Source organism: Sorghum bicolor, chromosome 8 (assembly GCF_000003195.3).
Source record: "Sorghum bicolor cultivar BTx623 chromosome 8, Sorghum_bicolor_NCBIv3, whole genome shotgun sequence".
Classification (NCBI taxonomy): domain Eukaryota; kingdom Viridiplantae; phylum Streptophyta; class Magnoliopsida; order Poales; family Poaceae; genus Sorghum; species Sorghum bicolor.
In genome coordinates, this window is record NC_012877.2 from 2264571 (window position 1) to 2407725 (window position 143155).

Here is a 143155-nt window from a genome sequence, read left to right on the forward strand (position 1 = left end):
GTGAGCAAGCTGCTTGTGCGTCGTGCTGCTGGGAGTGCAGGTGCGCATTTCCCAACAAGCTCATTGCTTGGTCGTACCGATGACCACGTTTCTGGCCGGGACCTTTAATTTTGGCCGTGGCATGCATGGGCAACACAGCGAAAAGGAAGGGAGCTAGAACACATCTGTCATCTGTGTACAATCTCAATTTCGTTCCAATCAGAAGGGTTTAACGCTTTCCAATCAGAAAAAAAAGTGCACCAAAGTATTCTCGAAAGTGCACCATTTTTCACGTGCATCCAGTCAGCAGAGACAATCAATATATTGATTGAAAAGGACAGTAATACAACCATTGCTGTGGTAGTGGTATGCATGCTTGATATAGAAGAAGCTGTTGGCCTGCCCAAAGCTAAGGCAGCAGGCTAGTACGTGTTGCGTTTTGACATGCGTTATTCGTGCGCTGATGTTGTTGACTTGTGGCCATCCAACTAAGACATCTATCCTATTTTGCCGGCCTATACACTATAAGTATGTCATTGTCAGTATATACACTATATATTCTCATCAAGTAATCATGCACGTACGCAAGGTAGGAAGCTAATTAAGGACGACGATGGGACGGACACGGAGGGGAGAACGAACGAACATTAGGCGGAAAAAGCGCACAAAATTTCCTGGAAAAGTTCTCCCATTTCGGCTAGAAAAAGTGCAAAAGTTCATCTCGCCTGAAAATGATGGCTCAGCATATTTCTTCCTCGCATTTCTTTGCTATAAATAGTGGATTCAGCTAACCTAATCGTTCACGCACACACATTCCATTCGGCACAACTAGTCGTTGTCATCTCGCACGGCAGCTTGGTTATTAATTTAGTAGCTGCACGACTAAACTAGCTACCATCCATGACAGGTACCTGTCCTAATAATTAACATCGTTTGCTCTCTTTTTTTTCCAGCGCTACGGGAGGCAGTTGCTTTCCTAGTGCTAAATGCACTCCGAAGCCTAGTTGCACTTGAGGAACTCCGAGTACATCATTTGGGGAAAAGTTTCTAGAGGGGTATCCTCTCACAGGAAAGGCGTCTTTCCTAAGAACCGAAAATCGTGCACTCGGAGAAAGCTTTCCCGAGAGCTATGCTGGCACTCGGGGAAGAATTGACGCCGTTCAGGGGTGGAGCTACAGTGTACTCAGTGGGTGCGGCCGCACCCACAAATTTTTTAAAAAACAGTGATAAGATCTAAATTTTAACCATATATGCAGACGCGCCCTGTCAGATTTACTCTAGCTCCGCCACTGACGCCGTTGGTGGCCGGCCAACGCCGTTTCCTTCTTATTTTATTTAAAATTTTCTTCCCCAAGTGCAACACTCGGGGAGCGCCGCAGCCCAGTCACTCGAGGAAGAAACCCTCTTCTCCGAGCGCTGCAACTCAGACACTCGGGGAAGAAACCCTCTTCTCCGAGCGCCGCAGCCCAAGCACTCAGGAAAGAAACTCTCTTCCCCGAACGCCGCAGCCCATGCACTTGGGGAAGCCCTTGAAAATCCTTTTTTTGTTTTTTCTTTTCCGTGTAAACAACAAAGCATATATATATATATATATATCACAAACCACAAATCAACAATAATATATTACAAACCACATTTATATATCACAAACAACCAAATTTGTAATATATTACAAACCACATGTTCAAAAGTACACATTATTCCAAGTTTACAAGTTCAATACATAAAAACGACTCTGAGGAGACTCACGCTGACGGTCTAGTGTGCGATGCCGGTGAGGGTTGGGACGCCCTAGCTTGCGATCTCGGCGTGGCGAAGCAGTGCAGGCACGACCGCAACACCGACAAAGACGATCAAGGTCATCGAGGTGCTCCGAGTGCCGGTGGGTTGGACCGTCAAGTAACACTTTTCTTCCCCGAGTGCGGCTCGTCCCCGAGTGTTGCACTCGAGGAAGAAGACCTTTGCCGAGTGTTGCTCTTCCCCGAGAGCCAAGTACTCTACGGCACTTGGGAAAGCCTCTCTTCTTCGAGTGCAATTCTTCCTCGAGTGTAACACTCAAGAAAAATTGGCTTTCCCGAATACCCGATTTTTGGCACTCGGGAAAACCTATGATATTTGTGAAATTTCGCCTCTCCCGTATTGATTATTCCTACTTGTTACTGGGTGCTATTAGTTACATGGTGAACACCTAAAGGACGCGTACAATTTTTTCCATTCCAATATGCTGCTATCCTCGCGTCTCGTCCTTAAGAAAGGTCATCAAATTTCGCCTATATACTTAGACTAGGTTAATGCCCGTACGTTGTTACGGGTTTTAAAATCCATATATTCTATGTTTCTTCATTGTTATTTCATTTTTTCTGTCTATATTCTTTCTTTTTTATTTCTTTTCGGTTTTCGTTTTTCGACTTTATTTTTATTTTGTGTCCTTTCCTTATTCTTTTCTTGTTTTAATTTTACCTTTTATTTTCTTTTTCTTTTGGTTTTATTTTTATTGTTCTTCCTTGCTTCTATTTGTTTTTTTCTTTTCAGGTTTTCTATGTTTCTTCATTTTTATTTTATATTTTATTTCCTTTTAATCTTCTTTTTATCCTTATTTAAATTATTTATTTATTTTATTTGCTCTATGCACTTTTTTCATTTGTTAATCATTTTTGTTTTTATATTTTCTTCTTAGTAATTTATTTTTTATTTTTATTTTCTATATATATGTGATATTTATGTAGTATATATTTAGTATTTTATGTTGTGTTATGTCATATTTACGTAGTATAAATATGATGTTTCTTATGGTGTTCATTAGTATACATGTAATTTATAATAGATGTGATGTTCTATAATATATTTAATGATGTTTTATGATGTATTTAGTGATGTTAATGTTCTATAAATATATTTACGATATTTGAAAAGTAACCATTTGACATTATTTGAAAATTTTCTCCATTTTGTGTTTTTATTTTTTTCTTATGCTTTTTACTCTATATTTTATTATTATTTTTATCTATGTCATGTATTTATGTATTTTTTTTATGTATATTGTAATATCAGTTTCATAAACCTAAAACCAAAATACTATTCTTCTAAATCGATAACATTTTTTTACAAAGACAGAACATTGTCTGTTGAACCTAGAATATTGTCTCTACTTAATAAAAGAAAATATTTTATCTTTATAAGATAAATATTCATTAATAAAATTTTATCTAAATATATCCATGTGGGATCTTGTTTTGAAGAATTTGTTATAAGAAATTAAATGGTGCAATCGGAATTTAATTTATATCTCTGGTTTAGGAGTTATGATTTTTTTTAATTCGCTAAAAGAATTTAATTTGTTATAAGAAATTAAATGGTGCAATCGCGAGACGACGACAAGGGCTCGTGCTCCTAGGTGGAACGGACGAGGGCAGCAGCGTTGTACAGGTTCGTTTCCACGAGTCGACCCTGCGCTCAGATCCCGTGTAGGCACTCGCGTGTTCTAGTTTTGGTGCTCGCAGGATTACTTTGGGCGATGGTGACTGAGCTGTCGTCACAAGATCCAGCACTGTCGTCCCGCCGCCGACGCTGCCGGAGATGCCAAGCCCGACGATCTAGAGCGCCACCGACGGTGCCCAAGCCGTCACCGCGAGATCCACAGCACCGTAGTCGCACCACTGCCGCGCCGCCACCGCTGCCAGATATGCGAAGCCCGATGATCCCAAGGCTGGACACAACCACGCCAATGCCGGTGGACACTGACATCATGGTGAGCTTGGCCTCTGGTGCGAGCACTAGGACCTCTACGGCAAGAATACGTTCTTAATTCAGTAGTCTGATGAAGGAAACCTTAGTAATCTATGATAAAGCTTGTGTAGACTCCATTGACTAGATGTGTTCTTTGAAGGAGGTAATATTACAATGAGGTTGCACTAAACTGATGGCACTTTGTATGCTGTTTTCATAATGTGAAATGCTAGCTGTTTTTGGCTGACCCGAGGCTACGAGGATGCTGCTAGTGAAATTTTCTACTGAAGTCAGCATTTGCCTACGCTATGAAAAGAAAGAAAATTAGACAAAGATGTTATTATATATAATATGATATACAGATGGGGGATGTTGTGCCGAGTATAGCTTTGCCTTCAAGGTTACCAGTTAAATGACCTTCTTTTCTTGTTAATTCAAAGGTTAGAAGTTGTCGTTCCATTCCATTCGTAATAGCCATGGTTTCTAAAAAAAAAATATTGTAATCATATTGCTCTTATTTATTCTTGCTATATTTTCTATCAAATAGCCACACAATGGTACACAAAAATTATTTATAGTTCATCCTAGCTACATGCAAAGTATTAAATATCTTAGAGACAGACTCTCGTCTGTGGGTTGTATAACATGTCTTTATACATGTCTATATGATAAATTCGAGACACTTAGAGACGGATCTCCGTCTGTGGGTTGTACATGCCCTCATGTGTGTTTTATTGATGCATTTAAGAACTTTTTGTAAAAAAATAATAGGATAAAATAATTAAGGAAGTGGACGTGTGTAAAAAATAAAAAACAGTGTTACTTTTTTTTAATCTAATATAACATATTTGTATATAGACAACTAAACACTACATCTTCTTAGCAGACTACCAATTCCACTTGCACACTGCACTCAAAGTTGACGAGCAAGCATCACAATTTTTTTCTCGTCGAGGATTACCAAATTTCACCTACATACTTAGAAAAAATGCAAAAAACAAACAAAAAAAAAGGTACGCCACCGGAAGTACAAGTACGGATGGACGTACAGAGAAACGGTGGCTTCAAAGAGAGGACCACAAGTTAACGTCTCTCCTTCCAGCAGGCTTGCAGCTTGCACACATTGCATGCATGATAGTAAGGACTTGCAAGAAGAATTAATGTTATTAGTCAAGAAAAGTTTGAACAGCACTTTCTTGTGCAAGTTCACCCATGCATGCATGCATGTTGTCATGAAAAATATATGCAAAAGTTCACCACTTGAAAGTGATATATGGAGTGATTTTTTATTTTGGAGAAAGGAGAAATGTTCAGGTCTCTCCACACATGCAGAAAATCGCATGCATTCCTCATTGCCATTTTTCATTCTTTCTTTTTTTTAAAAAAAATCTTGGAACCAAAACAGAGGTGATTAAAACGCAGGCCCGGCTCCAGAGGGTGGGCAGGCAGTGCGACCGCCACGGGCCCACGGAGCTAGGGGGCCCAAAATAATATAAATATTAGTATATATAATTTTTTATTTAGCATAACTAACACATATAAGTCTTTAAAATTCTATTGTAGGTGTCTTCCAGTCTTCCTATTTTATGTAACTTGGAAGCATTAGAGCACAAGCAGCGAAATCAAGAGACTAGAAGACGATTTATTTTCTACCGGCGCCAAACCACCGATGCTTCCTAATTCAGCCTTGTTTAGTTCTTAAAAATTTTATTTTTGTTTTAGGAATCTTTAGACACATGCATAGAACATTAAATGTAGATAATAAATAAATAATTACACAGTTTATATGTATTTTGCGAGACGAATCTTTTGAGCCTAATTAGTCTATTATTGGACACTAATTGTCAAATAAAATAAAAATGCTACAATAACCAAATCTAAAATTTTTTTTGAACTAAACGAGGCCTTCCTATTCTCTTCCAAATTCCCAAAATCCCAAAATCTCCTATAGATTGATCATTGAGGCATCAATGCATGCAAACATGGATGCCGAGTCAGCAACGACCGATGCTAGTTGCCAAGTCGCAGACTCACTAGCTCGCTGTGGCACCACCACTACCGCGAGACGATGCAACCAACAACAATGATTGATAGCAGATGTGATCTCATTCAACAGGCTCTTATCTTATTGCTTGCCCAAGGGCCCTTCAAATTATAAAGCCGGCCCTGTTAAAACGTGGCTCTATGATTGGCCCCTGTGGGCCTACATTTTCAGTTTTCAGGTGCTTGACTTTTTTAGCAATATATTATCTTACCCAACCAACTAATATAGTTATTAACACAAAAAACTTACAAAGGACATTTTCATTCACAACTTTTTTCTACAGCCAAACAATAGTAGAATTACAAATCACCTGAACACCAACAGAAAAAAAAATTCCAGGCACATGATGAAATATACTAGAAGTGTAGAACTAGAGGGCGCCTTTCCACTCTTCCAGTATGCTAGCTAGACTGTGCTTTGCGTATAGATCAGCTTCCAAGTTCCAACTGTTGGAGTCCGTAGTGTTTGTTCCTTATAACTACTACTGTCAATTGTGAATTTAAAATTGAGTTGATTGAACAAACTGAAGGAAGCTCAACTGAAAACGGCATCCATCGTCGTTGAGCACAACTTGTTGGAGATTGGACCATCTCCACCGCGCAGGGATGTTGTGTTGTTTCTACATGCATATGCATGTATGCATGCTGGGTCCCATCCCACCCCCATGGGCCATGGCAGCGACATTAACGTAGCAGCTGCCTGCTATGCTACACCGACCATGTCCTGCTGCGGAGCAGGGACGACGACGACCGGCCTCCGGCGAACATCTCGTCGAGGGCGATGACGAGGCCCATGGCCAGCGTCGCGCCGAGGCGTGGTTCCACCACCAGCCGGAACACGTCGTCCCCCAAGACGGCATCCTTCCGGCGGACCTCGGCCACCACGGCGTCCCCGCGCGCGTGGTCCGGCTCCCGCACGACGCAGGCCCGCCGCCCGTACGAGCCCTCCACCACGTACGATGACGAGGAGACTTGCAAGGGCGTCACGTAGGCCAGCGCCTTCGCCCTGGAAGACGACGACGACGACGCCCTCCTGTGGCGGCGGCGCACGGAGAGGAGCGGCTTGCTGCTGGTGGCGCTGGGCTCCGCCGCCTCGGCATCCGCGGCGTCGCCGTCGTAGATGACCCAGTGGTCCACCAGCACGCCGAGCCTCCGCTTGCGGCGGACGGTCAGGAGCGGGGTGCCCGTGGCATCCATGAGCACGACCTCGGCGCGGCGGCGGCCGGAGGCGTCGTACGAGTCGACGCGGAAGGCGAGGTCGCCGTTGGCGTCGAAGACGGTGAAGCCGTCGCAGTTGAAGAGCAGCGACCTGCGCCACACCGTCAGCACCGTGGGCGGCGGCGGCGGCGGGTCGGGCGTGACGTCGACCGTGACAGCCGCCGCGTGCTGCTCTGGGTCGGCGGCGTTCGGGTGCACCTTCGTCCTGGGCATTTTTATTTCTTGTCCGCCGCGCCGGCTGGCCGGCCGGCCTCACTCTCTCGATCTAGCTTGTGGTGTAGCCTGGTAGCTAGGGCAGCTAGCTCCGTGCAGAGTGGAGACAGAGGCCTGTGCGTGCGTGCTTTGTTGTGTGTTGGGGAGCTCGGAGCTTGGGATCGAGTGAGATTGGCTTGCCGGACGGAGTGGCGGAGTGCAGAGGTAGAAGACGAGTTGGGAATTTATACAGGATCGATATCGTCGTCCCTGGGCTCATCAGGTCAACGACACAGAGCATCGCACGCCTGCACTGCTCCTGCAGGCCGATGTGGCCCTGTGCATGTATTGCCCTTTCCCTTTCAAAAAAGTTCATCTGAAAAAAAAAAATCTGACCTCCTTTAATTAGAAAACCAAATTTTAAGACTATCATTATAACTCTTGAAATCATTCCATTTACGTCACAAACTATGGGAGATACCTATTTTGCCGAGTGCAGGAGGCTTTGCCGAGTGCCGAAACACGGACACTCGGCGGCACTCGGCAAATCCCCAGTTTGCGAGTGTTACACTCAGCAAGTGTCTGGCGTGACCCTTAGTTTGAAGTGCGGCACTTGGCAAAACTTTTATTAACCGTGCGAGATTTAGCACTCGGCAAAACTGTCGCCGTGAAGCTCTTTGAAGGCAGCTCTTTGCCAAGTGCAACAAGCATTCGGCAAAGAGGCCGCCTGCTGTAGTGCAAGCAGTTTTAAAAGTGGTTTTTGTCTGATGTTATGTCACGTCGGTCACGAAGAAAGCAAATCAAACCTTTTGTGATAGTATAAGAGCTCAGCTAGACTTACCTCGCTTAATTAGAAAACCAAATTTTTACACTCTAGAATGCGTAATCTAATAAGCATGACACACATGGCAGTATTTTGGATGCACATCAGCACACGGGAAACAACTCTACATCTATTCACTTCACGGTGTAGTACGAATTGTTGAGATGTTGACCGCATGGACCATCTATCGATCGAACCTTTAACGTGAACTGACCACCAGCTGTGTGATTCGTATGTACGTGGTCCTTGTTGACACGTTTGTTTCGTTTTAGGTGTCAACATAACACGCATATATATATGTACCTTGTGAACAGAGCTGACTTGCATTGGCACAACGTACGCACTCAAAGTTGACGTAACGCAAGCAGCTTCTTTCGAGCTTCATTCCGTCCACATCACAGTACAACTTCATTTTTCTCCAGAGAAGTTACCAAATTTGGCCCCACATATAGAAAAAGTGCAAAAAAAAGTACACCTCATTGGAGGTACAAATAAAACGGATGGAGGTGCATAGAAACTGTGGCAACAAGAGAACAAAGGTCACAGGAGGACATGCATGATTATATTTAGATGAAAGATCCATCCACAAAAACCTGATGGCACACGCCATACAAAAACAGGTCCCAAGTCTTCAAAAAGTATTCCAATTTAAAACCTCACAAACAATCAGTATCTCCAGATATGTTGCCACCCAGAATACTTCCTAAAAGAGACTTTGTAAAATGTTCCGAACATACTCCAGAAATGTTCCTAATCTGGTAATTGCATAGTAAGCCGGACCCCGATGCAAAGCAGGCAGACCTAGTCTTGCATAATTAATATTCTTCTGTGCAAGGGACAGTTATTCCGATACCTTTGTTGTGCCACGAGATATCGTCAGGGAGTTCAAAGACTCTCTGCAAAATTAAGTTAGGTCAATAATTACAATGTCTCACAAAGTGGGGCAACTTAATTAGCAATACACATGTGGATTTTTCAATCACCATGCATGATATCAATCATTCAAAGGGTAACTACTTAATCCATCTAATAATGAGCCACCATCCTTATGAATTTAATTAACCTAACCGATATAAATCCATTTATATGCATGTGTTTAAATATGAAATGAGACTAAGGCCAGTCTCAGTGGTCCGTTTCAATACACTGTTTTCAAAACAAATCCGTTGACAGGGCATCAATGAAACGAATAATGAAACAACCTCCACAATGCATGAGTTTCACCTTGATGTTTCCTAGGCTGGGCAAAGCATTTAATTACTGCACAATGTTTGGATCACATGCAAGATAGTGAAACGATTTAGCCCTCAGTGGAAATTTCATCCCGTTTCACCGCGTGGGAAATAACGCCCGCGGGATCTCACCATGGTGAAACTACTTCCTTTTCTCTCCTCTTCATTTCATGCAAAAAATGCAGTTTTCCTGACATGGTGCTCTAATAAATGTGCATGACATCCTGGTGAAACCCCCACTAAGACTGGTCTAACTACTACATGCATTAGGAGCAATAAAAACAATAAGATTTACTCCCTCCATCCCTGTAATATAGTGTTTTCTATAATTTTTAGGACAGATTAAGAGACAACACAAAAGACACATGTGCCCTCACTTTGTTTTTAAATAAAAGACACTATCATCAACAAGATTAGTGGTGATTGGTTTATAAATGTAAAGATTTAAATGTAAAACTGGTTTTTGGTTTCTACAATGTCTTATATTTGAGGATAAATTTTAAATGTTAGAATGTCCTATATTACAGGACGGAGAGAGTAACTTGTGACCTAAGACCAATATTACAACAAACGACAAAGAGCAGGGGATTGGTACCGAAGTTCATTCTCCAATTCTGCATTAGCCGGGTCCAACTTCAGGCCATCAAGAAATGCACCACATGCCTTTTCATAGTCCTGAACAGTGTTTCATTTGACATGTCATCAGAGAAATGGATTTTCGAGAGCAACATAAGCGCCATAAGAAGTTATAAATGCTTAACTCACCTTCAAGAACATATGAGCAGCACCTTGCCGGTAGCAGGCTTTTGCCCAATAAGGCTGGAAAAGCCTACAAGCTTCAGCATCAATCAAAGCCTTGTTTCCTTCACCCATTTTAATCCAGCAAAGGCTCCTATTCGAAAACAATGTTGCATCAACAGAATTGGCGTTCTTCATTATAGCCTACACCAACAATTTAAACATAAATATAAGCTAATTCTGCAAATTTAACATGCATGGCTGCACTTTTTCCTAATGTGACTATAGAAATTGACAATTATTATATTTGCCCGCTGCCCATTTCATGTTTCTCTCTTAGTATATATGGTTTCAAAGCAGTGCTAGCCATAATACTGAGTTAATATGTTCCATAAAGTGGAGAAAAACGAGCATAGTGCAACAATATTTTTTGCCCAGTGTTTTTTTTTACACTCGGCAAAGAAGCTCTTTGCCGAGTGTCAAAAGAAAACACTCAGCAAAGAGGCTTCTTTGCCGAGTGTTTTTCTTCGACCCTCGGCAAAGAGCTTTTTTGCCAAGTGCCCAAAAATATACACTCGGCAAAGTATTTAACACTCAGCAAAGATGCAGATTCCGATAGTGCATATACCACGGAGTAGAATTTTACTGCAGTATAATAATCTTTTTTCTTGAATGCTTTGTTTCCTTCTAACTTCAAATCAGCCAGGTTCATTTTGTACACAGGGTCATCCTGAAACAAAATAGATGACATAACAATGAAAGCCGAGGGTAGGTTTGAGTTACAAGGAGACAGTGAGCAGGTCACATCTTATCACTTGTCCCAATTGAAGACATAAAAACCAGAATAATATTGAATTAAGGCACACGCTAAATTGACCAGAATTGATCCCATTTATGCTATATACAGTAATTCTTGATGAGCTTAATTAGTTACTTGTTATTTCAGAAACAATTGCAATAGTGCATTTCACAAATAGAACTGACGTCACAAATTTTAAATATAATTTCAAGTTAGGGGTATCTATCAAATAACCTGCAGGGTAGGAAACCCTCGACAAGAATTTGATCATGATAGCATATTCTTTAATGCAACAAGCAAGGTTTAGTCTGTACCTCATCTGTAGGTATTGATTTAACATATGCAAGTACCCCATCAACACTCCAGTCAGGCACAGATGGGATACGAGCTGTCACGCGCAAAAGGATCTCAACATCTTTCCGTCTATTTTCAAGCGCTGCAATTTCTATTGGAAGGAGTCCAGACTGTTGCAGATGACAGAGCTATATATTACTTGCAGAGCAGGCATTCCTATTACAGTTCATATTACAGTTCAAGCATGTGGAAGAACCCTTAAATATGTGAGCTTTGCCAAAAAAAAAAAAACCAAGCAATATCAAAGCCTACTAACCAAACAGGAGTTGGCTACTACAGATGAAACCCAAAAAGCCACATATACACAAATAGCTACAGTATTATAGTAAAAAAAAAAAAGGCAGTAGTAGCTTTAGGTACATTTAAATTCTCTGATTGTAATACCCGATTTTAAGGACAAAACCAGATATGCACCATATGTGAGTTTTAGAAGTCAAATCTCACATATAGCTACAAATAAGGGTTAATATCAAAGAACAATGCATAAATATATAACGTACATAATATTAAAGAGATAACCTTTAATAGCAAACAGCGGATAGACAACTTTAAACTTCGGGTATTAACTCCTCTCCACAGGATCCAACTGACTGGTTGATCACAAGCCCAAAACTTCTCCTGAGGTGTGGGGGGAAATTGCAAGAGTGAGCACATATCGTACTCAACAAGTATAACCAGGGGTTCATGAGGCTCAAATAGCTGACACTGGTTTGACTGCATTTAGCTTTTAATAGTTGATAGCATGTTTAATCATTGGATAGCAAATGTCAAGGTAGCATAATTAATCCCATAACCACATGATCAATTGTATACAGGAATTATGAATAACACATATAAACAACATAATAAACCATCATTTATCATCATTAATTAAGTTCATCAGTGTCCATCTATTCCGTCAGTTTTCCGGGCCGCCCGTATCCGTGGGCACGGCTAGTATACCAGATTTAACACTCTGCAGAGGTTGTACATCTTTACCCATGAGTCATGATTTACCCTTTCGCCCGAGGCCCGTCGACCTCTTAGCTCACTTCCAAGGAAAGCCGGCAGGGTTCACTATGAAGTCTTTCAAAGGTTCGTCTAGCAAGTTAGGGCCGCAAGGTTTCCTTTGCGCGCAGATATAGATACCCCCTTCCGAATGGCACAATGACGCGCAGCCTATACACATAGGGACAGGGGCTCGCACTATACCCAAAACGGTTCAGCCCCTCCGCCCTTTCGGGTAACCTCTAACAAGCTAGAAAAGCTTACTCATACTTGACTAAAGCCAGAGCCATATAGCCCTCATGGTTGTACGAGTTGTCCCAGCTTTTGCCAAGGGATAAGTCCTTATGGAGGGTCAAGATCAATCCAGCAAAAGCTAGAGTTCTTTCCACCCTTTATATTCAAGTTGCTAGAAAGCTTATTTTATTGTTTATTGTATATTCAAATATTCATGTTACAAGATCATGGATTATTAATCAAGCACTAGCAAGAACTACCCAAATGCATATCCAAATAGGTAACAAGGAATTCAGGATAACAATCATCTATGATTTTGCTACGGTCATCAAGGTGGACACATGCATATGATAAATGTTATATTAATTGTGTATAGGTAACAAGGATAGTCCCAAGTTATACTTGCCTTAATCCAATTGCTCTTGCTGATCTTGCTAACTCTGCTGGTCTTACTAGTTGTCCAAGGCTCTGATCTCGATCACTGAAGCACCCTTGATCACCACGAATTGTTTACCGGCTAAACTCGATCATCGATCACACAAACAAACGGAGAAAACATACACGAAGCAAACAAGACTACAATTAGAACAGTACACCAATCAATAAAAAGGTTAAAAACAAATATACGCACAGTTACAGTCACGCAGACACAAAAAAACACACTAATCGGATCTACGGTGTAAAAAGAACAACTACCGAAAGATTTGCAAGAGTAAAGACTATATGTTTGTTTTATTTTAATTAACAAAACCATATAAAATCTACTAATTCAGATTAATCAAATTATATTTTAGTTTAGAAACTGAGCGAAAACTAATCATATTTTATTAACATATATTATCACATAATTCAACTTAGATTTATCTTGGTCAAATTAAAAGGACGTGTGAGAACACCTACACGAACTGCATGTGGCGTGGATTCGAGCGAAACAAGTTATTATAATATAAAAATACATTGGTGATAGTGATTAATCTATATTAATATTTAATTTAATTAAAGACACATAAGCACATGTCAGAACAAACATAACTAATAATAGACCGTGATCATCACGTCCTTGCAAACTCAGCACAACTTGATCGCACTAAAAACAAATTTAGGATAGTGAAACTACCGAGTTTTAAGAACTGTAGCTAATTATTTAAAGAAAAAGACGATACAATAAAGAATAGATTATTGAGAAAATGTGAAGGATGTATGCGTACGTATTGTATTTGGCTTTTCAGGTAGGCACGGTAGCAGCACGCGACGGCACTCGGTGTAGGCACCCAGACAAGGCCACCGAACTGGCGTTACGTGTCCGCTGCGGCGAACATGAAGAGGAGTAGATTGGCATTGACAGCATGTATATCACATATATACGTGGAGAGTATCTGATTAGAAGCAAAAGATCAGCGTCTACTAAGCAACACAAGGTGGATAAAAAGAGATCATATATGGATACACGTACGTGTTCGTCCAGAGCATGGCCGGTGGCTTTGCTTATTGCCGAGGAGAGGTAGGCAGGGCGTACAGGCGAGAGGCCAGCGGTGCCAACAGCGTCATGGCAGGCAAGCTCGGAAATCGTGGATCGATGGAGCGGCGGCGGCAGCTGGTCTCTCGGCGAGATCCAAAGGCGGCAAGAACAGAGAAACTTCTAATTTAATACAAGAGCGATTTCCTAAACTAAAGGCTTTCTTTATGATATGTTTTGTTTAAGGGATTGGTACACATATATAGAGAGAAAAACTATCCACATCTACATCAATTAGCGATATAGTCCTAATTGATTTGCAACCTTCATCTTTACTAAAAGACCTAATTAATTATTAAAGCCCATTAGTAAATAAAGACATTGACCATTGAGATCATGGGCTTGAGCTTTTTATTATTTTCGAAATTAATTAATTTGGCGAATACAATAATCCTAGAAAAGTCCAGAATTATGATTTAAGCCATGAAAAATACTCCAAATATTTCAGAAATTCAAGGAAAAATCTCGTAGACATTATGGAACATGAGAAAACCAATTAAAGTATTTGGATCTCATGATAAGATAATTTGAAGCATCTAAAAATTAGACTATGCTTACAGAAAAGTGAGAACGGAAGCTAGAAAATTCCTACAAAGTTTGTAGAGACTGCTTGATGGACGAGGAACTAAAAGAAGTGCTTTGAGTGACAAAGAAAAGATTTTAGGAAGCTCCTAATAAAAACTTGAGCTTAGAAACAAGGAATTTGGTTGTAGATGAAGATAAAGATGTACGAAGATCGTTCTACTAAACGAAATTTTAAAAACTTTGCTTAATCTCAACACACAAAGGAGCAACAAACAACAAACAAACATCACATAAAACATATGCACCAGCATGTATGCATAATAATATTGCTAAGCCATATGATAAATTTTAATTTTAAAAAAATATTATTTTTCCTATATTTTCATGAGCACAAAAATATAAAATTAAATAATTTTATCTCTATTTCAAAAGGAGTAAATTTTAGGGTGTTACACTGATCCATATTGAAGATAACAATGAACAATAATGTCAATTCCTGGTGAACTGGAACTGAAGAGTAACACATATAAACATGTGTCAATCCCACAATTTCCCTTTATGGAATTTTCTATTGTAATAGCTAATTTTCTATCATTTTGCACAACCAAGTCTAGTGCAAATAAAAAAATGACAGAGACAGAATTAATCCTAAAGCTAGCTTAATACTATCTAGAACAGGCCCAAGATCCATGCACATATGTCTGCATGTAATCATGTTATCTAATAAGCATAACTGAAAGAAACTAAAACTTACATCATCAGGAACATTGGGATCAGCACCAGCCTCCAGTAAACACTCATAAAAATCTGTTAAGCCCTCATTTGCAGCGAATATTAAGGGGGAAAACTTATGAGTGCCCTTTGTCGTCACATCAGCACCAGCCTGATCCAGAAAATGTCACAGATACATCAAACCAATGCAAGTGTCTATTACCTTAATCAGATGCTTGGTGGACATTAGTATTTCTTTCAAAAAGAGATATGTAAATTAAAATAGGTGTAAGAAAAATGATTATTACCTTAATCAGAAGCTTGACACAGCTCAGCGAGCGAGCACAGAGAGCAGTTGACAAAGGAGTAAAAATGGTGGAATATTCTTTGTTGCACTGTCAAAAAGTACAAATATTAGTACTTTGAGCGACTCGAGTATGGTGTGAAACTTATCTAACATCTTTTAGTGTACACTACCAAAGCGTCACTATAGTGAACAGTCTATCACTGGTGGTGAAAAACCAAAATCCCAAAACAGAAATAAAAGAAAGGTATGAAATTAGGCAAACATTACAGACAGAAACCAACAAAGAACAGTTAATGGTTTGCTGTGGAAGGAACAACAAAAAAAGAAACCCTGCCGGTTTGGTTCTACAAACTCCCAAATCAATATATGGCATGATGGAAGTAATCCCTTCATGTTATGTAGCTAGTGTCAAGTCCTATGTTCAGCATCAGTTTTCAATCTATCAGTTCAAGTCAGTGTTAGATGGTTAATGTGTCAGTTGCCTAGTCGTGAACATGGGACCTGCTAAACCGGCCGCTAGTTACTTTGTCATGCCTTTTCCTTTCTAAGCACCCAGTCATAAATAATAGAAAACATAAGCAGAAAAATTGCAGCCTTTGCAATGCCAAACACTTGTGTGTTCTCTATTGTTCTTGTGAGTGATAAACTATACAAGCAGCAGCCATGAGTAGAGAGGCTTTCAAGCTTGATCTTTTTTGTATACTATGCCCATTTGTTCAACTTATCGAAGAATTCTCTAACCAAGAAAATAAAAAAAGATAGAGCACCACATACTACCATTTTGTAATTTTGGACCGATAGCATTAGTTAAAATATATGGCAACATTTGTTATATCAAAATTGTATACCATCGTTGTATGTCACACCTATTAGATAGATGTGCTACGTATCCAAGAAGTACAAGTTTCAAACAATTCCATTAATGTTTACTCGATATTCACCACCCAACCATGTGGACCAAACAAGCATTGTGAAATGGAGGGAGTACTAGATATGTCTTTTGAAACCCTGTAACAAAAGTATGTATTCATATAAAAGTATAGAAGTTCATGGCAGAAGTTTAGCTCTAGGATGGCCTATAGAAAGTCAAAACATCAAATAGGCGTACCATTTTTTACAGAAAATAAAGGTAAAACATATTAATTAGTCAAACCAAATGGGCACTGTTATATTCATGGTACTAGCTAGTAAATTGCTGACAAAATGTTAGTAACCTTAGTTTCATGAACAAGATTAAAACAAGTAGTTGATGACATGGGACTTGTAACAGCACATGAAAACAAGAAATTAATGTGCATGTATAAATCTTACATCAGCATTGTAGTCCAGTAAAATCTTCATAACAGCACCCTGATTTTCCATTGCAGCAACATTCAGCGGCGTCCCGCAGTAGGACATAGAATTAACATCAGCTCCTTTTGAGAGCAAGAGTTCTACCATTACACATAATCCTGTATTAAATATAAAAAGGATTAGGTTTAATCAGTTGAGTTCAGCATGTTAAATAATCCATATATAACTGAAAATGCATATTAGAGCATCAACAATGTGTTTCAAGTGCTACTGAATCAAATGTCCATTAGTTGACAGGTTAGAATATCCATATGTAGCACATCAACTTGGAAATAGCAACACACCATACACTGATATTGAATAAACAGTATGGTTATTGATTAGTAAGAGAAACATATTGAACACTTGTTTGAGTTTATTTTTAAATTATTAGCTGTATTGACTTAAAAATGTAACGTGGATTCATGGAGCGAGAGATCCGTTATTCCAATATATGTAACCTCAAATTGCATATTAAATCGAATAAAGACAATTAACAATGTTTAAGCTTGATTCATGCCTATATGGATCCAAACATTGAAAGAGTGTCTTATTAATAATTAAGGAAATCAACTATAGATGGTGTGCACATTCTAAATTATCAATTGAACCCAACTGTCATAGTGTCACAACCAATGTTTAATTCTCTTGCCCAAAAAAGGATGCAATAAATCCTTTCCAGGTTTGATATAGACTACAAATGTTATGAGTAAAGCTACAATTTCAAGCATTTATTAAAAAAATATTAGCCGAAAACCAATATTTTATCCCCAAGGCTTTAAAGGATGTGAGTTATTTTTTACCTTGTGATCTTTTGCACACTACCACACCAAGCTATGACAAGGTCTTTCGATCTTTTGAACAATCTGTACATAAAATCTTTCTAGCTGGATTTGATGTAATGATCTGACCAACTATTGCTATTATCAGATTGATTTAGAGATGATAAACAATTCGCATTTTGGTAAAAATAAGGAAATAAAATTGGGAAAAACAAAATTTATATCCAACCCATGGTAGCATATTCATGAGCCTTATTATAAAATGAATCAATATAAAGTTATTAAATCTGTAATGGCATAATCACATATGATACAAAAGAAAAATGAGACAATGTATGTACACAAAGAACCTTTTGCAACTGCAATATGTAGCGAGTTACACCCATGATACACAGGCTTATCTGGATCAGCGTCATGATCAAGAAGATACCTCACAACTTCTACATTATCGTCAGAACAAACTGCGTAACTGAGAGGTGTTTGACCTACGAAATAATACAAATAAAGTTTACAAAATCAAGTCTTCTCATAATAATCAATAGGAATTCACAGTGAGTTTATTACCTATCACAACATGGCTGTAAACAAATGAAATATAAATCTAAAGCTTTGAAATAACAATAGCATATTGAGTTGATGCATTGCATAGACATTTTGCATCAGTTCTACGTGCTTTGTAAATAAAGTACATATTGTAGATTTCAGCTCATAATTAATAGCCAGAGTCCTAGATAGTATGAAAACAATTGTATGTTAGCATCTTTGAATGTTTTTGTTAAAAATGTAAGGAATATCAGAGAGGATCTGAAGGCAGATATATAGTATGAAAACAGTTATACGATAGCATGTTTCTAGTTTCAGTTTGATGCAAGACAACTTTATGCGCTCGGCCTACTTATAGCCTAGTTTCATCATGTATCGTTCCAGGAAGCGTTGTAGCATCCCAGTTGAAATATCACCACAGCATACTGCCTTGCTCTGAGTCCTGACAAGCCAATTTATATATTATCCAACTACGAACATGTTCACAGGAAGAACTTCATTATTAATAACTAGTCAGCAGTCAAACAATTAAAACTTAAAAGGCAAACTAGCTAGCTAGTTAGCTAGCTCGCACCAGTGCACCACATATATCATGAGGAAAGGAAACCAAAATAATGTACCTATGCATGAAATTAGTGTCAAATAAACTCAAGTTTTTCGAGAAGTCGAACAAACACATTGATAAGTACCATTAGATTTATTATAAAATATATATTATCAGAATAATTTTTTTATAGATATATATAATAATACTATTTATTATAAATTTGGTTAAATTTGAACTAATTTAACTGATACGGTTACCATAATTACATATTTTTATAGACAGAGGAAGCTCATGCAAAGAATAGTTTCCAGCCCCAGAAAAGAAACCAAAAAAAAGCATTACTACTACGTATGAATATATGATGGAGCCAAATGCATCAATAACACCTGACACGGCAGCAGCGTTGATGTCCATGTGAAGCTCCTCGACTAGGTAGGCACACACCCGTGTCCTCCCGAGCGCGGCGGCGACGTGTAGCACTCCGTCGCCGAGCTCGTCCCTGACGGCCTCCACCGCCTCCCGGATCCGGCCCTTCCCGCCGTCGAGCGCGCTCGCGATCCCTGCAGAGAGAGCACGTACGGATCGATCAATATATACAAGTAAAGAAGACCCGCAGCCGGCCGGCCGGCGCGCGAGAAGACGACGACGTACGCTTGAAGACGCGGAGGTTGCCATCTGCCGCCGCATTGCATCGATCGTTTCCCTTGCATGTACCGATGTACGCCGGCCGCCTGTTCATCTCCGATCCCCTCCGCATGCATATGCAATACGTCCACTTGCCTCCTCTCAGATGGCTAGCTATATAGAGGGGCTGAGAATGGCCCTATTAGAGCACTCACAATGCAGACTCTATCATAGAGTCCAAAGTTATTTATTACCTCGAACAATGTGGACTTGGAGTCTAAATAAGACTTGGAGTCTTATTTTTTCTACCTCTTTCTTCAATAAATATGCTGCCACATCAGCAAAATACCATAAATAATATGTAATTAAGTGCCTTGGACTCTGTGATAGAGTCTTGCATTGTGAGTGCCCTTAGAAACTTTCATTTTGCACAACTCAAAACTAGAGATGGGGATTAGTAACAAAGTTACAAAGGTGAAACTATACTTTGTTCATACTATAAAGAAAGTCGTTTTGTATAAGATTTAGATCAAATATTGGAAATATAAATCATGAATAACTTTTTAAGTTGTTGTGTTTGAAAATATAAAAACCATATATATGAATAGATTTGTTTTAAAAAAAAATACTATCATAAAAATATACATATACCACTTTTGATGAATATTTTATAAAAACAAGAAGTTGTCCTAAACGACTTTTTTTATAGGTATGGAGGAGGGAATAATGCTCTACGCGCCTAGCTTAATCACAACAACATAAGCCGGCGTACATCGGTCGTGCGCCTAGAGAGAAGATGAGGCAATTGCATATGCGTACATCCCTTAGAGGCCGGTCGTGCGCCGCATCGTGTCCGGCTGTGAGCCGCGCCTGGAGAGAAGATGAAGGCTTTTTCGTGGGAGGAAGACAAAGTTTTCTTTTACGCGCGGGTCCCATATGGAACTGAGATAGAGAGAAATGTGGAGTTGTACCATACACTTGGGTGAATCCTAGATCTACAGTGGAGCTGCTCTACAGTGGATCTTCTAGATGAATCTCATATCTAGATTCATTTTTGGAGGTGGTGGAGCTTAACAAAGCGCTAAGACAACAAGCTAACCAATGAGCTAAGCAACTACTCAAGCTAGAACTAAACAAGAACAAGTACTCAAAGCAAGCTAGCAACATGGGCACACACAAGGCAATAGGCTCTGGCAACCACACCTGAAAATACCATTTTTAGGGGTGGATTTCTTAACGAAACCACCCCTAGAAATGCATTTGCAGGCTAGTTAAAAGCACGTCACTACAAACGCTCCATTTTTACAATTGGTGGCATTGTAGAGGTACGGTTGGGCAAACTGCCCCTCAAAGTTCATTTTAGTCGCCTCTAAAAAGCTTTTATGTTCTAGTGCACAGATTAAAGCACAAGTGTAGTGGAGCACAAACCAAGGGGGACAAGTTGACATGTCAGATTTTTCCTCAAAGGTTTGGTTGATTCTAGGCAACTTGTGTCCCCATTGTGGCATGTCCAAGGACCACCACTCCTCCACAAGCCTAGCAAGCCCTTAAGGTTGCCCCCCCCCCCCCCCGTGGGCACTTGCTTATCATGAGGTACAAGCCACAAAGTCCATTAGAGTTGCTCTTCACAATCTCCCGCACTGACAAACACAAGATCCCCTCACGAATCCTTCACTGGAGCTCCCGCACATTCTTCAAATTATGCTCGATGGTGTCGCTTCCACCAAGCCATCTAGGAGTCGGCAACCTCCAATAGTAATAATAAATCTACAACAATAACAACAACAACAACAACACCCTCTAGTGCCACAAGATGCTAACTCTTAAGCGATGCACTAGATCACTCCTAATCTCACCCAAAACACGATCACAATAGTCCTTATGTGAGTGGAGTGTGTTCCTATGAGCTGGTAAGCTAGCAAAGAGCAGCAATCCATGGACTAGCCTCAATGTGGACTAAGTGACTAGAAGTCACCGAACCATGGGATGGTGTCTTTAATTTCTTTCTTGTGTGGTTTGCATCCTTCTACACTAGCTCTTGTGTTTATCTCTTGTGCTAGTGTAGTTGCTTACTAGTTACCTTCTTATTGTTTACGTTTTGCTCTCTAGTAGGAGATCCCTTGGTTGCTTAATAAGCTAGTTGCTTAGGTTGCTTGACTTGCGTAATAGGCTTGTGTAGGCAAGCTCTTACTAGCTAGTCTCCCTAGTGACTGCTTTGCTTACTTTGTGCCTATGGGTGCTAGTGAGCTTAGTTATAAGGGTGAAATAGTGGCTAACTTGTTAGTTTAATTCTTCTTTTAATTAGCTATCTTTAATGATTAATTAGAAAAAATACTATTGACCTCTCTAGTTGACCTCCTCGATCCTACAGTAACTGACACCGATAATAGTTGATCGTCGCCAACAAAATCTCCATGGCATGTTTTCACCCAGTTCTCTTGCAGAGGTTTTTCCCTATTCAAGTGCTCGTACGTAGTAGTAGGACACTCATGCACTAGTGCTCACACCATGGTCCTACCCAAGAGATTTTAGGTGCGTATAACCCGGCCGACTCGCCTGGCACAGTAATAGCTGTATGCCTGATCGGAAGAATGCTCTTGAAGTAGGGAGGCTAGAAGGCTTTGCAAACAATATCGCCTATCTAAAAACACTGTTCATAAATTCATTATGAGAGAAAAACATCAATAGATTTGGCAGCGAATAGGATATATAATTAGCTAGAGAATAACTCTTTTGCACATTTGCCGGATGAATCTGATACGGCCATACTTTTGGGTTGGCCCAGCTGCGGGCCTGCACTATAAAACTGTGCTGACGCTGACAACTGGGGCCGGAGCCTTTCTCATCTGTGTGTAGACTGTAGAAACTAGAGAGGTCTACACTAACACTGACATGTGGGCTCCTTTCGCTTCTTACTACCTGTATGTACTACTGCCTATCCTAGCACCCGATGCGCAGCCACGAGCGCGCCGAGCCGCGGCCGGCGACGAACATCTCGTCGAGGGCGATGACGATCCCCATGGCGAGCGGCACACCGAAACGTGGACTCACCACGAGCCTGAACACGTCGTCTCCCACGGCCTCCTTGCGCCGCACCTCGGCCACGACGTCGCCGCGCGCGTCGCGCACGGCGCAGGCCCGGCGGCCGTAGGAGCCCTCGACCACGAAGGCCTCGCCGCCACCGGCGGCCGAGGAGGACGCCGCGGCGACGACGTGCGCCATCGTCTTGCCGCTGGAGGCGCCGCGCACGCGCAGACCGCCGACGTGGCGCCGGACAGAGAGGAGAGGTGGCCTGGTGGTGCTTGCTGCTGCGTCGCCGTCGTAGACGAGCCAGCGCTCCGCCAGGCTGAGCCTCTTGCGGCGGACGGTGAGGAGCGGCGCCCCCGCGGCGTCCATGAGCACGACCTCGGCGTGGCGCCTGGCGTAGCAGTCGACGCGGAAGGCGAGGTCGCCGTTGGCGTCGTAGACGGTGAAGCCGTCGCAGTTGAAGAGCAGCGACTTGCGCCACACCGTCAGCACTGTCGTCGGCGGCTCAGGTTGCTGGTCGGCAGCCGCTCGTGTGGTGGCTGTGGCGAGCTCTGTCGCGACGGCGGCGGCGTTGGGGTGCACCTTGGCCATTGCTACTACTGCTCTCCTCTGTCTCTGCTTGCAGGCGAGCTCTGCTTGTTTGGAAATGGTTTGCTTGGTTGGAGGTGGTGACTGAGAGGAGACGTGGGAGGGAATTTATACCAGCCGAGTGGCACGGGGGAGCTGGGGGAGTGGGGGTGCGTGGGGTGGCTGTGCCAGCGCTGGCATGTTCGCTTAGGATTATCCGCCGAATATGTCAGTCATTCAGCAGTGTTTTTTCTCTTATAACAAATCAGCACAGTGCATTCAACCATGACTTATCAGCCAAGTGGATAGTCAGGCGGACGCGGCGGAGACGGCGGACCGCATGACTGCATGTGGCCTCGCCGCCTCTGCTGCTGGTCCTGGGTGACGGATCGGAACTGTCAAGCTGCATGCGAATATACAGCCTGAGTTGTAGCTGGTAATTGATAGGAACGCATTCAGCGTTTGGGTGGAAGAATTCGTAGGCATTCAGCTAGCATTTGGGTGGAAGGAGAATTGATTCTTGGCCACCCCAGACCGCATACCGACTTGTCAATCTAATGCTCCGTCCACTTCTTATTTCGTCATGCACTCACTCAGCAGCATATACACCAAAGTTATTCTCAGCTGATAATATATGGTCGGCAAAAATAAAGCAATACATGCACAACAATCAACAAAGGAAGCTTGGAATAATAGAGGACCGGAATTCGGAAATGGTGTGAAGACTGTGGATCTGGAGAGTAAAGTTATGCGCTGTAATATGCAAAGTTTATTCTGAGGGTTGATTTGATCATGGTCGGCAACAAAGGAAGGAAGCTTGAGAGATAGCGGATCGGAAATGGCGTGAGAGTGAAGTTATGCCCTCTGAGTCAACCGCAGGGTCACATGTACATGTACTGCTAGATCTCTTTTTTTCAGATAATGACATGTACTGCTTCTACAGTTCAGTTCCATATATGCTTTTGTTTTTTTGTCATCATCTCATAGGTCCTGACTTTTTTCAGGTTTGATAAGGATTTCTCTGTGATATATACTCCTAAAGCTTAGGCCATATTTGGATGTTATAATAGTTATAAGCTATAAATATAACATGTATGACATCCAAACAAGCTGAATCTTTTAACATTTCCTCGTGAAATGTTGGAGTTTCATTCTATGATTCCTTGTTTGCCTCTCTTTTTCATTTCTGACCCTTTTCCCCTCATATTGTCTTTTAACAAAGGCAAAGACTTTGTTACGGGCGTGGAGCTAGCTGTTTAGCGTCTCTCTCTCTCTCTCTCTCTCTCTCTCTCTCTCTCTCTCTCTCTCTCTCTCTCTCTCTCACCTGATGAGCTCCTCCTCGTGCCCAACCGTGCCATGGACAGCGACTTCGGGTGGAGCCGATGGTGGCCATGGCAAATTAGGCGAGGTAAGCTTTAAATTTCTTCTCTCTCCTCCTGGATCTCTAAGTTAGGGTTCTGACAAGCTCTTTCTTTCATCTTCACTAACTCTTGCGGGCTTAGAAAGGGAAGGTTTGGGAGGAGGCCGGCTAGACACGGTGGGAATGGCTAGAGGGTGGTTAAGGGCCCTAGCAGTAGTAGAGTTGGCCAGGCTAGGTCGGGGCAGGGGCGTCATGGCGGCGGAGCTAGGGGAGAAGGTCATGATGGCGATGAGAGGGGGGAAGAAGGTCACCACGGGCGCGGAGAGCTCCAGCCAAGCTGCAGCGCACAGCGGGCTGGGGGGCGGCAGCGGGGGCGAGAACGAGGAGTGTAGATCACGGCTACTGCGTGAGAAGGAATGAAGAAAGAAGAGGGGGTGCAAGACGTGCAAGAGGTAGAGAACGGCCGTGCGTTAGGCAAACGCGTGCACGGTCCTGCGTTAGCCACATTCTTTAACAAATCATCATGAATGCACCAAGCTAGGTATACAAGGTACCGGATGTATATATTATATGTAGTCAATAATGCATATTGGTGTCTACTTTGTATTATTCCGTGATTGCATCGGGTGGCTTATGTAACAATCTATATATATTGTTTATTTATATATTGATGGAAATCCCTATGTTTTCTGGACATGTACGTACACAACTAAAGACATGGGCATCAGGCCGGGATCAAGTGCATGATTTACATATAGATAGAAGAAAACATAGGGCCTCTTTGCCGAGTGCTCGATGTTTGGCACTAGACAAAGCATCCGACACTTTGGCAAAGGCTAGAATTCTGGTAGTGGCTCCTCCTATAAATTTTTGTTATCGGTCTTGCTAGCGCCCGGACGTCCGACGCGTGAGTACGTCCGGACACCGGACCTTCCCCCCGCTCTCCCTCATACAGAAAAGAAAAAAAAGAAAAATAGATATGCTAAGCCGATTCTGTCCGTCCCCACGTCCCTTCCCTCCACTCATCGTGTAAGACTCGCCCCGTCTCCTACGTGCACGAGATCTACTTGCCTCAACCTCGCCGCCCCCTAAGCCGATCCCGTCCGTCCCCGCGTCCCTTTCCTCCACTCCCCGTGCAACGACTCGCCCTGCCTCCCACATGCACGGGATCTGCTCGCCACCAACCTCGCCGGCCCCCAGCACATCCGATCCGCCCATTGCCAGCTCACCCCTACACCCCGCCCAACACCAGCTGCAACAACAAAAAAAACAAGCTATTGAAACAATGAAAGAACATCTGATGAAACAAACGGAAAAAAACTGCTGCAACAAACAAAAAAAATCTATTACAACATCGAAAGAACATATAATGAAACAAAACAAAAATATGAACTACAACATAAAAAAAATATCTACTACAACATTCAAACACATTCACTGCAACGTCAGGGGGGATCTGCAGCAACAATGAAAAAGAGCTATTGCAACATCTCAAACACTGCTACTGAAACATCAGAAAAATACCTGTTGCAACAATCCAAAAAAATTCTATTACAACATTTCCAAATCATCTGTTGCAACATTGAAAAAGAACAATTCCAACAACGACGAGATATGACTCCCAAGGCTCGTCGAAACTCTAGCCACCACCGCATACGTTAGATCCAGACCCAGAGAGTGGAGAAGGAGAACGAGGATAAGGCCAAGCTTGGTCTAGAGGGAGGAGGACGAGGAGGAGGAGGAGGAGGAGGAAGAAGAAGAAGAAGAAGAAGAAGAAGAAGAAGAAGAAGAAGAAGAAGAAGGCTGAGATCTAGACGAGGACCTCACCTACCTCGCGGGGACGTGGGGAAGCCGCCGTCGTTGCTCTCCCTCTCCGGATGCATGGAGGCTGCGGCGAAAGAGAGAACAACCGGGGTAGGTGCGGGCACTAGTATGGGGGGAGGAGCCGCCAGGGTGGTTGAGGACGATGCCGCGGTGGAGGAGGACGTCGGGGTTGAGGACGATGCGGTGCGAGCGGGGATGGCCGTGGTGGCCAGTAGAGTGGCTAAGTGCGCCGATGGAGACAGTGGGCATCCAAGCGGAGGCGGCATGGGCGGCGCAGGCGAGTGGGGTCGTAGAGTGGGCGTGCGATGCGGGCTGAGTTCGTGAATGAGTGGATGAGGATGAGCGGTTGGGTCTGTAAATGAGTGGATGAGGATCGTCCGGACGGAAGTCACAGGACGGACGCCCGCAACAGAGCATTACCATTTTGTTATTAATGTATTTTAAGAAAGGGCTAAAACTATCTTAAGTTACAAGAAGCCCCCTCTAAAAAATTTTCTGGAGGTCGATATCCTCTAGTACAAATTAAACTCCTCCAGTAAACCATGCATGCTTATAAAAGTTCATCAAATTAATTCATCCAGATCTGTACCAGATGCAGCCCCCTTTCCGCTGTAAGTTCAACGACGTACGTACGTACCTACAACCGGATTCATCGCCGATGAATGGATCGGATTGTCGGAGTCATACCGTACTTTTATGGAAAACTGGTGGCGGGTGGCTACACATTTTCAAGTTATCTGTCCTAGTCCACCGTGCTGCCGATTGGATAAATGTTCCATATCTTTCGATCCGCGTCTCGATCGCTCGGTACACGACTACACATGCATATGTACATGCATCTCTATGTATCTGCTCATGACTATACACACAGCAGCTACTGAATACTCCTACTGATTATAGTACGTTGTATCGATCCATTTCAAAACGTGAATGGATTCTGTTTTCTCTGAAATCACACTTATATAATTTTTATCTAGTTTAAAAAGTATATATTTTAGCATCATATCAAATAAAATATTATTAAAATATAGTATTTCATAGTGTATCTAGCGTGGATTTTGTTTGACTTTCTAAACGATATATAGTGCATCTTCTTTTAGCTTGGTCAAAATTAAATAAATTTGATCGAGCATGAAGCTAGCTAAAGCGGCTTATAATTTGGTAAAGTTCAGTTAACCACATTGGATAATGTATTATCATAGTATAGGGTAAAGTGTCCTTTTCAACTTCAACTTGCACGAGATTTTCACTACTACAGTATTTAACCGTGGTGGGCTAAAATAGTTAACCACGGCGGGCAAATCAACCGCCTCGGATCAAAGGTCGCGGTTAATCGTGGCCTTAACCGAGGCGGTTGGTCAACTTGCACGAGATTTAATTTGATTTTCAGCACTAAACTATGAAACCGGGTACTGGATGACATCCTCCAGATGTTGAAACTTAACAAATTAGGCCTTTTAGCTAGTTTCAACGGTGGTTTTATATTTTGTAAAGTAATAAAAATTTTGTTTTAATCTCTAAAAACTCATAACTTATTCATTTTAAAAAATTATGAAAACTACTACCATTTTTCCTACAAAATTATTTATTCACTACTGCTCTTATTTGTTCATATTTCTAATAAACCAAACCACACGCAACAAAACAAATAGGAACAAAAATAAATAAGTTTCAAATAAGTTAACTAGATTATCCATAGTCGTTAACCAATGTAAGTTTAAAGCTGACCGAGTACGAAGTTAAAAACAACTTGTAATTTACGTTGTTCTGCTAGCTATAGTAGACCAACCACAATGCAACACACGTGTCCATACTTAGACGACACGTACGTTTGTTGCGTTTGTTCCCCTTCCAAGTTCCAAGCAAACATAATACATGCATGCACGCGGTCAGTCATGTTAATTAACGTGCCAAGCTAATTAAGTAACAAATACAGCGAGGAACACTGCAGCTAGACAAGCAAGGAGCCAAGCACGTTCATGTTCGTGCATCCGTGCGTGGCTAATAAAGTTACGCGACTACTAGTATACTAAATGCCTTTTGTCTTTGTGTGGTGTGCCTTTTTACATAGTACTAGTATATATCGTCTGTGCAAAAGCAGTAATCTAAATCTAATCACAGAGGTTCCAAGAAGATCGATCACAACCTCGCTTGCTTGCACGGGACCTGTTGTACGTGCAGTGTCCCCTGCTCAGCTGACATGCTGCACCTATAAAAGTTAACTGCCCCGACCCCGATCCCGATCGATCTTGTCATCTTCTGCATGATCGGTCCACACTCTCCATGCATCATCGGTCCACACTCCCCATCATTCCGCACCAAGCCTTCAACGTCACCGGCCAGTCCACGTCGCGGCGGCGCCGGAAAAGAAAAGTTCGCGTGGGGAGGAGAAGTCCTCGCGGAAAACTACCGCAGCGCATGAGAAGGTCGCGCACGACAAGGAGTCTAGGAAACTCGAGATATCAAAATTGTCAAGCCATTGTGCCTATGCAAAAATGTCAAGTTTGGTCCATCAAATGTCAAGTTTGCCAAAATGCATAAGTCAAATGCATAACTGTTGGAGAGCAATTTTAAGGTTTTTGGCAAATTTCTAGAATGCATAGTCCAATTGTATAACTATGCTCTTACTGTGGAATCAAGGTGCTGCATGCTTGGTTGGGCTATTTTAATTAGCCGGCCCGTCAATGGTTTACGTACGGCGTGAACCGATAAATAAATTGCTTCACACATTTGGTTGGTCCAATCTGTAATAGATCGTGCTTTGAACACTTATATGCATCTCTGTAGCTTGATCCAACTTCTAACCTAGCCTGCTTATTCCGAATTCTGCTCGATTGATCCCTTTGACTTCTCGGTGACTTCTCACTCTTATGATCGACTATACCTCGCCACTAGGCCAAGGGAGCGAGCACCAACCACCTCGCTCGCCTTTCTCCCATAGTTGATGACACCAACCATGGGAGAAGGGCGAGCGAGGTGGTGAGACTCATTTCATTTCATCCATGGCAACTGCCGACTGAATGCGCTAGCCCCCCTTCTCCAATGGAAAATGAAAACTATCTAACTGGTAGTACTCACAGCTGATTACCGCTTCTCCAATACGCTAGCCCGCTTCTCTGAGGCAAACCAAACAAATTGTGCTATTTAATTTGTTCCCCTGTAACTGGTTGTATTGGCAGTTAATTGATCACCGCCTCTAGAAATAGTTGTCTCAAAAATAAATTCATAACTTTTTTTTTATATAAACTTAGGTGAAGATAAACTTTAAGGTAGACTTATAGAGCTCAACGCGATACAAAACTTTGTGGTTGATAAAGATTTTCCTTAAAACTTTTTATAGTCCCAAAAAAAATGTTTTATGCTCTAATATTTTGAAACTATAGATGACATGATCTACACAATTTATAGTTATCAATATCATCTATAGTTTTGTAGTCGTCATCTTTTTATCTAAATTCATTTTAAGTTCTATAAATATTCATTTTATTTGAATTCTTTTATAATTTTTTATAGCTATCAGTATCGTCTATATTAAAAATCTGGTCGTCTATATTAAAAATCTATAAATAGTTCATTTTAAATCAGAAAATATGAAATTATTATATTTTTCTAAAAATGTTATCTACTATATGTTTAATATGATCTATATTAGTTGTTTGGAACTAATTTATTTATGTTCATATTGCTTTATTGCTCGTAGTCATGCATGTTCATTATTTTATTTGATCCAAATAACTCTAAATATAGCACCAACAGAACAGATAGATAATATTTTAAAAGAACACTGATGCTAGCTTCATATTTTTCTAATGTTTAATTAAAATAAATTAATTGTGAACTTTATACGCCCAAATTTGTCTGATTTCGATAGTTAAAAGGTATCTATTACCTGATTCTGTAGTTCAAGATTGAAAACCAGACCCACGTGCAATTTGGAGGTTAAAAATTATTTACTTTTATTATGTGTGTCGTATCGATCCTAAATTTGATAGCACACCTGATTGTGATGAGCCGGTGACCATGTGTGCCAACTAGGGACCTAATTAATTAAAACTTGCCCCATGGTATTGTTTTACCACAAATGGTTCCTGACTTCCTGTGACCGAATGATTCTATTATATAACTGTTGACAAATGACTTCTGATGCAGACTTCCTTTTCACTTTCACAATAGTTAATTTGTTTGACCAAAAAAATCTCACTCTAGCTAGCAGCATGCATGATGTGGATGGTGCAAATTCAGTTTTTTGCTTGAATCTCCTTCCTAGTACGGAGTCAATGGTTAGCAATAGTACCTTCACCATATATGTAGACGCACAAGACATGCAGCTAGTACAACTAATTCTATGCTGCACATTTGCACTTTTTCTACCCAAAATTTTAGAAAAGTTCAAGAAAACTGACTTGTGTTCTCTTTTTTTTTTCTGTTTCTATACTTCTACAAACTATAAGGCTCGAATTCAGTATAGTACTTTGTTTGTGATGGGAATGTGATGCATGTTTGTACTGTACGTACGCGCAAGTAGAAATGCTAAGAACTGCCCTGCCGATGCAATTCCTACAACGGTGACGTTCATCACCTAACGTGGTCACACAACGAATACGCATCTTCTTCAACGCTGACTGGATGCATGCGATGGTTGCACTTTTTCAGCAACGAATTATCTGTGTATGTGCACTTTTTTCCAGTTGAAAAGATGGAGTGATAGGTCTAGGACCTGTTTGATAGGGCTTCTCACGAGAGCCGTTTCGGAGAAGCCATAATTTGTGGCTTCAACAGAACGGTTGTGGCTTCTCTGCTTTTTATTTAAAAACGGCTTCTCCAGACAAAAAAACGTTTGTTAAGGCTCCTATCGAGGAGCCAGAGAGAAGTCCTGCCAAACAGACCCTTACATATTGGCCCAACAAATTTCTCCTCCCACTACTTACATCTATTGGGCCAATAGATCTCTCTACCTATTTTCTTCCCCACGTTTCCTCCCGACGCCCGACCATTTTCTTCCCCGCACTTTCCATCTGCCGCCGCCAAGGAGCGGCTTCCTCCCCAGCATCCCATCCCTCCCCGAAGGCCCTCTCTAGCAACACCACCACTCCTCCGCGACGTGGCCTGCTCACGGCGAAGCTTCACCGGCACAACGCAACGCGGCCTCCCAGCGGGTGGCCTCAATGGTTCTCACGACCTGCTCCCGACGCTCGGCCTCACCGGCGTAGGTGGCCTCACCGACGCTCGCGACCTGCTCCTAGCGCTAGGCCTCACCGGCACAAGTGGCCTACTCCTAGCACGCAACCTACCCTCGGGCTTGTTCTCTTCCCTATCGTGCGGCTATGGAGAAAAGACCAACGAAGAGGATGAGTCGTGGGACCCGCGTGTCATTCTCTATAAGGATGGGTTTGGGTAGTCTGTTTTAGGTAGTACTGCTGGAGTTGAGAGCAAAATATAGGTAGTAGAAAAATTGATGCCTACCTAAAAAGATAAATAGGTAGTCTGTTTTAGGTAGTACTGCTGGAGATCGCTCTTAGGCTTGGGCCCCATCCCGCGAAGGCCCTCGGCCGTGGCACCTCATGCCCTCCCCTTAGGGCCGGCACCGCACTATTTTACACCTAGGTGTCCGTAACCTAAAATTGAACAGCATTCAGTATTATCCAAAACTACACGTAGGACAACGAAATACTAAAAAATACTGAAACACGAATACTAAATGATACCGAATTCTGTTTAGTGCAAAATAGCACTACCGTGTGTGTTTGTGTATATATATACACCCTAGGTGTAGAATACTATTCTACACCGAAGTGTTATACTGAGCAAAATTCAGTATCGTTCAGTATTCGTGTTTCAGTATTGTTCAGTATTTCGTGGTCCTGGGTGTTGGACAAGATGATACTGAACACTCTCCAGTACTGCTCCGTATTTTTTCGACTCAGTTTTGACTTAAGGTGTAGAGTAATATTCTACACCTAGGGTCAACCCTGATGGGTTGAGATCCAAACCAAATCCACACCAATCCAAAACATATATATACTGAAAGTCAAATTCAAACCAAATTAGACCATGACTTCAATCATCCACACCAAACCATACCACTTATGCGCTAGACGCATTGAAATGTATTTCCAACCCACCATTTCACCGGCACCACATGCTATTGTTTATATTTAGCCATAAACAAAAGCAAAAAATAAATAGATAGAATAAAAAATCATTATAAACTCTATTATTCACAACCAAACCAGATCAGCCTACTTTAATAGGGCTCAAACCAAACTAGTCTAACGACCTTTTCAGTCTGTTTCAATCCAAACGAACACAACCCAAAAGTAAAAACAAACCAAAAAAATCTGGTTTAACCCAAACCATTGTCAGATTTACCTAGGGTGTAGAATAGCGCTGTCGTATATATATATATATAATTCAAGTAATGTGGTAACGAAAAGCCAATCCTCTACCTGGATCATGATCATACCACCGTATGAACGGTGTTTGAAGTTTGAAACCATGGGCGTGGTGGTGCTGGTGCACACGGAAACAAAACCGTTGGCAAGAAAAAGAAGCGGAGGCGCACATGGGCTCCCGTCCCGACCGTTGCCCGGACCGGGAGCGCGCGGCCCATTTGGAATCCACTCCACCATCCTCTCCGTCTTCTCCCCCACGCGGACGCGCCGGGCGGCGGCGTCGCATTCACATTTCGCCTCCCTTTCCCTCTCTCCCCCAATTCAAAATCAACCACTCCCCTTCCCTTCCCCATCCTCCTCCCTACTAGGGTTTGCCTTTGCGGCGTCGCCCTCATCCATCGACCAGCAGCAACAGCAGCCGACGATCGATCCGTGTTGGGCGGCGATGGAGATCAACATCGTGGACAAGTACGAGAAGCTGGAGAAGGTCGGTGAGGGGACGTACGGGAAGGTGTACAAGGCGCAGGACAAGGCGACGGGGCAGCTGGTGGCGCTGAAGAAGACCCGGCTCGAGATGGACGAGGAAGGGATCCCGCCCACCGCGCTCCGCGAGATCTCCCTCCTCAACCTCCTCTCCCACTCCATCTACGTCGTCCGACTCCTCGCCGTCGAGCAGGCCGCCAAGAACGGCAAGCCCGTCCTCTACCTCGTCTTCGAGTTCCTCGACACCGATCTCAAGAAGTACCTCGATGTCTACCGTAGGGGACCCGCCGCCAGGCCGCTCCCCGCTACACTCATCAAGGTGTGCCCTGTTCACCTCTGTCATTTGTAGGGAAAAAAAAATGATACTTTTTATAATCGATCTTCTGAGCAATTCAGCGTTTCGTGATCGGAAATAAGTATCCTGTGCGTTGCAATTCACATCCTTAAACTTAATTCTGATGAGAACGGTACAATTCTGATCAGAAGGAGAAAAAAAGCCACATAAATGTCTACTGCTCATGTTCCAATCGATCTGTGCAATTGATCACTTTGTGACCAGAGCAAACTAGCCTGCGTGTTACAAATGGTGTTTTCGGGTGTGATAAAAGGTGCGGATCTTATTGGATCATCATAGGTTCACTGACTGAGAACAACTGTCAAATCAAAGCACTTAGCTCTGAAATTAAATTTGTATGTTTTGTCTGTATAAGTTCTGGTTCTGCACACAAAGGCACATCAAATTGTTTCTCAGATTCAGTAGGTAATGGTTGTAAATCAACATATACTGATTATAATTTGCAGTAAGCTGGCAGATGATGCGATAACCTGTGTTTACCATTTCTCAAATTAATAACAAGAGAGTTAAGTTTTGGAAGTAACTATCCTGGAGTGTTTATTGATATTGGTCCCCAGGTCCCATAATTGAGGTTCCTTCCTTTTGATTCGAAAAAAGTTCCAGTACAACACACTGTATTTTGACTAGTGAAGCATTTAGTGCATCATGGACGATGAGTCATTCTCCTCTACCTTTACTCTCTTGAAAACTTGTTTAGCCAATGCAGCAATTCTTGATCATTATATGCCAAGTTCTGAAGTTCACCCTCCTTTGGTTGCTTTTGAACTAATGTACTTTCTTTACTTCTTTCTAGAATTTCCTGTATCAGTTATGCAAAGGAGTTGCACACTGCCATGGCCATGGTGTCCTTCACCGGTTGGTTTCTCTTGTCTAGTTTATGTTGCTGAACTCATCAGATGAATACAACATCACATTTTCCACTTATATGGTTCGTGCTCAAATTTATTTATAGGGATTTGAAGCCACAAAACCTGCTGGTGGACAAGGATAAAGGGATACTCAAGATTGCTGATCTTGGTCTTGGTAGAGCTTTCACTGTGCCTATGAAAAGCTACACCCATGAGGTACTGGTTACCATCCGGAGTTGGATTGCCTAATGCAATTTTAGTTTTTAACAGAGTTTCTAAGCATGATCCAGTAAGCTCTTTATATTCTATTGCTGTAGATTGTGACACTTTGGTATAGAGCTCCTGAAGTTTTGCTTGGAGCAACACATTACTCAACTGGGGTTGATATGTGGTCTGTTGGATGCATCTTTGGTAAGCGTATTCTCCTTTTTCAGCCTTGAATAAAGATGCGAAGTACTTTGCCTTGTGCTGAAAACTCGATGCATTATATGTATATAATATATGGTGCAAAATGCAATAACAGATGCATGTTCTTGTACAAGGAATTTCGTAGTGCCCCACAATCCAAACTGTCCACATCGTTGAATTTAGGACCAACCAAATAGCATATTGTGCTTAGGATTAATATATTGTCCTTGATTCTCTTGATTAAGAGATGGTGTATATTCAAATAATTTTGTACTTATGTTGAAAACTTTTACCCCACTGTGATGTTCATAAATTTTAATGCAGCTGAAATGGCCCGACGGCAGGCTCTCTTTCCCGGTGACTCTGAGTTGCAACAGTTGCTTCACATCTTCAGGTCCTTTTCTTTTCCTTCTGTATTCAGTCGTTGCTACCATAATATAAGCAGTACCTTCCTTAGTTGCTAGGATAGTATCATTCTGATAATTGTGAAGTTGTTCTCTTATCCTGTTGAAGGAATGCTGGCACATAACATTTTGCTACAGTTTTTATATTTCATTAGTTCTTTCTTGGGGTAATCTGAATGTGTTATTAAATGAGATGATAGTTTGATTTTTCTATACTCTTCTCTGTTAGACACTACTCCAATGGCTAAATTACACTTGAATTCTTGATTGTTTTAACTTTCAAGGAATAGCTTGCTTGCACAATTAACGTCATTCTATCTCAATCTGGTTCTACAAACCTGTATTGTACAATGTATTGACCAAAATATGCTTTTCGAAAAAAAGGTTGCTGGGAACACCTTCTGAGGAGCAGTGGCCTGGAGTGAGTGAATTGAGGGATTGGCATGAATTTCCACAGTGGAAGCCTCAGAGTTTGGCACGTGTCGTCCCAACACTGGAACCTGAAGGCGTTGACCTGCTATCGGTAAGTTCTAAGCGTGATTTACATGCTGATTTACTTACTGTGTTCTCTTAAATTAAAAGTGTTAAATCACCTGAAGTCGATCCTTTTCTTTTTGTCATATTTTGTTTTGGTGCCTTGCCCCAATATGTGACTTGTTGAGTGCATTTATTCTTAACACACTTCCTAAAATCAATATCTGGTTATGCTTTAAAAAAGAAAAGTGCAATTGGTTGTTTCACTGTGCCATTCAACAAGAAACTGAGCGATATTTTGTTTCTAAAAAAGAAAGAAACTGAGCTGACAGTCTGCATAATTAATGTGTTGCAGAAAATGCTTCAGCTTGATCCTTCAAACAGGATATCAGCTATAGCTGCGATGGAGCATCCATACTTTGACAGCCTTGACAAGTCCCAGTTCTAGCCATTGTACCATGTGATTCAGAAGTGAAGGCGCTACTCTCTTATTAGTGAGATTTCAAATGGAGGTATGAATTTCACTTGCCATCTAGGCAACTGGTTCATACTTTTTACCGATCTATTAGTGAGCGAAAGTTGGCATGCCTATGTTTTCATGTGAGGGTCATATGTGTTTCACCTTTCCTGTTATAGTGAGTATTGTTGTCTGTTGCCTTAAAAACTTCTTGTGACGTGTAACAAGAGTTACTTGTGGGAGGCCTGTGATAATGCTCTTTATTTCTCAACATCCATTTTCTTCAGTATGGATGTGAAATAGGAAATCTGATTTCCTGATTACTATCTTCAAGTTTCAGTTTTCCTTTTTGTTCTTTTATTAAGCATGCGATTTCATTTTCCTTCTCTCCTGACACCGTTGCACCAGCTCATTAACAAAGTTAACAAAACTGAAATTCATGAGGTGCAGATAGTGATTTTTTATTTCTAACACTTTTTAACACTATTTTAAATCTAACACCACATAACTTTTTTTTAAAAAAAAACTAACCCTTTTGACTCGCTGACATGGCGCAACTGAGAAAAATTATATTTTTTTCGAGCAATCTTGGACGAAGATGATCTTTATATGAAAATTGTAGTTCTCAATGAGATCTACAACTTCGTAGTTTTAAGTTTTTTTATTTGAGGTCGTTAAGATGCTCAAAAAAAATTAATATAAAGTTTTAGCTTCTTATTAATCACGTGCAAGCGCTTGTCGCTTTGGAAAAATCATATCTTTCTTATATGTTGTCAAGTAGAGATACCTTATATACGAAAGTTGTAGATCTCAATGGGATTGACAAATTTATAGTTTTGAGTTTTTCAATTTAAGATCACTAAAATGCTAAAAAAATAATATAAAGTTTCAACATCGTATTAATCATATACAAGCTCTTATATTTTTGAGCATTTTAATGATCTTAAATGTAAAAACTCAAAACTATAAATTTATAGATCTCATTGATATCTACAACTTTTATATACAAAAAGTATCTCTATTTGGTTCCATATGAAAAATATACAATTTTTCTAAAGTGACAAGCGCTTGTACGCGATTAATAAGAAGCTGAAACTTTATATTATTTTTTCGAACATCTTAACGACCTCAAATAAAAAAAACTTAAAACTATAAAATTGTAGATCTCATCGAAGGCTACAATTTTCATATAAAGATTATCTTCATCCGAGATCATTTAAAGAAATATAATTTTTCTAAGTTGCGCCACGTTAGTGAGTCAATGCTCAGTTGACTGCCATGTGACAATTTTGCCGTGCTGCCATGCATGGCGCGGCCAAAAAAGTTATGTAATCTTAGATTTGAAAATAGTGTTGAAGAAGTCTTAGAAATAAAAAAAACGCCAGATAGCTACAACATACGTGTTTGAAGACAGAATCTAAACCAGTTCAGATTCAAGAATACGTGTCAAACAACTTGGTCAGAACAAAAGCAGTAAGGCCATGTACAGTGCACAGGCTCTTACGAAAGCGCTTAGAGGGAGAGAGAAAAAGTTACTGTAGCAAGCGTCTCTCAGATAGCTAAACTTACAATGGAAAAATAAAATAAAGGCGCTTAGCTCGTTCAGTACGAACAGTTTTGTGTGGCAATGAAGCCTGGGATCACGCAAGAGCCGGTCCAAGCGTCGATGCTTTTCCGAGCGTCGGTGCCGTCCCTAAACGCCTAATTTGGATCAGGCTGGAGTACACGTTGGCAAAAAAGCAGCCTGATGGCCAATAACTGTCCAAAAGCGTCGATTATTGTACAGGCCCTAAGTCAGCTTGGAGGATACGTATTGCAATTTGCAAATGACAGTTAAGTTTGAGGCATGAAAGAAACTGGCAAGCAAAATGCATTAAAAGTGGTCAAACTTCAGTGACGATATCCTGGAAAGTGACAAAATACCCAGTGCTCCCATTTGAAAAAAAAAACCAACATCTGCTTGAAAAATCTACCAAAAATATTAATGAATAGATGATGCAAAGTTCTATGTACTTTTTAATATTTGTATGCAACAAGAATATGTATATGGAGATAAACAAAAGTTAAAACAACATGTGAATAGTTGCAGGTATTAGATCAGACAAACAGTACAACCTGCAACTATTCAAGTGTCGATTTCACTTTTCTTTTAATCTCCGTGCATAATTGTTTGTTGCATCGTAAATTCGAGACGAACATAAAAATTTGCATCATTTATGAAAGAATCAAGATGACCAAGAAGAGGATCGAATTGTTGAGCTAATCTAAAAAATTTGCGAAAATAAAACCTATCAATTTGTCAAATTCACCAATTGTTCCTAACAAGTATTCTATTGTTACCAAACAAAGCTTTGCACTCTAGGTTTTAGTCCTACATGACAATTTTGAAAATGTAAATTGCATGAAATAAACATGGAAAGTAAAGAAGCTTAGGAACATGATGATTTTTAAAGTACTTGGGATTGTTTTCTTCGCTTTAGTTTGTATATGTATTTTGAAGTACTTGCCACTGTTTTCAGCATTCTAATACATCCATTTTGCCAATAATTGTAACACTTCATGTTTTACTAACAGGAATACCTGACAGGAACTCTAGACACCTTTTGAAGCTTCAAATCTATGAGTGGGTGTCATCTCTACCTTGAGCCAAGATTGTGGAATCTAATAGCCCATGATCGCCAACTTATTGTATTGTTAGTTATACTATATAGCGTACCCGTGCGTTGCTACGGGACAACTAAACTTTTATACTAAAAACACAAAGTTCGCACTATGAAATTAAACAGACATTTAAATGATATTTAATCCAAAAGACAAAGTTCATAAAATTAATACAACCATGAACAAACTATTAGTATCTACAATTAGTAACTCAATGAGATATAGGTAATTATTTATCTCGATACAAAATACTTGCAATGAACAAACTATAATTCTAGCAATACTATAATGAGACCATCATAAGTCAAAATTTACAAAAAAAAAAAAAGCTACTCACCATTCAGGACTACGTACATTCACTGCGGCCATATACTGCAAGTTAAATCTAAGAGATTGCCTGGCATACATCAACATAATGAAGACATCATCTTTCTTAGAGAGTGTATCAATCTGAGTCAGGCAAAAATTGCTGCATGTTACAATGAGTCAGCGCCCAACAGGTATGTTTCCATTATGGGGCGGCGACACCGACTTTGCATTACATAACTAAACCAAAATGAGCATGGCAAAAATTGCAAGACATTACTGAAGGGATCAAGCCCCTACACCAAATGTGTTCTCGTGCTGATAGCTAGTCTGAGTTGTGTTGCAAGTAGCAATAAAATGGAATGTTCTCGTGTTCAAAAAATAAAATATGCAAAATATACATGCAATAAAGAAAAGGTTTTCAATCTGAGCCGATTACTAAACCTTTTCAAATCAAGTGGTAATATATGCTTTAAAATCTAATTTGAAATGCATAAATTGCAAGAACTGCAATAACTTTCCTTTTTTTACAGTCAGTACTATCATCCTTATCGACCATGGTGAGCACTTGAACTCTCTGATCCAATTTTCTTGACAAGCTTCTCAGCATCTACATTGTACACATCTACATTGTACACAGCCTTCAACTCACTTTCTTTAGTTACCTGCTCACACTTGGGCAACATCTGACCAACACCAGATTGCTCGACCTTCCCAGTGCCAGCATGGTTGGTTCCTATACAGATTGTCTCACCATTCCCCTGACCCTGAGTGATCCTCGCCTCTACAACAATAGCTCTACAATATTTATTGGACCATATACAGATTAATAGAGTGGTCCCTCTCAATCTTACTCTCTTCTCTCATCTCTTCCTCCATTGCTTCCAAAGATTAACTTCCCTCCATTGATATGGGGAGGAATAACTCCCAGGACCATGGCTATCAGCAACGTATCCACAAACTTTCAGTAAGAAAGGAGATGGAAAAACACAAAGCAAGTGCTTGACTGCTGATCCTTAGGTAGTAAGAAAGGAAGCACCGATTCTCATGACAAATTAAGTGTTGTCATGTATTGTTAATCACGTGGATTATCATGATACTGTAACAGGGCTTTCTAATAATAAGGTTCATCTACTACCTCTCAGGTTTGCAGATTACATCTAAAGAGAAGGGGTGACATACCTGTTGGGCGCTCGTCGCTGTCGAGGTGCGGCCGTCCTGCAGCAGCAGCAACAACAACGAGAGCATCCAGAGGCGGCGCGTGGATTGATGAAGCAGGAGCAGTTCAGCGGCGTCGGTAGGTTAGTTCGTGGAGGCGGCAGAGTGTCCAGCGTCGAGGCGGCGGCGCGTCCGGCGGCGGTGGGCGGTGGCAGCAGCTAGAGCGTCCTGCAGCGTCGAGGCAGCAGCGCGTACAGCCATCCAACGGCGTCTTGTACGGCAGCGGCGTGTCCGGAGGTGGGGGTAGGCTGATGGTGGCGTCACGTCTGGGGGCAGCCCGTCCGGTGGTGGAGTTCGGACGGCCCGTCCTCCGGCGGTAGGGGTAGGCCAACTATGGTGGGGGCCAAAGGGTGAGGAGATTTGGAGCGTGACTTCGGGATAGAGAAAACCACGGCCGAGCAGCAATTTTTTCGGTCGGGCGGCGGAAGACGAAGAGATGCAGGGGGCAGGGGCAGAGTTTCTCGAGGCCAGCTGAGCGCGGCATGGGAGGAGGAGGTGCGAGCGGGCACAGCGAGCCACCTGCGAGTGCGGGCAGCGGGTGCGTGTGGGCGCGGCGAGCAGGCGCACGTTCGTGCGGCGGCGCGAGCAGGGAGGCTATCGCGAGCGCGTGCGGCGGCACGAGCAGGAGGGCGAGTCAGGTTCGCACGAGGAGGAGGTGGTAGACGGACGAAAGCAAAAGTTAGGCAAAAAAATGTCCACTCTTTAGTCTTTTCAGTTGTAGTAGTATAGGAGACTAGACAAGTCTTTTATCCTACATTCCTACTTTGATACGCTATATCACTTCTTGAACCAAACTTCCTTAGGTAATCCCAACATCTGGAGAACGGACCATTCATATTTTAAATCTATAGGTACCAACCTTTATATTGCAACTTTATATCAACTATTAAGACCTATGGTGTCAGTGTATGTTAAATTTCTTTGAACGTTCATATCGTCTATCTTAGGACTTATATTTTATTATCATTATGCGTTAATTTTGTAATCTCAAACAACTCGGTTCTCATCCTTCAACCTATGTTATTCACTTGTAAAGTTTAAACATCTCAATTCTGCTTTGTGCTTTCATATCGTATCCACAACAAATTGTGCTTTGCCAAAAAACAAAAAAAAAAAAAAAGTGGTGCCACCTCACGCCCCCCTCTGCTTGCTCCGATTACTATAGGCAACAGCACATCCTACAGTGTTGCAAGTCTGAAAGACTTGTGCTGTGCAACTCAACTCAGCATCGCGCACAACCAACAGATAGCGCAACATATAGAAGAACAGGATCACAACAACATATTCACACTGAACACCTGAGTTTATTCATTACAGAGAGGTTATTTGTTCAGTTTTTGTGTTTACATCCATCTAAGAGAATGATAAACATCAGGATTTCAACAATATAGCCACACACTTAAAGATGCTACAAGTTACAGATTTGACGAAGAGGAATGCTTAGCTAGGCAGCTAACAGGCAGAAGTTGCAGATCATGGCAGACCCATAGTGAAGCAAATTACAGAATCCTAAACAATAGAAACACCCCTACAAAGCTGCCGTGCGTACTGCAGAAATTGCACCGAACAAATGCTGACAAACATGCGAAAACAATCGAATCAACAAGAAGAAGCATCTAAGAGATTGCAGCCACAATCTTAGTTGTCCACAACAAGCTTCCGCCTCTTGTAATTAACCATCACCTCACCCTTGATGCCAACCACCATGGCATTCCAGTCGTTCTCTGGGAACGGCGACACCAGCTCAAACTCAAAGTTCCTCAGTAGATGCGTCCAGATCGCCTTGATCTGCAGGTAGGCGAAGGGCTCACCGAGGCACCCATGCCTGCCGCCACCAAAGGAGATGTATGAGAAGGCGCCTGCAGCCTTGTCCTCCTCCCTACCAGGACCAAAGCGGTCAGGGTCATATGAGTCAGGGTTCTTGTAGATGTGGGGCAGCCTGTTGGCAAAGGATGGCGATGTCGCGACAATGTGGCCCTTGGGGATGTCATACTCTTTGCCTTCCTTTGTTGTCACGGTGAAGTCACTGTGTGATTGGCGAAGCAACATGATTAGCGGCGGGTGGAGACGAAGGGCCTCCTTGATGCAGCGGTAGAGGACATCCATCTCTGCCAGGATGTCATGATCAATCTTGTCACCATGACGTTTCATGACATCCTTCTGCTCCTCTACAGCTTCTGCAAAGTACTGCTTGAACCGAAGCATGTACGCGCCGGTCCAGGTTGAGGTGATTGAGCTGGTGTGCTGTCCAGCAAAGAGTGCTGCGATAAGTAGCCCGGTTACCTCACCCTCAGTGGTGGGGCGCCCATTCTTGTACTTGGAATCAATGAAGCACTGCAGCATGTCTTCCTCAGATTGTCCAGAGGCCTTGCGGGACTTGATGATGGTGGCAAAGATTTCTGCCAAACGTGCCCGTGCCTTGTCACGGCGCTTATGTGCAGGGATTGGGAGGTATGGGAAGAGGACACTGATTGGCTGCATCCCATTGTCAAGGTCATGGAAGAGAGCAGAAACATCGTCGAACAGCTTTTCTCGCACCTCCCTTCCCAGCAAGCACCGGCTAGCTGTCAGTATGATGAGGTGCTCCAACTCGTACTTCAAATCAACAGTGCCACTTTCTCCCCACTTTGAGAAGTACTCCTGCAGGAAAGGTTGGGGTTGTGCATGATATTAATTATCCAACATGGATACTTAAATATGATATAAGAAAACAGCAAATTCAGAAAAGTACAAAAATCAGGATGAAAGATGTGATTTAACATTTTATATTGGCTTGCTAATGTTATTACTAATGTGGAGAAAGGTATTGAACCTTATTAGGCCAGATGTACAGAAAATCTGACACAGAGAATTATGAGTAAAGGTGATGAGATTAACAAGCTCCAATGGAGCCAGTGAGATGAAATTGAATTTGCAAGGTAGATGAGGTACTCAAAGCAATTTCTCTTGCACTATGTGTACATCCTGAATGTGTTCCGGAGTTTAGCAATTTATCTTGCCATTTCTGTTGTTTGCAGCCACATAGATTCAATTTGTTTCAGTAACAAGTTTATATGGAATATTTCAAGGCAGTTCTGAACGAAGCTCAAGACCTAAAATTAATACTTAAATCAAGAATCTTAGGACAGGGCCATAAAAATGTTGGTTGTAATATGAAGCCATGCTTTTATAATTGATCTTCACACTGAACTAGATGGAGTACAGCACAATATATCTTAACAGTTCACAAGGATACATAAGTGCAGTTCCTTTTCAGACTTAGGAATTTCAATGTTTTTGATAACAAGATAATATTTTTTAATAGAAAAAACTAATATATTATTCACACCTCAACTTTACAAGAAACTGAAAACTGTGTCCATGTGTCATACCCATTTGTGAGTTAGCAAATAAATATAGCTTGCAGAGATCGGGCGATCTAGTGTTTGTTTGGCAGTGGTGTGGATGTGTGGGGTTTGGGTCTATGTATGACTCTCTTTTTCTTCTATTAATATAATGATACACAGCTCTCCTGCGTGTTCAAGAAAAAAAAGGAATGTTGCCCATTATCTCTATACTATTTTTTATTCACAATGATTATCTCTAAATTGATTGAGTGTCAGAAAGAGTATGAACACAGAAACAGTTCATCAGAACACAGAAAAGAAACTTTAATACACAAAACTAGGAAATATATAAAGAACCAGCAAAGTAGAAGAAAAGAAAATGTCCCACTGGAAAAAAGAAGAGCATGCAAGGCACCTCAAAAGCCTACTACTTAAGGTCTGGAAGCATTAGCAAAAAAAAGGATGAAGATCATGTGACATAGCCACACATTGGTTCCAAAAGTTGCACATTAGTCATAATTTAGCCTCCTTTCCAAAAAGAAAAGGCAACCTGTAACTTTCAGAATCGACTAGACAGTCCAATGAAGAAAAATATGCTGGGCTCAAATGAATTTAGACAAAAATATAACACCATGTTTACAGTCTTAGGAAATGGAAACTAAGAGATATAGTATCACAGATGTTATGTTAAGTCCTCATCACTAAACTGTCCACGAAAGATATATATCACACCTGTAACTTACCAAAAATAGTCGAGAAGCACCAAACCAACAACCTTAAGTAGAAATGCTCAGAAAATAATCATGAACGAAAACACATAAAGTGTGCAACTATCATACTGCAAACCCTATCCCCCAAGTACTAAATTACGCCTAATGTGTCCACAGTTACAGATCCACAAATCCAAACATACCAAGAACAAGCATCACATCACAATTACTGAATCGCCGTCACATCAAATCCAAATACATTCAGAGACTTATAACAGATCTTAAGACAGAGCAAGTAAGTGAATCCTCACCTCAGCCTCAGCAACCATCTGGTCAACATAGCTACGAAGCTTATTAGCCCGTAACGCCTCGGTAAAGAACCTGAACTGCTCCTGCCTAACAGAGTAATCCACATCAAAGACGACGCCAGGGCCAAAAGTGGGGACGTTGAACCTGTACACCTCCTGCTGGCTCATCTCGGCCTCGTTGCCCTTGAAGAAGTGCGCCGACACCTCGGGCCCGATGAGGAACGTGATCCTGCGGGTGATGATGGGCACCGTGAACACGCTCCCCAGCGCCGCGTACTGCTCCCGGATCATCGGGATCGGCCCCCGCATGAACTTCACCAGCCCGCCCACCACCGGCGCCCCCGGGATCGTCGGCGGCAGCCGCTTCTTGCCGCCGCCCGAGCGGAAGCTCAGGAGGAGCTTGAGGAAGATGACGGTGGCTACCACCAGCGCCAGGCCCGCCATGAGCCGCTGCTGCTGCGGGATGTCGGCGAGATCCATCGTCTGATTTCACGGGAAAAGAACGGCATTGCCGTGGGTTAGGATCAGATCGCGGGCAGTGGCAGACTGGATCAGATCAAATGGAGGCTGTAAACCTCGTTTGTATCGAAAGAGATTCTTTTTTTGTTCAATCAAAAGAAACGCTGAAGAATGGCAGGCGGCACTACAAGAGAGGAGAATTGAAAGGGAGATCCTGGGCGGCCGGCGCCGCAGAAATCAAATCATCGGTGCTGGGGGGAAAGATGTTACCTTTAGCTTTTCCGTATTCCGATTCGTCGGGACGGGGGGGGCGGCGATGCGGGGGGGAGTGTGGAGTCCCGGGTGTGTTTATATAGGTGTGCCACTGCCAAGTGCCAAGTGGAGGAGAGGAGAGATCCCTCCCGTGGTTGGGGGAGGAGGAGTGGATGGATTAACAATGGCGGATGGGAGGTTTACGGGGGGCGGAAACAGGGGCGGGCGGGCGGAAGAGATTGGAAGGCAAGCAGGCACGCCGCCGGCGCCGCTGCTATACCGCTAGAGGAGAGAGAGAGCTCCTGGGGCCCACCTGTTGTCGCATGCTCGCGCACACGTGGGACGCACATGTGTGGGGCGTGGCCGTGTGGGGGCGATTGATGTGTGGTGGTGTGTCTAGGACTCGAGGTGCTCGTCAAATCCATCGTTTAGGCCTTGTTTAGTTTCTAGAAAATTTTGCAAAATTTTTCAGATTCCCCGTCACATCGAATCTTTAGACGCATGTATGGAGTATTTAATATAGACGAAAATAAAAATTAATTACACAGTTTGGTCGAAATTGACGAGTCGAATCTTTTGAGTCTAATTAGTCCATGATTGGACAATATTTATCAAATACAAACGAAAATGCTACAGTATCGATTTTGCAAAATTTTTTGAAACTAAACAAGGCCTTAGATGCCAAATCTCTCGCCAAATCACGTATTGGTGCTGCTTCAATCAATTATTCTTTACAAGAATCTTTATGTGTTGCTAGCCTTTTGGTTTGTCTAAACCATTATGGTACTGTTCGCTGATTTGTTGTGAGAAAAAAATAATACTAAATAGGTGACATATTCGGTAGATAGACCAAGCGAACAGAACTATATCTGTGCTTTAATCTAATATATGCAAATTGTATGATTAGATTTATGAAAAGAAACAGTCAAGAAGTGTAATGGTGGATGCAAAATGTCCTACAAATGATGAACCGGCTGTTTTTTTCCTAAAGTATAAACTAATTTAATTAAAGACTTACTAATGGAGTACTTTCTCTATCTCAAATTTAAAATGTTTTGGCATTGCTAAATTCATAGTTTTTATTATGGCCTTGTTTAGTTCCCAAAAATTTTGCAAAATTTTTTAGATTCTCCGTCACATCAAATCTTTAGACGTATGCATGGAGTATTAAATATAGATGAAAATAAAAACTAATTGCACAGTTTGGTCAAAATTGACGAGACGAATCTTTTGAGCCTAATTAGTCCATAATTGGACAATATTTGTCAAATACAAACGAAAGTGTTACTATTTCTATTTTGCAAATTTTTTAGAACTAAACAAGGCCTATGTATTTAGATAAAAAGTTATAAATCTAGAAAAGTCAAAATGTCTTATAAGGGCCTGTTTAGATTGGAGATGAAAATTTTTTAGGTGTCACATCGGATGTGTCGGAAGGATGTCGGGAGGGGTTTTTAGAAACTAATAAAAAAACAAATTACATAGCTCGTCAGGAAACTGTAAGACAAATTTATTAAGCATAATTAATCTGTCATTAGCATATGTGGGTTACTGTAGCACTTAAGGCTAATTATGGAGTAACTAGCCTTAAAAGATTCGTCTCGTGATTCTCAACTAAACTGTGTAATTATTTTATTTTTTTATCTACATTTAATGTTCCATGCATGTGTCCAAAGATTCGATGGGACGGATGAAAAATTTTTGGGTGGGGAACTAAACAGGGCCTAAGTTAGAACAAAGAAAGTACATGTTTATTTAACAACCAAACAAAAGACCTCCTTATCTATACAAGGATTTATGTCATTTCACACTGAGCATAGGCAATCTTCGTAGAGACAAACATGTTGCTTCTCTAGAAAAAAAGTTCTTAGCCCCTTTTGTCTAGAGTCTGGACCTAGAGAAGCAACATACTTTGAGCTCCATCCTAAAAACGTCATAGGTCATAGCTCCATCCTGAATTTCGCCTGGAACTAACCTATGACGTTTTCGGGATGGAGCTCTGCGCCGGCCATACTTGGAGCTCGATTCTGGACCCATGGCTGCAAGGACCTTGGCCCCTCCACTTCCCTCAAAAAAAAATCTAGACGCATGGCTTAACTATCTGATTTTATTTTGATATTGCGATCGCTTTTACCTCCATTTTGCGTCGTGGTTAGGAAATCGTGCTTTCAGTGTTTCGCTTTATTTTTCAGCAATAGTTTAGTAGATTTTTACAACGAAAGAATAATATTTTCTTCTCTCACAACAATTCAATATTAACAGCAGCATAAACCAAATTTTAGCGAGCTGAACAGAAAAAATAGATGAAGGCTCTACGTTATTTGGCTATGCATGCAATAAACTAAAGCAAAAAAAAATGATGGGCAAGTTCTCACATCATCTACAAAAATGATGGGCAAGTTCTCACATCATCTACAGGCTTCAATTATGAAAGAACACACGAACATCTCCATCATTGAAAACCAAAATAAAATTGGACGGCTTCCACCTCATCACTCAACTGGCACTTGTTTGGTCTGGCACTATGCAACTATGTTTTGGACACATCTGGCTTAGCTCATCCGATCCTTTTTTTTTAAAAAAAAAAGGAAGTAATCACCAACCACTTCCAAGTTCCAAGTAATGAGAGACACATGACCTGATCTTGGCCCCCTATAATACTGCCAGATTCCTAGCAAAATCCAAACGTCCAGCCAATGCAATTCCTCACCATGCATGTTCACAGCACACCACAAAGCTCCAACACATTAACAGTCCACTATAAACACTCCGATCCAGGATTAGCAGGTAAAATACATCTCGGTCGGCTAAAGAGCTGTAAAGCAGAATACCACAGGTGCCAACGGTATGGGCCTCAAAACCAGATGGTGTGTGTTCATGGGTGCACGATCACTTTGTTTGCAGGCAGTATATATATGTTGGAATATGTGGGCTTAGCCCTTAGAAATTCTTATTAATTCCATTCCAAATAATCTCAAATGGTTCTGCTCAAAAAAAAATCTCAAATAGCTATTCATTTAATTATGTATAAATATATAGGTGAGTGGGAGAATTTTAGTCCTATCTGAAGTGTGGAAGTTGCTATGCTTAAACACGGGAGCCGTCTTCACTTTTCAAAGTCTACTATGTGGGTAAAAGGAAACTCCAACGTTCCATAGAAAAAAAGTTGCTATAAGATTTGTGCTGATTTGAGTAAAATGCACCTACGGTCCTCACACTTTTAAGGCCCTCTCATATGGGTCTTTGAACTAAAAGAGCGACTATATAAGTCCCTAAACTATTGTTGCTGTGCATTAAAGGTCCAAAACCTATATACCAGCGCTCACATCTGACGTGGATATGCGACAGTGGCAGCAATACCGTGCTAACTTTCCAAAAAAAAACTCTGTCCCATTTCTTTTTTTCTCATGCCGGGTTGGAGATGCCAACGAGGATGGTTGTGCCTCACTACCCGTGCTGCTCACCTCGCCCCACACGAACCTTCGGGCCAAGTGGACGCCGTGTTGTGGAGCTGCTCTAGGCGGCCACAAGCTTCGCCTCTAGCATCCAAACCAGCCATGGGATAGCATCCGGAAACGTAGTGCCGGTTCTGGCACGTGGAGCTCGTCGCTGGCGCTCACGACCAGGAGTGCTGCCGCCCCACACACCTTAAGGCTTGGCCAACCTTGCGCTCGCCTCCACTTTCTCGCCCTAGCCCTCTCTTCTTCTCCTTCTTGTTGCGGGCACGTTCGCCATGGTCACCGGGCGTGACTTCGCGATCTGCCGCCGCCGTTCCGCTGTAGCCGATTGAGCCACCCCACGCCTCACCAGTAGCACGACCAACTGCAATGTAACGAGGCGCACATGGAGCACCGACGCCACCGGGAAGGAGAAGGATGGAGAGAGAAAAGGGACTTTGGAGTTAGAAATAGAATATGGCACTGAGCAGTGTGGCACGTCCACGTCAGATGTAGGCGCTGACATGGTAAGTTTTGGACCTTTTGGTGCATAGCGGCCGTAGTTTAAAGATCTAGATAGTCGCTTTTTTGTTCAATGACCAATATGGGAAGGTCCTACAAGTCTAAGGAGGTTTTTACTCAAATAAGTTTGTTACGATATGGTATGGAAAATATGTTCAACGATCCAAAGGAGGAAATTCGGTTGAAACTATAATCAGTGACATCTGGCACCACGCGCAGCGGCAGATGATCATTGCCAACACCAAAAGTGCAATTCCATCGGATCCTTGGACCTTGGGGATGACGGCGCGGAGGACGAACATCAACACCTCCAAGTTGACAGCATAGAAGAGCGAGCAGGAGCAAACCGTTATAAAAGATGGGCTACACCTCCACACGTTGGGCAGTATTCGGGCCAGACTTCCTTTCCCCTGCGTACCTGCGGTTGGGCCTGGCCTGGACTGGCAAAACTATTTTCCCATTGGCTTTTTTGGCCCGTCCAATGCTCACAGTCGTTCGATTGAATCAGGGCATTGCTCTAGCTGAATAAAAAATCAGCAACACCTAGCCTCCACGGAAATGGAGTGACAGTTGTAGCTAGAGATGGCAACGGGTACGTACCCGACGGGTAGTGGCCACCCGTACCCGCACCCACGAAATCTAAATTGTACCCGTCGGGTTACCCGTACCCGCACACGGGTAGGAAAATAATTCCATACCCGCACCCGCGGGTAATTTATACCCAACGGGTAACCCGCACCCGCTAGTATACACGAGAATTATATATAAATATCATATATTTACACAAAGAAAATCATACTAAACCTCCAACAAGTTACAAACTAATATTCATATGACAACATTAAATTCATATACATATATATTAGGAGAGTTTAGTTGGATTTAGACCAAATTCATGTGCTATATAGGCTAAAATGAGAAGGGTGGCTAGTTATTTTGACGGGTATTTTTTACCCGCGGGTAGGCGGGTATGGGTAGTACACACCCACACCCGTACCCGCCATACCCGATGGGTATAGGATTTTGCCCAATAACGTACCCACGGGTAGAAAATTCATTCCATACCCGCCTCTTTATCGGGTAAAACCCGTCGGGTACTCAGGTTTCGGGTACCCGTTGCCATCTTGAGTTGTAGCATATAAATCCTAATACACAATCAAACATATAGAAATCTGACAGATTTAGTATACAAAAAATATGTCAACAGATAAATAGCAAAAGTCAAATTATAATTTGGACACATATTAATTAAGCTAATATGTCTGTAAATATAATACATATTTATATACTATTGTTAGCAATGCAAAGAGAAATGCTTATATGTTGTATTTCTACTATTGGGAAGTGAGTTGAAGAACGTGCTATAAGTTGGAGAGTAGATGATGGTCTATAGAATTAATTTTCATCTCCCAACTTATGAATTTATAAGATAAGCTTATATGTGAACATTGGAAAGTTGTGAAATCTTAAATTTCAAGTCAAATAACTGTTGAATATGTTCCAAAGTCAGTTGCACATTATAAAGCCCAACTTCTAACGGAGCGAAGCGGAGGCCCGTTGAAGACGAAGGTTGGGCCGGAGCGATACACCCTATGAGGGTTTCACTAAGATATTCTCTAGTAAGCCGCCGCACTACATTGTAATCCAACTCTTGATAATTGTGAGGAGTGTTTGCTGGCTGACGTCTCTGGTTTTTCCCCTTCGCATTGGAGGGGTTTTCCATGCTAAATCTTGTGTATCCGCTATTGTGGGGGTATAAACCCCTATACCCTCATGGGCCTATATGAGCCGCACCATCAGAAGTGGCTCGGCCCACAGGATGAAGACGTGCGGCGCACGACTGGTCGGCGTGCACCGCAAGGCTACAAGATATTGTACCAAATAGGATACTTTACTTGTAACTCTGTCCCTTCAGGATATATAAGGAGGGGCAGGGGTTCCCTAGAGTATAGACTCATCTCAACACAATTCAATACAATCAGACACAGGACGTAGGTATTACGCCCATACGGCGGCCGAACCTGGATAAAAACCTTGTCCGTGTTGCGTCACCATCAAGTTCGTAGCTTGCGCACCGTCTACCGATAAACTACTACCGTGGGTATACCCCAAGGTAGACTGCTGACTAGCTTTCGTCGACAGTGGCGCGCCAGGTAGGGGGTGTGCGTACAACTCTCCTAGACGAACAAGATGGCCATCATCCCCGACTTCGCGGCCATGGCGGGCGGCTTCACATTCATCGTCGGCTTCAACAACTTCACCGCCATGACCGCAGAGGAGGCGTAGATCCGATCTGTGCCGATCACTTCTTCACCGACGTCGGTTGTGGCTCCAACCACGCTGGCTACGGTTTCGACCACACCAGCAACGTCTTCGACCACGCCGACAACGCGTCGCCGCTTCTCTGCTACAAAGAGAGGCAGATCGACGACACCGACCTGCTCAGGCTATCGACCAAGTTGTTTGGCCTACTTGCTCTGACTACGAGTCGCAATAATAATCGCCGCGAAGAACGGCGCTACGACAACCGCGACCACCGTCATGACAGCAAGTCAAAAAGCTCGAGGGCCAGACAATTCTGTCACCACCGACCAGACTTTCGTCCAAAGATAAGTACACTTTTAATATTTTATTTATTTTTAGCATAATATTTCTTATTATCCTTCAAAGTAATTTTTTGGTTAGCCGACTAGTTTTTTCTCCTACATGAGTTTTCTAGAGTCGGCACTGTCTCCGACTCCTCCCTACACGTGCATGAGATCCGTCCTCTGCGTTCCGAGTGGTCGGCAGTAGCTCTCTGGCGAGGCTGACAATCCTACGCGTGTCTAGGTTCCGCCTTATGCTGATTGTTGGCTAGACCAGAGCTGGTACAAGCTCTAGTATGAATTAACTACTCGTGCTAATTTTATAAAAAAATCTAAAACTTATCTCAGTGCTGATTTTTTATCTAGAGTTTATTTATACATCATGTACTACCTATTCTCTATATTTATTTTTCAGGAGTTTGGCCCAGTCAACAAGGTACGCTCGGGGACTCGTCGACTATTCCCTACGCTGTGCTCGGGGACTGCTCCGACCACCGAGCATGTTTACGTTCCCAACCACGCTCGGGGACTTGTCGATTAGTCTCTACGCTGCGCTCGAAGACTGTGCCGACCACCGAGCACGTTTACGTTACCAACCACGCTCGGGGACTTGTCCACCAGTCCCTACGCCGTGCTCGGGGACTGTGCCGACCACTGAGCATATTTACGTTCCCAACCATGCTCGGAGACTGGTCGATCAGTCTCTATGCCGTGCTCGGAGACTGTGCTGACTACCGATCGTGCTCGTAGACTCACCAATCACTCCCTACGCTGTGCTCGGGATTTGCTTCGATCACTCTCCGACCACAGCTTGGGGACTGCTTTTCTCAGTTACATATGAATTGGACTGGATAATTTTAATTTTTTAGACCTTGCTACAAGGCTCATACTTCGCCTTCCAGCAAGCTCGGGGACTACATCGGTACGATGCATCTAGCGATGCATGTTAGTATCAGAAATTTTAAGATGATTTTCTTTTTAGACCCTGGCACCACATGCCTATGTCACCTACTACCAGGCTCGGGGACTAAGTGGGCACACTTCACTTTACAGTGAATTTGCTTGCTTTTTGAAAGACTATACTTTTCAGAAAAGTAAAGTGGACACACTTCACCAGGAAAGAAATCTTTTTTAATCAAGAGCACCATGCATTCTTCGAACAACCTGCTTCTTCGATGTCAATGTTGATCAACTGTCTTTTGAGTTGGTCAAAATACCGTTGCAACTGTTTGGGCGACTTTCCTACTTATTGAAGACGTCAAGCTTCACTGATCGAAGAAGCTCTAGACGGCGTGTTACATCACAATACATGGTGCTCGGGGACTAGCTGTGGGGGTATAAACTCCTATACCCTCATGGGCCTATATGGGCCGCACCATCAGAAGTGGCTCGGCCCACAGGATGAAGACGTGCGACGCACGACTGGTCGGCGTGCACCGCAAGGCTACAAGATATTGTACCAAATATCTGTCCCTTCAGGATATATAAGGAGGGGCAGGGGTTCCCTAGAGGATAGACTCATCTCAACACAATTCAATACAATCAGACGCATGACGTAGGTATTACGCCCATACGGCGGCCGAACCTGGATAAAAACCTTGTCCGTGTCTTGCGTCACCATTAAGTTCGTAGCTTGCGCACCGTCTACCGATAAACTACTACCGTGGGTATACCCTAAGGTAGACTGCCGACTAGCTTTCGTCGACAGCTATGATTTGATTTTTGTATTCTTCATCGTTTATCCATCGTCATTCACAACAATAACCAAATACATTATGTAGATTCCAATTTCTCTAAAATGAAGGGATCCAAACAGCCCTCAGGTTATTTGGATATTTTTTCCCATTTTCCGGCTAGGTTCGAAAAGCGTGACTTTTGCCTCTGCATTCACAGTACACTGTAGTAGCCTTTGAGCAAGCCAACACCCCCACAATATATAACCACGTGCATCCAAAGACACCAAACATATATCACACTTCACACAGAAGCAGCCGTTTATTCATTGCATTACACTGGTAGACTAGATGACACACGACACGATACGCCATGCAACGGGGACCATGCATGGCTCTACAATCACACACACACACAGAGAGCTAGGGCTAGGCACGTACGTACCCGGCACCGGCATAGCTTGATCACAATCACACACATGCATGCACGTATGTACACACATACGTACGCAATAAACTAAAACCATGCATGCATACTACTCACAACAACACAGCACACTACTACTTGCGAATCAAAAGGAGGCCGGCTGCATATGCATGCAATGCATGTTTTGGAACACATGCATCTGCATATCACATGGTCATGGTTGGGACGAAAGGTGGTCTGACTCTGACGGCGAGGCCGCAGTAGCCCCCTGCTGCCGCTGCTGCTGGGCTGCCGGCGGCGGCGGGGACTTGTTGCCTCTTCAACTTGATGTAGCCGCCGTCGCCCCACTTGGTCCCCCACGAGTTCTTGACGATCCAGTACTTCTCCCCGGTGGCCGCGTCCTCCCCGTACCCAACCACGGCGACGGCGTGGTTGAACCTGCTGCCGCACCGCCCTCGGTACACGCCTTGCCCCCTGAAGTGGTGGAAGTCCGGGTGGCCGGCCCTGATCGCGACGACGGCCACCACCGGCTGCTCCTGCTGCTGCCGGCCGGCCACCACCGCGTTCATCAGCGCCGCCTCGTCGTTCACAAACACACCGCCGCCATGAACTGTCGTCTTTCCCGACCCAGTGGTGATCGTCTCCTTGACGACGGGGTAGCAACGGCGGCGGCAACGGCGGACGCAACGCTTGCGGTGGCCAAGGCCAACTACTCCTCTTTTGCCAGTGATGATGCAACGGCGGACACAACGGCGGACGCAACGGCGGCCGTGGCCGCCATGGCCACCGCTCACGGTGTCAAAGTCACCGCCATCATCGCCATCACTGTCGTCGTCTCCGTCGCCGCCGTCGTTGCTGTCGCCGTCGTCGTCGAAGCCGTCGTCCAGCGCTAGCGTGGCCGTGGTGTACATGGCCATGAACTCGTCGGTGGTGAGGTCGGTGTACTCCGTCTCACCGAGCTCGTACGAGGGGTCCTCGCCGTTCCTCGCCAGGATGTACCGCATGTTGCCGGCGTACACCTGGAAACGGTGGCGCTCCTCCGAAGCCGTCGCGTAGCTTCGGTTGTACTCTACCTTCCAGCGTTGGAACCGCTCCATCATCTGATCATCAGTAGCACTGTCGAAGCTGCTGCTGTCGTCGACGTAGCCGCCGCCGCCGCCAACCAGCTGAACCGTCGTCGGTGAGCAGCTGCCGGCGCCGAGGGAGACAGCGAGGAGGACAACGACGAGGAGGCATGGTAGGGAGTTGTTATTCATGGGAAGGAGCGAGCACGTCGTCGCCATGGTTCAGTACTCTTCGATCAGATCACTAATGGTGGCGTGTAGTGTTGAGCTTTGAGATGTGACCTGCTGGTGCTAGGCAATCCACGTTTATATAGAGCGGGGCTGGACATACGATCACTGATGATATGTTAAATCGTACTTTTTCTAGCTGCCAGTAGTTTTAGTCATGGCTCGCCATGGCCCATGCTTAGGCCTTGTTTAGTTCACCACAAAAACCAAAAACTTTTCAAAATTTTCCGTCATATCGAATCTTGCGGCATATGCATATGGAGCATTAAATATAGATAAAAACAAAAACTAATTGTACAATTTATCTATAAATCGCGAGATAAAATTTTTAAATCTAGTTACTCTATTTATTAAACAATGTTTGTCAAATAAAAACAAAATTACTATAGTGTCGAAATCTAAAAACTTTTTGGATCTAAACAAAGCCTTAATGGGAGAGGATGACGACGACGTACGGAGAACTATCCAATTTCCTGACATGATGATTTCCTTAAGGCCAAGAGACGGTAGATGTGGTGCAGTACGGTAGATGTGGTGCAGTAGTTCTCCGACGATGCCTTCAGAAGGACTTTGACATCCGCAGATGACAACAACGTTGGAAGAACAAGAGGAGGTCTTTCGACACCAACTTGCTTCGGCAAACATGATCTTCGACGATGCCTTCATGAAGGCAGATGACACGGTTGTGCCAACCAAGTAGAGTTTTCACCCAAATATTGTGCTAACCCTAGAAGGCCGCAGCTGCCGACCTCCACGCCGACCATGGGAGGACAGCCGTGGAAGCCGGCTGCCACAGGTGCAGCCCAACCGGGGGAGGTTGGCTCTTAAAGCCATGCCCCGTATGAGGCCATAGGGACCATACACCCCACCGCCCTAGGCCAGCGGGTCCACTCCCGACATGGCCAGGCTATGCTGGCAAGGAGAACTGGCAAGAGGAGTCGTGACCCCCAAGGCCGCAACCCCTCTTGCAGTCGGCCATGGCCGCCCAGACGCTACCGCCATCGCCCAAGAGACTATAGGACGCGCAACGCACCCATGCTAGACCGCACCATCTGCTCGAATGTGACAGACACCCTTCCCTTGTGTGAAACTGCAGATCAAGGAGGGAGTGGCTAGGTCTGGCCATAGGGGGCCGGATCTACCACGTTGGGCGACCGACCTGCCAGAAAAGCTAGGGTAGAGGGGGCGGAGGAGGGACAGGGGTAGAGAAGGGAGGGAGCAGGCTGCAGCGGCTACCTGTTTTGGGGCCACTACGGGCCGCCGCCGCCACACACTGGAGGACGATGATCGCGGCCAGAGGAAGGGTGTGGGGAGGAGTGTTGGGTGGCACCTGCAAGCCCCTAAGTCGGCCGAAGGAGCGCTCAGGGGTGACTTGTGCGATTTCTTTTTTGACGTCCTAGTCTACGAGTACTACTCTTCGCCCAATTCTAAGAGGATGCGCCAAACATAACATCAGGTTCATATAAAAAAGAGGAAAAATTATCTCATTGTTGGACGCCATCAATAAAAAGGTGGAAAACACTACTCTTTCTGATAACGAAATAAATATGAAACACTATCTCAAGGAAAAGATTGCTTCTCTTATTGCGAGAAGAAGAGATGAAGTGGTGTGAAAGGGTGAAGGTTAAAAATCTTCTTGAAGGTGATTATAATACCCGTTTCTTTCATTTAGTGGCTAATGGCAAACATCGCAAACAAACACATCTTCAAATTAGAACAAGATGATTGTATAATTGTTGGCGACAATGAATTGAAAAAATACATCACTATTTATTACAAAGGCCTTTTCGGGCAACCACATGACAATAACCTCTCCCTCGTGGATTATGAGATATAAACAATACTCCCTCCGTATAGGATTTAGGAAGAGAGCTTAAAGAACAATTTAACATATTGGCTAGATTTCCTCTCTCTTGTTGTGAACCTCCAAAAACAAACACCTCACTTTTATGAAAAATTATCTTAAGACTAGTTAACCATTCAAAGCAATATAGAATTGAGATTCCTAATAGATTGGATAGAGCCATCACGTGGCAGACCTCTCTCGAGCACAGCCGGTAGAACCTCGCGTGGTGGACCTCTCCCTCGCATAGCCGATGGGATCTCGCGCCATCGCAGAGCTCGCTCGCCGCCGGCAGGAGCTCGCGTGCGGGACATAGGGGCGGAGTGGTAGGGCAGCTAGCAGGTCCGAGGCCGAGACAGGCGCCGATCGCTCCTGCGCCGCCATCGCGGCTTGCGCAATGCCAGGGCAGGCGCGGCCGCTCGTCTGCTGCCGTCGAGGCTATGGACGTCGTGGCCCTGGTGGGCGGCGAGGACGCGGCGACACAGGGGCGGGGTTGGCTTGGGGCTCCGGCGCCGACGTGGCTTCGTTCTGGGCTCGCCTCGCTCGCGACCGTGTGGTGTGGTTTCTGCAGTCTGCAGAGAGGATCCTTCGATGAGTCAAAGAAACACAGTGATTGATTGGCTAGTTTGTTTTTATTATTTTTTTACCAGCACACCAGCAGAAGTCTTGCATAGCAAAGGATGGTTTTATGATACCATGTCCTATACTATAAAAACTATGTCCTTGTGGTTTCTTGCATTGAGGGCACTTCCAATGCATGAAACTTTTAGTAGTTTCTATAGCATAGCATAGGACATCGTACTGAGAAACCATCCTTCCCAGTGCAAGATTTCAAACAATGATTGATGGACCAATTATTGCATAAGATATCAAATTTGATACTATGTCTTTCTGGTCTTATTAATTATAATCCCATGTATCAAAACATGATCCTCTCCTAGGTTGCAACTTTGAAGGTGTTAGATTTGACCACGCTTGTTGGATCTTATATATGGTTGCTTGTTCCCATTTGTCGATATTAATGTGATGCCTGGACTTTCTTGCTAGGAAAGTGAGCAAAGTTTTGAGCTTAGGTAGGGATGTGGAAAGAAAGAGCACATGCTGAGATGGCGAGGCTCAGAGCATAGCAGGGAAAGAAGTATAGATGGCCAAGTGGACCAAGCACGATGGGCCAACACAGGCATGACACAGGCTTTATAATGCCATAGCTGGGACAAGCATGAGCTTGGACCATAATGGACATCGCACCTTTAGGAGATTGAACAATAGATTTTTACATTGACACATCACCACATGCGTTCCCATAATGACACATACCACTAAAAAATAACACATTAATCTTGGAAAAAACATTAAAAAATTAAGCATCTATGTGAAAACAAGGAGTAAGATCAGAGCGGAGCTCGATTAGTTCGCACATATGTAGATAATTTCTATGTAAAATTAGAAAGTTGCTTTAAATTATTTTTCATAATAAGATAAATGGTTAATTTAGTTGTAGATGTGGGAGCTTTTTTATTTCTATAAACAACGGAGTGGGTAATTTCTATGTAAATTTATCGGCCTTAAATTATTTCTTCATAATGTTGTGCGTGGGTAACTTAGTAAACATAGGATTTGATTTAATTAAATTATTTATGGTGGCTGGCATCACTGCATAAGTATGAAGGTGGAAGCTCCAAAGGAGAACATGGCAAGTGCCACTAGTGGGTTTCATCAATACTGTATTCCTTGTCGTAATGAATATGATAACTAGCCATTTTTATTTTTACGGTAAAAATATATAGATCAATCCTCATGTTTGTTGAGGAAAGGACGCTGACATTGAACCGTTGTAACCATAAGAGATGTAAGAGGACGACGATGGATGCAAAACTTCAATTCGGATCGTGGCGATGGTACACGATGATGAATCTAAAACCGTAATGACTAGTGCGAATCTCGACAATGCTAACACAACAACTCAAGTGTTCATTCTGACTCCAAACTTGGAGTCTCATCAATCAAGCCGACTACATATTGGTGCCTGGTGGAGAGGGCTTGTTACCATGCATGCATTGTCACCATCCCTCACGAGGGGGGGGGGGGCAGTGGCCCCCACCCCAAACAAAATGATTTATCTAAAATACATATAAAGGTTTTTTAAACATATAATTATATATATATTATCACATTAAAAAATACAATCATATTTGTTCGACTCCTTTAATCAAAATCGCTGGTTCCATCACTACACACAGCTAGCTTACGCCAGGCCACCGGCAGAGCCATGTGAAGGAGTAGGATACGTTGCAGCCGCCTCCTCGGTCAGGCTTGATGACTCGACACTCCACAGTGTGGGCTCGGTCTGAACGGAGCTGCAGAATCGGCAACGCCAAACACGAGGCGCAGCCGCCCGACATTATTGGTGCTGGTGCCCGCTGGAGCTAGAGGACATGTACCACACGTGCATCGTCACCATCCCTCACAGCTAGCACCATGTCAAGGAGCTGAAAGCATGCAAAGCTTTGAGTTCGTGGCTTTCCCGGTCCACATGCACAATGTGTGGTGTGTACATGTAGGAACATGGTACGGTACCACGTTCCTCGTCCCGGGATTAGTTCATGGTTTAAGGTGATGTTATTTCATTAGTTTGTACCGACGCTATGTTCATTGTGTGCGGAAAGTCTAAAACATGTTGTCAAACAACTTTTGTAGAACAGACTTAGTTCTACTCCTGATGCTATGAAAAAACCATGAAGGTTTGGGGCTTTGTGAGATGCCAGGAGGAGAAACGTTAAATGGTAATGCTGCTTTCTGTTCTCTTGCAGAAGATCTCTGCATTTACTGAAGCTGTAGAAGTTCAAACAAAAGGAGTGTATACTGTATAGTCCTATGGAGCGCTCCTAATCACATAGTGACAAGATGATGCCTTTGTTAAGTCAAAATCTATTGTATCTAATGTCAAGCTTAGGCAGTTGGATGATGATGTGATATGCCTGAGCCACTGGGATCAAAGGAGAGGGTAGAGCTTAGCATGATAGATGAAAGGTTCAGCATGTGGACTGAGCACAAATAAGCAAAAAAAAAAAAAAATCCTTTTGTTGTTGGACAACGTGGACAAGTAGGCTAGTAGGGGAAAAAATGACCCAACACTCTATCCAAGTTCTAGACTCAAACATTTGCCTGGTGCAAAGCTCACATTTGCCTTGGCTAACAGAAATTGCTATGGTCGGTCTGGTAATCGCACAGGTTTCACCTACATGGTTATGCAGACTTGACAAGACAGCTTACCAAAAAATAATTATTTACTTTAATTTCTCGTGCTTACTCTAATGAAATACTATAGCAAAAAATAATTGTCTTAAATGATCTTAATACAAATAATTTATCTCAATATGCAAACTATAATATTGTACAGTCATCTTTTTTAGATAATACAAAATCAATTGACTTTAGCTAGCGTTCTCATGCACAAGCATCCAACCAAACACGTTTTTTTCAAACTTACCTGGCTTAAGCCTGTTTGCTTGGCTGATAAGTTAAAAGTACTGTTCAATAATTTATTAAGAGAGATAAATACTATTTAATAACTTACAGATTCCGCCGATAATCATCAACTCTCACACAACAATTTTTACTGGATAACTCACCCAGTACACCAACAAAAACAGGCCTAAATCGTGGAGCCCGTGATGACCTTTGTGCACCCGGCCTCAAGTCGCGAGCGCTGGTACTCCTTCCTCCACATGGCTGTGGGCTGGTCTGGTGCCGCCTGTGAGCAATGCAGTGTCCTCGCCCGTCGTCGATGGGTGGGTGCAGACGTGCAGTGCAGCGACGAAGATGGACCAAACCACGAACGAGGCTGTACCAGTCCTGACCGTCGTCGCCGGCCGGGGCCCGGGCCGTGTCCACACCAAGCGGCCGGTCGTCGTAGGTGATGATGAAAATATCGATCGTGATCCATGCAGAGCGCAGTCAGCATGCTGATGCATCAGTCCACCACCACCACCACTTGTCGTCTGTGGACGGCGCAGAGTTTTCTTGGCCGGCCGCCCACGTCTGACACGGCCGGTACGGACGTACGGTGATGAGGCAGACGCCCACATACAGCGAGGCGGTCGACCTCGCCCGTCGTCCACGGCGTAGAAGCCGAACACGAATCTCATTCCGCGCGGTGTTTTTCTTTTTCTTTTCTTTTTCTGCATGACGCAAAAAGGTTTGCGTGTTTTGTGTATGAGGCAAAAAAACGTTTGTGTGTCTTTGTATTAAGGTAGAAGAAAAAGTTTAATACAATACGTCTTAGCAAAGCCTAGAAGGTTACAAGAGCTATGCATGGACGTTGAGCTGGCGTCATAAAATCTTTGGTGTTACATTGAGAATGGATCTACCCGAAAAGAGACGTCGGCTAGGACACATATGCCAGTGCAGCCGAGCGGCGACGGCGCCACTTGTGTGTACCCACGCCATTGTCCGGCGGGAACTGACGAAGCGTCTCCATCTGGTCGGGGTCACATCCGTAGATTTCTTCGTATGCCTTCATGGCTGACGTGGACGGAGTCGACATCCCGCTGCTTAGTCCTAGGCGCTTCAAGACAAGGCGCTCGCCTTGCTTAGCCACCGAGATGTGAGACAGGCTCTGCGTCGCTATCTGCCTTCTCCTCTTGGGGAGTGTAGGTGGTGCACATCTGTCGAGGGCTAAATCATCGCCGGATAGCTCTACGAACGGCGTCTGCCTCGCCTTCTTGACTCATGTAATGAAACTCTTGAGGCGACGACTATCGGCGGAGTCTGTTTGAGGGGAAGGAGCGTTATTGACAATGTTTGTGGCTGCCACTCCAACCAAGACTGAAGAATGGACCGAGATAACCAAGACCAAAGCACGATGTTTTTTCGATCACCATTTCGGTTCTGAGTCCATACTATTTGATCTTTTTACGGTAATTAGTTTGGTTATATACCTCGGGTAACAATACTAACCGAACATTTGGATTTTGTTGATATAATATTGTTGGGGATTCGCCCATGTCCCCTAGTTGCTTCGGAAGCGAAGGTTACCAGGACCTTCGGACGTTGACAGGCGAAGGTTTGGGGAAAAGCTAACGCTGAATCGGCTTAATTCTGTGAGACACAGGTACACGAGGACCAACTTGGCGTGGAGGACCCTAAAAGCCGTGCGTGAATCCTCCGGCCCTGAGGTGGCGGAGCACCTCGGAAGGCGGGCGCAGATCCTTCGGCTCCAGATTGGCGGAGAATCAAGAGCCACTGGCGGAAGAATGGCGAAGGTCCAGACCACGTCAGGGTTAGAACGTCGGCGCAATAATTTGTAAAATATTCTCGAGGGAGAATTACTCAAGTAGCCCTATAGGTCGCTGCCTAGAAGGCAGAATATACTAGCATATTCTACCACCATCACGGGGTGTTTTAGTGACAGGTTATGAGCGGAAACTGAGCCCTATATATATAAAGGGATTGTAAATGCTCATCAAAGGGGACAGTTGGAAGCAATTTATCAAAACTTTTACTATTCTAGGGTTCACGTCCCCGCCTCGTACCCCATGCGGTTGGGTCCCTATGGCACCGAGCGAGATATCCCAGCCAATCACTGTCGGCGAAGGTTGTGATCACTACCAACAAATATGTAGTGATGCAATATTCATTCTAGTAGGTTCATATTAACTATCACTCTTGTCACTTTGTTTAATCTATAGGTTATATTGTAATTTTTACCTTGGAATAGAAACGGTAGTGCTAATTGTGCTAAAAACTTATGCTATTTAGCGGTTGTTTTGTCTAGTCCAGTTAGTTTGGTCATAAACAAGACCAAACTTGTTTACTCCTGAGTTTTAAAACTCCGTTTTTAAATGACCGAACTTTCAAAATGCCCGAAATACTCCGAATCTCAGCGAATTTCGTCCAATTCGGTTAGGTCCGAAACGAATTTTATGATCCAATTTCCGAAAATTCACCGAATTCAGCCCGAAATTGAACCGAATTTTTCCGAATTTCGTCCATTTCGGTTAGGGCCGATTTTTTTTTCAAAATGAATGCCAAAACCTCGGCCGGAATCAGTTCATTTCGGTTAGACAATGCAACGCTATTAATAAATCCATGGGCCCGTGATGACATTTCTGCACGATCGAGCTCCGGACAGAGCAAGCACACCGATAATGCATGGCGGGTGGTGTCGTCACGAGCAGGCCGCAACGCTGCAGGAGTATCGTTCGTACTCCACATCCACATGGCTGGTGGGCAGCTGTGACGCCATGGTTCATGCATGTCGATCGTCTGGTGGTCGGCGAGGTCCCTGCTGGTCGGCGGGGAGCAGCAGGTGTCGTCGATGGGTGCAGCGACGAAGGTACGGTGGACCACACCACGGTCCTGCTGCCTGCTGGTGCTGTGTACTGTAGGGCACAAAGCTGTCATCACCGGTTCTCGCTGCAGCACCACGACGACGCTCCAGTTCTGTTCTGGTGGCCGTCGCCAGGGCCCGGCCCGTCCGCACCAAGCAGTCGTCGTCGTCGTACCATGTCGTCTGCGATCCACAGCGCACCACCACCACGCGACACTCATGCCGGGGGCGGGGCGGTACGGTGGTGAGCTAGACGCCCACAGCGAGGCGGTCGCCCCGTACGTCGTCCATGGCCGCATGGCGTAGAAGAAGCCGAGCGCTAATCTCACACGGCGCCGGCGTTCAGCATGGCGCGGTGTGTCCCGGCCCGTGTTAGCATGTGGCCGCCGCCGGCGAACTCAAGTCTGAACTCTCGACTCTCAGGGCATGGAATGGAGCATTTACACTAGCGGTTGGCTTAAGTCTGTGATAAACGTTTCCAAAGGCGGCCGAAAATCTCTGGCACCGCCCTATTTATACCACAGGCGCGTCGTAACTGGAACCGCGTGTGGTATAAAAAGGGACGCCAGCTATGAGCATGTTTCTACTAGTAGTTTTTGTAGGGCGTGGAACTGAATGTTTTTTTAGGAAAAAAAGAGGACACAAAAACGGAGGAGTAGCGTTTGGATCAAAGGATTGTCATGTTACCCTTCCTTATGGAACACTGTTGCAGGCTTTTCATTTCAAAAGGCCTCGTTTAGTTTGGGTCGGTAAAGCTTACCGTCCATCACATCGGATGTTTGGACACATGTATGGAGTACTAAATATAGATTATTTATGAAACTAAAAACACTACTGGAGAGTAATTTGAGAGACAAATCTTTTAAGTTTAATTAGTCTATGATTGAATACTAATTGTCAAATAAGACGAAACTACTACAACACATGTTAAACTTTAACACTCCGAATCAAACACCCTATAAAATCCAAGGTTTTCTTTTCCTTCACGAAGTACGTTAGCTACCTTATGCACGTCATTGTCCAATCTCTGCTGCTATGCACCTTGCACCCATTAAGCACTAAAGCTTGTATTATTATTTCTAAAATTTATCTGATTCTACCGTTTGGAGTTCTTACATTCCAAACACCTCTATCTACATCTTCCTATGTTTTTCTATTCCTCTGTTTTCCCATGATATTTACATTCTATTTCTATGTTTTTTTCCTTTTCTCTCTTTTGCAATCCTTGGCTCCAAACAGACCCTTGAGTTGTCGCGATCGAGCGACAGCTGACAAGAGCAACAAAAAAAAAGGCGTCCTGCTCCTTTAGTCCCCCACAAGGCTGGACGCTGGTGGCCCGGTTCTTTTTTTTTGAAAAGGTTTCCATTAATACATTCATCCACACAAATTGCTGGATATTAGCAGGTTTACAGACTTAGGTAAATAATGGCCCTGCCACAGCATAGAACCACTTTTACAATTTAAACCTATAGCTGCTAATGTATGAGCAACTTCATTACAAGCCCGAGGGCAGTGAGAGATAATACACTCATTAAAATCATATAAAATTCTAAATCTAATCTCTCTAAACATCGTTCCCAGAGGAGATCTATCAAAAAGTTGATTCTTAACAACGTTGACTACCACCTCGGCATCAGTTTCCAGGATGATGTGTTCCAAACCTAACACAGAAGCTTGCTCGAGACCCTTTATGCATGCCAACGTTTCTGCATGGTAAGCATTCATCAGATGATCAGCTGCACCTGCTCCTGCCATCACAACCTGCCATGCATATCAAGAATGCCCCATCACAGTTTATTTTGTAAGCATCTTCTGGGGGCACTTTCCATCTTTTGTTTTACAACGTGTTTGATTCTTGTATTAGACTGCTGGTGAGTTAGATTCCATACCATCATATGGTAATTCACTTCGTTAAAAACTTCTTGAGCATTGTTCCTCCGTTCACCTGCATTAGTCTTATTGCGCGCAGACCACCAGCACCACATGAGTAGAATTATTTTCTGCTTTATGTCACTGCGAAGTCTCCAGATTTTGGTAAGCATATCTTGTATTGTTCCTTATTTTAATAAATCCACCCTCACCTTTTCCAAGTTCAGAAGCAACCAACATAGTTTAATGTATTTGCATTTGAATAATAAATGGCCAATATCTTCATCAAATCTGTAGCACATAGGACATAGAGTATCCAATTTAATTCCCTTCCTTGCAATATTCCCTTTAACCTGCAGTGAATTATGTGCCATTTGCCATACAAAGACCTTCACCTTATTAGCCACATTTAACCTCCATATTTCCTTCCATTCAAAGTTATAGGAAGCAGTACAAGAAGTTGATGCATCAGCTCTGGTTTCTTTATCGCGGATTTCAATACCCAAGGCATAGGCAGATTTTACTGAAAAGACTCCCTTGGGGTCAGGGTGCCAGGCCAAAAATCCTCTGTATCTTCCACAATTGGGAGAGAGAGAATTAATCTTGCATCTTCCTCCCAAAATATGTCTTTAATCAACTGTTCATCCCAATAACCTGTTGCTGGATTAATTAATTCAATGACCTTTTGTAAGATAGAACCTCTTCGAGGTGTAATAATTCGCCTTATGCTATTACTCGAAATCCAAGGGTCATTCCAAATGCTGGCTGCAGAGTGGTGGCCCGGTTCTAGCGAGCCGTGAGAACGACGATGACGGTGGTGACGATGTGCTTCATGTCCTCTGCACAGCACCGCATCAATGGTGGCGAGTCTTAACCTCGCACCTGTAACAATTCTGTAATAATTATGATTTTTTTTCTTTCTCTCGTCTAATAAAAATCTAGCAAAGCTGTTGCCGCCTTTCGAAAAAAAACTACACCGAACCAACGGTGACGGAACCAGCGATTTTGATTAATGAGGGCCCAACAAATATAATTGTATTTTTTTAGTGTGATAAAATATATATAATTATATATTTGAGAACTTTTTCAAAAATATTATACTATTTCTTACCAAAATCATCATATTTTAACCAAAAATAAGTGAAATTAATATTTTTATGCTATAAATATCAATATTTATATAGACACTCCAAGTAGATTATTGTGCTTGGGGATGGGGAGGCACTGCCCCTACTAGCCCCCCCTGGTTCCACCACTGCGCACCAATGGCACGTCGTTATGTTGGTGGCTGGCGCCCCAGTTCAAATAAGTTAGATTCGTCAATTTCCCAGCGCCGGCGTGCTGCATCTACCGCCAAGAGACTCTTCACTTCGTCTTCAGATTCAGCAGTGTGTGCCATCGCCGTCGCTATTGCCACCATGTGAGGCCTTGTTTAGCTCCATTTTTTTTGCAAAATGGACACTGTAGCATTTTCGTTTGTATTTCACAAATATTATCCAATCATAAACTAATTAGGCTCAAAGGATTCGTCTAGCAAATTACAGGTAAGCTGTACAACTAGTTATTTCTTTTATTTATATTTAATCCTCTATGCATGTGCCACAAGATTCGATGTGACGAAGAATCTAAAAAACTTTACAAAATTTTTTTGAACTACACAAGGCGTATGAATTGAAGTTTGCACCCGTCGTCGTGCTCTTGTGGTTACAACGACTCAGTGCATGCGGGCTATCTGCCCGGGTTGGCGGGTTTGGACGAGCATCGTTTTGTTTAGTAAATTATTTACTCTTTTGCTGGTTTTTCTATTCTTGGTCTGATTTTCTCATTTTTGTAGGAACAAATCATTGATAACGATGGGAGAAAGGGGAAAAAATTACTCTCTCTTCCTATATTTTTCGGCCACTTTGTGTAAAATTAATTTGGATACGCATGAACTCCTACCTGTAATTAGGATTTTTTTTATGTAGCAAAGTCCATGCAAAGAACCTGCATTTGGCCTCAAGAACACATGAACATCTCCATTATCGAAAATACCATTGGAAAAACTATTATGTAATAATGACATGACGGTTCAAAACAAAATCAGTGAAACTATACAAAACATTGATTTCATATTGGGAATAAATACTTAGAATAATAGAGGATGAACTAACAATAGGTTGAGGTTTAAAAGGAAAACCAATAGCATAAAGAAGCACACAGCCATGCATATCACTCCCTCACACCATCCCAAAATGACTCAAGTTAGGTTTGTCGTAATTCAAACCATACTAAATTTTGACTAAATTTATAGAGAAGAGTATAAACATTTATGGTACCAGATATTATATAATTTTATAAATATATAAAAATTTTTATTCGGTATTATGAGCATGAGAAGTATAGTTATTTTGGGGGTGCACGTATGGCCGGACGTCGTAGCTGTTTGTGTGTGTGTGTGTTTTTTTTTTTTTATGAAGGAGTTGTGCCTTTGCGTTGATGCCTGGTTCTACGTTCCAAATGGGCCAAGCAGGCAAGAGATTTCACAGCCCAAGGTCCACGGCCCTGGATTAGTAAACTTGGGCTCGGCCCACTTTGTCAGCCCATCTGCACGAAGCCCAGCGCAGCCCAGCTCAGCCCAGGTATGACTGGTAGTCGTCCCCGTCCTCGAGCTCGAGGTCGTGGGTTGGTGGGGGCCAAGTAACGCGCAGCCTCGCTGTCGCCAGCCTTCCACGTTTTTTTCCCCCCCTTCTCCTTCTCCCCCGCCCGGGGAATCAAGACTCGACAGCTCCAGGTTGGCCATCGAACACCCATCGTCGCCAGCACGGAGGGGGGTGGGCAACTCACTGGACGCCGTGGTGGCGGACCGGCCACGACGCGTCCCCCAGCTGCACGACGAAAGGCGGGCCAGTTAATTGCTTGACTTGATCCTCTTCTTGGGCGGCGCGGCGTCCTGTGCCGTGCCGTGCTGCGTCCGCGACTCCGCGTGTGAAAGACTCGACCGGCATCCCTGATCCACATGGCCTACCGACGGAAGCAGGGCGCCGCCGCCGCCGATGATCGCCGGAGCTCCTATCCCCAGGCACGCACTCCTGCCTCTCCTCCTCCTTCTCCTTCTCTTCCCCGGCCTCCTGTCCTGCTGTGTGTGCCCCCGCTCCCGCTGGCTTGCTTGTAGTTGTGGCCTACCGTGCGGTTTCTTGGTTGCCGATCGAAATCTCTGAACAGAATTAGGATCAGGAAAAAAAACCAAAATTGCTTCGCCAATTGATTGCTGATTGCTTGGTTCCTCTGAAAGTCTTCCTCATTAGATAGATGTTGTACCAAATCATGACGCGTGTATACACCTTGAAGTCGGTGATCTGATACGCGCAATCGCTCTGTTCCTGACACAACACTAGATGGCATGGCATGGCATGGCATGGCAAGAGCTAGCTAGCTTCAGATCACCACAGTGAGTCCACAACACCCTCATGATCTGAATGATATGCTTTGGTTGGTTTGGCTGTGCAGGACTCTGCTTCGTCGCACGGCTACACATCGTTCAAGAGCATCGATGAGCCCAAGCTCGGGTTGTGGCAAACTTTGGCGAGCAAAGCCAAGGGAATCCTCGACGACGACGGGTTGGCGCATAAGTTTGAGGATTTGAGGAAAGAACGACCTCGTAGCAACACCACTACTGCGTCCAGCAAAGATCAGGTGAGACAGAAAAGTGTATCTGAATATCTGGACATACTGACTGACAGTCTCATAAGTGTACTTGTCGTGGATGACATTGTTTAGTTGTCTCTCTTTCTTCAGTAACGTCCCAAGTTGCCTTTCGGTTTGCAACTAATCCCATTTTTGTTTTGTAATTTTAGGCCCCTAATAACTCTCGCTGGTCATTTGAGAACCACTGGAAGGCTGGAGATGCCGCATCACGGATCAGACCTGAGGCTCTTTCTGCATCTGTCAACCAGCTTAGTGGAAAAATAAAAAATGCTTTCGAAGTAAGTAATAATGTGCTTTTACTATCTTTGTGCATCTCTGTTTTTTTCCTCTCCTTCAGTCATGGCATAAACTTCTGGAGCTATTTTCTAAACTGATCACCTGTTGCTTCCTTTGTTTAACAGGAAGGGCTCACAATTGTGGATAATAAGACTTCCAGTATCATTGAGGAAACAAAGAAAATTCAAATTAGAAGGAAACCTGCTGGTTCAAGTACTTATGTGCCGAATTCAGCAGTAGATACAAATACACTCAGCACTCCTAATCTTTCACTTCGTCAGCCTGAATCTGCTGCCCAGGAGACTGGACTGAAAGCTTCTCGCGACGTAAGGTGCCACATGCTTATATCTTGATGGCAAATAGGTTATTTACATCTTCTATGCAGAAAACCAGAATTTTCTTTGACATAGGAAAACCTTCAACGTTTAGTGGTCCTTATATTTGCATATCAACATCAAAATCTATGTTTTGCCATCTAATTAGCTTAGTAAGCTCTTTTCTCTTCTTACACTGAATTAGCTTAACTTTTCTTTCCCTAATAACATAAGACTATGGTGAGAATAAGAAATTTGTCCTTCTCGCTATCATTAGATGAATTCTTCAGATAAGTAAATGAATGATTCTTCTGTAGTACCTAGTGTCTACCCGGACTGATCCCTTTCTCTTCACCCCTATAAATTGTTTCAGGTTGCTAATGCAATGGCTGCTAAAGCAAAACTTCTACTCCGTGAACTGAAATCTGTTAAAGCAGATCTAGCTTTTGCAAAGCAGAGATGTGCTCAGCTAGAAGAAGAGAACAAGCTCTTGCGAGAAACAAAGCAGAAAGGGAGCAAAACTGAAGAAGATGATGACTTGGTATTTTTTTTTTCTGATCACTCTTATCTGTTATCATGTTGAATGTCTCTTGGTGAATTACATACATCTTGATTTTCAATTCATCAAGAATAGGTGATAGTTCGCCACCAAACTTATAAAGAATATTGCTACATGGGAATATTTTTGAACAATTGCATCAAAGGATCGAATTTACAGTACTATCCCCCTTCTGAAAAATCAGCATTACATAACTTTAGATTCATATGAAACAATATTATATGGTCATGAGAAGTTTGAGTCCAGTATCTCGTTTCATATTAACTATGAAAACTGTTGGTACTGTCACTTGTTGTTTGATAACATCTAAAGAGTATCACTGCATCCTCTGAAATGTGGTATATAAAACATATATGGTCTTGTACTTGTGAACCAGTGAGTGTAACCTTTTTTCTCCACATCTACTGAATAGTCCCTCTGAACTACCCATTGCTGAATCAGATTCGTGTGCAACTGGAGACATTGCTGGCTGAGAAATCGAGGCTGGCACAGGAAAATTCAACATATGCCCGTGAAAACCGCTTCTTGCGTGAGATAGTAGATTTTCATCAATTCACCACACAAGATGTTGTCTCGTTGAATGATGGCGATATGGAAGATAGTGAACCAGAAGAAGACAATGACATCATATGTGCTCAAAACGTGTTGCCTGTGATTGAAGAAAATTCAGTAGATGAAGAACACTCCCCTGTCCCCTCCAGGCCAGAATCTCCAATGGTCAACCCGGGAGATCCATCATCAACCAAATCCAGCAATTCTCATGATGCCTCAAAGCCAGATGCTGATGTATCTGATGTAGCATGATGCATGCGACTTTGGTGACTTAGCCATCTTGTTTGGGATTTCAGCTGGCATTGGTTGTGAGTTGCGTGCGTGTGCATAAAATTTTGTCCATTCTTTGTCCACACTGGTTTGTAGTTGGAAGTTGTAACATATTTACAGGTTTCTACCTTTGTATAGAGCACGTATAGTTTGTTTTTTTCCTCCATGGGGTGTTCTGATGGAAAACTAACTCATGTGCCCCGTGGGAGTTTATTGTGCATATGGTTTGGTTTGCATGTAATTACCTGTGAATTTGACTGTTATAGGCAAGAAAGAAATATTGAAGAGTGAGGTTGCATTGCATGTATCTTTTAGTTTTGGTGATCCGATACCTTCCTCTCATATAGATGAGTGTACATCTTCCGTGGTGTCCACCCAAAATAACACTTGGGTAGTGCTATACGCAAAGGGTTTAAAATCCATTCAACATCTTCTCCAACAATAGGATCCAAAAGAGAATCTTTTCTGCAAATGAGTTGCCAGGAGGAAGTATACTCATATTTGGGTTGTGTTTCTCAGACAACCCAAAATGGGTCTTCCGTATAGGTAATCTAAAGCCGATTTTGAGTCTACTGCTATCCATTTTGGGTTTAGATGCCCATATAGATCACTTGTTGGAGATAACCTTAGTCACCCATGCTGGTAATTTTAGCCCAACTTTTGTGATGCTGATCGAAAACACATGCACAAGCCCTAAACTCAGATTGGTGGATCCAGTGGTGGAGATGCTGTCAAAGATGGTCAGTGGTAGGCTGGGTAGGGGGAGCAAGGTCAAGTCTTGCACAACCATATCCCTCGTGAGGGGAGATCTGATGTGCAGGGAGGAAGAAAGAAGGGCTGTCGTCGTCGAATCAAGATCTAACACTCTAAAAATAATGGATTAAATATTTCCTTTTTGATCCATCTATAATATAGTTTTATACTAATTTGAATTGTTTTGACTGTTAATTTAAACACTTAAAATCCTAAAATTGCTTTGCAAAAGTGGTTGGACAAAGTTAATTATGTGGTTAGTAGTTTCATGACCAAAAGCTCTAGCCCATGCATGAAGGAAGAGGTCGATGTCAAAGTAGCCAATGCATAAACAAAAAGGTCGACGTCAAAGGAGCTAGTTAGACTCCCCTAGAGCTTTTGGTAGTCGTAATTTCTTTATAAGAGAAACATGGCATCTAGAGTCATCTCATCATGTGCAAGATGTTGACACATTGATAGTAATCTTTGTTTGTTAACGATAAACTTTATTAGCACAAATGATGAAATTAACTAGAGTGTGCTACTATAACACCCAGGTGTTAGTTATAAGCTAAGAAGTGAGTTTGGACTTAAATAAGATATGTCAAATGGTGATGAAGAGCTTTAGTTCATAATCTTGAAATGGTGGTGAAGTTGTTGAGGTTAATCTATGAGAATGAGCCCAACTTAATCTTTTGGGAAAAAAGCAAAACCCTTGTGCTTAGTGTCAAACCCTTTTCAAGGATTTGCATGAGTAATGTTAAAGATGATTCTTTCATGTGCCTCACATCAACTTCCATCTATATTGACTATTGGAAAAGTTTCATGAAGTTTGAAATCAAAAGGTCATGTGGAATGAAAACTTACAACCTTGCTTGAATTGCTTTGTTTAGTGAACAAGAACATGTGATGTCAACCAACCTTTGCATTCATGCTCAAACAACTCTAATGGAATTCTAGAACAAGAGTCATTAAAGGTTTGTGTTGATCAAGTGCCAAGGAAATGCCCCAATAGGCCTAAAACCCTGTTTAAGCTTTATCAAGATGCTATTTTGACCAACACATGACTTTGGTTTCTATACTAGTTCGATGGTTTGACCAAAAATAGAAGTGGTAGAGCAGGTTGAATAAAACAAAGTTTGTTTTTGGTGCAAATCCTAAATTAGCTTCTAAGTTTGTCGATCAGTGGACTCAAGTTTGAGCAGGATCGTGAATGGGTGTTGTCAAAATTCTCACCTTCCTATGGTTTTAGGTAAGGATTTTGACTTAATTAGGAACTTTAAAGATAAGAGTAACAACCAAGGCAATCCCAGACTGATGAGGATGTTTCAACATTGAAGATCATAGGAGCAAACCATTTTAAGTAATATTGATGCAATTCTTGTATCTGCAAGATTGGGAGCAACATTTTCCATGTTGTTTCCTCAATACCTTAACAAGGGTGGGGTTTGATCATTGTCCATTGCTATTAAATGATGGGGCAAATGACAAGATGCAGTTAATGTCAAGCAATTTAGACCAATTTGCTTACTGAATGTTAGCTTCAAGATCCTCTCTAAACCATTGATAGATAGGCTTATTGGGGTGGCTAGAAAACTAATTGATAAGTGTCAAACAACCTTTATCAAGGGAAGATATATACTTGATGGTGGAGTGATTTTACATGCAACATTACGTGAAATGAAGAGGAAGAAGTTAAAAGGAGTATTTTTCCAAGTAGATTTTGAAAAGGCACATGATAGTGTCATTTGGGTTTTCTAGAAGAGGTGTTGATGAGAAAAGGATTTGGACAATAGATGTTGACTGGATAATGAGTACAGTACATAATGGTAAGGTATGTATTAACATCGATGGTGTGAATGAACCATATTTTAAAACACATAGGGGCTAAGACAAGGAGACCCATTACCACCTTTACTATTTAATTTAGTAGGGGACGCTTTAGCACACATACTAAACAAAGCAAAGGAAAATAAACACCTTGGGGTTTGGTTCCTAGTTCCTGGTGGTTTAACCCAACTTCAATATGCAGATGATACTATCCATTCTTGGAGTATAATGAGCACAACATTACAAATTTGAAGGTTCTATTATACTGCTTCGAATGGCTGACAGGTCTTAAAATCAATTATCATGAATTAGAAGTGGTGGTACTAGGGGTTTAAAAGGAATACCAAATCAGGGTGCCAAGTATGTTAAACTGTCGAGTTAGGATACTGTCTTTGACTAATTCAGGGATTCTATTATCTAATGATCATGTAGGGATTAGCTATTTTAGTAGAATGATAAGGTAAAATGGAGAAACGAATCAACCTTGGTAGGGGAAGAACATGACTTAAGGGGGTAGGCTAATCCTAACAAACACTTCTCTTAGTAGTCTGCCTATATATACTATGGGGATGTATAATCTAAAGCATTGGCAGAGCTTGAAGGGGTTCAAGCAGGGGCCAACAGTATTTAAATCATAGCTGATGTGTAAACCTTTATTACTTTCTAAACATTAATCATAAAATTAACCATAGATACCATTAAAATTCAATTGCCAAGGGTGGGCCATGGCCCACTTTGGCCTCCATGTAGCTTCGCCACTTATCTAAAGGAAGGGGTCCACCAACAAATGGACATATTAGAGCCAAATTCTTTTGGCAAGGGGCTAGTGAGAAATCTAAATATCACATGGTCAAATAAGAGAATGTGTTTACCTAAAGACTTTGGTGGGTTAGGGATCATGTATACAAGTATGTAGAGGATGCTCAAAGCAAATGATAATGTTGTCTATTATAACCTTTTGAAGAAGTACCTTAGAAGGAAATCTTTCTCACAATGTGAGTTTAGCAATGGGTCTCTGTTCTAGAAGAGATCTATGAGAAGTCTGGGGTATACTTAACTAGATCTATGTACAAAAAATAGAATGTTTAGAGGTGTTGTGAATTGAACAAGAGGATGGTCAAACTCTAAGCTCCAATGAAAATCCGAGTTTTCATGTGGATGCACATTCAAATTAAGCTGCAAATTGGGGTGAATCTGAAGAAAAAGAAGTGGAAAGGTGATAGAAATTGTTGTCTATGTGGGTGTAATAGAAACTAGTGAACACATATTATTCAACTGTATCTTGGCTAAAACTATTTGAATATGTTTCAAAGAGGTTTTGGGTTGGGATAAATTCCCAACACATTCAAGAAGTCTTTTATCAATGGATTGCTTTACATTCTCATAACTATCATATTAAGTTGTTCATCTTTTCTATTATTATATGGATGATCTAGAATATCCAAAATAGAATGAGTATACAAAAAGTCTTTTTGGGGTCATTGAATGAAACATTTGACAATATTTTTTGCTCTATTACATAAATGGTGCATACTTTTGAAGGGGGAAGTTCCTAGAAGACTTGCTCAAGAGAATGAAGACGAGGCTATAGGATTTCTAGCAACAAACTAAGAATTTAGAAGTTTTTGAACCATTGACAGGTGAGCCATTACCTATTTTTATTTTTTAATAACCTAGCCTAGAAATTTGTTACCATGGGGATTTAAGAGAATGTAGAAGTCAAAGGACTCATTTGAAAAGAAGTTAGTTTTATGTTAGCTTAGAGTTGTAGGCTCCATTAGTTATCTTTGCTGGCTTATTGTTGTTAGCTTAGTTGGCTCTTGTTGTTTTCAGCTGGGTGCTGCTTGTTTTCTCTAGCTGCAAGTGTGGTTGGGTTGGGTAGGATCTTTCTGTCTTGTGTAGCGTTTTGAAGTTGTTGAGTGGTAGTTGGCTCTTGCCGGTAAGCTAGCATCCCGAGCATACTTAATGTTTTGTGTTGCTTTATAAAATAGGTTTTTCCTCCAGAGAAAATCTCATCAACCTTTGATTTCTTTACAGCTAAGATTTTTCTTTGTCTACTTCAAATGGAGTAGGTATATACGACAAAATGTATTGGGATTCTAAAAATTGTGCAGCCAAACTAGTCTAACCTTGACTAAAAATAATAATGGTGGCCTACAATGTTTTTTGAAGGCTGATAATATAAAATATTTCTTTGACTAAAATTAAGATGTCTTACCAAACTTCCAACCAAGAGATGCAACCACCCCCATGCCTGCATTGATTTTAATGATGAGCATATTAGTTGCTTAGTTAATAACTTCATTTACGTCTTCCTCCTTGACCCCCTATATAAGATGCCCTGGTAAACCATCAAAGCCCCACAACCAAAAAATTGTCGAAGGGGCAAGGCACAAGTCTTTCATCTTTTAAATCTTCAGGTAATTGATTATTATATGATCTTGCATAGCCTAATGTGAAAAATATATATTTTGTTCTTTTTCCTGTATAGTTGCATGTCTTGTTTCACCAAACATGATATATCTAATGGCGCCTATCAATCTTGGTCTTGTTTTGTGTGCTTAGCCATGAGCTTGTGGAGGAACAATAAGAATGGTGGCTCTGCTGGCAGTAGTGCGAAAAGCACACCGTTGGACCTACAACTACGACTAGCACTACCAACAGAGAGGGTAGAGGTTGACCATGGCAATGATAATGAATTGTCATCATCTAGCTCATGTGTATCATCAAATATTTCATCAGATGAAAGCTTGGTGCTAGTGCTCGGTGGTTGTGCATGGTGCAAGAGGTACTGCATGGTAATGAAGAAGGAATTCCCCACCTGCATCAACTGCAAGGAGCCCTGCCTTATCGGCTTCAACTGTAACGAGAAACATGGCTAGAGCAAGTAGAGGGTAGACCAACATGTTAGAGGTCCTACCGCTAGGGATGCTCATGTTGATGGTTATTTGGACATTGTGCTTGATCTTGAGGCATATGGTAGAAATGACCTTCAGTCAATTTTGCATTGGATATGGTCTATTTGGTTCAGTAGATAAGGCTAGCTAGCTAGTAGAGTCTAAGCTTAGTTTCCTATATGTTATATTTTTTATGTCTTGTATGGGGTATGCACTAGGTGGTTCTTAAATGATTGTAATTGTCACAGTGCTCTGATTATTGAGTTCTTTTAAAGATTTGCTTCAAACATGCTACTATGAATTTGAACAAATTGTTGGGTTCTTCTATGTTATTTGGGGAAAATATTTCCCCGTGGGATGGGGATGGAGATCTAACCCCCGATGGGGAATTCCCTGTTGACATCTCTATAGATGTCACTTAGCTGTTAACTCTCTGTTAAATAGTGCTGAAAAGGACAAGACTGCCCCTCTGAACAAGATAAATTTGGCTGTTCCTATTCATGCCATTGTTTTAGAGGATTAAATCTAAAGTGAATTTGCAATCGCCCATGTGACCAAATATGAATTTTGAACAAAGTCTAAATTTGGAGTCACCGAATATTTATAACCAACATGAACATATCATTGTTTCATATCAGCAGTACAAAAGTCAATAGTTTTCTAACTTGGTAGCATAATGTTTCCATGAAACATTGCATAGACAGACCACATCATTTGTCAAAGTGGTTCAGAGGCCCAAGCAAAAAAAGCACATGTTCAGGTACATGTCACTATGAACAGGTGCCCGAGCAAAATAACTGCAGCTTCAGGTCACTAACTACATACTATGACCATGCAAAACAGATAAAGAACAATTCGACATTCAATCTGTGTTTGATTGAGCTTTTGAAAAGTGCTTTTGTTGGAAAAAAGCAGAAAGTCAACCAAACAGTTGAAACCTGAAGTTACTTTTTCCATAAGCAGTTGCTCTCGTGTACTGCAGTTTTGAAAGCACCTTGAATCCTGCTTTTGGCTTTTGGCTTTCTGCTTTTTAAAATGGGTGATAATAGGGAGCTGTTTCACAGCTATTTTAATTGAGATAGAGACAAAGAGTGGATTTTATACTTATTTGAACCACACAGCTTGCAGCTAGCTTTTACATAACACTTAGTTCACAACAGCTTTTTCATGGCTCACAGCTCATAACTCACAGCAACTTTTTCACAGCTCACATCTTAACCAAACAGACCATCAATCTAGAACTTTCCTCTTAATTCTTGTGCTGAGGGAAGGACTCCTAGTCTTGCTTCTTGTGCCCATGGCAGGACTATTTGGTTGCATTGAAGCTTGCTTATTCTTGCTCTTCTCTCCAGCCTTTGCCTTTACTTTGTCCTCTTCATTCTCTCTTGGCTTGGAGGCAAGAACAACTGCAACGAGTGACCTAAAAGTATTTTTTATATATATTAATAGAAGAGAGAGAAAAGCTAGCTCTTGATCAAGGGCTAGACTTATACGTACATTTCAAGAACACGTGAGTGTCATGTGAGTCTAATAATACGATGAGCCATTACTAAAAGCTAACACTATCGGAGAGGATGGCTTCGATCTAGTAACTTATTCTTACTTTTGCTGGTTTCCTTAGGTTTAGTGTAGCTTTGCATGAAGTTGGCACAACAGGATACTCAATCGAAAGTGGTTTAGGTTGATTAGGGCCATTTGCAATGAAAAAACAACACAAAAATTGACTATTGCAATTCACAAAGTTACCTTTATTGTTACATTCTAGGCAATCTTAGAAACATGTATCCTTCGCTTACATTTTGCTTCTTTCGTCGTTGAACGGTAGGCCCTGATTCTCCATGGTTCACTCTTTTAAGTGTTACATTGGAATTCATTCTTGATTTCTCGCTGAGGTAATGCCAACTTCTAACCTGTTGGGATTTATGCTTCCTACCATCTTTTTTCGCAAAGGGAAGGAGAGATTTATATTAAATCTTGACACGGTGCATCCTCAAATCACACATGAAAGAAAAATCTGAAATAAAAAATAAATAATATTCTATGCAAATTCTTCTGTCATCTTCTTCCTCAATGGCTTTCCTCAAACGCCGGAGCCAAAGTGAAGCCTTTATGTTGAATTCAAATGAGATTGATAACCCGGAGTCACTCCTCGTAGGGGCACCCAGAAGTATCCCTCCCCTTGCAGATAAAGGCCACAAATTGACCGTCTGCCGATGAAATCTATGCTTGCAATGACAATCTCGCCGTGGCAATCACCGAAGGCATCGTAGGACACATGATCCTGATAAAAAATCATCTAATTTCGTTGGAAATTTATTTGGGCTCAATCCTTAGACACTAGAAAAGTACGAAAAAAAGATGAGTCCCCTCCCCTTCTTGTCTCCGGTAGACACATCGAAGAGGAAGGAGATGGGCCCTAGGCGTGACGTCGTCATCAGCGGAGCGAGGAGCAGGCAGGCTACGGTTTGACTCTTGGCGGCAGTGGCGTGATAAGATGCGGGCGTCTCTCCTACCGTCATTGGAGGGTCAACTTTACCATATAAAACTGGTGTCTGCTATAGAAGCTATAGTAACACGCTGCACAGTGATTGCATTGCAGTGATAGATAAAAAATTAAGTGTTATGGCAGATAAGGGAAGATGACAATTTTGGATGGCGGATAATATAAGGAATGTACTCTTCATTCAATTCCTACAAAACAGCGCCTCAACAATATATTTACATTTGACATAAGGCTGTTTGTTCGTCTAGTAACCGTACTCTGGCTAATTTACAACTACTCTCACCAAGAAACAAAATATATAAATCATGACTACATTTCTGCAGTATATAATTTGTGAATATAATTTCTTCTTCAAATATAAGTATGTCTAGTCATGGCGACACAACCGACAACCGTCATGGTTATCCTATTTCGGGGAGGGGGCAAGAAGGAAACGAAGAGTCACATTTATTCCATGAATGCGAGTCGACTGCTCTGCGGCTACCATCTGGCCATCTCCATCTCCCATCTCGCCATACAGAGCAAGCCACCAAAGGCGCAAAGCTGAGCAGAGGGCAGAGCCACAGAGGCAGAGCGTGAGGCAAAAGTAAGCCTGCAAAGCCATTGTGGCAAGGCGCCAAGGTACATCTCCAATGTCCACTACGTGTCTACGTTTAGTAGTTTATTTATTTATTTATTCATTCCTTTCACTGTTTCACAGAACACAAACGGCTGTTAATTCTATCATTTCTATGGTTAACTTCCTTTTTTAATTTTTACCTTCAATTTAGGCATTTAGCATTTGATCAAGAATGCAAGATGAAGAGATCAAGAACGCTCGATAGTTTTTTTAAGCCGAGTTCAAGCAATGGCAACGGTGAAAACACTAGCAATCAATAACAATGATGTGTTGTGCCGAACTCTCCAGAAGAAATGTCTACATATTGTAAATGCAATTGACTGCGTTTCTAACACAAAATCATTGTCTAGCGACTTGAAATGATGACTGGGAACCACTTCTTGAGGAGGTCAACGCTTTTCGTGACAAGCACGAGTTGAGATTCCAGATTATCGCAAGTAAGTTATTATCTTACCTTCAGTTTTTTTAATATGAGCACAAATACATTTTTTTATTCTTATGATACATATCTAACTTGTTTAACATGAGCACTTGGGATACCAAGCTAGTGAAGGACCTGTTTTGGGAAGAAGTGCTGAACATTTTGGCCACCCCGGTGCATACTGATCGAGAAGATACTGTGGCATGGCACTTTGATCAGAAAGTTTTTATTTTCGGTCAAATCGGCTTACCATGTGCTGGAGGATGAAGCTGAGATTAAGCGAGTCCGACAGAGAGGTGAATCATCTAGACCACCAAACAGTGCTGGCAGCAATATTTGGAAGAAAATATGGAAACTCCCTGGACCTCCTAAGATCAAGCAATTTGTGTGGAGGGTTGCTCACAACAGCTTGGCACTCAAACAAAACATTAGCAGGCGTGGAATTCGACTGGATACTAGATATCCGGTGTGTTTCCATTTCGATGAGGATGGTGGTCATTGTTTTTTGAAGTGCAAAGCTATCCGGCAGTGTTGGAGGGAGTTGGGAATTGAGAAGTTCAGACTTCAGTTTCTGCAAACCAGAACAGCTGAGGAGTTTGTAACAGAAGTGTTGAAACTGAGAACTGATGTGTTGGAACCAAACTCGTGATGAACAAGTCTGGCGGCGGCGGGTCACCGGCAGGTGGTGAACACGCGGCGGCTAAAACCCTACGGCGAGCTCTGTGCGCGAACAGAAAATATGGAAAGCAACAAGACACCGAGATTTCGTGCCAAATGCGGGCACCTCGCCAATGCAATCTTTGTTGGTTTATATATGGCCTGAGGCCTTACACCCCGCCGCCACGACGCCTCCAACGATCCTCCGATTTTCCGGAACGCCGCTGGGACATGCAAGACGACGTCGCGACGGGGACACAATGCAGTGCGCGGTCACCGCGTGGTTCTTGCACATCTTCGAACCACCGGCGATATCTACGCGCCTAACCAACTACGTTACATAAAACTTCGACAGGATTACATGAATGAAACACAAAGCTAAAGCTAACAAATCACCCCCTAATCCTGACGAACTAGAACGACGCCGAGCTTGACTCTGAATTCCGCAAACTTCATTCTCCCCAAGGGCTTCATCAGAATGTCAGCAACCTGCTCGTCTGTTCTTACATGGTCCACATCCAGGACGTTCTTCTCAATGCAGTCACGAATGTAATGATACCGTGTATCAATGTGCTTACTGCGATCATGAAACACTGGGTTCTTGGCTAGCTCGATAGCAGACTGGTTATCGATGAGAAGTCTGAATTTCTGAACTTCTCCTCTATCAGCCGACTGAGCCACACTCCCTGACAGGCTCCCAATGCTGCAGCTATGTACTCAGCTTCACAAGAAGATAGAGCCACGACCCTTTGTTTCTGTGAAGCCCAGGTCACCAAATTTGATCCAAGGTAGAATATGATGCCTGAAGTACTTTTCCTATGCACCAAGTCACCTTGACAGTCACTGTCAGTATAACCAAGCAGGTTCAGACCAACATCATCTCCTTTCTGAAGCTTGCATCCATAGTCCAGAGTTCCTGCAATGTATCTCAGGATTCTTTTGACCAAGGACCAATGCTCCTTTGCTGGTTCCTTGAGAAATCTACTGGCCACACCAACTGAGTAAGCAATGTCAGCTCTGGTGTTAACTAAGTATCTCAAACTGCCCACCACACTCCTGTATCTTGTCACATCAAGTTCAGAGCCAGGTACTGCAGTAGTGAGTCTCATTCTTTCCTCCATTGGAGTGTCAACAGGATTGCATCTTGCCATGTTGCATGATTCTAGGATCTTCAAAGCATATGCTCTCTGACAGATAGTAATATGGTCTTTGCCTTGATTCACTTCCATGCCCAAGTAATAACTCAATAGTCCCAGATCACTCATGCTGAAAATTGCCTTCATCTGATCTTTGAACTGAGCTATCAATTTACTGCATGGACCACATATTATTAGATCATCAACATAAACTCCAACTAGAAGTAAAGAGGCTCCTGTTCCTTTCTTATAGACTGCATGCTCTACAATGCTTCTCTGAAAACCCATTGCTTTCAATTCCAGATCCAGCCTTGCATTCCAGGCTCTGGGAGCCTGTTTGAGTCCATACAGTGCTTTATTCAACTTCAACACCTTGCCAGGGAGAGCTGCATCAGTGAAACCTGGTGGTTGATGGACACACACCTGCTCCTGGAGATCACCATTTAGGAATGCTGATTTCACATCCATATGATGTACTTGCCAATCTCCATGTGCTGCAAGAGCTAACATTAGCCTCACTGTCTCAATCCTTGCAACTGGTGCAAAAACCTCATCATAGTCTACTCCTTGCTTCTGTGCATAGCCTTTGGCCACCAGCCTAGCTTTATGCTTAACTATCTTCCCTGCTGCATCTCTTTTGACCTTGAAAACCCACTTCAGGCCAATTGCTCTGACACCTTTAGGCAGATCTGTCAGAGTCCAGGTGTTGTTCTCTCTGATGGCTTTTAGCTCAGCCTCCATAGCATCCCTCCAGCAGGATTGTCCGAGAGCTTCTTCAACACTAAATGGCTCATCAGCAGCAAGCAGACAAGTAGCACTATACTCATAATTCTCCACCTCATCAGTGTGGTCAAATAGGTCTTGCAGAGTTCTGTACCTGAGTGGAACTCCCTCTGAGTCAGCCTCCTGCCCATGTGGAGGTGTGACCCACTGATGATCTGGTTGAGCTGCTGGAGGTGTGTTCAAACCTGCAGATCCCTGGACACTCCCAGGTGGCGTTTGGGGCCAATTAGGTGCTGCATTACCGTTACCAGGGCTGCCAAGGACTAGTTCTGCATCATTCTCCCCTGTTGCCGGATCTGCAACAGTACCAGGAAAATCAACAATGAACTGATCTGGTTGATTCTTTCCTGTAGCAAAACTGGTCCAATCCCAGGCTTGATCTTCCTCAAAAATCACGTCCCTGCTAATATGCAGACTTTTTGTGACAGGTTCCAGCATCCTGTAGCCTTTAGTCCCTTCTTCATATCCTATGAACACCATTTTCTGGGATCTGTCAGATAGTTTATGAATGCCAGGTCCTAGTTTCTTCACATGACCGATACATCCAAAAATTCTCATGTGCTTCACACTGGGTTTCCTTCCATGCCATGCCTCATATGGTGTGACACCATTTAGGCTCTTAGTTGGAGATCTGTTAAGCACATACACTGCAGTTGCTACTGCTTCTCCCCAAAGACAGGCTGGAACCTTCTTACTCTTCATCATGCACCTAGCCATTTCAACCACCGTTTGATTTCGGCGTTCCACCACTCCATTCTGCTGGGGAGTGTAGGGAGTGGTGGTGTGGTGCTTTATGCCAAACTCACTGCAGAAAACACTGAACTGGGTAGAATTAAATTCACCCCCCCTGTCAGTCCTCACAGCCTTGAGCTTGCTTTCAGATTCAGTCTCAGCTCTATTCTTCACCTTCTTGAAATAAGCCAGTGCCTCACTTTTGGTCTTCAACATCTCCACCCACATAAATCTGCTGTAGTCATCCACAACCAGCAAGAAATATGCCTTCCCACCTAAGGTTGGTGGGGTTATCTGACCACACAGATGAGTATGGAGTAGTTCAAGTCCCTTCTCTGCACGATAATGAGCAACGCTTGGAAAAGGAATTCTGTGCTGCTTGCCTACGACACAGCCATCACAGACCTGCTCAACTCTATTGATCACAGGAATGCCAGACACCATGCCCTTTCGACCAAGATCCCTCAAAGATCTGAAATTCAAATGGCCAAATCTTGCATGCCACTTCCAAGCATCATCATCTAGCTTACTCAACAAACACACTGGTGAAGTTAAACTGAAACTATGAGTATACAGGCAATTTGCAGTTCTAGGAGCTGAGATTAGCAAGGTGTGTCCATCTAGATCAAAAACATTGCATCTTCCATCTTTCAATGACACTTCAAACCCCTTCTCTTCAAGCTGGCCTAAACTGACTATGTTACTTTTTAACTTGGGAATATAGTAAATGTCAGTTAGTACCTTGTGCTCCTGCCGACGTCCCTGAATCACCATGGATCCAAGTCCCTGTATCTCCACACTAGAACCATCACCAAACTTGACAGTCCCACGAATCCTTTCATTCAGATGAGTAAGTGCTGCACGACAGCCTGTCATGTGATTGCTAGCTCCTGTGTCTAGCACCCACACACCTTCTGGACAATCTACAGGCACCACCCTGTTTTCTGTCAGATGCACCTGCTCAACTGAATCAGCAGTGACATTACAGGCCACAGCAACAAACAGAGCACCATTGTGCTCAGCTCCACCCACTGCAACATTAGCCTCCGGCTGCTTCTCTTCTTTCTTCTGCTTCTTGGGTCTTTTACAATCTTCAGCCCAGTGACCATACATGCCACAGTTTCTGCACCTCCCTTTGCGGCGAGGTGTTCCTTCTGAAGTTAGCTTCACAGTGCCGGCGTTCTTGGGCCCTCCACCATCTGATCGATGCGGCTGCTTGCCCTTTCCTTGCCCAGCTGCACTGCTACCTCCTTCTCGGCTCTGAGTGGGTTGGAAACGGTGCTTGTGTTTCTCAAGCCACTCTTCTTCTGCAAGCATCAAACGCCCCATCTTATCGGTGATTTGATCCTCAGTGCTGACAAAACGATCCTCGGCTACACGCAGTCGTCCAACCAATTCCTCCACTGTCAGGGTTTTCAAATCACAGAACATCTCAATAGATACTGCAACTTGATTGAATCTGGCTGGTAACACACGCAGAAATTTCTTGACAACACGAGGTTCATCAATTGTCTCACCGAGGGTTTTGAGGGTGGTGACGAGGTTCACGATTCGCATGCCGAAGTCCTCCACGCTTTCCCCGTCCTTGAACTCGACATTCTCGAATTCCTTGATGAGCTTCTGGACATTGATCTCCTTCACGCGATCCGCACCGACCTTCATGGTCTTCACCGCCTCCCACGCTTCTTTCACCGTCTTCTTGGCGCCAAGTGCTCCCCACATCTCCTTGGGGACTGATCTCATCACCGCACCCATCGCTTGTCGATCTTCGGCTCTCTTGACGTTTGTTCCGGGATCTATTGTATCCCAGATCTCGAGAGCCTCAAGATTGATTTGCATCAGCATAGCCCACTCTACATAGTTTGAGCGGGTTAGCATCGGCCAAATCAACGAACTCTCCTTGACACCGCTGGACTTCGAGGTTTCGCCTCCTGTCATCTCCTTCCTTCTTCTTTTCGCCTAGCACTGCTGTACCGTGATCGATTCGAGACCCACGGCTCTGATACCAGATGTTGGAACCAAACTCGTGATGAACAAGTCTGGCGGCGGCGGGTCACCGGCAGGTGGTGAACACGCGGCGGCTAAAACCCTACGGCGAGCTCTGTGCGCGAACAGAAAATATGGAAAGCAACAAGACACCGAGATTTCGTGCCAAATGCGGGCACCTCGCCAATGCAATCTTTGTTGGTTTATATATGGCCTGAGGCCTTACACCCCGCCGCCACGACGCCTCCAACGATCCTCCGATTTTCCGGAACGCCGCTGGGACATGCAAGACGACGTCGCGACGGGGACACAATGCAGTGCGCGGTCACCGCGTGGTTCTTGCACATCTTCGAACCACCGGCGATATCTACGCGCCTAACCAACTACGTTACATAAAACTTCGACAGGATTACATGAATGAAACACAAAGCTAAAGCTAACAAATCACCCCCTAATCCTGACGAACTAGAACGACGCCGAGCTTGACTCTGAATTCCGCAAACTTCATTCTCCCCAAGGGCTTCGTCAGAATGTCAGCAACCTGCTCGTCTGTTCTTACATGGTCCACATCCAGGACGTTCTTCTCAATGCAGTCACGAATGTAATGATACCGTGTATCAATGTGCTTACTGCGATCATGAAACACTGGGTTCTTGGCTAGCTCGATAGCAGACTGGTTATCGATGAGAAGTCTGAATTTCTGAACTTCTCCTCTATCAGCCGACTGAGCCACACTCCCTGACAGGCTCCCAATGCTGCAGCTATGTACTCAGCTTCACAAGAAGATAGAGCCACGACCCTTTGTTTCTGTGAAGCCCAGGTCACCAAATTTGATCCAAGGTAGAATATGATGCCTGAAGTACTTTTCCTATGCACCAAGTCACCTTGACAGTCACTCATACCTCAAGATTAATATGGATGGTGCCTTCAAGCAGGATTCCAGGGCTGGCGCTTGGGGCTTTATAATCTAGGACCATGAGGGTTATGCTGTCCTGGCGGGGGCGGGGAACCTCGGTCCGGTGCATGATGATGCCCTGCTCGCAGAGACGATGGCATGCAAATAGGCACTAGAAGCAGCGGAGCATTTCGGTGTTTCCAGGTGGTGCTCGATCGAGACCGACTCCTCCCAGCTGAATGATGTGATCACTTCGTCATCTAGTGACTTATCTATTGGTGGTGGTCTATTTACAGACATCCGTAGTATTCTCCAGGATAGCTTTAATTGCATAAATATTTGTAAGATTCTGAGATTATGTAACTCGTCTGAGCACGAGCTTGCTAGTTTGGGTATGAGTTGGGACCTAGGTCAGTTATGTGTATGGACTGATCACCTCCCTGATTTTGTAACTCATTGGATTGCCCGTGATTTGGCTAAGCTTCAGTCGCTTAATACAAGGCCATAGATCCTGGTTAAGGATAAAAAAACTTGTTTAACTACATGTCGCAATTTGTAGGCATGTGGATGTGACCAAATCTTAGAACAAAAATGATAATACCACCACTCTTCCTATTATAAAATAGATATTTTTAATGTTACCATGACCAACAATTGATAGAGTTGGAAGTTCGTTTCAGTTCTCAAACAACAAAGCTTCTATCACTTTGTGCCTCACTAGATCCAAGAAAAGATGGTTTTGACATTTGAAAGATAAGTACACTTGTGGAAAAGTACTATCCCGCTGATTTTTAAAGTTAAGATCAAGCTCAATTGGAGTGTCAACTACCACAATTTCATCTTGATGTATGCAACCATCTAGAGCTAAGTACATGGCATCACTTGCTGATATAAACCATCTACTTGGGACTAGTGAGATTAGGTAAAAATTCTATTTGTCGAATGGATGATAGATTGCTAAGATTAGTCATAACTCTTCCAGAATCAATAGTGACTATTGAGAGTCTTTTCAGCCATGAAACTTTCCAAGATAGGATAAAATGGGAGATGGCGTTTTGCAAAGCTATAGTTTATATTAAAAAGGAATTGGCAGCCAAGAATAGTTCCAGTGATATTATCAAATCACTACCCCAGCAAACTTTTTTTGTGACAGAGGAAACCGTCAGGAAAGGTACCGAAAACCGTCAGGAAAGACTTTTCGTGACGGCCCCGTCAGGGATAATCCATCAGGACCAACTGTCACGGAAAGTACACCTTCCCTGACGGAAAACCGTCAGTAATCATTCCCTGACGGTAGTAACCGTCAGAAAAGAATTTTTGTGTCGTTTTTCCCGCTCCCGTAAAATGTTTGTTGTCGGTTCCACTACCGTCAGGGAAGGTGGAGACTTTCCCTGCCAGTTATGGTACCGTCAGGGAAGGTTCGTGCTTCCTGTTAGTAAGCTCAATTTTTAATATCAATAAGCTCATTGAACTATGGTCTAGTTGGTAATCATCGTGCTAAATTCAAGTTAGTGGAGATGTAATGAAAGTACCTTCTTTTATGTTACTAGACGTATGCTACATTACTTTGCTATATGTGTTATGATTGAATTTATACGATAATATATATGTGTATGATTAGAAATAACATGCTAGCCAGTGCTTTCCTATCACCGCATGTTGTCACCATCCACATCCATGCCAAACAAACAACTTCCAAAATGCATCACCACCTGTCAATTTGACCATGAGTTGAGGCTGCCGTCTTCATCCACGACGTCTTCCAGCCACACCGTCGAACCTAGCCATCACCCGACCCCGCCACCAGCCGTCATCAATCGAATCTCCATGTCTAGACAGATCCATGTTGATTGCAGTCCATTGGATGGTTCAAGTCACCCACTCAAAGTTTCCAAATCCATGGATCAAGTCATTGATTGCCGCCATGCTCCACCTTGTGCCATGTCCTTCCCTAGACACACCTGTGTGAGGCTTGCACATAGTGGAACATAACCATCGCACCTCTCATGATCTTCTTCTATGAATCTGAATCTTGATACCACTTGGATTGGATCCGCTGCACACTCTAACACTCTAGAAGAGCTATTCGGCAAGCCACCATCTTTGCACACTAGGCATCATGTACAACATCTATTGATCCAGCACCGACCATGACCACTGAGCCTTGATGATCACGAGCAATAAAACCCCAATCGCCCTTGTACTTACTAAAAGGCTCAGACTTGGCCTAAAGGCAAAACAATGGTTCACACCCACCCGGTAGTTATCTTCAAGTCGTCGTCTACCTCCGTGAGAAATAAAAAATAACACATGCAAAACCATGGCCGCCGCACAAGGTGAGAGAGAGAAGGGAGGTTCACTAGTGCAAGGAGGTCTGGCGGCCGCCAGACCATGCCATATTGGTGGACTTGTGCTAATCAAAATAATCACACACTATTAGCATCCCAAATTACCTTGAGTGTCCAAAACCGCCAAGGAAAATACCTAATCCACCAAGAAAATGATCCTTGGCCACAAATTGTCAATCAAACTCCATCAAGGATAGAAGATAAGAGAAATTGGTTTCCTTAGCTTTTTTGACAATTAAGGATGATTTCCTCCGGCCACCAAGGAAACTAGGGCCACATCTAATTCGCCAAAGGGATAAGAAAATGTTGCAACCGCCAAGTAAATTAGTTTTCTTGAGGGCTAGCATCCTTCAAAAAAATATTTGTAACCATATAGGAAATAGTTTTCTTGAGGGCCAGCAACCTCCAAAGTAATATAGAGTAAGAGCAATAAATAAATGAGTGAAAGCCCAATATAATAATGTGCCTTATGGGATTCAAACATGTGGCCTGATGCTTCGAGTTGAAGCACACTCACCACTGCACCTCAGAGTAACTTGTGACTAAGTGAATTATTGTTTTTATTTTGTATTCACTTTATGAAATCTTATAATGCATATTTTGTGGTCCTAAACAATTTTAAATGTAAAACATTTGAACTGAAAAAGTTTTAGAACTTGATGAATACAACAACATTGGTTTAGGACGAATTTTCATCCGAGGTTATTTGAAAAATCAAATAAATTTGAATTTTAATGCTATGAGTATTTTCTTGGGGGTTTCCAATTGCACCCAAGAAAATATGAATTACCTTGCTGGTTTCGAAAACCACTCAAGGAAATACAAATTACCTTGACGGTTTTGAATAGCACCCAAGGAAATGAGCAATTACCTTGCCGATTTGTAATAACACTCAAGGAAACATGGAATTCCCTTGGAGGTGATTAGAAACTGCCAAGGAAACACCCATATTCTTTGGCGGGTTACTTCAACATCTAAGGAGTACACGTTTCCTTGAAGTTCAGTAACACTCCCAAGAAAACTTTACTTTCCTTGGCAGTTTTGCTTTTGACCCTCAAGAAAATTCCTAGCACTAAAGGTAATTCAGGATTGCGATAGTGACAAGTTGGTCTTCTTTGGGGTTGCAGCCACTATTTGGGCAAGCATAATGATCTTATTTTTGAGAAAAAAGGTGCCACCTCCTTTATGTATAGGCTAGCTTTAGAAGAACATGTTGGCTGTGTTTTTGGGTATTGCTGCAGCGTGAGGACACAAGGGAGACCACCTGATCGGTGAACAAAGCTTTGTAATCGTTGCTTTAGATATTTTCGCCAAGAATAGATGTAGAAACAATAATAGATTTTTTTTATTTTCCCTATAATTTTGTATTCTCTTGCCGGTTGGATTGTAATCACCAGATGAGCTGAAAACTTTGCAAGGACTTGGTTGTGCGTCTCACTCTGCTAGTGGGCTGTAATCCAATCTGCTAGTGGGCTGTAATCCAATCTATACCCACACCAATCCACGTTTCAGCATGCAGCTTGTGTCACCAGACTAAATTAATCCAAGCAATGGCGGGAACCAAACTATTTGGCAAATAGTCTCTACATGATATAAAACAAACCCAATCCATGTGCCAACCCATGGGTCCTATCCATTAGATACTAATTTACTTATCCACGGTTGCGCTGCATGACTCAAGACACTGCAGACGCAAGCAAGGAAGCAACCTAAATGATTAACTAATTTTAAAAAATAGCAGCAGGAAAGCTATTAATAGCCAAAGAGAATGGATTATACAATTCTAAATTAGGTGAAAGAAGACTTTGACAAATTAAGAGACAAAAATTACAGCTCCAAACAAATTAGGAAACTAGACATAATTTATACATCATTTTTTTTGTTGAGAATGGTGCTAATGAAAAAATAGACTCAACATGCCAAGCATAACTCCATCCAGCTAAAGCTTCATTGAAAGTTCAGTGATCCGCTTCCTGAATTGTCCCTTTGTAGTGATACCAGCACAACTTCTCAGCTATATCATGAACTGCTGAAGATGAAAAATATAACTGTAAGAACATTATGCCGGAAGAAAATAGTCTCTACTCTACATGATATAAAAGCATAGTCACTATAATTATTTAATCATTGGCATTCTATAATTGCAAAGCTCTGGGAGACTAAAGTTTCAGTTTCTGTGTAATCTATAATGAACAGTTGTTGTGCAAATGCAGAGTTCTGAATTTGAACTTTTCCTACCACAACATGGAACCTGAAATCTGAACTATATGTTAGATGTATATATGTGATATTGTATTTTCTCTTTTTTGGAGGTTCTCCTTGTATATGTACACAACATGTATACTTGCCCCTTTGGGCCTAGAATATGAAGTTAGTTGACCACTTATTCTAACATGGTATCAAGCTAGGGTTCCAATCCTCACCTTGCTCCCGCCGGCGCCAGCAACCCGCCCACACCCGCGCGCCTGCTGCCCGCCCTCGCCTGCAGCCTCGCGGAGAGCTTGCCGGCGGCCTTGCGGTCCGCGCGCCGGCGCCCGTCCACCCCTGCTCGTCCGACGCGGCCTCGCCCGGCGTCCGCCCTCGCCCCGACGCGGCCTCGCGAAGGGCGAGCCGGCGGCCTTGCGGTCCGCGCGCCGCGCCTCTGCTCGTGCGCGCCAGGCCGGCGTCCACCCTCGCCCCGACGCGGCCTCGCCCGGCGTCCGCCCTCGCCTGCGGCCTCGCGGAGGGCGAGCCGGCGGCCTTGCGGTCTGCGCGCCGCCCGCCCAGGCCACCGCGGCCTCGCCCGTTGCGGCCCGCGCGTCCTCTGTCTGCGTTCGGCTGCTTCTCCTCTCTTCCCAAAAAAAAAAAAAAACAGCCGAGAGGGGAAGCAGGACACGGTTTGTTTCCATGGCGTCCCCCAGCCGCACTCGTCCGGGTGCCATTCCTGTTCCCAAGTGTCCAGTCATCTTCAATGGCACAAACTGGGCCGATTTTGTTTTTCATATGGAGGTGCACATGGATGGGCAGCTGCTGTGGAACTACCTTACGGGCGATCTGATCTGTCCTACTATTCCAATTCTTCCTAAGCAGCCCACCTATCCTCCAGATGCTGATGATGCAGCCAAACATGCTCTCCTTGATGCATTTGAGGCTGAGATGGAGACCTATCAATCTGATCTTGGCGTCTATGAGACTTGGCTGCGTGAGGAAAAATCGGCCAAGGCCATCTTACTTGCAAGCATAGAGATTGATCTTGCACGCTCCCTCAGAGGTCTTGCCACCTCCCACCTCATGTGGGAATATCTTCGTTGCAGTTATGAGATCCGCAATGAGGCGATGTACCTTGCTGTTGTTGAGGAGGCACAGTCACTTCGTCAGCTTGATTCTACAGTTGACGACTTCCACCGCAAGATGACTGATGTCTGGCATCGCCTAGACAATTTGGGGGCCGAGTTCTGTGGTGGTGGTACTTGTCGGTGTTGTGACCGGCACCGGGAGCAGCGCGACACACTCCGTCTCCACGAGTTTCTCTCTCGGCTGCGTCCAGAGTTTGAGACTGTTCGGGCACAGCTACTGACTCGTCGCCCGCGCCCGTCGCTTGCCGAGGCGATGCCTGAGCTGCGAGCTGAGGAGACTCGTCTTCGGACTGGAGGGGTCAGCCATCCTCAACTGCAGCCGGCTGTTCTGGTGGCTACACCCCCACCAGTCTCCCTACCTTCGCCCCAGTCTGCGGTGGTGGCGGGGGTCCCCTCTGGTGTGCGGTGTGACTACTGCAAGATTTATGGTCATGAGGAGAAGGATTGTCGTAAGAAGCAGCGCAACCGCTATGACGCCGTGATCGGCGCCACTCTTCAGGCTCTGGTGGTTCCTCTACTCCGCAGGGCACTCGTTCTGTGTCTGCAGCCGAGCAGGAGGTTCTTGCTCTGTTCCGCCGCCTCACTACTGCAGCTCAGGCTCACGGGACTACAGCTCAGGCCTCTGGTTCCACACCTCCTCCTCCTCCGCCATCAGGTACATCACCACCGTGGTTTCTTGATTCTGGTGCCTCTTTCCACATGACACCCCATACCACCCATTTGTCCTCCCTCTCCCTGTCATCTTCTGATTCACCCATCCTTGTTCGCACTGCTGATGGCACTTCTCTTCCTGTTACTGGGAGAGGTGTTCTTTCGACTTCTTCCTTTGAGGTTCCTAATGTTTCGCATGTTCCTCACCTCACCATGCAACTTCTTTCTGCGGGACAAATTACTGATCATGGTTGTCGCATTATTCTTGAGTCTGATTCTTGCTGTGTTCAGGATCTTCGTACGGGCCTTTTGGTGGGAACTGGGCCTAGGCGTCGGGACTCACAGCGTCTTTGGGAGCTTGATTGGTTGCGCCTTCCTTCATCTGTTTTGCTCCCTCCAACACCTGGTTCTCCGGCGTCGGCATCAGCTGCCTCATCCACTACCTCTTTTGTCCAGTGGCATCGTCGTCTTGGTCATCTCTCTGGTGCTCGATTGTCTAGTCTTGTTGGTAGTGGTGTATTAGGCCCTGTTTCTGGTGACACTACTCTGCATTGTACGGGTTGCAAGCTTGGCAAACAGTTGCAACTCCCCTATTCCTCTAGTGAGTCCAAGTCCCAGAAACCTTTTGATCTTGTTCACTCTGATGTATGGGGTCCTGCACCCATAACTTCAAAAGGAGGGCAATCCTATTATGTTCTGTTTATTGATGACTATTCGAGATTTACTTGGATTTATCTGATGTCCTCTCGAGGCCAATTTCTTTCTATTTACCAACAATTTGCTACCATGGTTCGTACACAGTATAACTCTCCCATTCGTGTTTTTCGTGCGGACTCTGCTGGTGAGTACATTTCCACTGCCCATCGCTCCTACCTTGCTGAGCAGGGTACTCTTGCCCAATTTTCATGTCCTGGTGCTCATGCTCAGAATGGTGTTGCAGAGCGCAAGCATCGCCACATTCTTGAGACTGCTCGTGCTCTTTTGATATCCTCTGCCCTTGCTCCTCATTTCTGGGCCGAGGCTGTCTCTACGGCGGTTTTCCTCATCAATCGCCAACCCTCCACCTCTCTTCAGGGTAGCACTCCCTATGAGCGTCTCTTCAGCAGCCCTCCTTCCTATGCTCATCTCCGTTGTTTTGGTTGTGTCTGTTATGTTCTACTTCCACCTCGTGAGCGCACCAAACTCACTGCTCAGTCTGTCGAGTGTGTTTTCCTTGGGTACAGTACGGAGCATAAGGGCTATCGGTGTTATGACCCTGTTGCTCGGCGGATGAGGATCTCTCGGGATGTCACCTTTGATGAGTCCCGCCCTTACTATCCTCGTTCTCCCTCCGGTCATCCTAACACCGTTGAGTCCCTCTCTTTTCTTACTTTACCTGATTGGTATCTTCCTCTGTCTCCCTCCTCGACACCTCCTTCTATTTCTCCATCCTCGCTATCTCCTTCTTCATCCACTCCACCACCGCCACCACCACCACCACCACCACCAGTAGCCTCTCCACCCCCGTTGTGTTCTTCCCGTGAGATCACTCACGTCTATACTCGTCGTCCACGTCCTGCTCCACCCATTGACTCTTCTCCGTCCCTCCTTGGCCCTATTCCTGGGTCTCCTCCTCGCTATGATCTTCGTGATCGCAGCACCCTTCGTCCTCCCAGGCGCTTTGGTTTCACCGCTACTGTTTTAGCTGAGCCCGCGACCTATCGGGAGGCTGCTCATCATTTGGAGTGGCAGCATGCTATGGCTGAGGAGATTGCAGCCCTTGAGCGTACTAGCACCTGGGATCTTGTTCCCAAACCACCACATGTCACTCCTATCACTTGCAAGTGGGTTTACAAGGTCAAAACTCGCTCTGATGGTTCTCTTGAGCGCTACAAGGCTCGCCTTGTGGCTCGTGGTTTTGAGCAGGAGTATGGGATTGACTACGAGGAGACGTTTGCTCCTGTTGCTCACATGACCACTGTTCGGACCCTTCTAGCTGTTGCCTCCGTTCGTCAATGGTCAATTTCGCAATTGGATGTCAAGAACGCCTTCCTAAATGGCGAGCTTCGTGAGGAAGTCTATATGCAGCCACCCCCGGGTTACTCTGTTCCTGCTGGAATGGTCTGTCGGCTGCGTCGTTCCCTCTATGGTCTCAAACAAGCTCCTCGCACCTGGTTTGAGCGTTTCTCCTCTGTTCTCATTGCTGTAGGCTTCAAGCCTAGTGATCATGACCCTGCTCTCTTTGTTCACACGTCCTCTTCTGGTCGTACCCTTCTTCTCCTCTATGTTGATGACATGATCATCACGGGAGATGACTCCCAATTTATTGCTTTTGTGAAGCAGCACCTCAGTGAGACCTTTCTTATGTCTGATTTGGGTCCTCTTCGTTACTTTCTTGGTCTTGAGGTTACTTCCACCTCTGATGGTATTTTTCTTTCCCAGGAAAAGTACGCTCAGGACCTCCTCTCACGTGCTGCTCTCACTGATCACCGTACTGTTGACACTCCTATGGAGCTGAATGTTCACCTCCGACCCACTGATGGTGTTCCTCTTGCTGATCCTACTCGCTATCGCCAGCTTGTTGGGAGCCTTGTTTATCTTGGGATCACTCGCCCGGACATCACACATTCTGTTCATATCTTGAGTCAGTTTGTCTCGGCTCCTACCCAGCTCCACTACTCTCACCTTCTTCGCGTTTTGCGATACCTTCGTGGCACCACCAGCCGTCGCCTTTTCTTTCCTCGCTCTAGCTCACTCAAGCTCCAGGCGTACTCAGATGCCACTTGGGCAAGTGATCCCACTGATCGCCACTCTCTTTCTGCTTATTGTGTTTTCCTTGGATCCTCCTTGATTGCCTGGAAAACCAAGAAGCAAACTGCTATATCCCGCTCGAGTGCTGAGGCTGAACTGCGTGCTATGGCAACTGTGGCTGCTGAGGTAACATGGCTTCGTTGGCTTCTTGAGGATTTTGGTGTGCCTCTCACTACACCCACTCCTCTCTCCACTGACAGCACTGGTGCGATCAGTATTGCTCGTGATCCGGTCAAACATGAGCTCACTAAACATATTGGTGTTGATGCTTCATACATGAGGTCACGGGTGCATGATCAGGTTGTGTCTCTCCATCATGTGCCTTCCGAAGTTCAACTAGCTGATTTCTTCACCAAGGCACAGACCCGGGCTCAACATACATTTTTGCTTTCCAAACTCAGTGTTGTTGATCCACCATGAGTTTGAGGGGGGGTGTTAGATGTATATATGTGATATTGTATTTTCTCTTTCTTGGAGGTTCTCCTTGCATATGTACACAACATGTATACTTGCCCCTTTGGGCCTGGAATATGAAGTTAGTTGACCACTTATTCTAACACTATATACCACCATGCAGTCCACTAGAACTAAGGTCATACAACTTTACTTCATTCAACTCGTATATACCTAATAATTTGAGCTAGTGTCATAGCATGCTATTCCGCCATGATCCAAACTGCCTGCACAAATGAGCTACTTGTGGTGGCAACATTCTGCTTTTGCATGAGAAAACTAGAATTCAGCTTATCCAACAAATGTAGAGAAACAAATATCCCTCTTTACAAATACAGTGGCTTTCTATTCGTTCATGTAGGTTCTAAGAAAAGTTCGTGAAATATCAGACTATGCAGTTCTAATAACTTACCATTCAAAGCTGAAGAATGATATGCACCACATGCTACTTGGATTACATGGATACTTTTCAGACTAGGGACAAGCTGTGGCCTCCAATCACTGAATTTGCTGGAAATGATACACAAAATGCAAATATTCAGCACATCAATAAATTAATCCAAAAAATATTTTATCAATAATCCGGATTTTAGGTCGAATCCGATCCAAACATTGCCCTTACACAAGCTAAAAGGTACAACACATGGTAAAACATTTACTAGCAGGTCAGTGTTAAAATGCTGTTTAATGACACTGAAACTAGGTACAGACTCAAAATTTTTTGGATAACAAACTACTAGTGGTGCTCCGGACAACAAACACACAAATCTACAACAAGCCGGATGGGCTGGGGCTTCCGAATTTCATCCCGGCCAGCAGGATTCAGATTCCATAATTCCATTGCCAAAGAGCAAACAGGAGATGCTGATTCCTGCAGAACAAAACTCACGCTTTGAACAATACAACAATCCATCCTAGCAACCCAATGCTTCCTCACCAGCGAAACAAAAGAAAGTCCAGATGGATCCCAACTCCACGGCAACCAGCAGTAGAGAGGCAGAGGAGGAGTAGCCCGAGTAGTAGATGATTCTTGGTCGAGTAGAGTAGCTTCGGTTGAGTTGAATACAGGGCAGGGCGGTCGCGTGCTCCACGGTGTGGTGGGGCTACAAGGCAACTGGTTCACAGAAATGGGGAAGGCAAGAAGAGGGTTCGAGACTGGGGCGGCATCCGTGAGGTGTGCGACGGCGAATTGAAGGCGGCCGTGCGAAAACGGAGAAGGCGAGAAGAGGGTTCGAGACTGGATAAAATAGCCTTATGCGGTGTGTGAAGCGGCGGCGGCGGCGGCCATGCGTGTGCGAAGAGGTAGAGTCTGAGCGTACATGCAATGAGCGGTTGAATATGTTCCACATTCAGTTGCACATTATAAAGGCCGACTTCTGACGGAGCGAAGCGGAGGCCCGTACGGCGTTGTAACCCAACTCTTGATAATATTGAGGAGTGTTTGCTGGCTGGCGCCCGTGGTTTTTCGCCTTCGCTTTGGAGGGGTTTTCCACGTTAAATCTTGTGTCTCCACTATATTTTGATCTCATGTTCTTCGTCGTTTATCCGCCGTTATTCACAACATGAGCTACGTTGTGGGCTGTAACCTGTGTGCACCCATGGACTGGACACCACGTAGAACCAAACCAGCCCAGTCCATTAGACCCGTAGCCCCAAATCTATCTAGCCCATGACGAACATGAAGACTATTGCTTCCAATCCAGAGCCATTCGATGCACAATCCAAACCGTTAAAACCATTCCAGTCCAATCCACTAGCAGAGTGATGTGCGTCCACAAAGCGGTAGGAACATTTCCTTTTTTTAAAAAAAAAATGTACTTGTTCAGATGCCTTCCTTCCTATGTAATCTTCGCATGTTACTTTGTTGTTTGTTCGTTCAGAAAATCTTTCTCGTTTGGATGTGAGCGCATCATCAGATGAGGCTGATGAGGAAGTGGTGCTGCAGTTTCCACCCTCCAGCTTGTTGAGAAATGTCCGCTTCCTTGGGTGTATGAATCTGATCCTGCCTGTGGAGGAAGAGGAAGGTGCTGGATTGTGTGGCCTCTCGTCGCTCGAGTCCGTGACCGTAATAAATTGTGACAAGCTATTCTCTCGGTGGTCCATGGGAGGAGCAGCAGCTCAGACTCAGAGCACCATCTACCCTCTCCCCCCTTGCCTCAAGGAACTCTGCCTTTATTATCAGCAAAGCACTCTGCCAATGGCTCTGTTCGCGAATCTCACATCTCTTACCAGTCTAGAACTATATAATTGCAAGGATATCACAGTGGATGGGTTCGATCCTCTCATCACATTCAACCTCGAGCGTCTGGAGGTGTACAACGGGAGAGATGGTGAGGCTGAGCCCTATTCTGTAGCAGCAGATCTACTTGCAGCGGTGGCAAGGACCAAAACAATGCCCGCCGGTTCCTTCCAACTGGTTCGACTTGATGTGGACAGCATCTCTGCTGTGCTTGTTGCTCCCATCTGCACCCGCCTGTCGGCTACCCTCCAGAGGTTATACTTCAGGTATGATTGGCGGACGGAGAAGTTCACGGAAGAGCAGGACGAGGCGCTTCGGCTCCTCACATCTCTCCAAGCCCTGTGGTTCTTTGACTGCAGGGCTCTGCAGTCCCTCCCTCAAGGCTTGCATCGCCTTCCTTCTCTCCAGGAATTACATATCAGGGGAACTCAAAAAATCAGATCGCTGCCCAAGGAGGGCCTCCCTGACTCACTGCGACTGCTATCCATAGATAATTGCTGTCCCAAGATTTATGAGGAATGCCAGAAATTAAGGGGAACAAGGCCAGATATACATACAGTTGCCTTCATTGCTCGAGCGGAAAGGTGAATCTCTGCTTCTGCATGCCTTTCACGCACTCAACTCTTCAGTGTACATCGATCTGCAGGTTAGTTCCAAATTAAAAACAAAAACACCTTTTGCTCCTCGATTTATGATTTCATTAACTGTCCAAACTGAATTGTTTTTTTTGTAGACTGAATTTACGATCTATAATTTGAGCTCCTAACATCTCTCCAAAACCTATCGTTCGAAGACTCTGCAGCCCTGCAGGCCCTCCCTTCTCTCCAGGAATTACATATCAATATATCATTGCAACTCAAAATATCATATGGCTGCCCATATCTGATTTATTAGGAATGACCGAAATTAAAGGGAACAAGGCCTCTGTTCATACAGTTGCCTTCATTCCTGACGCGGAAAGCTGAATCTCTGCTTCTCCTGCCTTTCACGCACTCCAACTCTTCACTGTACACCGATCTGCAGGTTAGTTCCAAATAAAAAAACCAGCTTATATGCCCTAGGATTTATGGTTTTATTGACTGTGCAAACCGAACTATTTTATTTATTTTTTTGCATATAGATATGACCCATTGTCATATGCTTCTGTGCTACAATTGGAGCCACCATTCCACTATTCATGTCTTATTTCTTTATCCAACAAATTTCTAGCATTTTTCCTGAATATTGCATTGTTTCAATGAATCTCATACTGTGAATTGGTACTTTCACGGAGAAAAGAGAATTGTTTCAATGAATAAAGACCATGCCACTATTAGTTCATTCTTGTTGTGGCATGTCGTCATGAATTGTGTTTTTTTGTAGACTGAATTTACGATCTATAATTTGAGCTCCTGACATCTCTCAAAAGCCTATCGTTTGAAGACTGCAGGGCTCTCCAGGCCCTCCCTCCTCTCTTGGAATTACATATCATTGCAACTCAAAACACCAGAAATGAAAAGAGGACAAGGCCAGATATACATACGATTGCTTTCATTCCTGACGCGGAAAGCTGAATCTCTGCTTCTCCCTGCATTTCACGCACTCCAACTCTTCACTGTACACCGATCTGCAGGTTAGTTCCAAATAAAAGAAAAACAGCTTTATGGTTTCATTGACTGTGCAAACCGAACTGTTTTATTTATTTTTTGTATATAGATACGACCCATTGTCATATGCTTCTGTGTTACAATTGGAGCCCCCATTCCACTATTCATGTCTTATTTCTTTATCCAACAAATTCAATCTCTCCGATCCTACAATTTAATTTCTGGATCATATCAATTTCTAGCATTTTTCCTGAATATTGCATTGTTTCAATGAATCTCATACCGTGAATTGGTACTTTTAGGAAGAAAAGAGAATTGTTTCAATGAATAAAGACCATGCCACTATTAGTTCATTCTTAGTGTGGCATGTCATGAATGGCTGTGGATGGCTTATTTCCTAGATCATGGTGCATATGCCTTGTTGATGATCTGATACGCAAAATCGCATTGCTTCTGTTACATGACAATAAGGTTATATGCTGGCTTGCCTTGCAGGACTCTGCTTCATCATACGGTTACACATCATCGTTCAAAAAACATATATAATGAGCACCTAACTTAGATTGTGGCAAATTTTGGCAAAGATCAGGTGAGACAGTCACAAGTGAAGTTCCGTGTATTCCATTCTGTTTTTCCTTTTAGAGCTCTTGTGACTTTTTTGTAGTTTCAGACCCTTGACTTTCGTTGGTCTTTTGAAACCACTGAAGGCAGGAGATGCTGCATCATGGATCAGACTAGAGACTTTTTCTGCATCGGTCAACCAGCTTAGTGGCAGAACGAAAAATGCTTTTGAAGTAATGTGTTTTACTTAACTATGTACATCTCTATATAAATGGCATAATCCTCTGGAGCCATTTTATAAATTGATGATCTGTTGCTTCCTTTGTCAGGACAGGCTCACAATTGCTTCAAATTAGAAACAAACCTGTCAGTTAAAGTTCCTATATGCCCAATTAAGCAGTACATACACCCAGCACTCTGATTCACTGCGAGTGCTATAGATATTGCTGTGCTGAGATTAATGAGGAATGCCATAAATTAAGCGGCACAAGGCCAGATATAAGTATAGGTGCCTACATTGCGTCTGTGTTCAGCATGCCTTTGAATCTACAGGTTAGATCCAAATTTAAAAAAAAAAACAGCTTATTGTGCTCCTCGATTTATGATTTCATTGACTGTGCAAACCAATCCTCTTGTGGCATGTCACGAATAAATATAGAAAATTGCTCAATAAATTCCATGTCCTTATATTATGTTAGAGTAAATAGGAATAGTACCACATTGTGTATCCACATGAGGTGCTAGTCCTATGTACCCTATATAATCAGCCCATGAGACCCAATGCAATATATCAAATATTCAACCAATTATATTTTCCTTCATGGTATCATTCACCTAGGTTTAGATTCTAACCCTAGCCGCCACTGCTTCCGCACTGCGCGACCCCGGAGAGAGGTCGATCTCCGCCAGGGGCAGCGTCCCTCTTTCGGCGTCCGATCCTATTGATCCGGCTGCCATCGTCGTCGCACAACAGATCAGAATCTCCCCTATGTCATCGCCAGGTTGCCGCCGCCGCCTCGTCCCCAGGCTCGCCGCCGGCTGTCGCCATCAACACCTGATCATCATCGCATGGAAGCAGATGGATCTCGCCCTGTCCCGTGCCGTCGTGGTGGCGGCTAGGGCTGGCCACACGTCTCGACCCTGCGCTGCCATGGAGGCAGCCAGATCTGGCGTGTCCCTGTTGCCGAGCGGATATGCCCATCTCCACCTCGTCGATATGCGTTGGCGCCTTCGACCCCGCGTGTTCGTGACCCGCCGTGCGCCTTGCGCTGCCCGATCGGGACGCACCGCCGCTGTCGTGTCGTCTTGCTGGGTACACCTGATCTGTTTTTACTGTATCTTTTTGGTTTGGCGGATCACTGATCGGGATTGAGTCACCCACCGCCCGTCGAGCATCGACTTCATCGACACTGTCTCCGAGTACTACGTGCATCTTCTCTAAGCAACAGGGCTACTATTGTGTCGCCTCATTGGGCCACAACACTGTTATCCATGTGTACGCTTCGCCGTTGCATCTTCATCGCCGTCATCTGTGCATCGACGACTGTGCTGCGCAATCCCTACTGTGCCATCCGTCTGCACAAGGTCTTCGTCGTGCTGATTGGGTCTTCGTCATCGAGCTACCACTACCCGCGTCGTCGCTGAGACCTACTCGTCGACACGTCTTCTCTCGCATTGCTTCTTCTTCATCCAGCACAACCACACGGTTGGGGCCCTCTCTCTTGTATGCTTGGTATTGGCAACACCGACGCGCGCTTTCGTCCCCGACGCGTTGCTGGATCTAGCAAATCCAGCTGCTCCTCGGCGCTCAGGCGGCTTGACTGCATCGACCCTCCCGTTCCCACCCCGTCTGCCTCTATTGCGTCATTGCCTTTCTTCTGCGTCTACGACGGCCCTAACTGCGTCGACTTCGCCATCGTTCCCTCCCATGATGACTGCCTTGACGCGTCTCCGTCATTACTATGGCGCCCCTTGTATGTCTGCAGCTCCATCGACACGCAACCCAACCACAACTACGTCGACTTCGGCCATCTTCAGCACAGCTTCTTCGACCACGACTATTGTGCCCTTACGCTCGGCTACCTCGACATTGGCAGAAAGGGCTACCGCCTTGCATGGACTCATCGGCTTCTTCCCCAGCCATAGCATACGCGGCGGATAGACTGTTATGACTGCGGGGGATGTTACTTATCAGCTTCTTCTCCAGTCTTACCGTCTGTAGCGCTTCTGCTGTAACTGCGGGGGGATGTTAGAGTAAATATGAATAGTACCACATTGTGTATCCACATGAGGTGTTAGTCCTATGTACCCTATATAATCAGCCCATGAGGCCCAATGCAATATATCAAATATTCCACCAATTATAATCTCCTTCATATTACTTAGTTGATTCCTCTTGTGGCATGCCATGAATAACTGCTGATTTTTTGGTGCCACTCCACCTTATTATATTAGACACCCTAAATCATGATGCATATGCTCTTTTGGTGACCTGATATTCACAATTCTCTTGTTTCTGTCACAGCACTAGTGGTTGCCCACAGCACAGTGAGATGATATACTGGTTTTCCTTTGCAGGACTCTACTTCATCATCATGTTACACATCGTTGAAAACCATAAATGAGGCCAAGTTTGGGTTGTGGCAAACTTTGGCAAGTAAAGCCAAGGAAATTCTCAATGACGATGGCTTGGCGCCTAAGTTTGAGGACTTAGGGAATAACAACCTCCTAGCAAAACCGGTGCATCCAAAAAATATCAGGTGAGACAGCAATCATATCTGAATATCTGAACATATTGACATCGTGTATGGCATTGTCTCTCTCTTCATTAAGATTGTTCCAGGCTTTCTTTTCTTGTAATTTTAGACCCGTAACTCCCGTTGTTCATTTGAAAACCACTGGAAGACAGGAGATGCGGCATCACAAGTCAGACCTTTGATCATTTGAAAACCACTGAGGCTCTTTCTGCTTCTATCAACCAGCTTAGTGGATGGAAGAATAAAAAATGCTTTGGAAGTAATGTGTTTTTACTTAACTCTGTACATCTGTTTCTGTTTCTTTATTTCTATAAATGGCACAACTCTGAGCTGTATTGTAAATTGATGATCCGTTGCTTCCTTTGTTTAACAGGAAAGGGGTCACAATTGTGGATAATTAGACATCCAGTATCATTGAGTTGAGGAAACAAAGAAAATTCAAATTAGAAGGAAACCTGCCAGTTCGAATTCTCATATGCCGAATTCAGCAGTAGATACACATAAACCCACGCTCCTGATCTCTCACCATTAACCTGAATCTGCAGCCCAGGAGACTGAACTGTACGCTTCTCACGACAACAGGTGCCACATGTTTGTATCTTGATGACAAATATGATATTATACATCCTCTATGAGAGAAACATGTAGTCATCATTGTTGTCGGATCAACATTAAATTTTATGTTTTCTAGTCTTATGAAATGGGTTACGGCATTAGTTTTCGGTATATTACATGAAAGCATAAAGATGTTTCTATTTTCTACTAAGAAATATTTCTAGTTCCTTTGTTGATCTACTTATTTCCTGTTCCTTTATTTTGCCAATCTATTTATTTCTAGTTCCTTTACCCATTACGGAGCTGTAGTGTAGTCGAGAATTGATTGAGTGCCAGCTGAGGTTGCCTAATGTTTTCTTATGGTTTGTAGCATTTCAAAATATAAGCATTGCTCCTACCTGATTCGTTTAAAAAAAACAAAAAAAAAGCTAAGCATCGTGACCAGCAGAATAGCAGAGTAAGCTCTTTTATGTGCTTACATTTTTTTTTTGAAATAATTGTACTTACAATGAATAGTAGAACTGTTTTTTTCCCTCAAAACATAAATTTTGTCTTTTCAGTGCGTTAGATGAATGGTTCAGATAAGTTATTCTTTTGTAGTATCTGCCAGCAATGATCCCTTTCTCTTTTCCCCTATTAATCCTTTCAGGTTGCTAATGTAATGGCTGCTATAAAGCGAAACTTCTACTCTATGAGCAAAAATCTGTTGAATCGATCCAGATTTTGTGAAGCAGATATGTGCTCAGCTAGAAGTACTAGAAGCAAAGCAGAAAGGGGATAAAACTGAAGAGTGGTAATCTGTTTTTTTTTATCAAACTTGTTTCTTAACATGTTTAATGTCTTTTCGTGAATTACATACACCTTTGATTACTCCTTCGATTACATACACCTTCAAACTTGCAACAATCTTTGGCCATTCAAATTAATAAAACCTACAACTTTGATTACATTACACCAAAAAAAACTGCAACAATGCTGCATAAACTGCAGCTAATATATTAAAGTGAAAATTGGTTGTGTGGTAAAATGACAAGGATCAGAAAATACCACCAAAAGAACTCCATTACCAGTGATGCCACCCAAAGATAATGCTGTTTTCTGAAAATAGCATTTCTTCATGTTTGGAAGTAACAGCCTAGCACGATCCATCTCCGTCAATCCAAAGTGGGAAAAAAATCCACTCCAACCTATGAAAAATAAATCCACTGCATTGCCCAGTGTACTCAATGGATTTCCTTGTACATTGACAGGTGTTGAGCTAATTTGGGCTGACGGGACTCCGGTTACTGCGCATGGCGAGGCGTGTTTGATTTCAGCGGGAAGGAGAGCTCGGACACCATGACCGGCATCCGAAGAGCCTACCCGGAGCTCGGCAACTGCCTCTACTTCGATCTTGCTCACAAGACCCACGCCGTGCTCTACGAGCTGCCCAGGAGCAGGCTCAACTGGCTCTGGTACATCAATGGCCCAGAACCGGAGCTCACGGTAATGGCCGTCCCCCTCGCTGCGTCGTCGACGTGCTAGGATACTTGACTCCACAGCGCAAGGGTACAGAAAGGTCATCACCACAGTACAAGGGCCCATGGATGTTGTGCATGCATAGCATTGGGAACAACCACACACACACAAAAGGAATATTCCTTACAGATGCTAACTGAGCATGTCCCTAAAGATTATCAGTATGTTTTATCATCCTTATTAATTATGATGATATAAGATTAGTTTCTGATGGGTGCTAATATGTTGACTAGTACATGATATGATTTGTGTGCCAAATAGGCTACTAGTACTCGTAATTACATGATTTGGGTGCTAATATATATGTTGACTCGTACATGATTTGTGTGCCAAATGGGCCGTAAAGATCTTTGGAGTCTATCTCTTAGCCTACTCATATAGGAGCTGTCTTTTTATTATTAATACATAGTCCACTTATCACTCTCATAAAGTTTTATTTGTTCTTATATCTAAGTCAGTAACATCCTCCTTCTCCTCTCCTCTCTCTCCTCCACGCCACGATTCATTTTCCTTATAGTATGTTATTATACTGGTTCTTATAGCCGATTCTCCTTCATCCTAAATTATAAGCTATTTCAAAAATCTTAAAGAGACAAAATATTTTAAATCCAATGTATATTTAATTTAGGACAGACAGAGTATTGTGTTAGGTGAGGGGTCTCAATCAAACAGTTTTGTTTGGTAGATGAATTGATGTGGCGACTTTTTTTTTTTGCGACATGATGTGGCGACTTAATCCCAGGCTTTTGTGTCGCATGTTAGCAGCAGTAGCAGCAGATGAATGGTGACGGAGGGGCTAGTTTGATACTTTAAATTATTTTTTATAATAAGATAAGTGGATAATTTAGTACCAGGTTTTAGAGTTTTTTATTTTATAAATAATGATTGTGAGTAGTTTATTTGCAAATTAGGGGCTTTAGATTGTTTTTCGTAACGTTATATGTGGGTAATTTAGGGTTTTAGTTATTCAGTTTTTATAGTGGCATAAGTGTTTAACTTAGATTGATATCGAAGATATTGTATATTATTTTTAATTATAGATGTGACTAATTTAGATAAAAATTAAGGATTACTTTAGACTCTTCATAAAGGTTGCCCTGGATAGTTCTTTTTTTTTTAAAAAAAAAAGAAAGTATAACAGATCCAGGTAACTATTATTACTGATTCCTAACGAGTTTGATGGATGAATGCTTATGTTTTTTTATGAAAAAGTAAAGTTTACTTGTTATGTAGAATGCATCTTGTAAGTAAGGTGGAAGCTCCCAAGGAGCCTCTAATTAGGACAAGTTAAGTGGGTCATTTAGTACCAAATTTTAGACTTTTTTATTTTTATAAGGCCTTGTTTAGTTCCGAAAAGTGAAAAGTTTTCGGTACTGTAGCACTTTCGTTTGTTTATGACAAATATTATCCAATCATGGACTAACTAGGATCAAAAGATTCGTCTCGTGATTTACAGCTAAACTGTGTAATTAGTTTTTGTTTTTGATTATATTTAATATTTCATGCATGTGCCCCAAGATTCGATGTGACGAGGAATCTTGAAAACTTTTTGGTTTTCAGGGTGAACTAAACAAGGCCTAAATAAAAGCATGAGTAGTTTATTTGCAAATTTAGGGACTTTAAATTGTTTTTCGTAATGTTATATGTGGGTAATTTAGGGTTTTTATTTAGTTTTTTTAGTGGCATACTATAAGTGTGTAATTTAGATCTATTGTGAAGGTATTGTATATTAGTTTTAGTAGCAAATATGCCCGTACGATGCTACGGGTGAATGTCAGATTATTCGATTCAATAATATGCATATTTTTTGTACAATCTTTTTATATAACAATTAAAACTGCAATTGTTTGTTATGTGGTTGCCTAGGAGATTTGTATCGGAAGATTTATCCAATAATCACGTCTGCTTGGATATGTATTAGACACACGTTCACAACAGGAAAATTCTACTTTGCCGAGAGCCGAATTCTTTGCCGAGAGCCGCGGAAGAGGCACTCGGTAAAGACGGCCCTTTGCCGAGGGCCAGGTCCGACGCTCGGCAAAGGCCTCTTTGCCGAGGGCCAAACACTGGCTGTCGGCAAAGATCTTCTTTGCCGAGAGTGATGCTCTCGGCAAAGGTGAGCTCTCGGAAAAGTCCCTGGCCGTCTAACGGCAGCGGCTGTCGTCTCCTTTGCCGAGTGCCAAATGTTAGGCACTCGGCAAAGGATGGTTCTTTGCCGAGTGCCAGCTTGCAGGGCCCTCGGCAAATCCTTCTTTGCCGAGTGTCCTATCTGGCTCTCGGCAAAGCATTTTTATTTTTTTGTTTTTCGATCTGAGTTTTTTTGTGAGGCTTTTGGACACTGTTTCAAACCCTATTTTAAAGTTTGAGAGAAGTTTGACTTTTTTTGCTATATTTGACTGATTTAATTTGTTTCTTTGTGTTTTTCCGGATAATTCAAATTTGAACTACACGTACATGAAATATCGCAACGCAGTGTTTCAAAAAATGATATTCATGGTATTATGTATATTTTGAGTCCGTATCTAGGACCTCACACGAAATCTCGACCAGCTCGCTGAGGTAACACATCGAGTTACGTGCACGAAAAGTGTATTAAAATTATATAAAATCCAAACGAAGTACGAAAATCGCGAAACTTGACGACGCGTCGTGTTATCGCATGTGGAAGCTATGGTTAAAATTTGAGAAGATTTGGAGCAAGTTGCAGCGTCGAATATGTAAAATCGAGACATCTCCACATGTGATCACTTGTCTTCTGCGTACATCATGAAGGTACTAATGACATCGCTCCTACTTTGTGAAGGCACAGTCGCACGGGTCGAACCCGACTCCTCAAGACGGCGCTTCTCCAGACCATGGGTGTCAGGTCCAACAGACTCCATAGCAGACGTGGTCTGGCGCTCCTCCTCCGCCTCAGACGTACGGGTGGGGTCCGTGGTCAGCTGGCGCTCCTCCGCCTCAGACGCACGGGTGGTCGCCGTGGTCAGGTGGCGCGCCTCAGCACCTAGCAGGTTGGCCGCAGCAGGGGTGGCCAGGTGAGGGTAGGGACACGGGGACGCCGGGTCGCAGCCGGACCAGTGATATGGACATGTTATGCTTGTGATGGATATGTTAGGCGGATTTATGAACTTTGTGTATGCGGATTTGTGACTGGATGAATGTTAACTATTCTGTATGCGGATTTGTGACCATTGATGGATGCATGTGTCGATTTGTGACTATATATGTTATGCAGCTTCTATTACATATGTTATGTATGTTGTCTACTGTGAATTGAGTGAAAAAACAATAAAAATCTGAAAAAACAGCAAAAAACTCAGCTTTGCCAAGCACTGGCACTCGGCAAAGCGGGGCACTGTGTGGCTGTGCGTGGCTCTTTGCCGAGTGCCAGCCAACAGGCACTCGGCAAAGAATTTTCAAAAAAAAAATATTCTTTGCCGAGCGCCAGCGAGGAAGGCGCTCGGCAAAGAATTTTTCAAAAAAAAAAAACTTTGCCGAGAGCCTGCCATGGTGGTTCTCGGCAAAGAGCCGTCAACTAACGCCTCCTGCGAGACGGCCGTCAGCCTTTGCCGAGTGCTGACGTGGCTCTCGGCAAAGCCTTTGCCGAGGGCCTGCCACGTGGCACTCGACAAAGACTGTCTTTGCCGATTAAGGCTTTGCCGAGCGGTCTTTGCCGAGCGGGCGTCAGAATCCTTTAGTGGTTGTTCTAGCGTGTGTGCACACAAGTCGCAAATCCAAGCTATATGGGACATGAAGGGGCGTAAGAGCATTGGAAGAAGTAAAAAAAAATAGAGAAATATCATTTTAGCTTTAATATTAAAAGCAAAATACAATTGTGTGTTGTAACGGAACTATATCTTATGACATAAGGCCACGCCACTTGTAGATTTATTCTGCTCCATCTCTTAACGTGTGCGCTTTCTGTTAGATAAAAAAAAAGTTAAAAAGAATCATCTATTTTTCTTTTGTACTATTTGGAATAGTATTTCTATCCCCATGGCCGTTCTGATCTCGCTGGCCACGCTCCTCGTCCGTGTGCTGGTATAGATAGGATACATGTGACTAATTTATGTAAAAAATAAGGATTACTTTAGACTTGCTGTGCTGGATAGTTTTGTTTTTTTTAAAAAAAATTATAATAGATCCAGTGGTAACTATTATTACTAATTCCTATCGAGTTTGATGGATGAATGCTTATGTTATTTTATGAAAAGAGTAAAGTTTACTTGTTATGTAGAATGCATCTTGCAAGTAAGGTGGAAGCTCCCAAGGAGCCTCTAATTAGGAAGAGGTAAAATATTCTCAAGTGAAATCACAATGAACATGGCGAGTGTAGTGGCTTTTGTCTATATCCTTTGGCATAATCATAATCAACATGGCAAATGCTAGTCATTTTTATTTTCATATTAAGGATATATGGATAAATCCTCTTGTATCGTGCATATTTTTTTTCTAGTTTTGCATATACACTTCTCTGACCGAAAGCACTATATATTAGTTTAAATCAAATATTGAGTTAACGTTTCTGTCAAATCCCGAGTTATATTAAATTTTATAAGGTTGATATAAAAGAATATAAATGTCAAAGAAATTTGTAAGTTACAAAAAAAACGTTAGTGATATGGAATGGAGCAAGTAAAAACTGGATCCAAAGACCTCTAGTTGCTTAATGGCCAAATATTGCAAAAATAAAATGTATTTTGTATTTGACAGCGTTGTACACGCGAGTACTCCATCAATCAATAATGACTTGAGCGGCTATAAAGGAACCGGATCAGATCAACACACCTTCCTTCGCTTTCAAGGCAGCAAAGCACACTGTTCTTCGCCACACTGTCACCACCGTTCCTCTGCTTCCCCGCGCAGATCGGAGCTCCTCTACGCCATACGTCTTGCTGCTCCACAGCGCGGGGTGCTTGGGCCGGCTCGCCGGCGGCTCCGCGTCTGGAAGAGCAGAGGCTCGTCGACGAGCTGAGGCCTGAGGGGCGCACGAGGGCCACCCACCTTGACTCAGCGGCAGGAGGGAGGGGCAGATCGCCCGGAGGACGAGCGCACGCCGTCGAGCAGGAGCGACGAGAAGTGGTACCAAACGTTTCACTCGCACCTTCTTCTTCTTCTTCTTCTTTTTTTTTTTGGGTGGGGGGGGGGGGGACAAAATCATGTATCCTTTCAAGCACACTGTTTCTTGCTCGAGAAGCTCAGCAAGAAGGCCGACGAGGCTGAGGACGCCCTGGACGAGCTCCACTACTTCATGATCCAGGACAAGCTGGACGGGACTCGAAAGGCCACTCCGGATTTGGGCGATGGCCTCAGCGCCAAAGCTAACCATGCCCAACATGCTGCTCGCAACACTGCTGGTAACTGGCTCTTATGTTTCTCTTGTTGCCGTCCAAAAGATGATGTTGCTGCTGCTGCCATGCATGTCTCGTGACCACGGTGGCCATGCTGAAAAGTTGCCATTCGATCGGGTGGAAATGTCCAACAAAATCAAGCAGCTCATAGAGGAATTGCACTCTAACTGTACTCCTGTCTCTGACTTGCTCAAGATAGTGTCTGGTAGTAACCCTCAGCCACACATGCCTGCCATCACTAAAAGGCCTGACACAAGCTCTGAAATCACACAGGATAAGTTGTTTGGGAGGGATGCCATCTTTGAGAAAACTGTAGAGGAGATTATCAGTGTGACACAGAGTGGTAAAACATTGTCTGTTCTTCCAATAGTTGGCCCTGGGGGTATTGGAAAGACTACCTTTACCCAGCACCTCGTCAATCACACAAGGATTAAACAATGTTTTCATGATATTAATATCTGGATATGTGTGTCAACTAATTTTGATGTGCTTAAGCTCACCAAAGAGATGCTGAGCTGCCTACCTGCAACAGAAAATGAAGAAAATAATGAAACTACTACCAACTTAGACCAGCTTCAAAAATCCATTGCACAGAGGTTGAAATCCAAAAGGTTTCTTATTGTCTTGGATGACATTTGGGAATGCAGCAGTAATGATGAGTGGGAAAAACTATTAGCTCCATTCAAAAAGGACGAGACTAGTGGCAATGTGATTCTTGTCACAACTCGGTTCCCAAAAATTGTTGAAATGGTGAAAAAGGAAACTAATCCAATTGACCTGCGTGGTTTGGATCCTGATGAGTTTTGGAAATTCTTCCAAATATGTGCATTTGGTAGAATCCAAGATGAGCACGACGATCAAGAGTTGATTGGCATTGCAAGGCAAATAGCAGATAAGTTGAAATGCTCCCCACTTGCAGCCAAAACAGTTGGCCGGTTATTGATTAAGAAACCATTTCAGGAACATTGGATGAAAATTCTTGACAACAAAGAGTGGCTAGAAGAAAATCACGACAATGATATTATCCCAGCCTTGAAAATTAGCTATGACTACCTACCCTTCCATCTGAAAAAATGCTTTTCATGCTTTTGCCTTTTCCCTGATGATTATAAATTTGAGAAGCTTGAGATTATTTGTTTTTGGCATTCAATTGGCATCATAGATTACAGTAGGCAGAATAAAAAAATGGAGGAGATAGGATCAGATTATTTAGATGAACTAGTGGACAGTGGTTTTCTTATAAAAGGAGATGATAATTATTATGTAATGCATGATTTACTCCATGATCTTTCACGGACCGTTTCATTAGAAGAATGTGGCTATATTAATTGTTCTAATTTTGAGGCAGATAAAATCCCCAAAACTATTCGTTACCTATCCATTTTCATGCATGATACTCATATTCAGAATTTCAAGGAAGAGATGGGTAAATTGAAGGAAAAGATAGACATTAAAAATTTGCGGAGTTTGATGATTTTTGGAGAATACAGTAGGTTACACCTTATCAATGTTTTAAGAGATACATTTAAGGAAATAAAAAGTCTCCGTGTTCTATCTATATTCATGAACTCCCATAGTTCTTTGCCACATAGTTTCTCAAAACTTCTCCATCTTCGCTACTTAAAACTTTTGTCACCTGATTACCCAGAAATGTGTTTGCCTAGCACAGTGTCCAAGTTTTATCACTTGAAATTTCTAGATCTTAACCAATGGGAATGTGGTTATTCTTTGGCCAAAGACATTTGCCGCCTTGAAAATTTACGCCATTTTGTTGCTAAGAAAAAATTTCATTCCAATGTTCCTGGGGTGGGAAGAATGAAACTTTTACAAGAATTGAAAGAATTCCATGTGAAGAAAGAGAGTGTTGGATTTGAGCTAGGAGAATTGGGCAAACTAGATCAGCTTGGAGGAAAACTCAATATATGTGGGCTTGAAAATGTGAGAACCAAGCAAGAAGCTAAAGAGGCCAAATTGATGGAAAAGAGGAATTTAGTTAAGTTGGGACTAGTTTGGAACAGTGAGCAAGAGTCCACTGGAGATGATATCCTAGATAGCCTTGAACCACACTCTAATATTAGAAGACTTCACATTGTAAATAAAAGTGGCTCCGTTGGTCCTAGTTGGTTGTGCATCAACATAGTACACATGAAAAACTTGGAGACCCTACATCTAGAGAGCATTTCGTGGGCTATCCTTCCACCTATTGGGCAGCTTTATCACCTAAGAAAGCTGAAGCTAAAAAACATTGTTGGGATATCTCAGATTGGACCTGACTTCTTTGGTGGTACTACAGAAAAAAGTTTCGCACATTTGAAGGAAGTAGAATTTCATGATATGCCAGAACTTGTGGAGTGGGTTGGTGGAGCTAACTGCCATCTATTCTCAAGGCTTGAAAGAATCGGGTGCATTAACTGTCCCAGGCTCACAGCGTTGCTGACCTCGAGATGGCCTATTTCTTCTACAGCAGACAACACCATATGGTTCCCTAGTCTTCGTGATCTTCACATTCGTAGATGTCCAGAGTTGTGCCTTCCTCCCTTGCCTCACACTTTGTTAGTATCCCATATTGATACAGAGTGCTTGTTTTATGATAGTACTAAGTTGAACATTCGAAAGCCCTCTGAATTGGTTTTCCACAATCTTGGGGACATAGAAAGGTTGACAGCTGAGGATGCATTACTTTTATCATTTATGGATCTCCAAAAGCTACGTTCTCTGAGACATATAGAGGTCAGTGGATGTGAGGAAAAATTTCTGAGAGGACTGGATGATGGTGTTGTGCTCCACACAGTCCAAACTCTCAAACTCAGACAGTTTTCTCTTACCAGAAAATCATTGTCCAATTTGTTCAAATGTTTCCCAGCTCTTTCTCGTTTGGATGTGAGCACATCATCAGATGAGGATCATGAGGAAGTGGTACTGCAGTTTCCGCCCTCCAGCTCCCTGAGAAATGTCTGCTTCAATCGGTGTAAGAATATGATTCTGCCAGTAGAGGCAGAGGAAGGAGCTGGATTCCGTGCCCTCCCGTCGCTCGAGTCCGTGACCGTAATAAATTGTGACAAGCTATTCTCTCGGTGGTCCATGGGAGGAGCAGCAGCTCAGACTCAGAGCACCATCTACCCTCTCCCCCCTTGCCTCAAGGAACTCTGCCTTTGTTATCAGCAAAGCACTCTGCCAATGGCTCTGTTCGCGAATCTCACATCTCTTACCAATCTAGAACTATATAATTGCAAGGATATCACAGTGGATGGGATCGATCCTCACATCACATTCAACCTCGAGCAACTGGAGGTGTACAATTGGAGAGATGGTGAGGCTGAGCCCTATTCTGTAGCAGCAGATCTACTTGCAGCGGTGGCAAGGACCAAAACAATGCCCGCCGGTTCCTTCCAACTGGTGCGACTTGATGTGGACAGCATCTCCGCAGTGCTTGTTGCTCCCATCTGCACCCGCCTCTCTGATACCCTCCAGAGGTTATACTTCCATTCTGATTGGCGGACGGAGAAGTTCACGGAAGAGCAGGACGAGGCGCTTCAGCTCCTCACGTCTCTCCAAGACCTGTGGTTTTGTAACTGCAGGGCTCTGCAGTCCCTCCCCCAAGGCTTGCATTGCCTTCCTTCTCTCCAGGAAATACGTATCTGGGGGACTCATAAAATCAGATCGCTGCCCAAGGAGGGCCTCCCCGACTCACTGCGAGTGCTCTACATAGATAATTGCTGTCCTGAGATTTATGAGGAATGCCAGAAATTAAAGGGAACAAGGCCAGATATAAATATAATGGCCTCCATCGCTCGAGCGGAAAATTGAATCCCTGCTTCTGCATGCCTTTCAAGCACTCAACTCTTCAGTGTACATCGATCTGCAGGTTAGTGTTATAGTAAGCCCAAGATTAGCTTTTCTATTCTTAGCAAGTAGATTAGCACGCGATCGCCTTCCAGGTGCTCGCGCACGCCGCGCATGTCGCGCGTCCTTCACGGCACGGCCCAGGGTGCTGGGATGGCAGTAGCCGATCACGAGCGTGCCGTGATTTAGTTACCATGTAATATGCATGTATCTTCTTTATATAGAAATAGAGAACAACAGAAAACGCTGCCACATTAGCAGCACCAAAACTCTCTACGTTCGTTCGTGAATTACTGTCATCGGAATTCTAACAGAAAACACCACCTTTTGCTCCTCGATTTATTATTTTATTAACTGTGCAAACTGAATTGTTTTTTTTTTATAGACTGAATTTACGATCTATAATTGAGCTCCTGACATCTCTCCAAAGCCTATCCGTTGAAGACTGCAGGGCTCTGCAGGCCCTCCCTTCTCTCCAGGAATTACATATCAATATATCATTGCAACTCAAAATATCATATGGCTGCTCATATCTGTTTTATGACGAATGCCAAGGGAAACCAGTTTAATACATACAGTTGCCTTCATTCCTGACGCGGAAAGCTGAATCTCTGCTTCTCCCTGCCTTTCACGCACTCCAACTCTTCACTGTACACCGATCTGCAGGTTAGTTCCAAATAAAAAACCAGCTTATATGCCCTTGGATTTATGGTTTTATTGACTGAACTGTTTTATTTATTTTTTGCATATAGATATGACACATTGTCATATGCTTCTGTGTTACAATTGGAGCCACCATTCCACTATTCATGTCTTATTTCTTTATCCAATAAATTCAATCTCTCCTACACTGGATCATATCAATTTCTAGCATTTTTCCTGAATATTGCATTGTTTCAATGAATCTCATACTATGAATTGGTACTTTTAGGAAGAAAAGAGAATTGTTTCAATGAATAAAGACCATGCCACTATTAGTTCATTCTTGTTGTGGCATGTCATGAATGGCTGTGGATTGCTTATTTCCTAGATCATGCTGCATATGCCTTGTTGATTATCTGATACACACAATCGCCTTGCTTCTGTTACATGACAATGAGATTATATGCTGGCTTGCCTTGCAGGACTCTGCTTCATCATACGGTTACACATCATCGTTCAAAAAACATATATAATGAGCACCTAACTTAGATTGTGGCAAATTTTGGCGAAGATCAGGTGACAGTCACAACTGAAGTTCTGTGTATTCCATTCTGTTTTTTCTTTTAGAGCTCTTGTGACTTTTTTTTGTAATTTCAGACCCTTGAGTTTCGTTGGTCTTTTGAAAACCACTGAAGGCAGGAGATGCTGCATCACGGATCAGACTAGAGACTTTTTCTGCATCGGTCAACCAGCTTAGTGGCAGAACCAAAAATGCTTTTGAAGTAATGTGTTTTACTTAACTCTGTACATCTCTATATAAATGGCATAATCCTCTGGAGCCGTTTTGTAAATTGATGATCTGTTGCTTCCTTTGTCAGGACGGGCTCACAATTGCTTCAAATCAGAAACAAACCTGCCAGTTAAAGTTCCTATATGCCCAATTCAGCAGTACATACACCCAGCACTCTGATTCACTGCAAGTGCTACACATATTGCTGTGCTGAGATTTATGAGGAATGCCAGAAATTAAGCGGCACAAGGCCAGATATAAGTACTGGTGCCTAAATTGCATGTGTGCAAAGCTGAATCTCAGCGTCTGTGTTCCTTTCACACACTCAACTCTGCTTCAGCATGCCATTGAATCTACGGGTTAGTTCCAAATATTAAAAAAACAGCTTATTATGCTCCTCGATTTATGATTTCATTGACTGTGCAAACCAATCACAATTCTTGTCCAGCCCTTCTTTTCTTTAATCAACAAATTTAATTTCTCCTACAGTTTAAACTTTCGAATCATATTACTTTCTATCATTTTTCCTCTTCAGGTACAATCACCGTTCTTTAGTTTTATTTCAATCTCACGCTGTGAATTGGTACTGTTAGGGAGGACAGAAAATTTCTCAATAAATACCATGTCCTTATATTACTTAGTTGATTCCTCTTGTGGCATGTTATGAATAGCTCCTGATTTTTATGTTCCACTCCATCTTATTATATTAGACGCCCTAAATCATGATGCATATGCTCTTTTGGTGATCTGATATTCACAATCGCCTTGTTTCTGTCACAGCACTAATGGTTGCCCCACAGCACAGTGAGATGATATGCTGGTTTTCCTTTGCAGAACTCTGCTTCATCATCTTGTTACACATTGTTCAAAACCATAAATGAGGCCAAGTTTGGGTTGTGGCAAACTTTGGCAAGTAAAGCCAAGGAAATTCTCAATGAGGATGGCTTGGCGCCTAAGTTTGAGGACTTAGGGAATAACCGGTGCATCCAGAAAATATCAGGTGAGGCAGCAAGTATATCTGAATATCTGAACATATTGGCAGTAACAAATGAACTTTTCGTGTATGGCATTGTCTCTCTCTTCATTAAGATTGTTCCAGGCTTTCTTTTCTTGTAATTTCAGGCCCGTAACTCTCGTTGTTCATTTGAAAACCACCGGAAGACAGGAGATGTGGCATCACGAGCCAGACCTTTGATCATTTGAAAACCACTGAGGCTCTTTCTGTTTCTATCAACCAGCTTAGTGCATGGAAGAATAAAAAATGCTTTGGAAGTAATGTGTTTTTACTTAACTCTGTACATCTGTTTCTGTTTCTTTATTTCTATAAATGGCACAACTCTGAGCTGTATTGTAAATTGATGATCCGTTGCTTCCTTTGTTTAACAGGAAGGTGTCACAATTGTGGATAGTTAGACATCCAGTATCATTGAGTTGAGGAAACAAAGAAAATTCAAATTAGAAGGAAACCTGCCAGTTCGAGTTCTCATATATATGCCGAATTCAGCAGTAGATACACATAAACCCTCGCTCCTGATCTCTCACCATGAACCTGCATCTGCAGCCCAGGAGACTGGTTTGTACGCTTCTCGTGACAACAGGTGCCACATGCTTGTATCTTGATGACAAATATGGTATTATACATACTCTATGAGAAAAACATGTAGTCACTATTGTTGTTGGATCAACATTAAATGTTATGTTTTCTAGTCTTATGAGATGGGTTACAGCATTAGTTTTCGGTATATTACAGGAAAGCATACAGATGTTTCTATTTTCTACTAAGAAATATTTCTAGTTCCTTTGTTGATCTACTTATTTCCTGTTCCTTTATTTTGCCAAACTATTTATTTCTAGTTCCTTTACCCATTACAGAGTTGTAGTGTAGTCGAGACTCGAGAATTGTCAGGGTACCAGCTGAGGGTGCCTAATGTTTTCTTATGATTTGTAGCATTTCAAAATATAAGCATTGCTCCTGCCTGATTCGTTTGGGAAAAAAACAAAAACAAAAAAGCTAAGCATTGTGACCATCAGAATAGCAGAGTAAGCTCTTTTCTGTGCTTACGATTTATTTATTTAATTTTTTTTGAAATAATTGTGCTTACAATGAATTAGCAGAACTGTTTTTTTCCTCAAAACATAATTTTTGTCTTCTCGGTGGCGTTAGATGAATGGTTCGGATAAGTTATTCTTTTGTAGTATCTACCAGCAATGATCCCTTTCTCTTTTCCCCTATTAATCCTTTCAGGTTGCTAATGTAATGGCTGCTAAAGCAAAACTTCTACTCTATGAGCAAAAATCTATTGAATCGATCCAGATTTTGAGAAGCAGAGATGTGCTCAGCTAGAAGTACTAGAAGCAAAGAAGAAAGGGGACAAAACCGAAGAGTGGTAATCCTTTTTTTTATCAAACTTGCTTCTTAACATGTTTAATGCCTTTTTGTGAATTGCATACACCTTTTCAATTCATCAAGAACATTCAATAGGTGATACTTCACCAAACTGATAAATGAAAATTACTACATCCGAATCTTGAAACTAAATAAATTATATAAGTAGCTATTAATGCTCATCATTTCTGAACACTTGCGTAAGGGTTGATTTTTCAGTACTCTGCTTCTTTTGAAAATTGAGCATTACATAAATTTAGATTCATATGAAACGACATTATATGGTGATGAGAAGTTTGAGTCCAGTATCTCGTTTCATATTAGCTATAAACTGTTGGTACTGCCAGTGCCAGCTTGTTCTTAACAACATCTAAAGAGTATCACTACATCAATTAAACTATGATACATAGTACATGGTGTTGTTCTTGTGAACCGATGAATATAACTAATGTTCTCCATGTTATACTGAAAGAGTCTCTCTGAACCACCCATTGCTGAAACAGATTTCCATGCAACTGGAGACATTGCTGTCCCATGAATCAAGGCTGGCACAGGAAAACTTAACATATGCCAGTGAAAACCGGTTCCTACGTGAGACAGTACATTTTTATCAATTCACCACCCAGGACAATGCCTTATTGGATGATGAGGGCACAGATGTTGGAATTTGATCTGAATTCTAACGTAAGTCTTGTTGGAACGCTTGGTGGGCCCACATGATACGTGCTGTGTTTAGTGGAATCATTTCCCTATTGGACTATAGTCCATCCGTCCTATATATACATCTTATAAGCCGCTCGGGAAGAGTATACGACTCATTGTATTCCCTGCATTTTGTTAAAACTCTTGTCGTGTAGCCAAGATTGCCATTGGTGCCCGTGGTTTTTTTCTCGTAAGGGTTTTCCATGTAAAAATTGGTGTCTCATGTTCGATATTTATTTGCATTATTTGCTAGCAAGAGAACGTACGAACAACATCACCAAGTCCTCTTCTATGCTGAAAATGTGTTGGCCGTGGTTGAAGAAAATTCAGCAAATGACCACCACCCTGTCCCCTCTAGGCCTGAATCCCCTCCATCCGTCCTATATATACATCTTATAAGCCGCTCGGGAAGAGTAGACGACTCATTGTATTCCCTGCATTTTGTTAAAACTCTTGTCGTGTAGTCAAGATCGCCATTGGTGCCCATGGTTTTTCCCCGTAAGGGTTTTCTATGTAAAATTGGTGTCTCATGTTCGATATTTATTTGCATTATTTGCTAACAAGAGAACGTATGAACAACATCACCAAGTCCTCTTCTATGCTGAAAATGTGTTGGCCGTGGTTGAAGAAAATTCAGCAAATGACCACCACCCTGTCCACTCCAGGCCTGAATCTCCTATGGTCAGACTGTGCAAACAATCATCGCCCAAATCCAGCAATTTTTATAATGCCTTAAAGTCATATGCATTGGCATCCGACTTAGCTTCACGCTTGCGACTTTGCCATTTATGATGGATTGTCAGCAAACATTTTTCAAAGAACCTTCTAAAGGGATGTATCCTGTTTATGTGGTAAACTAAGGCCTTGTTTAGTTCCGAAAAAATTTTGGATTTCGGTACTGTAACATTTTGTTTTTATTTGACAAATATTATCCAATTATAGACTAACTAGGCTCAAAAGATTTATCTCGTGATTTACAGGCAAACTGTGCAATTAATTTTTGTTTTCGTCTATATTTAATACTCCATGCATATGCCACAAAATTCGATGTGACAGAGAATCTTGAAAAGTTTTTGGTTTTTGGGGTGAACTAAACAAGGCCTAAGTTCACACACCTTACCTGCTGCCATAGGTCATTGTTGAGCTGATCAGCAATTGGAGTCATTTGATAAGCTAAATTGACCTCCTACTTGTCGTGATCTTCACAAGACAACAAGGTAATCAGCAGGGCTACAGAACCTTCTAAAGGGATGTTATTTGCAGCATAGGCTAGGGAATGGTGTGATTGCCATCGTTCTGAACCAAAAGAAAATGCTGCATTAAACCATGTGAATTCCTTTCGGTGAGCAGCATCTGCATGCTGCATGAGATCAAGCAAGCGGCCGATTGGCCATGCTCTACCTGCCATTCAGTTCGTTGACGAGGAATTAATCACCAGCCATGTTGGCCGGCACAGACACAGGCCAGAGGCCATACTACAATTCATCCATGATAGGCAAAGGAAGATCCAAGACAAGATCAACAAATATACAAATAGTTGTACAAGCAAAAACTTTTGGATCTTGTTGTTTTGTGCCTCCCATTTTCCAGTCCAGAATTAGTATAACAATTTTTCACTGAAAGTGGATGGATCAGACCCCACAAAAAAAACAAATGACAGCTGCAGCTGTGTGTGTGAAAGAAGGCAGCTGTGGCTGCAGCTAGCTTCCGTTCCACCCCACAAGTGCTTGCCTGCACGTCGATGATCTGCTCACTTGAGGATTTCCTCTGCTTTGTAGTGTCTCTGCTTCATCTTTTTCAGATGAATCTCAACCTCATTTCACTGCACATACTTCACAGCTAATTTGTCGTAACATACTGGGGTTCCAGTATGACAGTAATACTTAGCTCATTAGAGAAGATGTTGATCTGCACACATGGGCTAATTTAGGCTGGACAAAGGAGGTATTAAAGAGATTTTTGAGCCACGCCTTGGGCTTCAGCCCAGGGCCTACATCCACCCCTGTCTGCACAGCCATGCTCCTAGTGCACCTTGGCCAGGAAGACAAATATAATACAGACCATCGCAGCATCTAATGGGGATGGCATACACTGCTTAGCACGTGTTTCATTAAGAGGATTTAGAAAATAATTACACGCCCAACGGTACTACACCCTCCATTTCAAATTGTAAGTCATTCCAAGAATCTTGGAAAGTTAAACTTTTCTAAATTTGACCAAATTTATATTATAAAATAATAATAATTATTATTATTGTACTAACTAAGTATCATTAGATTTTTTTCTTAATTATATTTTCATAGTATACTCACTTTACATTACAAATCTTAGTATTTTTCTCTATATTTTGGTCAAACGTGAAAATGCTTTGACTCTCCAAGATTTTTGGAATGATTTACAATTTGGGATGGAGGGAGTAGATGGCAAGCTGCCACCAAGCATGCGATTAAACACGAACACGGATCACCGGCCAACGGTGGAGCTTACACGGTTGTACTGACTAAAAGAACAATGGTGCGACAAAGACCTGTAAAATTGAGCAGGCGTAGAGCTAATTGGCATGTGCAGTCACACCAGCGACGAGAGGCTCGTGAAGCCGGCAGAGATCCAGCAGTCAGCTTCATCCAAAATGAGGTGATAGCTGCAAAGGCATCTTAGAAACTCCATCGAAGGTCCGGCAATTACGCTCCTTCCACAGGTTCTAGGAAAGGAGAACCGTGGGAGTTGAAGGACCGCCTAAGCTCATTGGGCAGCCTCTTCCGCGTCTGCTGCCACCAATCGCCAAGCTTGGAGTCCTGGTTCAGTGTCAGGTACTGCAGACTGATGGCATGGAGAAGTCGGTGCCAACCTCCTGAGAGATTGTGCCAGTGCATAGAGGATTGAGCCATAGAGTACTGGTGCCGTTGGTGCACCAGAGGATTGTGTCAGTGCATCCCTGACCGTGCGATTCTGACGTCTCTTCCCAATTGCCTGAAATAGGCTCAGTGCAAACAACGAGATTGGTCCATCCGGCGCCCAGGAGTCCATCCAGACTTTTGCCAAGGTGTCGTCTCCTAATCGCACGCTGATAGATGCCCTGAACATTACATCAATGTTCTTCTCAGCCCTTGAAGGCAGGAGGGCCTAGGCAGAGGAGGCGTCAGTGCGCCTTAGCCACTGCCACCTAAGCCACAGTGCGAACCATAGCACTTTCATGTCGGGGATGCCAAGTCCACCATGATCTTTTGGGGAGCAGACAATGGGTCATGCAATCTTCCATATGGGCCATGTAATCTTCCATTTGCCCCCTAAGGCCTCGTTTGTTTTGGCCTGGGATGGCCTAGAATGCAGTCTATTCCGTCTAGATCAATTTGGCCCGACTTCAAGTCAGATCAGACCAGAAATGACTGTTCGGTTAGATATAAAAATTGATCAATCTGGACCCCTTTTCTCCCTTCTACGGCCGGAATGAAAACGAGTCATCATATGTCTAAAATAGAAATAGGCCAGGTTTGAGTGAACCTAACGACGTTCCCTAGCAGTGTTGTGACGGTCATCCTCTGCGATCAGCTCGTTCAGGACTTCCATCACAATTACGAAGAGCAGTGGTGACAGCAGGTCTCCCTGGCGGAGTCCATGTGCGTGACGGATTCTGTGACCAGGGCGTCCGTTGACGTTCACCCTTGTGCTTGCAGTTCGGAGCATAGCCGACACCCAGTCCCTCCAACGAGCTGGGAAGCCAGCATGCTCCAACACTTCCAGAAGGAAGGGCCAGGCAACGGAATCAAAATGCCTTTGCCAGATCAACTTTGAGAAGCATCGAGGGGCAACGCTTGACATACTTTATTCAGAACACATGGTATACATTTAACCGTTCCAGGTGAAATTAGTCTTGCTCAGCTGTGCGGAATAAAACTAACGCATAAGAACTCATATACTGTCATGTGTCCATGGCTCCTTTTGTTATTTTCTGATCAGGTATTCAGCTAGGCTCAGCAAAGTGGGCAAAAGTAGCAGCGGGTGTTTTCTTTCTTTGTTTTTTGCGGTGCCGCTGTGGCATGGAGGTATGACCAGCTCCTTTTATCTATTGGACTGTCACTATCACTATGATTTTTCTTGGTTAATTAGCAGAATAATTAGGAATTTAAGATTAAGTGGCAATAATTGAACAGGTGAAGGAGCATATGAGATATTGTATTATAGATATTAACTGTCAGACTGTATTATTAGTGGGAAAGATACTGAAAATAATTGGTTAAATAAATAAGTGCAGTACAGTAGTAGTGCCCTCTACAAAATCATATGCTGGCATATATAGGAATGGTGTCCATCCTGGTTTTTGTTTTGCAAAAGTTTCTGGCTACTGTAGAACTTTTGTTTGTATCTGTTAATTATTATCCAACCATGGACTAACTAAGCTCAAAAGATTTATCTCGTAAATTACAGGTAAACTGTGCACTTACTTATTTTTTTATCTATATTTAATGCTTCATGCATATGCCGCAATATTCGATGTTATGAGGAATCTTGAAAAGCTTTTAGATTTTGAGTGTAACTAAATAAGGCCTTGAATGTAACATCATCCAACTCTCAACACTGTGTAATGATTCCTCGTTCATGGAATGAAAGTCCCCATCATCGTCGCTACATACATATATGCTCCTTCCATTTCTTCTAAATATAAGTTAGTGCTGTCTTTTTATCCCTTAAACACTAGGAGAGAGTATAGTAATAATTATATTAAAAAGCCTATGCACACGTGCAAAAGCAAGGCTATGCACAAAACATGTACTATGAAAATTTAATCAAAGCCTATATGAAGTAATAAGTGGCAACTATGTATGTTGCGTACGTCATGGCCAAAACATCATCACGTCATGATGAAAAGGGAGTACTGATGATATGCACAAGATACCTTCACTCTACAGCAAAATCAAAAGAACAAAAACAACGTATTGATATGATCTTAGAGCATTTCTAAGGATTTTGTATTTGAGGTTTGCATTTGAGTAATTTGCCAAAAAGCTCCAAAAAGGATATCCAACGGTTTTGCATTTGGAGTTTGCAATTTGGGCAACTTGGCAAATGAGGGAGCAAACTTGGCAAAAATGCCAAGTTGTGGATGGCTTTGCAAACCTGATCGCGCGAGCAAAGTCACGCACAAGGAAAGCGTGCGCGCCTGGAGACCTCCTATTTTTATCCTTTGCCAAGTCCAAATGCCAATTCCCTTAGAGATAACCTATTTTTATCATTTGCATTTTATTATGGGAGTTTGCAAACAACAACAAATGCTAAGTCAATTTGCCAAAGCCTTTGGAGATGCTCTTACCACACAATCCACAACATTACTCAACCATTAAGGGCTTGTTTAGTTCTAAAAAATTTTGCAAAAAAATTCAGATTTCCTATCACATCGAATCTTGCGGTCCATACATGGAGCATTAAATATAAATAAAATGTCTATAATTTGTGATACGAATTTTTTGAGCCTAGTTAGTCTATTATTAGACAATATTTATCAAATACAAATGAAAGTACTACAATGCCGTTTTTGTAATTTTTTTTGGAACTAAACAAGGCATAAAAAGGTCGATATCGAAATGTCAATTGATTAAATGTTGCAATCAAAAAATTGTACTGTACATATTGTGGTCTAAAGGCCATTAACAAACAACACTATTAGTGATTCCAGGTGCGTGGAAGTATGCTTAGGATCTGTTTGGTATAACTCAGCTTCACTAGTGAATCGGCTTTCTTTTTTTTTTGGTTTCAGCTTTATGGAGAACTTCATTAGTGGAGCTGAAGTTGTTTTCGAAAAACATTATGCAAAAAACAAGCAGATTAGTGCAGCCAGAGCTCTTGAATTTCCATATCTCTCTTCTTTGGTACAGCTTCCACTTTCAGAGCAAGCTTTCTCACAACTGCAATACCTCCAGGAAGCAATACTAAGCAGATCAGCAAATTCAGAAAAGGATAATTGGACCTGTGTGGGTCAAGCAGCTCATTATTCAGCAAAAAAAGTTTACAGGTTTTTGGCAGGTGCAACTAACAACAATATCTTCTTTAAATAGATCTGGAAAAATAAGGTTCAGCCAAAGCACAAGGTCTTCTTTTGGCTTCTGATAAAAGACAGACTAAACACCAAAAATTTGCTAAAAAGGAAGAAGATGGACATCAACTGTTACAGCTGTGCCTTATGCAGCTACTTATCTGAAGAAACAGCACAACACCTTTTCCTGAATTGTGATTTTGCTAGAATGTGTTGGAATTTGGTGGGTGTTGACATCCCCCTGCAGTCTAATATAGAAGAGCTCATCCCTTTGATCAAGGCGCAAATCAACTCTCAGTTCTTCATGGAAACCATCATTTTGCTGTGTTGGACCATTTGGAGTGCAAGAAACGAACTCATTTTCAGAGGTAATGGATCAAATAGCCTGGACTGTGCAAGATTCTTCTTTAAAGAGCTAAGACTCATCCGTCACAGGCTGAAGCAGGACCTACATCAAGCCCTTGGCTCATGGATTCAATCCCTAGAGCTTATTGCTGCTTGATGCAGATCTTTTTTATCTCCTTTTTTGTTCCTTAATGTTTTTCACCTTGTTTTAGTTTAGCTTCAGTTTAGTTTTTTAGTCCTTTAGCTTAGTAGTCTTTCTTGCTCCTCCCTTTCTTTGTATCTTCTTTCATCCTGTTTGCGCTACCTTTGTTAAGTTTTTAATATATTCGCTGCAGGGGTTCACACCCCTCCAGATTACTCAAAAAGATGGCTTCTTAGGGAAAGATAGCAGAGAAGGGACTTTGGAAGCTAGTATTTTTTAGCTTCACCAGAGTTCCTGGGCATGTGAGCATATTTTGATGACTTGGGAGAAATAGTGTTTGGTAGGAGGAGTTCAAAAATAACTTTGTGAAGTTGAACCGTACTTCCTACCAAACAGGCCTTAACTTAATTGAAAGGCTGACATGAAGTGGTATTTGCCATAGAAATTTAACCTTTATTTGTTATTCAATTTCAAATTGTAAGTTAGTAAGTCATTCTAATTTTTCTAGATATATGGATTTTAATATGCATCTACATAATTTATATCTAGATACATGATAAAACTGTTTCTAAAAACTAGAACGACTTACAATTTGAAACTGGATTAGGTATTGTTTGTTTTTTAACATGTATTGTTTGGTTCGTTGTGCTCTCTACCTCTTGTCTCGTAGAACTTGGCCGTGGAAACACAGACACAACTATGACGCAAAAGGTTTTCTAGCCGTTATTAAAGTTAAAACCATTTCTAGCTAGCTAGGTTGTTTTCTGAAAAAAAAAAAAACTAACACCAAAAAAATTCTTCTCTATTTGACAGCAAAACTTCAAATCTTTCGTATATATCAATTAGTCCATCTTTTATTCTCTAATTGACACTATCATCAACTTTATGAACACACCAGCGGAAATGGCCACTCGGGCTTTGGGCGTGCTTCGTCTATTTGCCAGGCACACTTCGCTGCCTTGTCGAGCTAGGATAGCAAAGACTTGAGTGTGGTTAGATGTCAAGCTAGTTTTTATTTGAAACATGCGCGAGCGATCCTAGCTTTGCTACATAAAAAGAGTCGGCTGTGTCTGACCATGATGTATAGGTATATGAAGCGGTGTTCTTTTGGGTGGGCATTCAGTGGACCCTAATAGTGTACTCGTGTTGTTTTGAATTTTGAGGTGAAAATCATCCGTTCGTATTTATAATTATCATCCCTCAACTATATTATCTTACCATTACTAATTATAGGCCTCAAATCCTCAATAGAGACACCATGTTAATTACCAAACACGCTAAAAAAGATAAACACTAAAAAATCTCACGATAATCAGAAACATCTAACTCTAATTGGAATACTCTAATCATCATCACTGATTGTAGCTACTGGATCCATTATAATTTATAAAAAAAATTCTCTCCTCTATCATTACGAAAAATATATAATGTAATTATGAATGATAATTCAAAATACACTATAATAACTTTATAGATTACCCACCTTTGTAATTTTGAAAGATAATGCAAAATGACCTGATAAATTTACATTCAACCAACCCATATATATTGTTATGAAAGATAATATAAAAATTATCTTTATCTTTATATCTACCTCTACCTCAACCATTATAAAAATAAACAAAAATATCTCTCAAATCTATATGTGAATACTAATATATGCTATTACAAAAAAATAAAGGGGTCAACATGGAAGTAATTAGGGCACTTTGTTCGCTTGAGCTTATCTGCCGAATCAGCGAATAATATTTTCAGTCGTGGCTTATCAGCCAAGCAAACAAGCTTAGGTGGACTAATTTTTAGCCAAACTTTCAACTAGTTTTTAGTAAACTGGTCCGCTCCCATCTAATTTGGGCTAATAATTTTTAGCCTTAACTAGTAACTAGATGTAGCTGGTCCAACCAGATTAGCAATAGGAATTATAGGGCCTTGTTTAGTTCTCAAAGAAATTTACAAAATTTTTCAGATTCTCCGTTACATCGAATCAAGCGACACATACATAGAGCATTAAATATAGATAAAAAATAACTAATTACATAGTTTATCTGTATTTTGCGAGATGAATCTTTTAAGCCCTGTGAGCGCAACGTGGCTTCTGACCCGTGAGCTTGCCGCGTCGCATGAGTACTACCCAACAGAAGAATTTTGTTGTGCTGACTGGACGTGAGAGGAGCTGGCACCGTGGCACGAACACCGGGCCCACATGCCATCCAGCTGCTCAAACCACTCGGGTCCTCACTTTAGAGAAGCTTCACGTGCAATGCAAAAAGACCCCTCGAAGAATGCAAACGTTACGAATAGGTACGTGGCCGCGAGACGGCAAAGCCGAAAAGCGGCGAACGGCATGCTCCGCCCCCTCAGACACTGACAAACGTCCCCCCTCGGTATCCGTCGACCCACTTTCCAGCGAGCACAAACGGTAATCCTTCACGCGAACGAGAGACGCGCCGCCCAGGGGGCAAATCGGTAAACTCCACGTGCGCTGCCAACTGTCTCCATGAGCCGCCCGCGTCCTTTTATTCGCAGGAGAATTGCTGGCGCAAACTGTGTTTCCAGTTAAGCCCCTAGGGAAAAAAACACGTATTTATTCGCATTAAAACCCTCGTGTCCAGAGAAATCTTCTCGAAGACCTCCTCAAACACTTGTTCTTGAATCCCCAAACCCCTCCTCGTCTTCACTCCCTTCTTCCGCGTCGCAATCATTCGTGGGGGCGCATTACTCCTGCCGCCCCTCAATCCCGAATTTCTGCGGCGTCCACTCTCCCGTCTCCCCACTAGGATTCCGCAAGATTGATCGCGTTCGCCGCCTCCCAATTTCAGTATCTTTTTCATCAGGGTCGGCGTCGGCCCGATTTGTTGCCGTCGTCCTCGTCGCCGCCCCGCCCACCACTCCACTTCTTGGAGGACTCGGTCCTGTCCTGTCCTGACTCCGCTCCACCTGTCCTCCTCGCTTCCATCGCCATTGCCGCCCTCCTTGCTCTGCTCCCTCCAAGCCACCTGCTTTTTTGGACCGCACCGGTCTGCCGGGGCGGCGTAAATGCCCGCCCGTCCGTGCAGAGGATCCCAGAGCCTTCCTTCTCCGCCCCAAATCCCGTCCTTGTTGACACCAGGCCAAGGTTCTTGGACGCGTGCTGACCTTACCAGTATCCACAGATGAGGAACGCGTCCTGACTCCACTTGCCCAGCTCAGGCGGCTGCTCCGCGAGCTCCGCCACCCACTGACATGGGCTTCTTGATCTGCTGCACCCGCCTCCTCCAGCTTCTGCTGCTGCTGCTCGTCCTCACCACCGCCACCCCACCAGTGGCGGCGCAGCCGCAGCCTTCATCGCCCGCCAGGGCCCTCGACGCGGCGCTACAGGACTACGCGTTCCGTGCGTTGTCGGCGCGCCCGCGCACCGGCATTGTCTACAACGCCACGGTGCCGGGCAACCTCACTGGCATCGCGGCGTCCGCGCTGCGCCTGCGGAGCGGCAGCCTCCGACGGAGGGGCTTCCCCGGCTACTTCCAGTTCGCGCTCCCGCCGGGCGTCGTCGTGCAGCCGCACGTCGAGCGGGTGGTGCTCGTGTACCACGACCTCGGCGACTGGTCCGACCGCTACTACCCGCCCCCCGCCGGGTACGCCTACCTCGCGCCGGTCCTGGGGCTGCTCGTCTACGACGCGGCCAACCTGTCGGCCGTGGGGGTGGGGCTGCCGGAGCTCAGCATCGTCGCGTCGGGGGTGCCGATTTCTGTGGCGTTCGATGGTGTCCGGGCGGTGCCGGCAGGCGGCGCGGTGGCGAGGTGTGTTGTGTTCGATTTGGATGGCGTGCCGCAGTTCCGGGACCTGGAGGGAACCAATGTGTGCACGACGTATCGGCAAGGGCACATCTCGATTGTGGTGAATTCTAGTGAGATTGCTCCAGCTCCTGCTCCTGCTGGCGTGATTGCTCCGCCGATACCGACTGAGGGAGGTGGTAAGAAGGGGAGCTCAGACGCGTGGAAGATTGCTGTCGGCGTTGTTGGGGGTGCAGCAGCATTGGGGCTGTTGGCTGCGCTTCTGCTTTGCTTGGTGAGGTACAAAAGGGATAAGAAGCTTCAGCTCATGGAACGGAATGCGGAGGTTGGGGAGACATTGAGGATGGCACAGGTTGGGCGGACGCAGGCGCCTGTGGCATTGGGGACGCGGACACAACCGGTGATTGAGAACGATTATGCTGCATAGTAGATTTTTCAATTTGCTTGATACTTCTGCTAACAAGAAGACTTGATAGTGCTGGCTAGAGACAGGATTGTCCATTGGTTGCTTGACGTCGGCAAGTTTTCTATATCAGCGAGGGCAATGCTAGCCACTAATTTCAGAGCCCAGGTTCTGCTCAGTGAGGGTTCAGCACATTCTTTCGGTGGTGTTCGGAAGCTTATGTTTTGTACTGCGGCGAATGGGAGGCTATTGTTCATGTTCATAGTTGCCATGTTCATATGTGGGGAGTCCCTTTCATCTCCAAGCAAGCAATGGAGGGGAAATGTTTGCCATATCGGATTTGGAATCCCCTATTAATTTTTTTATTGGGTTTCTGTATTCAAGAGGAAATGGATTTGGCAATAAAGCTGAGGTAACATTCATTGCACATCGTGTTATACTGTGCTGGAGAAATTCATTCATCCAGTTGCAATTTCTTTTCTTTTCTTTTTCTTCTCCATTTGATGTTTAGATGACTCCGAAGATGATGTAGTGATGTAAATGTTCACTTGTCTAGTGCTGTGGTAATTAGTCTGATTGTGATCGTTGATTTCATGGACAATTGTGTTTACATCCGCTGTGTATGTTTTCAGGCAGCATTCATTTTTTTATTAGTGTTTGGGAAACAACTTAATTTCTAATTATGTGTTTTTATGGCCTGACAGTACTGTCAGTTCTAGATTTTGTTAATGCTTACTTTCATCAGGTTCCCTTTTTAGCACTTGAAAGCCTGAAATGTAGGAATGAAGGTATGGTCAATGTAGGTATGACCAGTTGGCAAAATAAATAGAATTAAACAGAGGAATTCAAGAAATTCTCTGATAGAAACTTTCCAAACTTGCTGATTTTCTTTTCTCTGGTAGTCTTCTGGCTTGATTTTCTTTTCTCTGTTAGTGGGGACATAGACGATCAGCTAAGAAAAGATGTAATGTAAGCAGGTAGCGTACAAATAAATGTGAGCTAAACAGAAGGGTTGAAGACTGCTCCACTTGAAAATTTCCAAAAGCTTATCTTTTTTTGCTCGTAGTATGTTCTTCAATCATTAAGTTGGTTGGAAATGTTGTAAGCTTCACGTAGAGCTGTCAGTGAGGAGCTAGACGATTAACAAAGAAAAGTAGATGCATTCATCTTTTCGTTGAGCCAATTAGCACTTGTTACACAATTCTCCTTACTTATCACTGTTACTGTTATAGAAATATGAAAGATGAACCTTTGGAGATCCATTCTCTTTGTTTTGCTTTGTACACTCATGCTGTAGCATGTAACATCTGTTTCTCAGAAAGTAGTCTAGCTTTCAGTTGTTTCCTCAAAAAGATTGCATAACTGAGGGCATTAACAGTTTGTGCAAGGATCAGTGTGTGAGCTGGCCAAGAGCTTTAGGCCGGCTCACTTTGTTAGCATGCAGTGTTCTTTTAGGGGCTGCACTTTGTTGCTGCATGTTCAGTTTTCATGTTGGGGATGATGAGGAGCATGAAAGAAGTGAGATAAGATTTTGTACTTGGTAGTAGTATATGAATTGAGATGTGATTGCCACTTGAAAAGTTGAAATTTGGTGCACATGCATCATCTCTCAAAAGTCCAGTCCCTTTATTCAGGGCTACATGGTATGGTGCTGAAACGAGAAGCAACCTTGAGTAGTATCAGTAGTGGATAACTAGCAACACTTGCTGTTTTCACAAGCATATGTATGTACTCCATCTAGCAGTAAGCTAAATTAGCTAGACCTGCACACACACGTGAGTGACAAGTACCTTGTTGCATCCTGCAAGGAGTAATAAGGTGAGGCCAGCCAAGGATGGCAGACAGAATGGATTTGTATTTGTAGAGTTCCCCAGCTGGACTGCTGGAGCTTGGAAGAGAAAAGAAACAGAAGCAAGGTGACCCCAGAATTCTTGCTGCTTGTGGAGGTGGCAAAACCAGCAAGGTGTGTTGTTTCTTGTTTGGCTGGAGAAGAGAAGACAGGGAGCAGCTGTGGTGCCTCTGTCTGAGTTCATCAGGCTTTTTGGAGGGAGTTGTAGCTGGCTGTGGTGGCGTGTGCCGTGGCGCCTCAGCTTTGGCGCCGTAGCGGAATCTTTGCTGTCACTATGCACGGATTCACAGCTCATTGGCATCTGCTGCTCGCCTCTGCTCTGGAATGCTTGTTTTGTAATGGGAAGGATGCAGCTGTAGTGTGTACTGGAGTGTTAAATTAACTGACTGTTGTTGGAGTACCCTATGCAGTTTGTTTTGTGCTGGTTAACACATAGCCTTTCTGAGTTCCTGCTAACCTCCACTTCCATTTCTCCCTGCTGTTAATCCGAGTGATGAACTGCCTTCACCACCATCTAAAAATGCGGTCTACAGTCTTGAACACTAGTTTTTTCATATCTCAACTTTTCACCCATGTTTTGGATATAAAAGGGGAAAAAAGAACTTTATATTGAAAAGTTTTCCACTACAAAGTTGTCTACTATAAAGAATATTTTCATCTAAAACCATATGAAAAATGATATGCTATATATATATTTAAAAGACGTCATCTATGGATGGACTAAATTCCGCCCCTTTCAAAGAAGAAAAATAGATATTTTCAAGAAAAATAGATATTTTCGTACCATCCTTTGCTGAAAATTGATATTTTGTCAAACGGTGAATTTTTGGCTTTTCCCATGCTCTAGAAAATTGATATGTAATGCTACCCTTTTATTCTCCAAAACAAAACAGAGAAAGCTAATTACGCTATCCTGTAGTGATGCTACTTTCCATCCTCTAGAATTATGTAACGCTAGTTTTCGTTTACGTTCCTTCAAACACGTAATGGTAGATTTCGTTTTCGCGCTTTAAAGCTGTAGGATGGATGGATGCATGATGCAATGCAATCCAGTGAAGGCAAGCATTCAAATTTCAGGCTAAAAAGTAGTATACTAGACTAGTGTATATATTACAGTCATCAAGTTTTTGACACTAGCAGTTCCTGGTGCTAATTTCGTTACCCTGCGTTGTTCCTGCTAAAATCTGTCGCAAGCACAAGCAATTCCTGCTATAAACCTCCGCTTGATCCATTCCATTTGTTCGTCTGAGTGACGAACTGCCTTCACCAACATCTAAAAACGCAGTCTTGATCATCCTCAGCCCACTGGCCTGCTATCTCCGATCCTCCGGCTGCTAGAGACGGCATCCATCCACGATCGCCGCCTGCCTCCATTGTCGACGATGCCAAAGCTTCACTGCATCAGTCGTAGGCGAAGGACGCCTTGTGCCGCCTGCGAGCCTTGCCGTCGGAGCACTGGGAGCTCCTGCCGCCGCTCTTCTTCCTTCTCCTGTCCGCCGCCGCGGGCCCGCCGCCGACGCCGAACATGGTGATGCGGCCGAAGCCCCTCGACAGCGACGCGAGGAACGCGCGGCCCTGCTCCCCGCCGTGCCGCCCGCCGCCGTCCCCGCCGCGCATCCTCCCTTGCTGCTTCATCAGCCCCTGCTCCCGCTCCAGCTCCGTCAGCCGCACCCGCATCCGCGAGATCTCCAGCTTCAGCTCCCGGTTCTCCCGCCGCAGCGACGCGTAGTTGTCCCGCTGCGGCGACACGCACGAGCTCGGCACGCCGCTGCTGCTGCACACGAACCGCTGCGACAGGGACCCGTCGGCGCCCAGCCCGAGGCCGCTCACGCACCCGGACCCGCCGCCTGAGAAGGACGACTTGAGGCGGAGCTGCTCGAAGTAGAGCACGCGCACCACCATCTGGATCGGCAGCCGGTCGTTCTGCGCCGCGTGGCTCGACGCGTCCTGCGACAGCTTCTGGCAGTCGATCAGCTTGCACAGCTTCTTGCACTCCGACTCCGTCAGAGATGGATGCGCCTGTTTTTTTTTTTTCCCCGCAGCAAACATGGTCGGTCAGCCAACAAATTCTCTTTCTCTAGACAGATAATCAATCAAGAATAACAAAGCAAACAGCGAGTGCAAAAATGTTCAGGCTATGATCAGACATAAAGATTGATCAGAGAAGATTTTTCAGTCATCAGTCACACGGAGAGCAAAGTTCAGTGATCAGCTAAATTTATTCTGGTTGCAAGATTGATCAGACAACTGAGTTCAACCACAGAAATCAAAGCCCAGTGGTCAGCTAGAATATGTTACAGTATTTTACTTGCATACACATATTTTCATTTTTTTTTCATGCTATCTAGTTACATGGGAAATATGCCTACTCAGAATATGGAATTCATTGGCACTAAATAAAATATGTTTTTATTCTGCTTGATAAATAAAATATGTTTTTATTCTGTTTGATCAGCTAAATTTATTCTGTTTGATCCTATAAATACCATGTTTTGCTCAATGATAGAATTTTTATGCAATTTAACTTCAGGCATGTGCATTGATCTGGAAAGTTTAATCAGACAGAGATCAAGGTCGGGCAATCAGCTAGAATTTATTCCATTTGATTGCATACACACAGTTTCATCAAGACTGAATATAAGATAGATATGAAATATGCCTACTTAGAATATGGAATTCTTTTGTCACTAAATGAACTATGTATATTAAACCTCTGCATTTGCTGAAACAGCTACAGAAGTGTGACATTTCTAGTCTAATAATAATGCTTTACCTTCAGGTATATGTCGATGGCACGATAGAGTCCATCATCAACAATGCGTGCATAATCTGGCAACAGTTCAATCAGAGCCATGAACTTCTGCAGTTTCAGATAGGGATCTGGTGCTACCTCTGCAAGATAACCATCCATTAGTCTTCCAACCTTCAGGACTGAACTGTGGCTTGGAGACTTGAGTCCGTCAGAGTCATATCCACAAGGTGACAACTCTCCTGAACTATCTTCGTCTATCCTCTGCAAGAAGTTCACCAATATACGGTGGACAGTGTCAACGTCAAACATCGAGTCACTTGTTTGCGTGGAGGGGATCAGCAGATCATCTAGTGATGCCATCTCCAGCTGAAGGCCAATCCTTTTCTCGACTTCGATTCTGCAGTCTAGGCTTGCATCAACTTCAATTGCCATTCTCAGCATGCCAAACAGGAAGGATAAAGTAACCGTTGTAATATTTTCAGTCGCTAACAGATCGATGAGTGTCTCAACAATCATTCTTTGACTGTCTCCGACAAAGGGACCTGAGTCCCATACATGTCGTCTTTCGACACCCTTGAGTGATGTTTGGGCATAGTGAGTAATAGAGGTGCCAATACTCTCAGGCCTGACCCCATTTCTTCTCATTGCAGCAATCACACGCCGATAGTGGTCAATTCTCAATGCAGAAAGGTCTTCAACCCACCAATCCTGGCAGTGCATACGCAGCTTTGCAGATCCCACATCACATTCCAAGTGAGCCAAACCTGAAACCAGCTGCTCCTTACTTGCATTCACCGCGATTGCATCGACACACCTATCAACAAGCCCGACTTCCTCCACTACTGGGTCCAATCCATCACATTTACAAAGGACTTCCAGGGATTTATCGAGGTTCTTGAGCACGATCTCGTTCAAGTACGTCTCTGTCCTGAAAATGAGGTTCTCCTCTTGATAGTCCTCCGTCATTTCCAAGTACTCTGCAACGCATCGCAGATGGGCCACATTTCCCGTGGTTATTTCGAAATTGCTACCGTAACAGAACTTGGCAGCAAGTTCGAATGCAAAAGCTCCCCCTGGTACATTTACAAGCTCCAGCTTTAGGAGATCTGGGTCCTTGGAGTCCACTACCATTTTCCGTACTCGTCCACACCGAGATACTAAAGGGAACTGCAAAACAAGCACACAATTGTGGGGCATGGTGAAACTTAATCCAGCAAAGGAAGCTTAAAATTTTGCTTCATGGGTTATGCAGAGGGATGTACCAATTAGATTTCTCGGTTTATACATAAATTATTGACTAATCCTTCAAAATTTGCATGATTTTTACATAATAACTGGTGAACTCAAATTTCCCTATTTGTTCATTGCTTGTTGCTTTTGGAACCTTTAGAATGACCAAAAACATCTTACAGGATGAACTGCATCCAAGCTGGCTGATACGTGATACTCATTATTTTTCCAAAGACAAATGCGAGAATATTACAGGAAGTGAATCACAGATTACACCACATAAGAGTTCAAATCATTAGTCACTACTACATCATTTGTACGGGTTTCATATGCGGAAAAAGCAATACCCATTTCTATGTCCTCAAACAAAAGCAAGTGTCCATTATTTCATTCACTACTGGTCCTTCGCCAAGCAATCTATTAGAAGTGGCATGCCCACCCCAAACATATGGAGTACTGGTCCAAACATGGCACTGAACTTCCAGCAAAGGAAAATGCGGCTGCCTAAACTGAAGAATTGCCTAAACAATCACGCTGGTGTACCGACGACCCAACGCAGATTCATATGGGATGGAAGCAGAGTGGTGAAATGGAGTATATACCGACCTTGTGCAGGAGAAACGACTGTCCATCCACCGATACGGTCACATCCTCAGCGACATCTGAAAATATCCTGCACAAGCACAGCAGGTCAATGCAATGTCCCCCAAAAGTTTTATTAGACGCCAAGATTAGTTAGCACTTGAGTTGGCAATGTGTAGTAAACGTCTAGTGCATTGCTTGTAATGACACCATTTTGCCTTTGCCTCACTCTCCCTCCCAAGAACAGCGGATGCTGAAGAATCAACTGACTGAAAGTCTGAAACAGACTGTTCCAGGGAATGGCTGCTAGTACCTGCTTGTACCACGGAACAGGTAATGAAATTTCACTCTCTAGGAAATGATAACAAAGCACTGTATGAACTAAGAAAGGATGTTGTAGAGATCCAGGAGTGGTGGCGACTGATGGTATTATGAAGAGAAGCAGAAGTGGCATCTGCTGGACGGGACCTTCAGAGGAGCAAAAGCAATTTTTCCCCCCTTTTTCAGAGTGGCCGTGGGATGCTTGTCCTTGCAAAACGATAGATGGACGGAGTTGAGAAGTGGAGCCGGGGAAGCAAACGGTGAAGGGAGGGATCAAATCTAAAGAGGTAAGAAATCGCAAGCTGTTCCTGTTCCGTGTTGCCATTATGCAATGCAATGCAAAGGAGAGCGGACGGGAGTTGGAGATGGAATGGGGATCCTTGCTGACCTCCTGTGACTACTGACGGCGGTGCCGCAGAGCCGCGGCGACGTGGTGGTGGTGGTGGTAGAGAAGGGGAACAACACGGCGGCAGCGTCGCTGCCCATCCCCATGCCTCCTTGCTTCTCCGGCCCGCCGCCTGCTTGTCTCTGTCTCTCCCTCTTGTTGTGATGCTCTCAGGCAAACCAGTGGGGTGGATGTGTGGTCTGGAGGAGTAGGAAGGAGGTTGGTTACCCGAGGAGAAACGGACGAGGCCAAGGAATGACTGTCGTCGTTGGCGCGCGACGATAACAAATTGGGAGCCTGGGAGCGGAAGAGAGGAGGAAGAAAGTGAGTGCATGCAGACAGCGACAGAGCATCGTTTGTTTTGTTGTGTCTTGATCTTGACGTGGGAGGCAGAGCGGAGGAGGGATTAGGAGGAACAAAGATTATGATTAGCTCAGCGTCTGAGCCTGAGAGAGAAAAAGGAACCCCCCATCATCATTCATCAGACTGATGACTGAAAAAAGCGACTCGGGGAGGAATAGTTGGGTGACTAGGGGACAACCCCTGCTCCACTGTCAGTATTCTGGCTGCTGCTGGCTTTGGCTTGATTGAACCCAACGGAATGGAATGACAAGCCGTTCAATGGTTAGGTATTGATCTTGTGTTCCCATGCTCATGAAGTACTAGCAGCCATGGTTTATACTACAATTTTTTTCCCCGCAATTTTGTCACTGCCACAACTACTCCTACACAAGGCTCTCAAGTTTGCCGTGTTCATTGAAACATGTCTGTTTGTACTTGTTTCGGTGCTTTGTTACCTGAATGGCCACATGTAATTGTAATGTGAGAGTACTAGTAGGATGCAAGAATGGGCTTGTTTGTTCGTGAGCTACAACAAGGACTACTAGTGGGAGAGAGTATTGAACAGTAGGAAGGAGAATTTCTCAAAACAGTAGGAAGGAGGAGTGGAGTCAAGCGAAGGCTGTCTGTCGGTCGGTGAACGAGTGGAAATGAAATGAAATGATGCCCGAGCAATGCCAAGGCAGTCGTCCACCACCAGACGTGCCTGCCGGGGCATGCCCTTTTCCACTTTACCGCTTTGCCACACTCTGTCCAGCTTGCCGCTTTGTTGCCTAGTACCAGTAGCCTAGTACTACTTGTATAATTCACATTCCCAAAAAAAAAAAAAAGCAACCGAAGAGCCAAATGAGTTTACGTTTAATAATAAAAAATATACCGAAAACATTACTAATTTCGATATCTGAATTAGTAAGTATTGTCGTATTCACAACATACAGTATAGAGTATTCATGTTTACTTAAAAAGTCGTAACTAAAAGTATTATTCGTTGATTTATCGTGAGAGAAATCCTAACTTGATCCAAAATTTGAGGAGAAACAAAAAAAAAAGATTAATCCGATGTTAGAGCTGCATTCTTTTTTTTTGTTTGTTTTATTAGACGGAGCAGGTAGTAGTACTTACTCCTATCTTCTAACTTTTCAGACACACCGCCACAAAAAGCATAACCACGGACCACCGCTGCTGTGGGGTTTCCTTGCTCTCGTTGAGGTTGAGCCGGCCGGCCGTTGACAACGCATATAGCTGAGGCTTTGTTTCGATGCAGTTAGGATTGACATCAATCCATATATGCTGGGATGGATTTGAATAAAATTCGAACTAAAATCTAGCACAATCCATCCTAACACATGTGGATTAAGGTGGATCCATGAACATCTAAACAAGGCCTACTAAGTGTGAGTGTATATATATGCATATGCTCATGACTGATGATCATTATTACTATCAGTCCACAACAGAAAACAGATCTCGAGTCATCTGTAGATGCATGCAACGCAGAGCAAGCACTGTGGTGAGCACGCGCGGTGGTACTACGCCTCGTGCGAACTCTCAATGACGAGGCATATGCATGCGCAATCGCATACGAGGAGGATGCATATGCATGCATGCATGTATCCGGCCGGTGAGTGCACTCAATGACAGGCAGCGTGTGTTCGTTCGTGCGTGCAGTGCGTGCAAGGTATATATATGCCACGTACGGGCTTTGATTTGTTGGTGCAACGTCATTTCTTTTATTTTTATTTTTTTGTAACCACGGATCATATATAGATGAATTGACGACAGTAACTTTAAATTGGTTGACTCCGACGATATCCCTTGCACAGCAAAGAAACAATAACAGATTCAGCACTTGATCGAATGGAGCCTAGCTAGAAGATGCGTGCTCAAGGTGCCTATATATCGGAAGCCCACGTATTTGCTGGGGCCGGCTCCAAAGAGAAGCCGGATAGTGAGAAGCAGAGAGGAAGCCTGTGGGAGGCAAGAAGTAGCAGCGGGAGCTGCTTCTAGCAAAAGCCGCTCCAAGCTTTCTAGTCCACAGGATGGAAGATCCAACAATATATATATATTGAGCAGTACTGACATCGTTTTGAGCAGTACTGACATCGTTCAGTATCATCCAACGCTATACTCAGGACTACGAAATACTGAACAATACTGAAACACGGATACTGACCGATAATGAAATCTGTTCAGTATAGTAGTTCGGTGTAGATTAGTATTCTACACCTAGGGTGTAGAATAGCACTTTTATATATATATATATATATATATATATATATATATATATATATATATATATATATATATATATATATATATATATATATTCTACACCGCAAGTCAAAACTGAGTAGAAAAAATACTGAACAACGTTCAGTATCATCCAGTCGTACACCCAGGACCACGAAATACTGAACAATACTGAAATACGAGTACTGAACAATACTGAAATCTGTTCAGTATAGCAATTTGGTGTAGAATAGCACTTATATATACAAGTGCTATTCTACACTAAATTGCTATACTGAACAGATTTCAGTATTGTTCAGTATATATATATATATATATATATATATATATATATAAAAGTGCTATTCTACACTCTAGGTGTAGAATACTATTCTACACCAAACTATTATATTGAGCAAAGTTCAGTATCGTTCAGTATTCATGTTTCAGTATTATATAGTATTTCGTGGTCTTGAGTGTTGGACATGATGATATTGAATATTTTCCAGTACTACTTAGTATTTTTTCTACTCAATTTTAACTTGTATAACTATTTCGTGTCATCATGTCATGGCTATTAATACCCTTCTCTAAACCTGATCGAATTTTAGATAGTTTGAAAGAGAGAATTAGGGGGTACGGTGTTTATTAGTTGCGAGTGTTAAAATTTAACAGGTATATATTATAGTATTTTTGTTTTATTTGACAATAAGTATCTAATAGTAGACTAAATAAGCTCAAAAGATTCGTCTCGCAAGTTATTGTCTATCTGTGTTTTTAGTTATATAAATAGTCTATATTTAGGCCTTATTTAGATCCAAATATTTTTTAGATTTTGACACTGTATCACTTTCGTTTGTTTTTGATAATTAATTATTGTCTAACCATGGACTAACTAAGCTCAAAGATTCATCTCGCAAATTAGAGATAAATTATGCAATTAGTTATTTTCAAAATTTATATTTAGTGCTCCATGTATGTGCCATAAGATTCGATGTGACGGTAAATCTTGAAATTTTTTTAGATTTTAGGGTGAAGAAGGCCTATAGTTCCCAACCCAAAAAGTTTCCATCCATCACATCAAACATTTGGACGCATGCATAGAGTATTAAATATAGATAAAAATAAATTTAGTTGGAAATCACGTGATAAATTATTTATGCCTAGTTAGTCCATAATTAATCTTAAATGCTACGGTAACCTACATGTGCATATCTCAACAATTATGCAATTGGACTATGCATTCTAGAAATTTTGCCAAAAATCTTCAAAATTGCTCTCCAACAGTTATGCATTTGACTCATGCATTTTGGCGAACTTGACATTTGATGGACCAAACTTGACATTTTTACATACGCACAATGGCTTGGCAATTTTGATATCCCGAGTTTCCTGAACTCCTTGTCGTGCGTGACCTCCCCACGCGCTGCAGTAGTTTCCCGCAAGGACTCCTCGCGCGAACTCTTCTTTCCCCTGCACCGCCGCCTCTTTTCTTTCCCCGCGCGCAACTTGGAGATACGATCCATCGCCGTGTCCTCTCCTTCCTTCACGCGACGGACCTGGAGGCCGTGCGCGACGTGAACTCTACGACCTACGACTTCGTGGACTGGCGGATCGGGAGGCCACGATTCACAGAAACGGCGGTACTTGCGACTTCGTGGACTGGCGGCGACGGGCGACGGAAATTTCCGCGCAGAGGAAAAATCTCGCGCGAAGCGCGTCAAACAAAAAAAGATCCCGGACAAAAATAGTTGGGTCCACTATTTTGGGAAATGCCAAGTCAAAAATACCAAACAATTAGAGATGTAGTTATTTTTCCTTTGGCAAAACGTTTAGGGACTTGGCAAATTCCAACAAATGGCAAATTTCAATTGCATAACTGTTGGAGATGCTTAATGATAAATTAATTAGACTTGATAAATTCGTCTCGCTCTTTCCAGGCGAGTTATGTAATTAGTTTTTTTTATTAGTATCTGAACACCTCTTTCGATATCCTACAAAATATTTGATATAACACTCAAAAAACAGTTTCTCTTCTACTAAACAAAATCTTAGTATATGTCCAAACACTCGATGTAATGGGTGATAAAAAATCCAAACGAACCTTAACATTCGATGCTAATGATCGAACATCCACTCCCGAAGGAAGCAGGCCGGAGCGGTGCACATACGCAATCGATGGTACCCACGGCGACCTAGGGGGGAATGATGACAAGCAACGTGACATGATGGCACCATCACCAAGGAGCGGAGCGGCACGGAACTCGAGGGGGTTAAAGCTACTGCTAGTGCTACCGTGCTAGTAGAGGCTAGAGAGCTCCGTTGTGCAGGCAGAGGGCAGCACTGCAGGGCCATGTCGCTCACTCCTGCGCCTGCGCCTGCGCTTTTCCCCCCTTTTGTAGTTGCGCGGTGCCGGACATCGCTCCTCTACTCCATTCTCATCCAACACGCAAAGAGGTTGTTAGCTAGACTCACATGGAACACAAACTGACGAGATACAATATAGTCATATTTGGTAGATTGTATCTATTAGTCTGGTGAGAAGAGATACTATTTAGTTGCCTACATAAAGATACAATATATTGCATGAGATAAAAAAAATATAAAGTCAATTTATGAGATGAATCTTTTGAGCCTAATTAGTCTATGATTGGACATTAATTGTCAAATAAAAACGAAAATGCTATAATACCTGTTAAACTTTAACAACACCAACCAAACACCCTCTCAATTGACTTTGTTGTATATAGGCCTGGTTTAGTTTGCAAAAGAAAAAAAATAGATACTACATCATATTTATAATTATAATAATAATTAGTAATCTAATTATAGACTAATTAGACTTAATACGTATAAACTATATAATTAGTTATTTTTAATCTATATTTAATGTTTTATATATGTGTTTAAATATTCTATGTGAGGTGATGAAAAGTTTTTAAGTGCAAACTAAATAGGGTCATACAGTATACGTATAGATAACTTGTTTTTTCGTAAAATAATGCATGCACTCTCGCTCCTTTGCAACCTCTACCCTATCGTGAAATACAAAGTATACTCCATATCAAAAGGCTAACTTAGAGTATTCTCTGAAAGTTTGGTAAAATAACTCTCTATCTATCGTGAAATACAAAGTATACTCCCTATATCAAAAGGCTAACTTAGAGCATCTCTGAAAGTTTGGTAAAACAACTTTCTATTTTAATATTATAGTAAAAAGAGAAAAAAGCTTCCTCCAATAGTTTAGTAAAATAGCTCTTTAAAAATAGAAAGTTGTCAAATATCTTTCTTAAATCATAAATTTCCAAAGTCTTCCTATCTCTTCTTTTAGATCTGTTTCCACGTCATTTGTTGCATAGTCCTCTGGTCCGACCGCTGTGGGATGTACCGGCCTCCATTGCCGCCGCCCTATAGGTTGACGCTATCGCTCCGTACTTGTCTCCACGGTATTATTGATCTTTGATTCGAAAGCACGACATGATGTCTTTCACATGTGCATAGCCTGCTATCTTTATATATGCTCATTGCTTGCATTGGCCAGAAGGTATGGATGCTAGGCACGCCTTGCTGGCAGTACAGAGCTAGTGCTTGTGTCAATGCGGTGCAAATAAAAAAATATAATTTTCTTTTCAATTTTTTTATGATAACATAATAAACCAAAAAATATTAAATATGGGCCCTATTATAACTTTTAGAAAGTTATTATAGGAGACCGTTGGAAAAGAATTAAAATTAAGGTTACTATTTCTTTTGTTAACTTACTAAATAGATTAGTTTAACAAGTAAATTATACCAAACTCCTGAAGATGCTCTTACCTCTCACTAATACAAACAATCAGCCAGGCCCCTTAGCTAGTATGATAAATGGTAAACATAACCCGCGAAACTATCTAGGGTGGACTACTTTACCTCCCGAACAATAAAACCGAATATTCTGCACCTAAACTTTCAAAACCGGTAAAATAACCCCCTCTAGTGGTTTTGGAGGGTGGTTTTGTCTTTTTCTTTTTTATTTATTTCGACTGAAGAAAGCTAAATAAATCTATCCTTTAAAACCACTCGAAGAAGTTATTTAACCGGTTTTAAAGTTTCGGATAGAATATCCGGTTTTATAGTTCAGAGGGTGAAGTAGTATATTCTAGATAGTTTGGGAGGTTATGTAGACTTTTTCCTATCATAAATGAGGCGTGTCATTCTAACTATAGTTTGCGTCATCTAAACAAAAAAAAAAATCAGTTCGTGTTTGCGCTGGCCTTTTTGTCAATGTTCTGATAAATAAAGGTCATGTGTCTTGTTCCAATTCCAATGGGAATCCGAATCTCGTTCTGACCTATATCATCGTCTTTGCATGCATGTTCCAATTAGTAGTTGCTTTAAGCTTTTAGCCTTTTT

The 143155-nt window shown here is 43.0% G+C and overlaps 11 protein-coding genes and 1 long non-coding RNA gene across 25 annotated transcripts; 5 read left to right on the top strand and 7 right to left on the bottom strand.

Annotated features, from left to right (window-relative positions):
- LOC8074833 (protein LURP-one-related 8) lies at positions 6012–7362 on the bottom strand. The gene has a single exon (XM_002442705.2). It carries the CDS (start codon positions 7177–7179, stop codon positions 6457–6459), a length of 723 nt encoding a protein of 240 aa, XP_002442750.1. The 5' UTR covers positions 7180–7362; the 3' UTR covers positions 6012–6456.
- LOC8067159 (transient receptor potential channel pyrexia) lies at positions 9775–19327 on the bottom strand. The gene is made up of 10 exons (XM_021446202.1): positions 19240–19327; positions 18975–19148; positions 17849–17983; positions 16696–16835; positions 15386–15472; positions 15121–15249; positions 11065–11214; positions 10580–10681; positions 9979–10155; positions 9775–9888 (listed from the first exon to the last, which is right to left on the bottom strand). Exons 1-10 carry the CDS (start codon positions 19325–19327, stop codon positions 9775–9777), a joined length of 1296 nt encoding a protein of 431 aa, XP_021301877.1.
- On the bottom strand, positions 21853–22930 carry LOC8067160 (protein LURP-one-related 8). The gene has a single exon (XM_002442707.2). It carries the CDS (start codon positions 22828–22830, stop codon positions 22153–22155), a length of 678 nt encoding a protein of 225 aa, XP_002442752.1. The 5' UTR covers positions 22831–22930; the 3' UTR covers positions 21853–22152.
- On the top strand, positions 32568–36144 carry LOC8067161 (cyclin-dependent kinase B1-1). Of its 2 annotated transcripts, XM_002441736.2 has the most exons (7): positions 32568–33184; positions 34014–34075; positions 34173–34284; positions 34386–34479; positions 34801–34870; positions 35265–35403; positions 35710–36144. In XM_002441736.2, exons 1-7 carry the CDS (start codon positions 32828–32830, stop codon positions 35800–35802), a joined length of 927 nt encoding a protein of 308 aa, XP_002441781.1. In that variant the 5' UTR covers positions 32568–32827; the 3' UTR covers positions 35803–36144. The 2 variants fall into 2 exon arrangements, with proteins under 2 accessions (XP_002441781.1, XP_021301397.1); XM_021445722.1 differs by lacking the exons at positions 35265–35403; positions 35710–36144 and adding an exon at positions 35019–35100 and having other exon boundaries at positions 32585–33184.
- Positions 41279–45334, bottom strand: LOC8074834 (obtusifoliol 14-alpha demethylase). The gene is made up of 3 exons (XM_002442708.2): positions 45070–45334; positions 44344–44823; positions 41279–42636 (listed from the first exon to the last, which is right to left on the bottom strand). The coding sequence occupies exons 2-3, from the start codon at positions 44818–44820 to the stop codon at positions 41635–41637; spliced, it is 1479 nt and encodes a 492-aa protein (XP_002442753.1). The 5' UTR covers positions 44821–44823; positions 45070–45334; the 3' UTR covers positions 41279–41634.
- On the bottom strand, positions 53902–54978 carry LOC8067162 (fruit bromelain). The gene has a single exon (XM_002442709.2). It carries the CDS (start codon positions 54976–54978, stop codon positions 53902–53904), a length of 1077 nt encoding a protein of 358 aa, XP_002442754.1.
- On the top strand, positions 67731–70995 carry LOC8067163. Its single transcript, XM_021465920.1, has 6 exons — positions 67731–68091; positions 68520–68705; positions 68867–68995; positions 69119–69319; positions 69681–69848; positions 70308–70995. Exons 1-6 carry the CDS (start codon positions 68029–68031, stop codon positions 70668–70670), a joined length of 1110 nt encoding a protein of 369 aa, XP_021321595.1. The 5' UTR covers positions 67731–68028; the 3' UTR covers positions 70671–70995.
- Positions 90055–90832, bottom strand: LOC110429660. The gene is made up of 2 exons (XR_002446767.1): positions 90651–90832; positions 90055–90253 (listed from the first exon to the last, which is right to left on the bottom strand). It is a non-coding gene; the product is annotated as an uncharacterized LOC110429660 (long non-coding RNA).
- Positions 90900–92281, top strand: LOC110429659. Its single transcript, XM_021445936.1, has one exon. The coding sequence runs from the start codon at positions 91114–91116 to the stop codon at positions 92263–92265; it is 1152 nt and encodes a 383-aa protein (XP_021301611.1). The 5' UTR covers positions 90900–91113; the 3' UTR covers positions 92266–92281.
- On the top strand, positions 97338–118666 carry LOC8074840 (disease resistance protein RGA2). 11 transcript variants are annotated; one of them, XR_002455572.1, is made up of 11 exons: positions 109465–109753; positions 114251–114531; positions 114990–115083; positions 115165–115289; positions 115386–115656; positions 116078–116297; positions 116420–116569; positions 116684–116895; positions 117246–117337; positions 117543–117684; positions 118187–118666. XR_002455572.1 is itself a non-coding variant. In XM_021466213.1 (11 exons), exon 1 carries the CDS (start codon positions 109975–109977, stop codon positions 113827–113829), a length of 3855 nt encoding a protein of 1284 aa, XP_021321888.1. In that variant the 5' UTR covers positions 109869–109974; the 3' UTR covers positions 113830–113887; positions 114251–114531; positions 114990–115083; positions 115165–115289; positions 115386–115656; positions 116078–116297; positions 116420–116569; positions 116684–116928; positions 117246–117337; positions 117543–117684; positions 118187–118666. The 11 variants fall into 11 exon arrangements, 8 of the variants coding, with proteins under 8 accessions (XP_021321888.1, XP_021321890.1, XP_021321886.1 ...); XM_021466213.1 differs by lacking the exon at positions 109465–109753 and adding an exon at positions 109869–113887 and having other exon boundaries at positions 116684–116928; XM_021466215.1 differs by lacking the exon at positions 109465–109753 and adding an exon at positions 109869–113887.
- Positions 127542–131541, top strand: LOC8074841. Of its 2 annotated transcripts, XR_002446976.1 has the most exons (2): positions 127542–129488; positions 130885–131541. XR_002446976.1 is itself a non-coding variant. In XM_002441744.2 (1 exon), exon 1 carries the CDS (start codon positions 128123–128125, stop codon positions 129098–129100), a length of 978 nt encoding a protein of 325 aa, XP_002441789.1. In that variant the 5' UTR covers positions 127542–128122; the 3' UTR covers positions 129101–129805. The 2 variants fall into 2 exon arrangements, 1 of the variants encoding a protein (XP_002441789.1); XM_002441744.2 differs by lacking the exon at positions 130885–131541 and having other exon boundaries at positions 127542–129805.
- Positions 131925–136584, bottom strand: LOC8074842 (BTB/POZ domain-containing protein At3g08570). Of its 2 annotated transcripts, XM_021446453.1 has the most exons (5): positions 136199–136329; positions 135650–136017; positions 135514–135580; positions 133699–134844; positions 131925–132944 (listed from the first exon to the last, which is right to left on the bottom strand). In XM_021446453.1, exons 4-5 carry the CDS (start codon positions 134806–134808, stop codon positions 132327–132329), a joined length of 1728 nt encoding a protein of 575 aa, XP_021302128.1. In that variant the 5' UTR covers positions 134809–134844; positions 135514–135580; positions 135650–136017; positions 136199–136329; the 3' UTR covers positions 131925–132326. The 2 variants fall into 2 exon arrangements, with proteins under 2 accessions (XP_021302128.1, XP_002442755.1); XM_002442710.2 differs by lacking the exon at positions 135650–136017 and having other exon boundaries at positions 136199–136584.

Coding starts and splice junctions, on each gene's coding strand:
- LOC8074833 (XM_002442705.2), bottom strand. CDS start 7,179: ATGCCCAGGACGAAGGTGCACCCGAACGCCGCCGACCCAGAGCAGCAC.
- LOC8067159 (XM_021446202.1), bottom strand. CDS start 19,327: ATGAACAGGCGGCCGGCGTACATCGGTACATGCAAGGGAAACGATCGA. Junction 15,473..16,695: donor TACTGGACTACAATGCTGAT/GTAAGATTTATA, acceptor ACTTTTTGACAG/TGCAACAAAGAATATTCCAC. Junction 9,889..9,978: donor CTGCTCATATGTTCTTGAAG/GTGAGTTAAGCA, acceptor AACACTGTTCAG/GACTATGAAAAGGCATGTGG.
- LOC8067160 (XM_002442707.2), bottom strand. CDS start 22,830: ATGGCCAAGGTGCACCCCAACGCCGCCGCCGTCGCGACAGAGCTCGCC.
- LOC8067161 (XM_002441736.2), top strand. CDS start 32,828: ATGGAGATCAACATCGTGGACAAGTACGAGAAGCTGGAGAAGGTCGGT. Junction 34,285..34,385: donor TGAAAAGCTACACCCATGAG/GTACTGGTTACC, acceptor CTATTGCTGTAG/ATTGTGACACTTTGGTATAG. Junction 34,480..34,800: donor GTCTGTTGGATGCATCTTTG/GTAAGCGTATTC, acceptor ATTTTAATGCAG/CTGAAATGGCCCGACGGCAG.
- LOC8074834 (XM_002442708.2), bottom strand. CDS start 44,820: ATGGATCTCGCCGACATCCCGCAGCAGCAGCGGCTCATGGCGGGCCTG. Junction 42,637..44,343: donor AGATGGTTGCTGAGGCTGAG/GTGAGGATTCAC, acceptor CCTTTCCTGCAG/GAGTACTTCTCAAAGTGGGG.
- LOC8067162 (XM_002442709.2), bottom strand. CDS start 54,978: ATGGCGACGACGTGCTCGCTCCTTCCCATGAATAACAACTCCCTACCA.
- LOC8067163 (XM_021465920.1), top strand. CDS start 68,029: ATGGCCTACCGACGGAAGCAGGGCGCCGCCGCCGCCGATGATCGCCGG. Junction 68,706..68,866: donor CTGCGTCCAGCAAAGATCAG/GTGAGACAGAAA, acceptor TTGTAATTTTAG/GCCCCTAATAACTCTCGCTG. Junction 68,996..69,118: donor AAATAAAAAATGCTTTCGAA/GTAAGTAATAAT, acceptor TTTGTTTAACAG/GAAGGGCTCACAATTGTGGA.
- LOC110429659 (XM_021445936.1), top strand. CDS start 91,114: ATGGCGTCCCCCAGCCGCACTCGTCCGGGTGCCATTCCTGTTCCCAAG.
- LOC8074840 (XM_021466211.1), top strand. CDS start 109,975: ATGGCCTCAGCGCCAAAGCTAACCATGCCCAACATGCTGCTCGCAACA.
- LOC8074841 (XM_002441744.2), top strand. CDS start 128,123: ATGGGCTTCTTGATCTGCTGCACCCGCCTCCTCCAGCTTCTGCTGCTG.
- LOC8074842 (XM_002442710.2), bottom strand. CDS start 136,302: ATGGGGATGGGCAGCGACGCTGCCGCCGTGTTGTTCCCCTTCTCTACC. Junction 135,581..136,198: donor GCCGTCAGTAGTCACAGGAG/GTCAGCAAGGAT, acceptor GTGCTTGTGCAG/GATATTTTCAGATGTCGCTG. Junction 134,845..135,513: donor AGTCGTTTCTCCTGCACAAG/GTCGGTATATAC, acceptor CTTGTTTTGCAG/TTCCCTTTAGTATCTCGGTG.